This window comes from Phasianus colchicus, unplaced genomic scaffold (genome assembly GCF_987193195.1).
Source record: "Phasianus colchicus unplaced genomic scaffold, bPhaCol1.hap1.1 HAP1_SCAFFOLD_53, whole genome shotgun sequence".
NCBI lineage: Eukaryota > Metazoa > Chordata > Aves > Galliformes > Phasianidae > Phasianus > Phasianus colchicus.
This window is the reverse complement of record NW_028325230.1, coordinates 21,545-160,264: the sequence shown is the minus strand read 5'-3', so window position 1 is coordinate 160,264 and position 138,720 is coordinate 21,545. Positions and strand designations below refer to the sequence as shown.

The 138,720-nt window shown below is 48.1% G+C and overlaps 6 protein-coding genes and 2 long non-coding RNA genes across 42 annotated transcripts; 4 read left to right on the top strand and 4 right to left on the bottom strand.

The window, feature by feature from the left end:
• Window positions 1-3,201: 3,201 nt before the first annotated feature.
• Window positions 3,202-19,532, top strand: LOC149911884 (uncharacterized). Of its 14 annotated transcripts, none has more exons than XR_016462735.1 (19): window positions 3,202-3,393; window positions 4,463-4,530; window positions 5,011-5,109; window positions 5,874-6,026; window positions 6,678-6,908; window positions 7,288-7,441; window positions 7,730-7,922; window positions 8,513-8,603; window positions 9,380-9,587; window positions 10,092-10,270; window positions 10,360-10,535; window positions 10,840-10,963; window positions 11,218-11,957; window positions 12,385-12,523; window positions 12,697-12,794; window positions 13,316-14,552; window positions 15,890-16,063; window positions 17,832-18,586; window positions 19,445-19,459. XR_016462735.1 is itself a non-coding variant. In XM_090133113.1 (19 exons), exons 13-18 carry the CDS (start codon window positions 11,877-11,879, stop codon window positions 17,987-17,989), a joined length of 1,887 nt encoding a protein of 628 aa, XP_089989239.1. In that variant the 5' UTR covers window positions 3,202-3,393; window positions 4,463-4,530; window positions 5,011-5,109; window positions 5,874-6,026; window positions 6,678-6,908; window positions 7,288-7,441; window positions 7,730-7,922; window positions 8,513-8,603; window positions 9,380-9,587; window positions 10,092-10,270; window positions 10,360-10,535; window positions 10,840-10,963; window positions 11,218-11,876; the 3' UTR covers window positions 17,990-18,009; window positions 19,445-19,532. The 14 variants fall into 14 exon arrangements, 12 of the variants coding, with proteins under 12 accessions (XP_089989239.1, XP_089989240.1, XP_089989233.1 ...); XR_016462734.1 differs by lacking the exon at window positions 19,445-19,459 and adding an exon at window positions 18,873-19,437; XM_090133113.1 differs by having other exon boundaries at window positions 17,832-18,009; window positions 19,445-19,532.
• Window positions 19,533-40,313: 20,781 nt separating this feature from the next.
• LOC149911883 (coiled-coil domain-containing protein 81-like) lies at window positions 40,314-45,686 on the top strand. 2 transcript variants are annotated; one of them, XM_090133105.1, is made up of 6 exons: window positions 40,314-41,114; window positions 42,863-43,086; window positions 43,228-43,732; window positions 43,816-44,281; window positions 44,795-44,856; window positions 45,411-45,686. In XM_090133105.1, exons 4-6 carry the CDS (start codon window positions 44,203-44,205, stop codon window positions 45,684-45,686), a joined length of 417 nt encoding a protein of 138 aa, XP_089989231.1. In that variant the 5' UTR covers window positions 40,314-41,114; window positions 42,863-43,086; window positions 43,228-43,732; window positions 43,816-44,202. The 2 variants fall into 2 exon arrangements, with proteins under 2 accessions (XP_089989231.1, XP_089989229.1); XM_090133103.1 differs by lacking the exons at window positions 40,314-41,114; window positions 42,863-43,086; window positions 43,228-43,732; window positions 43,816-44,281 and having other exon boundaries at window positions 44,334-44,856.
• Window positions 45,687-45,766: 80 nt separating this feature from the next.
• On the top strand, window positions 45,767-49,900 carry LOC149911882 (uncharacterized). The gene is made up of 9 exons (XM_090133102.1): window positions 45,767-46,072; window positions 46,407-46,477; window positions 46,831-46,910; window positions 47,033-47,144; window positions 47,510-47,633; window positions 48,207-48,344; window positions 48,664-48,806; window positions 49,011-49,136; window positions 49,246-49,900. Exons 1-9 carry the CDS (start codon window positions 45,767-45,769, stop codon window positions 49,364-49,366), a joined length of 1,221 nt encoding a protein of 406 aa, XP_089989228.1. The 3' UTR covers window positions 49,367-49,900.
• A 4,123-nt stretch (window positions 49,901-54,023) lies between these two features.
• Window positions 54,024-59,974, bottom strand: LOC149911881 (uncharacterized). 4 transcript variants are annotated; one of them, XR_016462758.1, is made up of 4 exons: window positions 58,886-59,974; window positions 58,389-58,464; window positions 56,693-58,042; window positions 54,024-56,410 (listed from the first exon to the last, which is right to left on the bottom strand). It is a non-coding gene; the product is annotated as an uncharacterized LOC149911881 (long non-coding RNA). The 4 variants fall into 4 exon arrangements; XR_016462755.1 differs by having other exon boundaries at window positions 54,024-58,042; XR_016462756.1 differs by having other exon boundaries at window positions 54,024-56,808.
• Window positions 59,975-61,282: 1,308 nt separating this feature from the next.
• Window positions 61,283-111,828, bottom strand: LOC149911880 (RANBP2-like and GRIP domain-containing protein 8). Of its 15 annotated transcripts, none has more exons than XM_090133169.1 (22): window positions 111,229-111,374; window positions 110,316-110,413; window positions 101,298-101,421; window positions 90,057-90,170; window positions 89,399-89,462; window positions 88,932-89,035; window positions 87,017-87,248; window positions 85,569-85,761; window positions 84,971-85,061; window positions 84,597-84,804; window positions 83,109-83,287; window positions 81,803-81,990; window positions 81,025-81,162; window positions 80,792-80,938; window positions 80,104-80,289; window positions 79,940-80,023; window positions 79,313-79,451; window positions 64,819-64,997; window positions 62,835-62,918; window positions 62,597-62,707; window positions 62,310-62,504; window positions 61,283-61,851 (listed from the first exon to the last, which is right to left on the bottom strand). In XM_090133169.1, exons 12-22 carry the CDS (start codon window positions 81,839-81,841, stop codon window positions 61,744-61,746), a joined length of 1,410 nt encoding a protein of 469 aa, XP_089989295.1. In that variant the 5' UTR covers window positions 81,842-81,990; window positions 83,109-83,287; window positions 84,597-84,804; window positions 84,971-85,061; window positions 85,569-85,761; window positions 87,017-87,248; window positions 88,932-89,035; window positions 89,399-89,462; window positions 90,057-90,170; window positions 101,298-101,421; window positions 110,316-110,413; window positions 111,229-111,374; the 3' UTR covers window positions 61,283-61,743. The 15 variants fall into 15 exon arrangements, with proteins under 15 accessions (XP_089989295.1, XP_089989290.1, XP_089989289.1 ...); XM_090133164.1 differs by lacking the exon at window positions 89,399-89,462 and adding an exon at window positions 82,789-82,964 and having other exon boundaries at window positions 83,082-83,287; XM_090133163.1 differs by lacking the exon at window positions 89,399-89,462 and adding an exon at window positions 82,789-82,964.
• Window positions 111,829-115,174: 3,346 nt separating this feature from the next.
• LOC149911877 (uncharacterized) lies at window positions 115,175-130,107 on the top strand. Of its 4 annotated transcripts, none has more exons than XR_016462762.1 (5): window positions 115,175-115,933; window positions 116,002-116,068; window positions 118,094-118,712; window positions 127,866-128,017; window positions 128,917-130,107. It is a non-coding gene; the product is annotated as an uncharacterized LOC149911877 (long non-coding RNA). The 4 variants fall into 4 exon arrangements; XR_016462763.1 differs by adding an exon at window positions 116,533-117,010 and having other exon boundaries at window positions 127,866-130,107; XR_016462764.1 differs by having other exon boundaries at window positions 115,175-115,697; window positions 127,866-130,107.
• Window positions 119,676-122,042, bottom strand: LOC149911879 (uncharacterized). The gene has a single exon (XM_090133159.1). The coding sequence runs from the start codon at window positions 121,956-121,958 to the stop codon at window positions 120,066-120,068; it is 1,893 nt and encodes a 630-aa protein (XP_089989285.1). The 5' UTR covers window positions 121,959-122,042; the 3' UTR covers window positions 119,676-120,065.
• LOC149911878 (uncharacterized) lies at window positions 124,087-126,856 on the bottom strand. Its single transcript, XM_090133158.1, has one exon. The coding sequence runs from the start codon at window positions 126,654-126,656 to the stop codon at window positions 124,527-124,529; it is 2,130 nt and encodes a 709-aa protein (XP_089989284.1). The 5' UTR covers window positions 126,657-126,856; the 3' UTR covers window positions 124,087-124,526.
• Window positions 130,108-138,720: the final 8,613 nt, after the last annotated feature.

The window sequence follows — 138,720 nt, the reverse complement described above, 5'->3', positions numbered from 1 at the left end:
AAAGGAAGACGGGCATCTGGACAACAGCGTGAGAGCCAGGCTGATAGGGAGGGAGGGGGGGAGGGAGGAATGGGAAGAAAGGGAGGGAGGGGGGGAGGGAGTAAGGGAGGGAGAGGGGGGAGGGAAATGGAAAAAGGGGGAAAAAAGGGAAGAAGGGAAAAAAAGGGGAGAAGGGAAAGGAAGGGAAGGGAAGGGAATGTTGGTTCTGCATTTGATATTAAAAAGTAGCAATTGGTTTGAAGAAGTAGAACATAATGCATTTGTATTCTGTAACTTATCCTTGTTGATCTAAGAAGTAAAATACTGTATATGTTAGCGGCATGTTTTAGAAACATAATTACTGAATTACCTAACAAATTCTTCCTCACAAAACTGCAGTAGATTTTCAATGTTCTGAACAATGTGGGTGTGGAGAGCGTGATTGAGACCTGGCTGGCTGAGAAAGGCCACACAGACAGTATTCGGCTAATGAGAGGAGAGTCCTTGAGCAATGTAACAGGATGTAAACAAGGCTAACGAGGAGAGAGTCCTTGAGCAAACTAACAGGATGTGTAGGAAGGCAGGAGAATGTAGAAATAAGAAAGATGAATGGCATGGTCTAATCACAAAAAGTACAAAGAAGGGCTGGGGCAACAAGTAGCTGAAGAGCCTATCAGGAGCTCGGGCTTTGCAATGTGTATGAGCTTCATTAGCGCCAACATAAATGCACGCAACCTTCTGATTAAAGTTGAGACTTTCTGATCAATTCTGTGGTCGTGTGTTTGTCTCCCACCGAGCTCCGACAATGCTTGTGCATTGGGATGGCATGTAGCTCAGGTAGTACCCCTTCCTCCGGGGTGGACCAAGGATTCCCAAGGGATGCAATGTATGGTTGCCCTGTACCAGGAGAAAACAGCCTGGGAAAATGAAGCCTGAAAATCACTCTCCCTGTTGTTTCCCCGGATATCAGAGATAGATGACAAAATCCCTCCTGCATTCTCTATGGCCATACAGCTTGTCTCTCAAGGCAGGGTGTGAGGGCTATCAGGCCTATAGGGAATTTCTCACTGTGCAGTGGAACCTTGGATGTTACGAAGGATTTGGCGGGGAACTATTCAAGGCTGGGAATCCCCAGAGCGGATCTCTGGTGGCATTGCGGTGGGAAGATCTTACGGTCCACTCTCCCATCTCATTGGGGAGGTACCTGTGCACTTGTTCAACTGGCTATACCGTTCACTCTGGCATTTGAGAAGGATCTATCTCACATTCACAAAAGGAACAGAAGGAGCCTAGGGGCCCCATTTGATGATGATACAATATATAAAGACTCAATTGGGGTGCCCAGAGGTGTCCCTGATGAATTTAAGGCTAGAAATCAATTGCTGCAGGATTTGAATCTCTATTCTGGTGGGTGACAATTAACAAAAATGTAGATTGTATAAACTACATCTATTACAATCAGCAGAGATTTATAAACTATACAAAGGAGGCAATAAAGGGAATTGCAGAACAATTGGATGCTACAAGCAGGATGGCCTGGGAGAATAGGATCGCCCTAGACATGATATTAGCTGAAAAAGGGTGTGTGTGTGTGATGTTGGGCACCCAATGCTGTACCTTTATCGCAAATAACACAGCCCCAGCTAGCACAATAACTAGAGCATTACGGGGGCTTACTACTCTTGCCAGTGAATTAGCAGAAAACTCAGGAATAGGTAATTCCCTCACTGGGTGTTTGGAGTCCTGGTTTGGCAAATGGAAAGGGATGATTGTGTCCTTATTTACTTCTTTGACTGTGGCAGCAGGAGTCCTGACGGCCGTCGGTTGCTGTATTATCCCCTGCGTGGGGGGATTGGTGCAGCGATTAACAGAAACTGCGCTGCCTAAGCAAACAGCAGTGGAACCACCACCGCACTCGGATAAAATGATGATATTAGACGAAATGGAGAATGAAGAAAATGAAGAAGTTTTTAGAATCGTACCTTTAAAAAAAGAAAAAAAGAAAAAAGAAAAAAAAAGGGAATTGCAGAAATCAACACTTTGAAAGAAAAAGAGGGGGGAATTGTGGAAATGGAATGTTGTTTCTGCATTTGACATTAATAAGAGCAGCTGGTTTGAAGAAGTAGAACATCATGCATTTGTATTCTGTAACTTATCCTTAGAAATAGTGATCTAAGAAGTAAAATACCGTATATGTTAGCGGTATGTTTTAAAACATTATTACTGAATTATGTGATTAATTCTTTCTTGCAAAACTGAATAGTTGTTAAATGGTCCAAACAATGCGAGTATAGCGTGTTAGGGATTAGAAAACATACTGTAGAGTTGTTCTGTTAGATAAGAAACTGCCAGCAAGAGAAAAACAGATGTAGCAAACATCAGAGAAGCCAGGGCCTCTACACAAGGCCGGACTGTCTCACTCCGTGAGGAGTTGGGACGTGACAGGCAGGCGCCAAGATAGCACAGAAACATAAGCTCTTAGTTGTTTAATTACCCCTAGCATTTGTGCCCTTTACACTGGTCACTGTTCTGGTCATCCCTCTGTCCTCGCACAGAGATAAGCTGGGAAGGAGGACAGAGGGGAGTGTCTTGGAGCCCGCCTGCGGCACCCTGAGGTTCCCACAGAGTGGGACAGCTCTGCTTCGTGCAAAGGCCCTGGCTCCTTGAAAGCGTGTTCAATGTGTTTCACTTCTGCTGGCCTAACGAACCACCTCACAGCGGGTTTCCCGGTTCAGAACACTACACCCACATCGCTTAGGACATCTAGAGCCTACCGCAGCTTTGTGAGAAAGGATTTCTCACGTTAACTCGGTAACTGCGTTTCTAAAACACGTTACTAAGGTGCGCACGGAACTTCTACTTTTCACATCAGCTGTTTCTAAGGATGCGCCACAGCGCGCTTCTTCAGATCAACCGCCCTTTCCAATACCCGACGCAGAAACGACGCTTCCGCTCTCCGCGGCGCGTCGCTACGGGTGAGGAGAGCGGCTCGGTACGCCTCACCGCGCCGAGCTCCGTAAGACGCGCGAGGGCAGGCCGGCCGAGGACGGGACCGGCGGCGCGCGCAGCCCCTCGCGGCGCCCGGCAGCCCGCGCCGAGCGGCCCGACGTCCCGCGGCTCAAAGCGCCGCCGCGCGAAGCGCGAACCGGCCGCTCGGTGCCGCGCATGCGCCGCCCCGCCCCGCGCTGTGACGTCGCACGTCGCCGCGGTCGGCAGGGAGGGCGTTCCGCCGCGTGCGGCGGGGAGCTCCCTTAGTGGCGCGCGAGCGCCGGCCTTCCGCCGTTCCCTCTCGCTCGCTCCCTCTCGCTCGCTCCCTCTCGCTCGCTCCCTCTCCCGGCCATGGCACGGCGCACGAGGCCCGAGGTGGAGCGGTACGTCGCCTCCGTGCAGGCCGCCGCCTCCTCTCCCAGAGCGGTGAGTGCTGCGGCCCGGCCGGCGCCGCCGGCGGCGCTCCCTCGGCCTTCCCCGGGCCGCGGTGGGGGCCGCTCCCCGCCCGCCCCGTCCCTCCGCCCCTCCCGCGGGTGCCGGGCCCGAGGGCGGGCTCCTCCGGCGGGGAGTCGAAGCCGAGGGAGGCTGCCGGCGGGCGGGCGCGGAGTCGCCTCTTCGGAAACGCGGTTCGCCGCAGCTGCGCGCCTCGGAAAGCCGCTGAGCCCTCGGCGGCTTCGGAAGGAGCCCGGCGGCGGGGCGGAGTTCGGCTCCCTCCCGTTCCGTGGGCACGGTCCCCGGGCTTCCGGCCTTCCCTCTCTCGAGGAGCCGGAATAGGGAACGCGTGCCGTTCGGCTTTGGGCTCGTTTGGCCGCTGTGCGGCTGCTGTTGCCGTGGGTGCGACGGCGTTGTGAAACGCCGGCAGGAAGAGAGGGAGAGGCGGGGGGAAATAGCTCTGCTGCCTGCGTTGGTGGCTGGGCAGCCGGGTGATCCCCTGCTCTCTGGAACGACTGGCTGTGGAGCGCGGTCGGTGATGGAAGTAGCTGCTGGTCTTCCTGTTGCGTTGATTTTGGAGAGGAGGGTTGTGCGAGGCTGCCGGCGTTTCTTTTGAAGTTCCTTTCCAGCCCCGTTTACGAGGAGGCGGGGCAGGCGAGAGAGGAAGGTGACAGAAGCATGGACAGGAGGAGCTTGATTTGTGGCATTTGTTTTCTTCTGCAACGTAGATAGGTTGCAAGAGAAACAGCTTGTATGTAGCTGACCCCATTCTCCTCTCTTTAGTCGGAAGTGTGCTTGTGAAAAGTAACAAGTGTGAGGACTTGCTTTGCTACTAACCTCAGTTTCGCTTTGGTAGCCTTTGCCAGTTACTGGGAAGAAATGTTATTTTCTTACTCCTGTGTCTTTCAAAAACAAAGCCCAGACTACAAGGAGTGAACTGGAGCTGATAGCTGTGAAGACACCTTTGGAAGTATTATGCACCCCTGGAAAGAAGGGTCTCCCTACTCAATTACTTCAAAAGTACTGTATATTTAAAATGTACCTTTTGTTTTTTTTTCTTCAGAGATCGTTAAAAGGATTCTTTTTTGCTAAGCTGTACTTTGAGATAAAAGAATACGAACTTGCTAAGAGGTAATAAACGTTACGTATGTTGTTCTGTTCTTTAAAGTGTGATGGGAAAGCTAAATGAAGTAGAGTGGAGAAATGAAGACCGTTGTCATGCTGTTTTAAGGTAGCAGCAAATGGGAGAATGTGGTGCCATTTAAATCTTCCTAAAACAGCAACTTAAAGCATGGGTAGTTGCGTGGTGCTGTAAAAACCCATCCGGTAGAAATGTCTTGTATGCCATCGTGTTACGTCCTTCCTACAGTTTCTGTGAGCTACTGCTTTATTTAATGAAGGCCAGTGCTTGCAGGCAAATATGCAACATCTGTACGTGTAGCAATAATGTTGTGCCTTACTTGAAGATCTAGATCAAGCCCCTTGAACTAAATACAGCTAACTGTCCTGTGTGACAGATTAAAGTCCCACGTTAGCTGCAAGGTGTGGGGGGACTTGTAATACTGAGGAATACTGATCCTTCTGGTTTTTCTTTCTTTATTTACTCTGTAGATATACATCTATTTATCTCAGTGTCCGAGAGAGAGATCCCAAAGCTCACAGATCTACGAGGCTCAGGATAACACGGAAAAAGCTTTTGGGTGTTACAAGGTAAGCACCTCACTCACCTCCCTGATGTCCTGCTTTATTCCTTTGTAAATGGACTTGATCTTTGTGCTTCCTGCTCTGATAGTCTTCTTCCCGCTGCCCTTTGGACTAAGAATATGTGAGCCCTGTAGAATTCTGCAGTAGGGATTATGGTGACAGCAGTAATCCGGCTGCTACTGAAAGACTGGACTGAGAGTGTTTTTCAGTTGCATTGTTTGTTTTCTTGTTAGCGGTGGGCTTTTTGTTTGTTTGTTTCCTCAGAGGTAGAGGGAACGGGGCAAATACAGTTCCGATTAGGTAAGCATATAAATGTGAACTTCACAGTCTGTGTTTCATTATTCGGGCACCGGGGAGGGAGAGGATACACACAAAAGTCTTGTTGCCAGCACAGTGACTGAGTGCCATCAGTCTTTGTGACTTAATTCTGTTTTCCGGAAGCCTCCGTATTAGGTTAGGCTAGAGATACCCCTGGTCTGGCTGTCTGAGTAGAGCAGCAGCGGGTGGTAGAGGAGCTGGTTTTGACATTGTTTCTCTTACGGTGTTCTGAATTCCAGCAGTTGTCTGGGTGTTACAAACCAATGGTGGCCTTTCAAAAGGGAGGCTTTTCTTAAAGCAGTGAGAAAGTATTTATTGATAGTTCTAATTTGACTTGCTGGGTCTGTTTAATGGGGGACATGTTTGACATGTTTTCTTTCTTGTTCTACGTGGACTGCAAGATCAAGTTACTAGTAACCTTTTTTCTTATGTGTATGCATGGGGAAAACCAGCGTTCTGTGGAGCTGAATCCAATGCAGAAAGATCTTGTACTGAAGATTGCAGAGTTACTATGCAGTAACGACATCGCTGATGGAAGAGCAGAGTACTGGGTTGAGAAAGCTGCCAGGCTCTTCCCTGGGAATCCTGCTGCTTACAGATTGAAGGTAAATTCCAGCTTCTGATCTCTGTTCTGTGCCTAGAAGAAACTTCAGTTGCGTCAAGCGATGGGAAAACCATGGTAGTAATATTATCCAAGAGGTCAAGATTAGATAGGTTAAGTATTGTCTCTATTATATGACTACACTGCTTTCTAGTTTTTTTTAATTTGAGTTGAAAACTGTCAAGTGTAGGAGATGCTGTTATTCCCTAATACTGTGTAAATGCTTTCAGTCATACAATCTCACTTTTGTACAGGTGTTAGTTTTCTGGAGCACAACTGCAATGAAATTGAAGTCTTGAGAGGCTTGTGCTTTGGGATTTTTTGTGTGGTTATGTTATTTTATTTTATTTTTTTAGACAAGCTGTTCTGTATTGACGTGTGGCATCTTTGAACCAGATGGTTTGACAGTCTTAACTTAGCATCTAACTTAGCATCTACAAGATGCAAACTCTAAAGCTTTGGGTTTTGGTTTTGTTTTTTTTTTTTCCCTCACTTCTAAAATGTTTGTCAAACTCTCTGTAGCACCTACCAGCTTTCCAGAGCAGTTTGAGTAATGTAGTCTGTAATGGCAATGAGAAAACAGTCAGGTAACGTAGTTGCTGAAGAGGCTCTCGTAGAGAATGAAATTTTAACGTGTTGCCTTCGTATGTGATAGGAGCAGTTACTGGAGCGTAAAGGCGAAGATGGCTGGAATCAGCTCTTTGATATGACTCAAACCGAGCTCTATGCGAGACCAGACGATCCCTACCTTAACATCAGACTGGTTGCTCTCTACCGTTCAAATAATAGATTAAGAGATGCTGTGCTTCATTGTCAGGAGGCGGAGAGGAAAATACCTGTAGACTCCAGCTTGGAGTGGTGTTTGTGCGTCGTAAAGACATTTGAGGTATTTAATCATGTTTTGATCCTGTCATAATCTCCCATGTCCTTGAAACCGGTGTTATTCTCTTAGTATCGTTACAATGGCAGCTAATTCTCAAGTGGCTTAACTCCTTTAAATGTAATGTCTGCGGAAACAATGATTTATTTAGGATTTTCTTAAGCCTTAAAGAGTTGTTTAGTTTCTAGCTGAGGTACTAAGTTAGATACAGCAGCTCCATCAGGGAGGGAATTGCTGAGGCAAATAGTTCCTGGAATTTTGCTGCTGAAGAATACGTTAACATCTCACCTGGGAAACTGGATTATGTAGCAAGATGTTCTGGAGAAACTCTTGCCTTCATAGAAGGATGGCGGTTCCTCATTCTGTGATGAACTTTATTCTTTAGGAATATCTTGAATCAGTACGAGACTTGGAGGCTGATTAAAAAAAAAAAAAAATTGGAGAGCTGTCAAGAAGGATCATCTGCTGGCCTATTCTAGCTTGGTTAAAATGACGCTTGCTTCTAGAGATGTTCGAGAAAGCAGAGGGGCCCTTGAAAGGTACTCTTTTAACTGTTTTGCTTATTTAAAAAAAGAAGAAAAAAAAAGGAAAAAATTGAATATTTTTCTGGGTCACCGAACTTCTAGCAGGCATCATTTTCAGTGAGTAGCTGTTTTATGGATGGAAGAGGAGTTCCTCTGTACTAACTGCAAAGAGCAAATGTTGCTAGGCTTGATCCGCAAGCTGTGTCTGAGCTAAAGGCCTCAGAGAAGACTCAGTGATAGGGGTCTAGTATAAATCCTGGGAGACCAGGACTTGGTTGAAAATGAATCTTTTCTATGTTCCAGTTTTGATCGTGTGCTTCACTCTGTGAAGCTGTGTGCGAATGGACCTGATGAGCTGTCTCGTACCTTCCTTGAAATGAAAGGACACTTCTACATGCACGCTGGCACTTTCCTGCTGAAAACGGCCCAGAACAACGAGGCACAATGGAGAGATGCATGTGAACTCGCAGCATTGTGTTGTCTGAAAAGTTTCCACGTAAGTCACTGTTCAGTTTGTGCCTGTAATTGTTGCAGTTCTTGGATGCTCTCACTGTACGCGCACTGAACGCCTGCATTCCAAAAACTAACTACTGTTTTTAAGGCTGTCTCCTGGCCAAATCTTACCCTTCCATACTTGTTTAAAAGATTTCAAGTACTGTGAAGAAAATCTCATCTGTTTCACTTGTCAGAAGTAAAATGACTCTTAAGGGCTAATGAGTGTGTTTCCTGTAGACTATTCCCTTCTCTGTAGTGCAGCTAAAATAACTAATATTAAGGTTAGTGGTATGGGGGGGAGGGGAATGACCTGAGTAGCTCTCACATACTAATTGTGTAAGCAGCAGAGCTTGATCAAGCTTAATTCTTTGCTTTATGGAATAAAATCAGCTTTCCCTTTTGCACAAGTGCTTGCGTTCAAAACATCGCTTTCTCTTGTGCGCTCTTACAGCTATTTGCAATTGTTCAGTTACTCACCTTGTGTCCTTTTCAGGAAAGAAACAAGCTTGTTTCCTAACTTTTAAGACTAAATGAGGGTGAGTTGTTTTTTGTTGAGAAGAAGCTGTAGCAATTCTTTTCTTTCTTTGCCAGATTCCTAAACCAAAGTCAAAACTAATAAGAGGAGATCGTGCTGGGCAAGATGCGCTGGAAATGTTGGCCTGTGACCGAAAAAGCCAGTCTGGTAATAAAAACTAAGAATTATAAATGTTCCGTAGTTCCATTTTATGAGCAGTTAATGTCAGAGCTAATGGCTTGTTAAAGAGCACACTTGGCGTCTTGGAACATGCTATCAAACGTTCTGTATTTTGGCTACGTATGAAATACAAAAGAGCGGTTTGATCCTGACACGTAATGGGCTTTTTCTTTTTATTTCCAGGACATTAAGATAGAATTTAACTTTCAGTGTCTCCTAGTCTGCTGGTTTCTGCCTACTAATATACTATTTGTAAGCATTGCTAGTCCCAAGTATAAAAGAAAATATTGCTCCTTTCCTGTCACTTTTGTTCCCTTCTTTGTTCCAACAGGTTTGGTTTGGTGCATTTTTTTAAAAATTTTTTTGGTGAAGCCGAGGTAGTTGTTTTCAGTCTTCACTATCCTGTGGGCTCTAGATGAAAACAAAGAAAACACCAGGCATCAGGCTGAATTGTTCCTGAATAGATGAGACTGACAGCTACTTATTTTGAAGACAATTGCAGTGTCATTATAATAAAAATACACAGTAATTCTGGAGAACTGGATTTGAAAATGCCTTGGGACTGCTGTCAGCCCATATGCTAAAAGGGTGACTTAATTATAGGGAGAGTGTAAGTTAGAAATTTGTATTTGTAAATTTGATTTGTAAATATCATAAGGGGAAATCTAGATTCCCAGCCTAAAGCAGCAGGAACAGCCCACTGCATCAAATATTGTAGTCCTTGTTTAAGTTGAGTGTTCTTATGTGACATTACGTTTTTCTAGGTCATATGTTGCTGAACTTAAGCCACGGCAAGGAAGACTTCTTGAAAGAGATTGTGGAAGCTTGCAAACAGAAGTGGTTTATTTACATTGTTTGAAAGCCTGTTTGGGAGTGGAGCTTCTAAAGAGAGGTCTTTTCTCAGCACAGATGATATGGGAGATGTCAGTCCCCAAGCACCAGAGCAGGGAGAACTGAGTAAATACAATATTGGTAAGAGATGCTACTTAAACTCAACGTAAGCATGACTCTGTATTAGAGGTTCTTCTACAAGTGCTTCATCTGCAACAAAAGACAAGTATCTGTAATAGCTGCTTGTGGTTGCCCTAATCAGAGGGTGCTTTGCAAGAAGTTTCACTTTCAGCTGTAGCTGAGGGGCAGTATCATCATGCCAGGTTCTGAAGAATTTCTCACATACTTCCTGCTTCCACACTGTTGTCTTCTGGTCTGCTCTGACTCATTTCCAATTGAAGCTGGAAAGTGCTTGTATGCTGGTGAGTGCTGATAGGAAGGCCCACATTATTTATGTGTAATCTATGAACACAGGTGACAGGCATAAAAATGAAATAATTCCAGGATGAATTGTGAACTAATGATATCTTCCCATTTTTTAGGCTTAACTTGATGATGAAGTCTGGCTTTGAATTTGAGTGTAACAGGAGTAGAATGATACCTTTCCTAACGAGGACGCTTCTTGCAACCCTTGTTTTTGCATAGGTGCTGTTTGGATGCACAGTGGTAGTCTCCAGCACCTTGCATGGCTTGGCTTGCAGTGGAATTCCATGTCAGTGTTATTCCCGCTGCGCAGATCATTACAACAACTCTTTCACTTGCCCCAAGAGACATCGAGACTGGAAACAGATGCTCCTGAGTCCATTTGCCTGTTGGACCTTGAAGTAAGCAAGCTTCCTAAGTTCTTAAATGCATTTAAATGCCTGTTTTTTGCTACCTAATACCTTCTGTTTGTTTGTTTTCACCAAAACAGGTTTTTTTACTCGGGATGGTGTTCACTAGCAACTTAGAACTGCAAGAGAAGTTTAATACTCAGCGTGGCACACATCAACCTCTGTTCTTACCATTGCTGCTGTGCAAACAGTTCTGTACTGAGAAGCAAAGATCCTGGTGGGATGCTGTTTGTGCTCTTATGCAGAAAAAAACAAAGTAAGGCTTCTTCAGTTTGGAAATATTGGAACCAACCTTCTAGATGGCTTCTGAATTGATTCCCATAGGTTGCGTAAAACTAGTTCCTTTTGTTTGACGTCCTTTAAATGTTAAATGTTTTTTGCTGTAGGGGTGTGAGATGCTGAAGAACTTTATAAAAATGGGCTTTACATTTCTGACAGTGCATTTGTAAAGAAGAGCTAGCTTAGGACTGAAGCTGCTTGTTATGTTCATCAAACAAATGACGTGTGAACAGATGAAAAAGAGGGAATACTAATTGAGGAATATTTCTTTTGATATTCAGACCAGACTCGGCAACCAAACTGAAGCTTCTTGTACAGCACGGAGTAAGTACTGTGTGAGCCCTGGAGAAACACGGCCTTCAGCCTGCCTTAATTATACATTGGGCAAGAAGTCTGCAAAAAACAGTACGTTAAGATTATCTGTAAATAAGTATCATCTGTTTTTCTCTAATTTTGCAAACTTAATAGACTAAATAAAATCAGATGAGAATGTAGTATTGAGAACTGCTGCTACTAATTTTGATGGGATGTCATGCAAGGCAGTTGCTCTAGTCAAATACTCTTACCTCACTACTCTCAACTGCATCAGAGAAGAATAAGTATGAATAACACTCTATTTAAATATTCTGCGATAGTTTGAATTTCTCTTTCTTCAACAGGGCGTTAGCCTTAACTCCCACGACCAGAAAGAATATATTGGAAGAAGCGTCTACTACTGGAAGAAAATTTTGCTTAGCTTGAGAACTATCAAAAAGCACAGAAGTATTCCCGAACCTGCGTATCCTCTCTTCAGACATTTCAATAGTGTGGACACCCAGGTACTGATGGATTATTCAAAGATGAGAGTAAGAGGGGTTGTATGTCACAGGCTTACATATGAATTGTTAGCTGGTTGGTTTGTTTTTTGTTTCAGTTGGCTTTGTGTGTTGATGGGTTGTGGTTGGTTTTATTTTTTTTGTTTTTTTGTTTTTGTCATTGTACTGCTACTACTGAGATTTGGTAGTATCTTTCTGTTGAACTTCTGAGTTTTAAAACTCTGATTGGAAGATACTGAACTGCCTTAGTACCTCCTCCTATTTGATTACTGTATGGGAACTGCTGAGTCAAGGCCTGAACCTCTGATTAATCACCTGAGGTGAGCAATGAGTCAGCCCTGGGAGCACAGGTGAAAGCAATTCACCTGTGCTGCAGGAAGGGGTGGAGCCTGGCTCCACCTCTCCTAGACCCATTTAAGAGCTGACTACAAGTGGGGAAGGATCTCTCTCTCTCTCTCTTCAGAAGATCCACTCCACTGGAGTTTCCTGAGTGAGCCCACGATATGGGTCAGCAAGTGGAAGCTTTAACGGTAAACAACTTGAGTCACTATATTCGATGCAGAACAGTTGATCTTTTTGTTCTGGTAAGTACTTTGTGACCCAAGCATTGAACTTCACTTACCAGGCTACCTCTTAACTCAGTGAAGAGAACTGCTATAAACACCTGCTTAAACTGAGTTCAAGAGTAAAACTTTGTTGCCTACAAACTCTGATTTGGTACTCAGATATGGGAAGTAATCCTGAGGATTGTGCGTGCAGAAAGTTGTGCTTTCTTCAGCTTAGCTACTTTGTTCTGGGTTTATTTCTAGCTTCAGGGAACAGTCTCAGTTTCGTAAAGCATAGGAAGATCATAGATTATTGCAGCACTTAACTCATCTTTTTTTTGTGTGTGTCTCAGACCTTGAACATGCTTTAAAATAGCAGAGGAGCGTAGGGATCATTCCTTAGGTTTCCTCCAAATACCGATGTAATACGTTTACATGCTCTTAATTGAAACACTGTCTTTAATAGAATGAAATATGGGAAATGAAACGTAATAGTTCCAGTGTAAATGTATCATCTCACTGCTGGCCTGCTGGAAGCTATGAAACAGGTACAGTGTCAGATGGTTATCGGAGAGCACAAAATCTTCATGAAGCTCCTTTAAGGGGTAAGTTGATGCTGAATTTTTAATTGAACACTTAGCTAAACGGAGTAAGACTTCTTAAAATGTTTCTGCAGTGTTCTGAGATGAATGAGTAAAACTGGTCCCTTGGGAAAGTTCACTCAAGTCAGTAATCACAAAAACTGGATATAAACTCTTTTCTTGGTGTTCCTTTTCAGTTGCTACCTCTGGCCCATCTGTTCACTGTAGCCAGTCACCTGCTTGTAACTCACAGTCTCTTCAAAGAACTGCTGCAACCAGTGTAGCACCAACAAAGGTGAGGACATACGAATCTGCTCAAGCCATTTCTACTGATGTGTTGAAAACAACTGGTTTTGATTCTGTGTGTAGCAGGATATAACTGCGGTTCCCGAGAGAGCGTTTACTAAACTTGAGGTCTGCTGGAGACAGGCAGAAAGTTCCGTAATCAGCTAAGCTTTGGGATATTGGGTTTGGGAGAAACAGCCAGCAAAGCATGTTTTTAACCTGCTAACATATGTCCTCTGCTCGTTGTCTGCAATGTTCTTTTCCCCAAAATAGTATGGGGGCTTGATTTTTTTTTTTTTTTTTCTTTTTAAATACTAAAGAAAAATGAGTCTATTCAGCTTACGCTTCTCCCCAGTCTGTGTTTTCAGATACCACTCAAGTTTTGAACGTATGATTTTAGTTTAAACTGATTAGAGTTGAAATGTAATTTTACGGTACGCCTTGCTATTAAGAGTGCGTGTTGCATGGGCTTTAGCACCCTAATCCCTTTTCCTCCTTTTCCACAAGGAAGTAACGGTGCTTTTTCTTTAGGCACCTGTCTGTGGCATGGATGGACTTGCACCTCAGCAGCGTAGATACACTCATCAACAAGCAATCCGCACGCCACCTCTGCGAAACACTTGCGCTGCTGTGTTTCCTCAAGACACGTATGGCGCACCTTTGCATTTTGATGCTCCATCTGCTGGAATCATTTTGCCTCGTGGTGGTGGTGATCGCTACAACTACAGCCTTCCACAGGCAAGCACAAATCCACCACTGCCTGAACCAGGCTATTTCACAAAACGTGTGGTTTTAAAACCTCTAGAATCCAGTGTTAGTGTCGCACAGGACAAATTGGGATCTGCCTTTGCTAAAAAGGAAGGCCAGTGGAACTGTGACATCTGTTTAGTAAGAAATGAACCCACTGCCCCAAAATGTGTTACTTGCCAGAATACAAGCAAAACTAATTCAGAAGTATCTCTACAAGAATTTTCCTTGAAACTTGAAGGGAAAACACCAGCATGTACCTCTCAGAATCTTGCAGATGGTGAAGCAAAGCCTGCAGAGGAAGGATGTAATTTTTCAATGTGGATGCCTCTCGGTGGATTTAAATTTGGTATACAGGAGTCCAGTAAAAATACCGCTAAGAAAGATGATCCATCCAAAGAGTGTACAACTGACTTGACAAACATGGATGAAAAAGACAAAAACGAACTGCCTTCAAGTAGTGGAGTTACACTCCAGTCTGAAGAAACAGCAGACAGGGACAAGAGTGAGCACACCCGTGAGAAAGGCACGTTGGTAACATCTCATGTTTCTCGTACGAATGCAGCCAAAGCATCTCCTTGTGGTAACAACGCTGTAGCTGTGCTGGAGGAAGCTACCAGGGTGAGAAGCGACCTCGGCCATGGTAGTGATGCTTCTGATGCCACCGTAGAAGCTTTAGAGGTATCAAGCACCTCTGAAACGCCAGCAAAAACGGAGGTTTCTGCTCCGAAGTTTGTATTTAGATCTGAATCTGTCAGGAGCGTTTTCAGTAACAAAGAGACATTCCCGTTTGGGAATACTTCAGCCCCCGGCTCCCTCTTTGGATTCAGCTTGAATCGTCCAAGAAAGAGCGATGAAGGAACTTCAGCATCTCGGAAAGCAGAGCAGGAAAAAGCGGGAGTAGCTGAACCCCCCAAAAGCTGTAGTGCTGCTCAGAAACCTTGGGAGAGCGAGGCATCCCAGCCGGCTCCTTCGGCACAGGGTGGGCCCTCCAACTTCTCGTTTAAAATCCTGGAGAAAGGTGAGTGTTAATTGAACCAGTAATTTATTCAAGTGTGCAGCTCATTAGTCAGTCACTTGTTAATGCTGGTCATTGTGTATTACTTCTTCTGTCTTAATAGTATGTTGTTTCTTTCAGTTCTAATGCACGTCTGTGAATCTTCAAATCCTAGACTTTCAACTTGAGTAAATATGAAGTTGTAGTTCTTTGCACGTAAGAACAGAAGCGTGCCTTATGCAGGACTCAGTGCAACTCTGTAGTGAGAAAGGGAGTTGCGGGTAGGATTTTGGAATCTGTCCGGGGCGTCAGAGTTGATCTTAGTGTTGCTTTTTTTTGTAGGGAAGGAGTTTGGTACTGCTAGAACCAGGAGATGCTAATATTGTTTAAACAACGAGGCGTTGTTTAAAATGTCAGGGTGAAGTGCTGACAGTGCATTTTTTGTGTTAAGCTGGCAGTTATTGTGTTCAAGGCCTCGCTCTGACTGGTAACCTACGAGAACAGCAGTTGTGCTTAAGCTTCAACTCGAATTATCCCTTCAACTAGGAGGCATCCTTCTTGTCTGCTTCCATTCCTTTCCAGTAACTTCACATCTGTCGCTTGAGCCTTTGTTTGTCGTGGTTTTTCTTCTTGTACTTCCCAGAAGTGTTGTGAAATAAGCTCTATTCAGTCTCTGGTTAATACCATCTGGAGTTCCAAATGCTCAAAGTTCATCGGTAGCACACGCTGCTGCTGACTGCTTTCTGTTTCTTACTTTCTTTTTCAGTCCTTGGTTTTGCTTTTCCTCTGTAGATGATACCCATATGGCTCTTCTCTGTAGCTGTATTTTGTTTGGCGTATGGCCATCAATAATTCTTGTAACAATATGAAAATGCTGACCTGTTCTTGGTCTGAGACTTGAATTTCAAAAGGAAAGTGTATAGTGCTACTAGAACCAACAGACAACATTTACAATATGTTTACAATATTTAAATTGAGAAAAACTGTCATCTTCCATTTGGCCAGTCACTCTTTCTGAGGCTGTGAGTGTCTGTGTACTAACAAAAGGTGGCACGTATTGAGCTTCCAGAAATATAAGTAAATGTCAAAGGAAGCTAGTTTTTGTAGTGGCAGTTGCAAGATTGAAGTCTTCATTATTGCATGGAGGTTCTTTGATAGCAGCAGAAAACCCAAGTGTGATGGATTTACAGTTCCTTGGTTATCCTGAATGAGTGTCTTTTTACATAATGATGTTATTTCAAAAGCTCTACATTTAAGATGTTCTGAATATCGTTAGGTTACTTTATAACGTATGTGCCAAAAATGATCACAGTATTTAGCTGTCTTATCAGCTGTTTTCCACTAACTTTTGTGCTTTGCAGCAGGCCCCCTAGTCAAACGTGAATGTGTTACTGCTTGGGAAACTAAATCTTCTGAGCAGAAGGCTAACGGAGAAACTCCACAGGTCCCTTCTACGTCTGTCTGTGCCTTTAGTAGCAGTGCGGAGGATGCCAGTCCAGAAGGCTCTCAGAAAGAAGTAAAAACTCAAAGAAAAAGTACGAGTCAAGTCTTTACGAAAGTTTAGGCAATAAATTTGCAGTATTATCCTTAGACTATTTTCACTTAGTGAGAAATAAAGCGTCCGGCAGATTAGAAACTACTTGGCTTGTTTGACTGTGTCTCAAGTCTGTTCTGGCACTGGAACTATGGTACTACTAAGAACTTAAGTTTCTCCGGGAGAGAAAGGAAACAGCTTTGCCTCCTAAAGTAGAAACAGCTTTGGCTAGTAGAATTCCTCCTAGCAGGTATGTAAGAGTTAAGTGATTTCAGAGCAGTTTCCAAGGGAAATGGTGCTTGTTTTGGAATCGTACTGCTTCAAAGGTACTTCAGTCTCTTGTTGAGTCAAAGCTGTGTGTGTTTTAAGAGTGATGAAGAATGTCTGAAACCTTCCAACAACAATTCTTGTTTGTTTTTTTGTTTTTCCCCAGTTGTTCACTTCCCTTAATCCCTGTTAGTTAGCTGTTCTGAAACATTAGTAGCACTATAGGAAAGTTGGAGACTGAGAACTTACTATCATGTTTTTACTGTACTGCTGTTGTAAATAAATGAAGAAATTTATCAATTTCTGGAAGGGAGGGAGGGGAGAGGGGAAATGTGGCTTTTTTGGAGGGAGTCATTATTCTTAGTGTCCAGACTTAATGTAGTTTGAAGTTTGTATCTTAGGCTCTTACGGCTTATTTGCTTACTGTTTTATTAATCGTACTGACTCAGTCTCTACAAGTAAGGAAGAATTACATACTCCATCAACCAGTGAAGCAACAGCAACAGTATTTGTGCAGTCAGCTGCCAGCAGCGGAGAAGCAGAATCCACAGAAACTGCTCGCGTGTCAGAGAGTTTACCAGGAGGTGGTGATACAGCTTTTTAGGAAGTAGAACAACTTGCTTGAAGAAGCCTGATGTAGCTTTGTAAGGCTTAACTCAGTTGTTCATGTCTGGATTTCGTGTTTAACCTTAGTATGCCTAATAAGAGGAGAAGCTTGCAATGACTGTAGTCTTCTAGTTTGGCTTCCTGTAAAGAATAGAACTTAATTGCAGGTTAGTATAATGACTAAGCAAGACTGATGGAGCACAAAAAAACAGTATGTAGTGTCCTTTAATTGGAACAGTTAATCTGATGAAGTCTGCAAAATGTTGTCTTCCTCTTTCTGCAATATCTTGTCTGCCTTTCCTCATCCGTTAATCATATTACGACGTCTGTTGTTTTCTTTCTTGCCTTGCCTGCTCTCTTTCTCCTTCAGAAATGCTTGTCTGTCACATGTTTCTCCAGTTCTTTCAAGCTTTTCTTTAACTGTGGAAGATGTGTTAATTGAAGGATGTTAAAAGGCAGTAATGTGCACATATAAAGTGAGGAGGATACGCAGCTGTGAGGCCTCCATTTATTATTTTCAGTTGATTCTTATTCTGATCAAATGCCAGTATTAAGTTACTTAGCAGCCTTCATAAGGGGAACACCTGGAATGCTAACAGTGCTGGGTTATCACTCAGCACATCATTCAGCAGACCTGAAATTTCACTGGGAAATATGCCGGCACACTTGATAGCTTAAAAATGAATTTCAAAGGCTGAAATCTGTTGGGCTCTCTCCTTTTGAGAAGGCAGGGCTGTTTGGTCACTTCAGTGCATGATGAGTATAGAGCTGTGGGTACAAAGCCACTGAAGAAAGGAAAACATCGAATAATTTTGGATTATGATGTCAGAATTGTAACAGTGTTGTTGGTGACAACAACTTCTGGGGAAATCACGCGTTACTGTGCTGTGTTTTAGGTGGAGGTAGTCTGGAGAAGAAGATGAAGGAATTCCCTTCAAAGAGAGGGCGAAATTTTACAGTTGGGCCAGAGATGCTGCTCAGTGGAAGGAACGCGGTGTTGGAGAGCTCAGGGTCCTCTTCCATACACAGAAGAAGTGTTACAGGATCCTTATGAGAAGGGACCAAGTTCTTGAGGTGTGTGCAAAGCATGTCATCGCTAAAGAAATGAACTTAGTGCCCTCTGAAACATCAAACAGTGTTTTAATTTGGACAGCTACAGGTGATGCTGGTTAGTCGGTTGAGTGGTTTTTACAGTTCTTTTCAGTATCTTCTGTAGTTTGTTTGGCTTTGTTTTACCCTGGAGATTATACAGAACAAAAGCTGCTGATCTCTGGCTGCAGTGACTAGAGCTAAGGAAATCTCGGATTTGTTTTCAGATGGTGAAGTGAAAGTAGAGCAATTTGGGGTCAGAGCTAAAGTTCAAGAACTGGCCAATTCTTTTGAGAGGAGATTTGAAGAATGCCAGCAAAGCTTGTCAGAGCTGCAGAAGGGCCACCTCTCTCTGGCAGCGGAGCTGTCAAAGGACACCAACCCTGTTGTTGTGTGTTTTGTTTCTGCCAGTGACGAACCTGTAGGACACACAACCACGGAGCTGCTTTCAAATATTGTCCCTCGAACAGCTGAAAATTTCAGGGCCCTGTGCACAGGGGAGAAAGGCTTGTGGGTTCAAGAATACCACATTTCACAGAATAGTTAGTGACTTCGATGTCAGGTAAGCTTAATGTGAAGGCTTTTCATTGAGAGAAAAAACCCTTCTGGGCTGCAGCACTCCATGAATCCTGCCTGAAAGTGGGCTTTTCCAGTTCTTGAATGTGGTGAGAGTAGCCGAAATCAGCAGGGCTGCAGTCAGCAGCGATGCCTCAAGCTTTCCCGACACTTCTAGAGACCATCGCATTTTATTCTTGGAAAGCTATGACTTCAGGGGAATGCCACAGACTTGCATGTTAGACTTCGTTTTCTTCATACCTGTTATCTGCCTGATCGCTTCTCTTTGGCAGCTGTTTGATCTGTAGGCTCTTCAGAGCCGGGTGTCAGCCTTTGGCAGCAGCAGGAGGCGGAGCTCCCGACGTATTGCAGGCAGCGTTTGCGCTGCTCAGGGCCTTGGCTGCAGCGTGCGTGCAGAGAACAGCGTGAGTGTTTGGCATGGCTGTGCAGCAGAGAATATGAAATGGTAGTTTTCTCACTTCCTCAGTGCCTCCCAGCACAGGACTCTGTGGTAGATCAGAAATTGGTGTGCGTGTTGGATTTGCTGTTTAGCAAGTGCATTCTCCTGCTGTATCTCTGTGTGTCTTTGTATTCTACTGTACTTTGACTGCAGGAGTTTTCTCGCAGGAGGGTCAGGGCCATCCAAACTCAGTTCTGTTGTGCTTTGAGTATGGAGCTCTTTCAAGCCTTGATTCTAGGCCTAGTGGAGTAGAAGCCAACACTGTGTGAATAACAGTTGAAAAGTGTCCTTTTCTAGAAGAGGAGCAAGGCAAAAATGGTGATGTAATTCTAGCGATTCAGTTGCAGGCTTCTTTTAACTTTGTGTAGCATGGCATTTTACATCCTGTTACTATGTTTCCTACAGGTGAGTTCATTATTGGTTGCATTACTAAAGCTGTGAACAACCACTGGAAGTGCTTCTGCTGTGATATCTGCCAACAAGTATTGGCAGGAGTTGGATTCGTCAAGAATGACGGCAGGTGGGTCTTCACCCTTCCTTCTATCACTGGTAATGATGAAAATGGAATGACAGTTGGGAGGGATGGTTATGGTTCCTAAGGCTTTCCTGCTGAGATGGAGTAACCAAAGTGTCTTTTATGAGAAAAAGGTCTAAGAATGCATCACAAAACTGAGAGTGGATATCTTAAAATGTGTGCATAAAATATTAACTACTTGTCTACTTCGACACCGGATTTCCTGTCAAGTGTGTGTTGTACCTGGTGATGTTTCAGGATGAGTAGGATACACTGTGGTAGACACTTAAAAACAAATCAGATGCAGAAGTTTTGTCATTTTTAAATAGGTTTTTATTTTCCCAACATGGGTTCCCCAATTTGAGTCCAGTTTATCACCTTTTTCACTAATAAATGCGCTCATTTCAGTGGGATCCTTCATGGTTTGTTTTTTTTTTTTTAAGTAAACTGTGTAGCCATTGATTTCATGCTTTTAATGCAATACACGTGGTTATGTAGAGAGTTAGGGCCCGTTTTGCCATCCAGCTTCCAATCTAAATTTCTGAAGAGGCTGAGGGTAAACATGGGAGTGGGGCGGGATGAAAGTCTGCAATTTGCAGCACAGGGTGGTACCATAGGAAATAGGAAATCTGAGTGCAAACTTGCTTATAGCAGCAAAATGATTGACATTATTTTTCTAATACAAAGGGCAGAAAATTGGTTGTCTTCAGCTGCTTCAGTCATTATCTTGCCTATGTTCTTTGCTTTTAGTTGAGTTGCACAAAGTGTGTTTTTCTTTTCAGATTTCCTTCATCTCGTTTCATCAGCTTCTGCAGCTGCAGAATACATAGCTGCATGTTTTTACATCCCCCAGTGATGCATGGATGAGGGGGCATTGTAGGATATAACACACGTCACTAGTTGTTTGCTTTTTAGTACAAAGGAAGCTATCATTTCATTATCATGGCAGAGGCTGATTTGAAGAACAACCGGTAGTGTTGTGTCAGCGGTATTGTCAGCTTATATTTTTCTTTCTCTGATGTTTGATATCACGGGGAAAATGCAGAGGAGTGCATTTTTCTTTCCTTCAATTACATTTAAGTAAATCTAAAAGAAACCTGTGCTAAGAGAGCCAGAATGTAAGCCAGGCATGACTACAGCTTTCTAACCTGTTTGAGACAAGCTCCGTAGCTATTTTCATAGAGATTTGATGCATCCTACTTAGCAGGCTTTTCTCAGAATCAATCAAGCTTGTTTAAAAAAATAATCATATTGAACTGTCGTATTTGATGCTGCTAAAGACATTATTATAGTATAAATCCTGTTACTGAAACAAGTGCTAAAAATTAAATGATCTCTACGGAAGCTCTGAAGTTGAAATTGTTCTATTCATGCTCTCAATTAATGAATTTTTGAACAGGAAGGAATTCACTGCTGATGCTCACGAACCGAAAGGAGAATAATTACATGGTTTACCTGCCGTGACAAAATGGGCGTCCCCATCTGTGGAGCACACAGAAGACCAGTTGAAGGACGTGTGGTGAATGCTATGGGCAAACAGTGGCACGTGGAGGTAAGCATCAGCTGACACGTTGTCTTTCACAAGTGTAAAGGTTAACGTACTTACCTGGAATATCGCTGATCAGCTTCCATGAAAGGGTTAGAAAAGTGTGCAGCAGTGATCAGCAAATGCATCTCCTAATCCCATTTTCAACCTTGATGTGCCTGATCTTCCACTGAGAAAAGACCTCTGCCTGCGGAGCTAAAATCAGGAGATGTCCCAGGAAGCATTGCGAGGTCCTTGCAGAAGAAAATGTCACCAAGTGAGAAGCAGGATATATGGAAAGGCAGTAAAGTTCTGTGACAAACGTAGTGCTAGTGGGCATTATAATGTTTCTATGGCTTCCAGTTACTTGCCACGTAAGTATCTCTAAAGCAGTTTAGGTGACAGTTCATATTTCAAGTCTCTGTACAAGATTTACTTCTTTATCTTCCATTTAAGTTATAAAGATAAGCAGTCTAGTCCTTTTGTTGTGAAAATATCCTGTAGCATGTACTTTCTTCACAAGATGCAGTGGTGCTGAAAATGTAGTCTTTGTCATTAATAACGTATCAGAATCACTTCAGTGCATTTTTTTTGTAACTTTTGGGTTGAAATGTTAAAGACAGTAAAAGGAATGTTATTTTAGTGATCTAAAAGTACAAAACAATAGTTGTAATTCTTATTTTCAGGATAGCTGGGCTAATCAGAATCTAGTTGCTCTTCAAGCTTAGTGTTGCTTATGTTGAGCTGTTTCAAGCTTTTACAGATGTTTAAATGAGAGCAGCTAATGACACCCAGTTTTCCCCAAGAACATAAAGACGACTTGCCACTCAGGAGTAGTGGTTTAACACAAAGCTTTTGAATGGCGTGGTCTTCCTTACAGCTGCAGTTCTAAGATGACTGTGTGTTAAGATAAGCTGCATCAAGCAGCTCTTTCATCCGGTTGCTGAAGACTAACAAAGACTAAATTTGTCAGAGGACAGCACCTAGCATTTAAAGAAGAGGTATATGTAGTTGTACCGTTTCCCTCCAGACTCCCTTGACTGTGCAGTCCAGCACCATAATGGATAGACCTTTATTCTTTGGAAGCCAGGTGCAAGGTGTTGTGTACACATCTCTGCTTGGATAAATAAAGGAGGATTACATTTGGGAGTTCTGCAAATTTGCAGGTGGATCCTAAATTTGTCAGCGATGAAGGGCAGGTGATTGAAGTATGCTGGCATCCCTGCAGACAATAAATGCCATGACATGATTAGCAACAGTATTGCAGTCAGGATAGAGCAAGAACATACACCAGGGAAGAGTTGTGTGTTGAGTGGATGTACAGATGTTCAGCTGGATGTTTACTAAAAATGCATATGTGACTCTTCATTGCTGGATTTCCAATGCTCAGATGTTCAGGATTAGGGAAGCAGCAAAACAAAGCCATATTTGTAGAGGGTGGAGCAGATGTAGAGAAATATTTTCATTTTTAATATCATGAAGCCATTTGTAATTAGATGACGCAAGATTCAATTGGAAACCCAAATCAGACTTGCCATCCTTCTCCTTTTATTTCAGTTTAAATAAAACAGGAAAGCTATTGAGATACATTTGAGAAATTACCGTCAATAAAATCATTGCTTGAAAACTTTGTTGTTTCTACTTCCTCTTCAGCTGTTTTGTTTCCACTGCAGTCGTGATTGAAGGAGATGGTAAGCAGTTCTCTAGCTGTTTTCTTAGCTTAGTTACGTTTTGATGAAAGTTCTTTCTAAAAGTGGAAGGAAGGTCCTTTGTTGAATCCCTCACTGCTCCCATTAGACCGCAAAGAGGTCTCTCTATCAGACATCAGGATAGGTGTGATTAGTCAGAGGCCAAATGGGCAGAAGACCTTACAGCAGCTGTTTTGTGATGATGGAAGATGAAACAGGAGCTAAAGAGAAACCTTTTAGTAATAACCAAAGGCCAGAGATGCTGGGAGATGCAGAGGAGGCTTCCTGCCCCACCGGCTTTAAAAAGGGACACATACCGCTGTGAGGGTGACCACATAGGCATCTCCCCAAATGAACTTAGGGATCCATGACCCAGATTTGTAAAATATTTAGATACTGAACAATTTAGGTGGGCTTTGTGAGGGATTACTTTTTATTAAGTGCCTAGCTTCTATTGTTTCAGTTTGGTACCTGGAGATATTCACCTATCTGTCACAGGCACCTGTCTTTTGAAAACAGAGGCTGATGATAATTGCACAAAACCAGGAAGGGATTGTACCTGGAAAGATCTGTCCTGCAAAGGCATAAGTGCAAGTGTCTTAATTTTGAGGAGGAGAGATTGTTTGGTGGGCTTTTTGGACTGTCATCAATGATGAAATGCCCTAAGGCAAATCATTTCACGTGCGTCATGCCACGTTATTTTGTCCCTAGCTCTACAGCTCCCTCACCTAACACTGTAATACACGTCTTAGCCTCACCTAGGCCAAATCCATTCTCAAAGCGGGAGGAAGCCTCTGGTATACAAAAGGAGCCATAAAGTAGCTCATAGTCATGTGGGTCATGTAGTCATATAGGGTGAGACCTACGTTCCAGAAATGCGCTTTCCCCACACTTGGGGACTGGGCTGGACCTCGGCGGCTGCATTTCCCTCGTCCCCCACCAGGGGGCGCTGCTCCCCATCCAGCTCAGCACGCACCCTGCGCTCACTTCCAGGGGGCGTTCTCGGCAGCGTGCGCCCTTTGCACCGGGCAGCCCGGGCTGCGCTTTACTGACGTGCTGCTCGGCCGCGTTCACAACGTGTGCTCCAGTCAGCCCGCAGGCTGTCGGCTTTTCAGCGTCTATTACACAGCCCAGTGCCGGAGCTGGTGTGCGCTAAAGGCACCTGCAGCTGCCGGGACAGCCTGAAGAAAAGCCTCGGGAGGGGTTTGCACGACCCCAGGTGAGCCGTCAGCCCGGCGCTAAGCGCACAGAAGGGAACGCTGGAAGGGCCGCTAGAGGCAGATGTTGCCTGCTGGGTCCCCGAAGGGAAACTGCGGGCTGCCGGGGAGAGAGAGGGGAGTGGAAATTCCCCCGCTGGAGGCTTCCCATTCAGACACTCCAAAGGAGGAGTTGAAAGCTGCCATCAATCCATGCGTGCAGAGCTGTGGAGCGGGATCATCTCGTGTCTGCCGTGGCCCAGAGGGAGAAACGCACTCCCGGCTGGGCTGTGTTACAGAGAGCCAACCGGGCAGCAGAGCACGCTGAGCTCCTCTGCTCACTTCCTCACTGTCCCAGCTCCAACCCCTTCCTGTGCCTCTCGGAGCCCAAGCCGGGCTGCAACACGCCTGGCAACCGCTGCTCCCCTCGTTGCAGCCCGTCTGGCCCAGCAAACCTGCCGTGCTGGGCAGGAGCTGGGGCCGGGACCGGGCTCCCGCCTGGGCTACAGCAGCGCCGGTTCCGCCCCGCCCGGTGCCGCTCCCCGCTGCCCTCCCGCCGCTGCTGGCAGGGGGCAGGAAGCGTGCGCTCCTCTGCACGAGGCACGAAGGGCTCCTACCTTGGGTGCGGAGCAGGCTGCTCCCACCTCCGGTGCAGGCAACCGGGCTCCTGGGAGTCGCTCCTGGGAGAGCAGGGGATGCCGAGTGCCCGCAGCCCGGAGCTGGCCGCAGGACGGCCTTGCTGCACCTCCTGCCGCCGCGGTGCTGCCCGGATGGCTTCCAGCCAGGCTCTGGCCGCTTCGGCACAGCCTCAGGTGCCGGGCAGCAATTCCCACAGCGAGCACGCCCCGAGCCGGCTGCCAGGCCTTGGCAGTTTCACAGCTCGTTCTCGTGGCACATCTGCACCCGTGGGAGAGAGGGGAGGATGGGGGCTGTGTTTTGTCACGCTAATGAAGCGTCGCTCTCTGCTCCGTCCCTTTGCTTCCTTTGCTGGGGCCATTCGCACATCCTTGCGCCCCACGTTGCTGTCCTGGCGCTCCTTTAACTCCTCTCACCCGTGAGCAGGTCCCAGAAGAGGCAATCTCCCGCTGCCCTGCTCTCGAGGGCAGCATCTCCCTGCAGCTGGCTCACTTCCTCACTGAGCGCTGCCCATGGCACTCATGGCACGTTTCTCCTCACTGAGCGAGTGACTTCTATTGCTAACAACTTCCTATCCTGCTTTCTCAATTCGGTCTTCTCTGCAAGGCATGAGCATGGTTAAGCTCTCTGTGTACGAGGGCCAGCTCTGCTGTTCACTTATGTAGATCTGACTTTAAGGTCACCCAGGAGGAACCGCCCTCGGGGTAACCGGGGGTTTGTGTCTGGAGAAGACTGCTTCCTTTTCTATTGCATTTTCTGTGGGGCAAAAGTGGCTCCAAGTTTCACTTGGCAATGTTTAAACTCTACGCATCTTTCTGCAGGGGATGTTCCTCTGAACTTTGCCGTGATCACAGCCGCATCTCTTTCCTTTGTGCTGGTAACCCAGCTGCACACATGAGCAAAATTATTTCCTCTGCTCACATCAAAATTTTCTAGGAAGCAATGGTTTTGTAACAAAAGGGCCAGTATCCCTATGGCAGAGGAGGTCAACACATCCTCTTCTGACTCTGCTCTTGAGAAGAAAAAAAAAAAAAGAAAAAGAAAAAGAAAAAGAAAACAAACAAGGAAGCTAACAAAGAAGCCCACCCTAGTCTAGTCTGGGACATGGTTCACCAGATTCTTCCAAGTGTTCTCACTTCTGTCTCACTCAAGGCTAAACAGAACTTCCATATGTGTGGAAGAACACAGATCATGGCCTGAACAGGACGACTTGTGGAAAATCAAACTCCATAACCACAAAGTGGTTATAAAGCAGGTATATTTTGAGTTACAGCACTGCACACACACGCTGGGTACTGAGGGAGTAGCCTCTCCTAACATGCACACCGTAAAAGGACAGTTTAAGGATATTTATGGAGACAAGTTACACATATGCAAGAATAGGAGAGGATATTACGATTGATTCTAAGAAAGGAGGTGTAGATTATTCTGATATTACCCTTAGTATAGGAGGAGATATTCACTGGTTCCAAGAAGTTATAATATTCTCCACCCCAACTGCTGAGTTACTGTGGCTTGCAGCTCTTATTCCTTGCTGTAGTGGCACAGCAAGGAACCAGTAAGTGAGCACGAGTGCCTGGAGCGGTGCGAGAGATGCGTTCCTCGGCTCACCTCCCCCTTCTCCAGGCTGCTGCTAGGAAGGGTGAGTCAACCCCCCTCTGACGTCCCCCCCGAAGCATCTGCGTCACTTTTTCTGCTCTACACCTCCTTACCTAGTACATAATTCAGAAACAATTCTAAAGAAATAGTCCCACATCAATTCCCCCCTTTTCTACAATCTAGCAATTGTCACGTCGCTAGATGACACCATTCTCACCTCAGGATTTATGAAGAACGCCCCGCTTTCCATCTTTTAGTGTATCTTATGCTGTTTCCATTAAACATACTCAAGAAACAATGTAACAACACATACGAATATTCCAAGAAAGAGTAAGACTACACAAGCCTTGAAGAGTTGCTTTAGCCAGGCAAAGCCCGGTAACCAACTGGTTAATCTGCTCCACAGTTCTGTAAATCCAAATGAGGTGTTATCCAAAATAACTTGGTGGATCACCTGAATTTATTCCCATAGTTTAGTGTGCACATCTGTTTCTTTTCTTTGAGTTTCGTCAGTTTTGATTGATTATAGCATACACCCCTCCTTCTTTGGCCGTCAGGAGATCAAGAGCCATTCCTTTCTGCAATACTACTTGACTAAGAGAGGATACCTCTGTCTGCAGTCCAAGAATAGCATCCATAGTTGAGTTCTTGATTTCCCTAATGTAGCTGCTATACTGATAATTGCCTTTTCTGATTCACTTACTCCTAGTCTAGGAATAAACCATCCAATAAAACTACGGAACCCAGAGGGCCTGTCTATATGGGGGTTATTACCTGCTTCACCCTTTTCCAAGAGGTTCTCAGTATCCCTGGAGGAGGCGCTGTTCCATTGAAGCACTAAGTATCCTCCTCATAATGTCCTTTCTAGTTCTCAGGAAGGGTCTCACATTGAGGCCTGTCTATAGTTGTATACTGAATTTAGGTCCTTTTTCCTATTGTCGTGATTTTATTTGCACACCTAGGCCTACTTCCTGCTCCACCCATAGTGTCCAATTGGTGGAGGGAATCCCACACTGAGGGATTTCCATTCCTCCATCTCTTGGTAAGGCTGTACATATCCAACAATCAGTGAGCTTTAGGCTAACCGCTAGTGATATTTGAATAGGTGATTTCACGCCAGGCTAAAGCAAGTGCAATCTATAAACACATTCTAAACTTATTGTCTCTTAATCCTTAGCTCCAATGGTCCAGTCTTCTTAATATTCCACTGGGGTTGAGATGTCTTCTTAACTCACGTGTAGCTCCACAAGCTTGCTCTTTCACCTTGATCGCTGTATATGATATGATATGATGATATGATATGATATGATATGATATGATATGATGATATGATATGATATGATATGATATGATATGATATGATATGATATGATATGTTCTGGAACCCCAGATCTTGGAATTATCTCTTGTAACAGTACTTTAGTTACTCCCTGCACCCTGTTGGTCCTGCAAGGGAAAAGCCTCTGGCCAACCTGAAGAGGTGTCTGTTAATACCAGCATATACCTATACCCCCCTTTTCTTGGGAGTTCAGGGAAATCAATTCACCATTGTTGCCCAGGATAAATTCCCTTCCCTGTTTGTCCCAGGGCACCCTGGGGCCTGTTCTAGGATTACTCTGTAAACAGATCTCACATTGCTGTGTTACCTGCTTAGTGGTGGTGTATAAATTCCAAGCCACAACCCGTTGGCTCAAGTATTTATACAGGGTCTCGGTTCCCCAGTGAGTTTTCCTGTGCTCAGCCATGATTATGGCCCATAATAGGGAGGTGGGAACTATTATCTTGTTTTGAAGCCTGCACCTCTGTGTCCTCTGTTTCTGAATGCTCTCCAAGCCCCCTCAATTAGTTTATCCAGGTCCTGTATTTTGCTTCCTTTACTCTGTGTATCGCTGGGAGAAAAGACATTCTTGCGCTGATTAGCAAAAGACCTTGGGAGATGTAAACAAGTTCAGCAGAATGAAGGGAGAAAGCCGAAAGATTGTAACTATCTGTGCCAGACCGAGCCTCTCGACGTGATCACGAGGCGTCCAGGAGTGAGCAGATGCTATCAAGGTCAAGCTGACCAGTGGCAAACCTGAGGTGGCTGACAGAGGTGAGTGGCCTGTGTGCCACAGGATGGCACAAGAGGGACGAGCCCAGCTCTAGTGCCACCTCCTTCAGGGCAGGATGGAAGATCCAGCACTGCCGCATGCAGCAGGAGGGTCACAATTCATAAGACACTTGACCAAGAGCATATTGTTCAAGTCCACTGTACACAATAAAAGTTTTTGTTCTGCACGAACAACAGAGTCTGTGTCTAATTGCCACAGGTAAACCTTAATCTGCTTTGCCCTCCTCAACCTGAATGAGGACCTCTGGATAGGATTTAAAAAGGGCATAGAGAGTTTTTACCAGTATTCCATAGTTGTATATCCATATGCAACACCACCTTGTCATCCCTAGGAAAGTCCGGAGCGCCTTTGCTGCTTGAGGTTCCACAGTCTGGCAAATCGCTTCCTTCCTTGTTGTTCTCTAGGGTTTGGAATCCAGCAGCAATTTCGTAACCCAAGGTTACTTGTGGCCACGCCATCTGGGCTTTCTGTGGAGAAACTCAATAGCCATCAAGTCCGAGAAAGTTTAGTAGACTAATTGTCCTTGCTATGCATACCTCCTTTGTTGTGGTAGCTATCAGAAGGTCATCCATGTGCTGTGACAGGATTCCTTGTCCTGGGGCCGTACCCATTGCTCCAGTCTTTGGCAAGTTGGTTCCTGAAAAGAGTGGGACTTTGTTTGTTTGTTTGTTTGTTTTAACCTCTGGAAAAGTGCTGTGCATGTAAGTTGTGTTGCTCTTCCTGAATCAGTTTTCTCCCACTCAAAGGTAAACATGAGCTGATTCTCTGGACTCAATGGTGGACAAAAAATGGCATCTTCTAGGTCCAGAACGGCAAACCATGCCAATTCACCTGATAATTTTGGAAGCAGCGTGTTTGGGTATACTACCAATGGGTATAAATCCTACACTATCCTATTGATGGCCCTTAAATCTTGTGCTCACACTCCAGTAACAACCCGAATTTCTGAAAACTGTCAATTATTGGCTGGATTCCTTTCCCATCTCCGAATCTGAGGGGGTACAGTTTAATCCGAACCGGCCGAGCTCCCTGCTTTATTCCGATTGCTAGTGGTGCTGCATTCTTAGCTCTTCCTGGGGTCTCTACTACCCACACCCCAGGATAGACTTGATCACTTCCTTTGTCTGGGATCCTGGTCCCAGCAGGGGTAGCGATTAATGATAAACTAAGCACCTCCATTAACTGTTCTTCTTGTACCTTACATTCCAATTTTCCTTTCAACTTGATTTCAAGATTCCAGTTGTTCTAATAAATCTCACCCTAGTAAAGGCTTTGGTGAATTTGGCACCTACAAACATTTGTGTATCCCTACCTGTTTACCTACACTAAGTTAAGGGTTAAGAAAGTAAACTTCCTCACTTTTGCCAGTGTCTTCCCTTACGGTTACAAATTCACCACTCACTGGAGTATTTAACACCCAATTAGATGCTCCAGTTACTACAAATTCCACACTTTGCTGCAATTCCTTCCTCAGCTTAATCTTCTCTACCCTTGACTGTTACTGCATCTGTTACCAAATCCAGCGCCTCTTTTTGCACTAACTGCTTTCCCGTTCAATGGGGGCAGAACCTCCTGGGCCCTTCCAGCTCTCCCCTGTCAGCTCTTCCTGAGGAGATCTCTGGTCCTAGAGCCCTGCTCTCAGCTCCTCCCTTCCTAAGGCTTCCCGTGCTAACACTGGGATATCAAGTTTCCCAGGTCTCTGCAGATGAAGGCTATTCGCTCCCAGCATCTCATCTCCTGCCTTCGCAAAAACAATATTAACTGCTAAATGGTCATCGCCTTCCAACCACCATTGATTACAATTTTTAATTAAAGTTTTCTTGCTCACGGGGCCCCCAGGCTCTCCAGCAATATCTCAGGTGGAATTTGCCTGGGAACTTCCTTTCCCTGTGTTCCTCCATACTAAATTTCATTGATTCTTTATTGTTCCCCAAAGTCCACACCTTATAGCTAGTAAGTTACTGTGACCAAATACATACTCCTCTTTAAACCCCAGTCCACAACGCCAACCAAAATGCCAGTTTCCTCTATTCCACTGTAATTCCTGGACAGTACTACAGGTCAAGGCTCTGATAACAAATACAGGGTTAAACAAATATCCAACTAAACTCGATTCCCACGTTCACACCACTCACACCTTGGATCCAAAGGTTAGCATTCACACTAGATAGCAGCCGCTTATAAAGTCTCGTTGCTGGGTAATGGAGTCTGCCTACTTCCCCAGGGCACAGGAACACCAAATTCCCTGGGCACGAGCTATAACCAATGTCTCCCAGCAACAAGAGCACTTGTATTGTAAATGGAATTCCACAAGCAATAATTTTATAACAGAAACACTTATCAATCACAAAGATAACGACAATGAAAAACCAGTTTGGACATTTACTCGTTACATGATCCTACCAGGCCCCTTCCTGGCAGCTAACTGCAAATGCCCCCCAGCGCATTTTTGTTGCGATGATTTCTCCAAAGTATTACAAAGCTTACATTCCCGAGCGCATTATAGCCTCAATCTCAGGGTGCCTTGCAAGATTTCACCTCAGAGATACCTCCCCAAGTGGGACCCTGCTCTCAAGGGTTGTGCTCCCACACCGATCTGCATCACACAGCCTATAGCTGTGGATCCACCCTCTGGGGGAGCACCCTCGCTCCTTCACCCAAATGGAGGACATCTCCTTAAGACATACGGGTCCCTGTACCTGTAATGTACCTGGTGCATACCAGGGCTTTCTCTGCCCCACAGTGGATGATGTGTGGGCCTCGAGAGTTATAGCATAGCCAGCCCTCGTACAACAGAGAGCTTAACCATGCTCATGCCTTGCAGAGAAGACCGAATTGAGAAAGCAGGATAGGAAGTTGTTAGCAATAGAAGTCACTCGCTCAGTGAGGAGAAACGTGCCAGCAGGCAACATCTGCCTCTAGCGGCCCTTCCAGCGTTCCCTTCTGTGCGCTTAGCGCCGGGCTGACGGCTCACCTGGGGTCGTGCAAACCCCTCCCGAGGCTTTTCTTCAGGCTGTCCCGGCAGCTGCAGGTGCCTTTAGCGCACACCAGCTCCGGCACTGGGCTGTGTAATAGACGCTGAAAAGCCGACAGCCTGCGGGCTGACTGGAGCACACGTTGTGAACGCGGCCGAGCAGCACGTCAGTAAAGCGCAGCCCGGGCTGCCCGGTGCAAAGGGCGCACGCTGCTGAGAACGCCCCCTGGAAGTGAGCGCAGGGTGCGTGCTGAGCTGGATGGGGAGCAGCGCCCCCTGGTGGGGGACGAGGGAAATGCAGCCGCCGAGGTCCAGCCCAGTCCCCAAGTGTGGGGAAAGCGCATTTCTGGAACGTAGGTCTCACCCTATATGACTACATGACCCACATGACTATGAGCTACTTTATGGCTCCTTTTGTATACCAGAGGCTTCCTCCCGCTTTGAGAATGGATTTGGCCTAGGTGAGGCTAAGACGTGTATTACAGTGTTAGGTGAGGGAGCTGTAGAGCTAGGGACAAAATAACGTGGCATGACGCACGTGAAATGATTTGCCTTAGGGCATTTCATCATTGATGACAGTCCAAAAAGCCCACCAAACAATCTCTCCTCCTCAAAATTAAGACACTTGCACTTATGCCTTTGCAGGACAGATCTTTCCAGGTACAATCCCTTCCTGGTTTTGTGCAATTATCATCAGCCTCTGTTTTCAAAAGACAGGTGCCTGTGACAGATAGGTGAATATCTCCAGGAACCAAACTGAAACAATAGAAGCTAGGCACTTAATAAAAAATAATCCCTCACAAAGCCCACCTAAATTGTTCAGTATCTAAATATTTTACAAATCTGGGTCATGGATCCCTAAGTTCATTTGGGGAGATGCCTATGTGGTCACCCTCACAGCGGTATGTGTCCCTTTTTAAAGCCGGTGGGGCAGGAAGCCTCCTCTGCATCTCCCAGCATCTCTGGCCTTTGGTTATTACTAAAAGGTTTCTCTTTAGCTCCTGTTTCATCTTCCATCATCACAAAACAGCTGCTGTAAGGTCTTCTGCCCATTTGGCCTCTGACTAATCACATCTATCCTGATGTCTGATAGAGAGACCTCTTTGCGGTCTAATGGGAGCAGTGAGGGATTCAACAAAGGACCTTCCTTCCACTTTTAGAAAGAACTTTCATCAAAACGTAACTAAGCTAAGAAAACAGCTAGAGAACTGCTTACCATCTCCTTCAATCATGACTGCAGTGGAAACAAAACAGCTGAAGAGGAAGGAGAAACAAAGTTTTCAAGCAATGATTTTATTGACGGTAATTTCTCAAATGTATCTCAATAGCTTTCCTGTTTTATTTAAAATGAAATAAAAGGAGAATGATGGCAAGTCTGATTTGGGTTTCCAATTGAATCTTGTGTCATCTAATTACAAATGTCTTCATGATATTAAAAATGAAAATATTTCTTTACATCTGCTCCACCCTCTACAAATATGGTTTTGTTTTGCTGCTTCCCTAATCCTGAACATCTGAGCATTTGAAATCCAGCAATGAAGAGTCACATACGCATTTTTAGTAAACATCCAGCTGAACATCTGTACATCCACTCAACACACAACTCTTCCCTGGTGTATGTTCTTGCTCTATCCTGACTGCAATACTGTTGCTAATCATGTCATGGCATTTATTGTCTGCAGGGATGCCAGCATACTTCAATCACCTGCCCTTCATCGCTGACAAATTTAGGATCCACCTGCAAATTTGCAGAACTCCCAAATGTAATCCTCCTTTATTTATCCAAGCAGAGATGTGTACACAACACCTTGCACCTGGCTTCCAAAGAATAAAGGTCTATCCATTATGGTGCTGGACTGCACAGTCAAGGGAGTCTGGAGGGAAACGGTACAACTACATATACCTCTTCTTTAAATGCTAGGTGCTGTCCTCTGACAAATTTAGTCTTTGTTAGTCTTCAGCAACCGGATGAAAGAGCTGCTTGATGCAGCTTATCTTAACACACAGTCATCTTAGAATTGCAGCTGTAAGGAAGACCACGCCATTCAAAAGCTTTGTGTTAAACCACTACTCCTGAGTGGCAAGTCGTCTTTATGTTCTTGGGGAAAACTGGGTGTCATTAGCTGCTCCCATTTAAACATCTGTAAAAGCTTGAAACAGCTCAACATAAGCAACAGTAAGCTTGAAGAGCAACTAGATTCTGATTAGCCCAGCTATCCTGAAAATAAGAATTACAACTATTGTTTTGTACTTTTAGATCACTAAAATAACATTCCTTTTACTGTCTTCAACATTTCAACCCAAAAGTTACAAAAAAAATGCACTGAAGTGCATTGAAGTGCAGTGAAGTCCCCCCTGGTGGGGGACGAGGGAAATGCAGCCGCCGAGGCATTCTTGGTGCAACGAGGGACCGGGGCTTGTTCAGCTTGGAGAAGAGAAGGCTCCGGGAGACCTCCCAGGCCTTGAAGGAAACGTATAAACTGTATAAACTGGAGGGGGAACAGATGTTTACAAGGGTGGATAATGACAGGATAATGGGGAATGGTTTTAAATTGAGACAGGGGAGATTTAGTTTAGATATCAGGGGGAAGTTTTGCATTCAGACGGTGGTGAGGCATTTTAAAAGGTAGCCCATAGAGGACGTGGATGCCCCATCCTTTGGGGCATTCGAGGCCAGGCTGGACGTGGCTCAGGGCAGCCTGGTCTGGTGGACAGTGTCCCTGCACATGGCAGGGGGTTGAAACTAGATGGTCATTGTGGTCCTTTTCAACCCTCCTTTATCCCCTCTTATCCCCCCTTGGAATCATGCAGAAGGATCTGCATGAGACATCCTAGAGAGGTTTGGGGGCTCTAGGGGGCTCTTCTGGACTCAACCAGAAGAGTCTGGAGATATCCCAGAGGGACCTTGGGATGTCCAGGGAGTCCCCGGGTTGGTCCTGTGGCACCATGGAAGGATCTGGAAGTTCCCACTATGGGCCCAAGAGCTCTGAGGAGTCCCTGGGCTGATCTGGAAATGGCCCAGCAGGGTCTGGTAGGGTCCAGGGAGTTCTCATGTGGGTCTGAGTAGTCCTGGAGTCATCCAGAAGGGTCTGGGGATGTCCCAGAGGAGTCCTGGGGTGTCCAGTGGGTGCTCATGCGAATCTGGGGGGTCTGGCCATCCGTCTCATCATCTGCTGTAACATGACCACAGCACTTTCATCAGTGGTTTGGACTCACAGCGACAAGACGCACTTTGTCAACTGTGTCACCAAGGAATCATAAGAATTGGAATCGTTGGAACTGGTTAATATGGACTGCTGTTTATACTTCTAAAGAACCCATCCTTGTTCAGTGTATGAATTTTAGTTTAGCTACTTTTAGGATTGTTTTTGAACCGTGCTTCTTTTTCTCTTAATAGCGAAGGGGGAGATGTGGGATAAAGAAAGTCATTATCTTGCTAATGAGTAAAGAAACTTAGCAGTAACTTGAGCCAGATGTAAACACACACGAGGCTCCTGCTTCCTACATGTAAGTTGCTGTTGCACGGGTATAAAAGGTTGTAAGCATCTTCAGTAAAGGTCCTTCATCCTTCCTTCTGCACCAGCAAGGGAGTCTGAGCCTCTCCGCACCAGCAAGGGAGCTCGGAGTCCTCTTGCCAACAAAGAGGAGAGGAGAGGAGAGAAGGAGAGGAGAGAAAAGATTGAGCAGAACAAAGGAAAAAGGGAAGAGAGGAGCTTGTAAGGGGAAGAAGAGTGATGAACAAGAGGGGAGAAGAAAGAGGGCAGAACAGAAGAGAGGATACAGGTAAGAAGAGCAGATCTAAAAAGATCCTTTTTCGGAGCAGGACACCATCACTCTGATCAGAGTGCTGTTGGCTGTTCCCAGGCCCTAGAAAGCAAAGCAGCCACGTGCACAGAACGTGCTGGAGAATCACTGACAGACACAAAGGTCTCAGTGCCCAGTCTTGTGCAGGAGCATTTACCTGCTCTTAATTACAGCAATTTTGCATTAATGGAGCGATCCATTAGCAGCTAGTGTGGAGGAGGCCCAGGGCAGACCTTATTGCTCTCTATAACTACCTGAAGTGAGGTTGTCGTGAGCTGGGTGTTGGCCTCTCCTCTCATGTAACTGGTGACAGAACTAGAGGGAATGGCTTCAAGCTGCACCAGGGGAGATTTACGCTGGACGTTAGGAAATACTACTTCTCTCAAAGAGTGGTCAGGCAGTGGAATGGGCTGCCCACGGAGGTGGTGGAGTCACCGACCCTGGAGGTGTTCAAGGAACGTTTGGATTTCGTGTTGAGGGATATGGTTTAGTGAGAACTATTGGTAATAGGTGGATGGTTGGACTGGATGATCTTACAGGTCTTCTCTAACCTTGGTGTTTCTGTGATCTTCTGTGATCTTCCCAGTCCCCAGTCCTGCCCTGTGCTGGTGCTCTGCAACAAACAGCAGTCCAACACACTGTGTCCCTGCAGAATCACAGAATCGCTCACGTTGGAAAAGACCTTCAAGAGCATCGAGTCCAACCATGACCTGAGCAAAGTACCCCAACTCTAACAACCCTCCTCTAAATCATGTCCTGGAGCACCACATCCAAACAGTTTTTAAACATGTTTGGGGATGGTGACTCAACCACCACCCCAGGGAGCCCATTCCAGTGCTCAACAACCCTTACTGTATAGAAGTTTGTCCTGATATCCAACCTAAACTTACCCCATGCCTGTGCGTTCTGTGCAACCCCACAGATGTGACAATGCGGACTGGCTTCTGCACTGGCTTCTCAAAGGAAACGGTGTCAGGAGGAAGCAGCTGATCCTGCCACTCACGCTGCTATTCTGGGAGTCCCTCCCCAGGACTCCCACAGCTTCCCCTTCCCAGCCCCGCTCAGCTCCTCGCGGGCTGCAGACGCTGCTGAGGCTCTCGCACTCCACGGCCGTCATCTTCTTCTCGTGCTGCCGGACCGCTCTCTGCAGGGCTGCGCTGAGTTCCTGCCGCTGCAGCCAGAACCGCAGCTCCCGTGCTGACGGATGGAGGAGCTTCGTGCCGGCACCCACAGCACGTGGTCCCCGGGCTGCCGGTGGCACGGCAGGATGCTCCCCTCCCTGTCTCCCATCGCCCCTCAGCTACGCCATCCGCCTATAATCTGCCTAAGGATTCCAAAGACCCTTCAGAGGGCTCCGGTCAGGCCGATCGACGGCTGATGCCAACGGCACGAGGTTCAACACCACCACGCGCCGGGTCCCGCACGTTGGTCACAACGACCCCAGGCATCGCTGCGGGCTTGGGGCAGAGCGGCCGGAAGGCCGCGTGGAGGAAAAGGATCCGGAGCTGCGGGCCGACGCTCGGCTGAACGCGAGCCAGCAGCGCCCTGCGCAGGCGGCCGAGAAGCCGGCCGAGCATCAGCAGCAGCAGCAGCCGCTGATCGCCCCGCGCTCAGCCCCGCCCCGCACAGCGCCGGCCTCGGGCCGGCACCGCGACCGCCGCCTGCAGCGGGACGCCAAGGTGCCCCGGAGCCGCTCGTCTCCAGCGGGTTCCCCACGCCACCGCCGGGCCGCGCCGCCCGCCCGGACGCCCCGCTCCCCCACCTGCCGGCGGCCGCCAGCCCGCGCTCGCCGCTCTCCAGCAAGGCCCGCACGGAGCGGGGCGGGGCGGAGCGGGGCGGGGCGGGCCCGGCCTCGCTGAGGTCCCCCACGTCCCCGCCCTCCTCCCGCAGCCGCAGCCGAGGCCCCGGAAGCGGAGCGGGCGCACGACGGCAGGCATCGCGAGGGCAGCCGGGCTGGGGCCACGGGGACGCGCGCGGTGATGTCGCAATGACGGCGCGCCCGCGGACGGAAAGGACCCCGCGCGGAGCGCCCGCCCCGTTCGGCGCACCGACCAATGGCAGAGCGGAGGAGGCGGGGCCGAGCGCGGGCTCTCCGCCAATGGCGGCTGCGGACGCGGGGCCGCCGCCATGGTGATGCCGATGGCGCCGGCGGGATGGAGGAGCCGCGGGGCTCCGTGCGGGGAAAGCGGAGCTCCGCCGCTCCGCTGCCCCGCCGCCGCCCTCGGGGACGCCGCGCGGTCGGGGGAAGGCGGCGCGGGGGCACCGCCGCCGGCCCCGTCCGTCCCCCGTCAGAATCCGGCTGTCCTCGGAGGGGGAACCGAGCCGTCCTCCGTCGTTGCGGCGAGGCGCTGCCGGGCTGCGAGAAGCGGCGGCTGACCGCGAGAGGCGGGACCCGCCCGGTGTCCGGGAGCGGCTCCTGGCTGAGCCGGGCAGCCCCGGAAGAGAGGGAGCGATCGCGCGGATCGAGGCGCGTTCGAGCCCGGCACGGAGTCCGGCCCAGCGGAGTCCGCTTCTCGCTCGGCTCCAGTCATCGGCAGCGCTGTGCTGAGCTGCTGCCCCGCAGCTGCAGTCTCCAAGCGCCGTTTTCCATCTGATGCCGTGGAGACGGCGCGCCCTCCCTCATTGCAGCGCGTAAAGCCGCCCCCCCGGCGACAGCGCATGCGTGATGGCGTCCCCGTGGCGACAGCGCCTCAGCGCGTGCGCCGCGCCGTCCCCGCTGGGTGACGTCACCAGCCCCGCGACCCGAGGAGGAGGCGGCCGTGCGGAAGTGGGGCGGCGCACCCCGGGGCTCCGAGCGCCGCCTCAGCTTCTACAGGTGGGTGTTCGGGGGGGGCACCGGGGCGGGGCCGGGGTTAAGGGGGCTGGGGGCCACGTGCCGCTCTGCGTTGGCCCCGCGGGGTCTCTGTGGCGCTCGGGGCTTCCGCTCGGCGGGGGCAGCTGCCCTGTGTCTCCCCGCCTCCCCCGCCCCGTGTATTTCACTGCCCTCCTCCCCTCCCCCCGCCACTGGTCGCCCACAGCCTCCCCCGTCGCTCTGTGTGACCCCCGGGGTTGCGCCTCCCCTCCCCTTTTTCCCCCTTCCAGTTCCCCCATTCTGATCACTGTAGTCCTCTTCATCATCATCAAATCATCAAATCACCAAGGTTGGAAAAGACCTTCAAGATCATCCAGTCCAACCATCCACCTACCACCAATATTTCCCCACTAAACCATGTCCCTCAGTACGACATCTAAATGTTTTCTGAACACCTCCTGGGAAGGTGACTCCACCATCTCTTTGGGCAGCCCATTTCAGCATCTAACCACACCTTTGAAGAAGAAATTTTTCCTAATGTCCAATCTGAATCTTCCTGGCACAACTTGAGGCCATAAACACACAACCTGCTGTTAATACTTTTCCTAATGCCCTGACAATACTGAATGAGAAACACATCAACCTCCTGCTAGATATCTCCGAATCAAGTCAGTAGAACAACAGAGAAAGTAGGAGATGCTAACATCTGAGAAAAAATACTGAGAAGGGGAAGTAAAACAAGAAGAAGGCAATGAAGTGGCAGGTGGGTTGTCCCTCCATACCTCTGCTGGTCCTTCACTGAAATTCTTTTCTGAGGGCAGGGCTTTCTTCTCACTGCAATTTCTTGCTTCCTGCAGCCCTTCCCTAAGGCAACAGACACATTCCTGCCAGCTGCATTAATAACTTCCACCTTGTGACACTGAAAACAGTGGGGAACTGTTTAAGAGCATCCTGTCTTGTACAGATACATACAGAAGCAGCAATTACAGTAACAAGAGGAATAATAACGACAAGAAAAAGCACAAGGTGGAAAAAGTCTGTGAAGAAAGTGTGGGCGAAAGCATTTTTTCAGGTTCCTTGCACGAAATATTCCCAAGCAACAGACACTGTGAAGTGGGAGAAATCCAGAACTTCTACAGCATTTTGTCTGAATGCCCTCACAAAGAGAAAGGAGCGGGCTTCAAGACAGGTATCAGGATTTGGCCAATAATAAAACATACCGTTAGTTTTAAATGTGTTCCTTAACCCATTGTGTTACTTTGGCTCTCTCTGAAGGGTTGAAAACTAAGTGCTTTTTTCTCTGCTTGTAATCCATTTCCTGTGGGTTGTTACCACCTATCTGTCTGGCAGGAACTACCCAGTTACCCCGTTGATCAAACCTTACCTTTGGATGTCATCCAAAATTACTTAACAGAAAAGAATCCAACTGGCATATCTACTATGAGGAGAATGAGCAACATTTCCTTGAAGAATTTACTCAAAGTAGGCGTGCGTATTATGTGCCAAGAAAAGAAGGAAATTTGATGCTAGCATCAGTTGATGAACATTAGCATATATTCTTTATATGGTACATGCTGAAGGCAATGCTGGAAAAAAAAATATGAAGAAAAATCATTGTTTTAAGGTCTTCCTGCCTCAATTTAGGGAAAGAAAATGGCAAGTTCTTCAATGGAAAGGCTTTTTTGTTGTTTTGTTTGTTTGTTTGTTTGTTTTCCATGAAGAATGGAAGTACTTCAAGAGATGGGGGTTTTGTTGTCAATGTCTAAACAAAACATTTGCATTGAATTCAAAATCTGTATGTTTCAGCGTGTCCAACACAGCCAAAATATTTTGCTTAGAGAAGGCAGGCATGTGTTACTATTTTCAATGCGTTTCATGTTTAAAAAAAAAAAAAAAAAAAGTCAATAATGAAGCATTCACTCTGTTGATCCAGTTCTCACTGAGTCATTAAGGGCAGGGAACAGAAGAGACAGAAGGATATGAGACATCTTTGAACGCAGCGTATACAGCGGACTACTGAGAAATTCAAACCCAAACGTCTAGACTAAGTGGAAAAACTTGAAGGAAAAGAAAATAAAAACAACACACAAAAACACAACTTGGAACGAAGTCAAAAAACCAGGATGAAATGAAACAAACTCCATCTCCCCTCATGGAGATGTTCTGATGCAGTTTGGCAGACCAGCTATATGCTCACTTCCTGCTCCCAGGCCAGCTGTGAAGATTGCTCTCTGAATTATGGACTCACAGAATCGTTAAGGTAGGAAAAGGCCATGAATATCATCTGGTTCAACCGTAGACCTCTGGAAGGTTTCCTCCCAGACCACCACCCCCTTCCTTCAGGGGACAGGTGCCATGGTTTATTTTAGTGGGCAGCACCTCCTCAACTTAAGTTCCCTTGCCTTCAGTTCTCTTGCCCCTCTGCAAACACAGCAGCATGCCCCTAAAAATAAACAAACAAATAAATAAATAATCCTGTGGTTTTGACACCTGTCCTCAAATTCCATGTCTGCTTTGACAGAATTACATGTTTTTAGAGGAGTACTTGGCCTGTGATTTTCAGTTAGTTCTGTCAAGCAGTGCACAGACCTTGGTCTCTGTAAAATGGGGCTCTCAGATAGGGTGAGCAAAGCTCACATGAGGGGAAATCACTAAGGGCAGGCTTGTCAGCAGGTTTGAATCTATCCCCTGAACAAAAAGAAGTGAAAAAACAAATTTGGCATCTTGGAGCCCAAACTGGCAGGCCTGATCTGAAATGACATTGCAGTTTTCATTAGCTAGTAGGAGCTGATTTCTTTCCTCCTTATCCAACACGACCTTGAAACATACCTTAAGCTTAAGTAGGTTGTTGTAGTCTTCAGGGGCCTATACTGGCTTTCCACTAATGGAAACTAAGTTTTGAACTCCAGGGGATGAAATGAGGTGAACAAAATTGTCTATCTATCTAGTCACAGCTGTAAGATTTAAGGCATATGAAATAAAAAATGGGGCAAAAGGGACACCAAGAACGAGTTTGAACTTTAAGGTAGTAGAATATGTATAGGGCTGGAGCTGAAGAAGTAGCTTAAATAAGAGTCTTGTTTCTTGTTTTTGGCTTTTGTGGTTCAGCAGGGTGCAAGGATGACAAATATTTAATAGCAGACCACTTCTGCCACAAAGCATGGCCATGGCTACAGAGGCTGGATGATGTCAGAGGATACAGAACAGCAGTCGTGTGATTATCCAGTGCATCACGTGGTAAGTAGGGGAGCTAATATGACTCTGACACCAATTCTTAGTCTACAGGCTTTTGTAGGATGGTATTCCTTAGCAGTATCTTTCACCTGGGGGTAAAGGGAAGGAGACCAAACATCCTCGGACAACCACATGCAATTTCTCACCATCATCAAAAAAGTAACCTGCTGTCAGTCATCTGGCTTGCTCCCTTCTGAGGTTACAACCCTACAACAAAAGCAATTCAACAACAGACCACTCATAAACTCCCGGTCAACAAAAATAGTTCTTTTTTCTATTGCTGGAAGAGCTGCAGCAGTTTCAGTCTCCCGATGAGCTATACCACTGCAGCACTTCTTTGGGCTTGAGTTAGTGGTGCACCACTTTAACTTAGTAGGCTTAATAAAATACAGAAGGTACTTCACCTTTTTACTGAGAGGGAGGGCAGGAGAGGCAAAAATTGCTACTTTTTGCAAACTACCCTCAGTTTGCAGTATCCCAATGCTCTGTATGAAAGCCTAAAACCACAAAGAAAATGACTATATCTTTAAATATTAGCAATGCAATTTCCTTTCTTCTATTCTTGTGAATTCCAACTGCTTTCCTGATGTTTGCACTTACCAAGTAGACAACCCAGTGATTACTTTCTGTGATCAAACCTGGCAGCTGTGAACTCAAAAGGGCAGGCTGGAACGAAAGCAACACAGCAATGCTGGAGAAAAGAACAGCGTGGCTTCACGTGGTGATGGAGCTTTGTTTCCTATCTCCTCTGAAATTCTGCTCTTTCACATACCCTGCTGTTGTACAGCAAGAGGAAAAAAACAATCAGTGAAAGGGTTGAGTTTGTAGGAGACATGAGCTCCACTTGAAGAGCCATGAGACGTTGGCTGGTATGCTGGTTCAAGGGTATGCTGGTAACTCGTAAACTGAGAAGCCTCCAAGTAAACACTCAGTGTGTCAATAAAAGGCTTGGTGGAGGGCAGAGAAATGTGCTGCTCCTTAAGGCGTGGTGCCCCCATGAACGGATGCACACGGTGTCCATCTCTGCTCTGCATTTAACGCAGGGCCCATGTCCCAGCCCACGTCCCAGCCTCGGATCGCGTCCCGACCCATGCCTCGAAGGACTACATCGCAGTGCTCGCCCTATACGCGGGACCAGCTGCTGAGCCCAGATCCCCCAGCGGGGGCAAGGGGCTGCTCAGTAGGGCTGCCCTTTATGCTCTCACCCCCTCGGGCCCCTCCTGCGAGTCTAGGGGGCGCCGAGCTCGAAGGTCGCTCGATGAGGGCCGGGGGTCGCCGGTCCGGTCCGGTCCGGTCCGGGGCAACGGAGAAGGGCCGTCCGCACACCCCGGGAGCTCCCCGACAGCCCGAGCGGCCGCAAACAGGGTTAAGGCCGAGGCGATTTGCGCGTAATCCCCGGCACGGCCCGGGGAAAGGGGCGCGGTGCCGGGTAGGGGCGGTGAAGGGGGAGGGCAGCTCGGCTAGACCCCCGGGAGCCGGGGGAGGGAGCGGAGCCGGTGGGGAGGGAGGACGGGGCCCGGAGGGGGCCGGGGGGAGAAAAGGGAGGAGCGGCAGGGGGTGGAGGGAAGGAAGAGCGGCGTGGGGAAGCGCTACGCGCCCGAGCGGCGGAGGGAGGGAGGGAGAGGAGGAGGCGGCGGTGGAACGCGCTCGGCTCCCTGGGCCGAAGGTGCCCACCCCTCCCCTCTGTGCCTCCCCCGTTTTGACCCCCAGGGTCCACCTGTCTGCCCCCCCCCCACCCCCCCCGGTCCCAGCACCGGATGCCAGCACCGGGACAACCGCCTGTCCCGAAGTCCACACTGTCACTGTAACCATGGAATCTGGGGCCGTACCAACCCGTCTACCTCGAGAGCCCCATCAGCGTCCTACAGCTCCTGGAGCCTGGTGTCGCTGTCACCCTGGCTGTCCATGACTGTCCCAAGCTGTCCCCCCTGCCATGGTGGCACAACTGCAGCGCGGTGCCATCCTCATTGAAGAGGTGATGAGGAGGGGTACAGGGAGGGGGGCTGGGGACAGTTGGGGGACACGTGGGGTGTGACATGGGGTTGGTGGTGTCACCATCGTTGGGTATCACCTTCACTGGATGCCATTGGGTGTCATCGAGTGTCACTGTCTTCAGGTAACACCGTGACACAGGGTGACCTCGATGTGGAACAGCCGTGATGCAGTGTCCCCATCCCTGGCTGTCACTGTTGTTACCGTCATCCGGTGTCGCCATCACTCGTGTGTCACCATCCCTTGGATGACATTATTCCCTGTGCTGTGATCACCACACAGAGGTAGGCACTGGTGGCCCCGCGTTGTCACCGTGCTGTCTCTGAGCCTCTTGCTGTCCTTTGTCACCCCTCCAGGCCTGCCTACAGCCGGACTCAGTGACACTGGAGCCCTCTGGTGCCCATCATTGCCTGCCACGAGGACGGGGACACACACGGTGGTGAACTCTGTGCCACCACCAGAGGAGACCACATGTGACATCAGCGTGGCACAGCCGTGATGCAGTGTCATCATCGTTGTGCGTCGCCAGCAGCTCACCAGCTTCAGCCTGTATGACACGTGGCAAGTTCTCGTGCCATTTGCCGAGTAAACCACGGTGACTGTCAATAATGATATTTCAACCTCGTGAGGTGTGTGTGTGCCTGTGAACGCACAGGTTTTTGTTTATTAAGCAGACGTGAAACAACTTCTCTTACTAAGCCATTAAAGTTAGGCTTGCGTTCTTTCATAACAGAATTCAGTAAGTTAACTGGAACTCCTCCTGGAAGAGGAGATCTCCTCTCCATGCCAGTGACCCAACAGAGCTCCAGGTGACCCGGGCTGATGTCACAGTGCGATGCGCTGCATCACAAGGAGATCTTCCACAGGGCAGCATCAGTGCCAGCACTTCCCTGCAAGGCCTGGGCGCTGCTGCAGCACTGCTCAGGGGCTCTGTCCTTCTGCGGTCAGGAGTCGGCTCAGGGGCAGCAAGGCTGCACTGGGTGACCTTTGTTGACACGTGGAGGAGCAGGGGCACTTTGCGGAGAATTGTTGGTTGGTTGAGGAGCCTTGTTTGTGGAGGGCATCCTTAGTTCTGAGCTGAGGGCTGTCGGCCAGCGACATGGAAGGCTGTTGGACTGTGAGCCTCAGCTCGGAGCTGGTCTACACGTTCCCAACGCTGCTGGAACTCTCTACCAAAGGTAAGGCTTTCCGGACTCCCTTCCCAAGGCATCGCACGGGGCTGTTAGCTGTCCAAAGCCTCAGCTCCTGCTCTCTGTGCTTGGCTGGGCATGGCTGGGGGCTGCTGCAAGAGCCCTGCCCAAGGGTCCAGCTCTTCTGGGGACCACGTGGCAGCCAGGTCCCAATAGTAGAGCTGCCCAGAGCCCCCAGGTTCCTTTAGGCATGCTCAGTCCCCTGTGATAGGGCAGTCCAAGACCAGGTTTCCCTGGGAGAACACACCTACAGGTGTTTCCGTAGGTTCCTGCTCTGGGAGGAAAGGCATCCTGTGTCCCACAGGCTTCCTATGTCCCCGTTTCCCCTCGGGGCCCTGAATAAGGCTGAAATCAGAGCAAAGCCCAGCTCCGCTAGCCATGGCGGTGCTTTTCTGGGGTGTGTGCGTGTGCCTGTATCGATCACTGTCTGTGTGAGGAGCTTGCCAAGCAGTTGTGAAGAGGCTGTCCTGGAGCATGACATGTCTTTTCTTTCCTTTGCAGAGATTGTGGCGGTCTGGGATGCCGTGTCTGATTACATCCTGGAACAGATGAAGCTGGACAAGGTGGGCTGGTATGCTGGTGGCCCTTGCCCTGGAGAGAGGTTCAGTCCCGCCAAGAGTGTGGGCCTCACAGAGCAGTCCCTCCCTGAGCACCACACTGAGCAGCACTCTGAGCCCAAGCCGGGTGCCCAGAGCAGCCTGTTGGCCAACTGGGAGGGAAACCCAAGGCCAGAGCTGCCCTGAGCAAACGTTTGGCACACGCAGGGGCTTTGCTCTGCCCTGTGATCAGAACGGGGAGAGCCAAGGGAGAAATGGGTGGGGGATTTTTTCTGGCCCTATGCCAAGGATGTCCTTGGGAATAAGTCCCAGGCTTAAGCCCTGTGCTGTAAATGCCCGGGCTCTTCTCTAGCCAAAGGATGTTGGGAAATACTATGCGAAGGTGACTGTCTTGCAGGGATCACAGATTTTTCCAAAGCTTTCCGGAGAGCCCCATCTCACCCTGCTGTCCATCAGGAGTGGGGAGGGCGGAGAGCAGTGACCCCATGCTCTTGATGTTTGTGGCTTTTGCCGCCCCTAAAGTACACACTCGTCAGCCTTTCTGTCTTTTCCCCGTGCAGGGAGTCCTGGTTCCGGGGCTCGGGGTCTTTGCTGGGGTCCGAGAGCAATTCCACAGCAAAGAAGAGGCAGTTTCGGTGCTAAGGCCTGTCTTCCAGCTGGACATCGGGGTGCTGTGGCTGCAGGACCTCCAGTCTCCCAACGACATCATCCCTGGTGAGAAGGCAGCAGCCACCTTCCCCTTCCTGTCCCACGTCTGGCTGGGTGTGTTATCCCTGCTCTCTGGAAATGGCCGGGAGCAGCAGAGAATTGTCTGCAAAGCTCGGGGTACAGCGTGAGTTCGTCCCGAAGGAACCACAGCTCAAGAGCTGTTTCTCCGAAAGACCTTTTCTATGGGATTTGGTCACGATCATGTTGCATGGGAATGTGGCTTGCTGTGGCAGTGAGGCTGTGCCTTCTCCTTGCAGACGATGTCAAGATTGAGTCGCTCAACTACCGGCAGCTCTCGCGAGCCTCCGGCGTCCCGCTGAACGTGGTGCTGCGCTGCGTGCGAGAGAGTGTGCTCTTATACTGTCACCTCCTGAGGAACAGGGAGCCCGTCTCATTTGTCTTTAAGAACATTGGCGTTATGACGTGCCAAGACGACTTCCTCCTCATGAGGTTCTTCTGCAGCTGCATTGCAACGCTGGAAAGCAATGCCACCGTCCTTTCTCTGTTCCGCACTGTAAGTTGAGGAGGTTTTGAGGGTGCGCCATCAGATCACTGCTGGCCAGCCTGGATGTGGCAGGCCAGTCCAATGCTTGTCCCCACGGCTTTCTCCACTGGCAAAGAGATTTCCTGGATCTCTGCCCCTGCAGAAAGCCTGGCAGTGCTCTTGCACAGCCTCTCTATTTGGCCATCCTGCTCCTTCAGAGCAGAACAAAGCTCTGATGTTCACGGAAGAGGCTTTGGTGGAGAGCAGCTTTCTCTTGGCATGGGAGCCAGGCTTGCTTCCTGTCAAGAAGAGCCATGAAAAAATGGCCTTGGCAAGCCTCCAGCAGGTCTGTGTCCCTTTGCAGAGATTTTGGACAGAAGATTCTGCTGACTTCGGGCCAGAGACCACCGCCCATGGGATCCGGGTGTTCCCGAGGTGAGCGCATTTCCTCTGCAGCACTTAGCTGGCCAGGAGACAGGCTTATTTCCCACCTCCTCCTCTGAGACGTGCCCTGCTGGGTCTCCGTGCTCGGCATCCAGTCGGGTAGAAATCCTGGAAAGTCTGGCTCCTGGGAATCATGGTTGTGTTACTGGTGCCCAAGCTGTCCCGATTCTCATCAGAGAGAATGGACTGCACGTGCAGAGGAATTTGGGCTACGTGTGCTGGTTTGGCGTGGCCAGGAAGGAAAAGGATGCCACGCTTTGCATAGCACATAGACAAATACTGCCAACCAACTGTGTGGGGTAGGAAGTCATCCTTCTTCAAGGGTTGTCACTCTTTGTTTCCAGGTTTCAGCTCACTGTGGAAAAGAGCAGAGCAGAGGTTGCCGCGGAAAAGAAAGCTGCAGTAGAGCGGAAGATGAGTAGAGGTGAGGGAACGGGTCCCAGCTGTAGGGAGGTGGGCCCTGTCCCGTGCCGGGTGACCGGATCCAGGTTCACGTGCTGTGTCCGTGGGGCTGCTCTGAAGAACTTCTTTCTGTCTTGGTTCCAGGGGGCTCTGCCGGCAGGCTGCTGCAGAGGCGGAAGACACTTCCCCCCTCCATGCTGCTGCAGCGCAAGCCAAGCTCAAGGCAGCAAGACGTGGTGAAGGAGCCTTCTGCCAGGTGAGAGCCTTGGGTGAAAAGAAGAAGGAGATGCGTGTGCTCGTGTAGGAGTAGCCTCCCCTTTGGAGCTGCCAGCTCTCAGCACCCAGAAAGGCTCCTGACACACGTGTCCCAGTGGGAGCCGTTCTCTCCAGGGATGGCAAGCACGCGGCACAATTGCTCAAGGCAGACACACCAGCTTCATGTTCCACCCTGGCCCCCGATCCCTGGGGGAGCTGAATGCTGATCCCCATTGATGGCAGAAGCTCTTCTCCCTTCAGGGGTCTCTCCGCACTGCACCGGAGCCCATCTTTACGGCTGTGGGAGCACGGGGGGAGACCGAGGTGCCCTGGGCTCCTGCAGACTCCTCTTGTGTCTGTTTGCAGCGCGCTCCCGCCATGTGCAGGCAGCTCCCGCGGGACGAAGACAGCGGGACAGAAGGAAGCATCTACTCCTGCCCAGACCAGCACTGCACTCCCTGCCACAGAGGAGTCTAAGAGGGTGCTGCAGGTACCGGCCCTGCCTTGCTACGGGGACTGTGCTGCTTGAGACTGCACAAATGACAGAATGGTAGAATCATAGAGAAGTTTGGGTTGGAAGGGGCCACTCAGACCACCTAGTTCCAATCCCCTGCTGTAGGCAGGGACACCTGTCTCTAGACCAGGTTGCTCTAAGCCTGACCCAGCCTGGCCTTGAGTGCTTCCACAGGGAGGGAAGCAAAAGCCTCTGTGTGTGCAGTGACCTGGAGCACAGCCCTTGGGGTGCCATCATTTCACATTTCTACCTGCTCCTTCAGCTCCTCTTCAGTAGATGGAGGGTGCTGCACACCTTCCCTATCTTTTCTCGCCTCCTGGCCTGCCACCTGCCACAGCACTCTGATTTTGAGCAGGGGCCATGAGAGTGGAATACGACCTCTGAGCCACGTTTGCTACAAGTTGCGGATCCCGTCCTGCCTTTAGGGCCCCTGGTCCTTCAGGGACAAAACAGTGCTGACCGGCTGCCAGAGGCGAGGAGCAGGAGCGTGGAGCTGAAGGAAAGTCCCAGGGGCTGAGGCTGATCCTGTATGCTGCTGTGTCTCTGCAGGAGCTCCGGGAAGTGTCTGCATTGTGGAAAGAAGTAGACCGCACGTGGCCCATGCACCAGCAGCAAGTAGAGCAAGCACGGGCAGAAAGGGCGGCGTGGGAAGGCTGGAGCGTAGGGGCGGACCAGCGTCCACCCCAGGTACTGTCAGGGATCGAGCCTGCTGGCAACAGCCGCCATCCTCAGAGCCAGGCTGCGAGCTCAGCAGGACTGAGGGGGTGGGGAGTGGGACAGGCGCTGTGCAGCATGGCAGGGGCTGGCCTGCTCCTCCTGGGGAGGAGAGCTTGGCACCTCGCAGGGAGAGCCCTGCAGGGAGAAGGGAAGGGCGGCGGGCAGCCGTGGGCTGGCAGGGCCAAGTCTCCTGCTTGCCGGGGCCTGCTGCAGGGCCCTTGACAGAGGGCTTCTGAGAAACAGCCCCGTGCTCCCAGCCACTTTGCTGACAGCGTCTCCTCTTTGGCAGCTGATGGCCAGGCAGAGCATGCGTGCTCCGCATCCTCCAGCCCAGCCCAGGGGACAGCAAGTGGAGAGGAGGTGGAGGAAGGATGTGGATCCTCTGCCGGGAAGTAAAATGGGAACAGCGACCAAGCTGGCACTGCATGCTGAGTAAGTGTGTGCGGGCTCTGCTGGCTGCCTGAGGCACTCGGGCAGCTGTGACCCTGCAGCTCGGGGACAGGCCCAGCCCGGCCAAAAACTCTGGCGGGGTGCAAGGGTGGGGACACGTGGCAGCACGGGGATGCTGGGCTGGGTGAGGGGAGAGGCAGGGGGGCTCAGCAGAGCCCAAGGGATGACTTTCTCCTCCTGCTGCAGCCTCCTTTCCCCACGAGTGGCTCAGGTGCTCCAAAGGTTGGAGCCGCACCTCCATCAGCAAGAGGCTTTTGCCAGCACAGCGGAAAGAAACCGGCAGAAGCTGGAGCTGAAGCGGCAGCTCCCCTGGTGAGCTCCACAGGCAGCAGATCCTGAGAGCCGGGCTGGAGCCCAGCCTGCACTACTTGCCTGCGCTCAGCCCGTAACGCTCCGTGCGCTGTTCTTTTCACCTCTGCAGTGCTCGATGCTCGCGTCGCTCCAGAGGGGAAGGTGCAGCCAACGGTGGTGACCGCGGTGGAGCTCTCGGCAAGGGGGCTGGGAAGCTGTCCAGATTTCCACCTGTGAATGGAAGATCATAGAATCAAAGACTCATTGAATGGCCTAGGTTGAAAAGGGCATTGAAGGTCGTCTAGTTTCAACCCACCTGCTATGTGCGGGGTCGCCGACCACCAGACCGGGCTGCCCAGAGCCATATCCAGCCTGGCCTAGAACGCCTCCAGGGATGGGGCATCCCCCACCTCTCGGCAAGCTGTTCCAGCACGTCACCACCCTCCGCGGGAAGAACTGCTAACATCTAACCAAATTCTGCCCCCCCTTCCACAGTTTAAAACCATTCCCCCTTGTCCTGTCACTATCCAGCCTCGTCAACGGCCGTTCCCCCTCCACTTTATATCCTCCCTTCAAGAATTGGCCACAATGAGGTCTCCCCGGAGCCTTCTCCTCACCAAACTAAGCAAGCCCAGTTCCCTCCACCTTTCTCAATAGGAGAGGTGCTCCAGCCCTCTGATCATCTTAGTGGCCCTCCTCTGGATTCGATCCAAAGCTCTGCGTCTTTCTTGTACTGGGGCCCCAGCCCTGGACGCAGTACTCCCAATAAAAATAAATTGGCCTTATTTCCAGTCGGTCTGCTGGTGTCGTGTCTGTTGCCATCAACTAATGTGATGGAGCCGTGCTTTGAGAGAGGAGTTTGGGTGGCAACAAGAGCTGCTCCCAAGGCCCGGTAGGCCCATGCTCTCCAAGAGCGGATTCCCAGGACGGCAGCCATCTCTGCTGGCCGTGCACACTTCCTGTGCAGAAGAATTGATGTGTCCCCTCGTATCCCCATAGCTCCCTCCCAGCAACAGAAATTCCGTGGGAGAACCGCAGGGGAGCTCTGTGGGGACGAGGAGCAGGCAGGGGCACAGGGAACATGAGGGCTTCTGAAAGGCCTCTCCTTTCCCCAGAGGGCTTGTGAGCACTCCTGCCTGCAGCTGGGAACTGTATTGCCAGGAGCTCTGCAAAGGTGGATTTGCTTGTAACTGTAGGCAGGGAGTTTCAAACCAACACTGCCGTCCACAAGGGGAACATTTACATTCTCTGTCTGACAGCACTGAGACAAAGATTTGAGCTGGCAGTCTGAAGGCCACATTAAGCTTGACTGGAACAGCTGTACAGTGAGAAACCATTTGCCTTTTCACGGGGAACACAGCTGGAAGGGAAATCCAGAACAGGGGAAAGGAAGGCAGATGGTTGCCAGGCAGAGCTCTGAGCGCAAGGAGATCTTGGAGTGGATGCTCCTGGAAGAGATGCTCAGACACATGCGAGATGAGGACGCGATCCAAGACAGCCAGCACAGCTTCACCAAGGGCAGATCGTGCCTGAGCCATCTGGTGGCCTTCTACATTGGGAGTGCCGGCACTGGTGGTCCAAGGAGGGGCAACTGATGTCATGCACCTGGGCTTGTGTGATGCCTTTGACATGGTCCCGCCCCATATCCTTATCTCTAATTGGAGAGAGATGGATTTGAGGAGCAGCCTCTCGAGTGGATAGAGAATTGGCTGGATGGTGGAAGCCCGAGGGTTGTTGTCAGTGGCTCCACATCCCGGCGGAGGCCGGTCACCAGCGCTGTCCCCCAGGGGTCCATCTGGGGGCACACTAACACTACTCGATAGCCTAATGGGGTGTGACTGATCAGCCCCGCCCCGCTGCCGGTACTGCTGGCTCTGCCCTCGCCCCGTTGCCGGCTCGTTAACGGGAGCCCCCGCACTTACCGCTCACCGACAGCGATCGCAACCCTCCTTGCGGTGTAGTCCCGCGTACGGGCGGCTTACGGTTTCTCCTCGCTGAAACAGCCCGCCTGATCCTCACAGCCCGACTCCTCCTCTCCGTCTGTGGTGGGCAGCGACGCGAGGCTGCCCTCCCAGAGGCTTCTTCTCGGCGGGGGCGCGGATGCAGAGCCGTTGCCCTGGCGACGTCCCCGCCGCGTCAGCCGCTCTCGCCAGAGCTGCCCGGCCGCTCTGTTGTCTCGGGGATCCTGGGTGAGGGGACCGAGCGAAAACCCCCGTACCTCGCGGTCGGTCGCTGCGGTTCTGGCTGGAACAGCTCCGAAGCAGCAAACGCCGGGGATCGAGGCTTCTTGCGAGGCACAGTCATCGAGGCAGAAGGGAGAAGCGTTCATTTGTGTCCCCGTGCGAAGTTCCGGAGGAGAAACGAGGCTGTTCTCCCCCTGAAGCTGAAACGGAAAGTTTCGGAACTATCGCTCATGGGTTCCTTTTGCTAAACTCACACGTTGGTTCTTAAACCGATGTGCTAATCCCTGCTGCCGAACAGAGCACCCCACATCAATCCCTCCTCTTCCTTTGAGGATTATGGTGTTTGTATGGTTGGAAATATCCAGATAATTGCATAGAGAGACGCTTGGAAGGAGGATCGAGGGGAGTATCTTGATGCCTGCCTGTTGCATCCCATCCTTGGAGCTCTGCCCTCCCCCGAGTCGCTCTCCCACCTCCCCAGGAGATCCCTGAGGGCTCTCCGTCCCCCCACTCTCCCGGTCTTCTTCACCCCCCACTGCCCTTCGAGCCCCACTCAGGCTTCAGGCCCCGTGCCCCCCGTCCCCCACCCAGGGTATTTCACTGCCTTCCCCCCACCTCCACCACGGGTCGCCTACAACCCCTGGAGTCCCTCAGTCTGACCCCTGGGGTTCCACTCCCCCTTGTCCCCACCTCCAATTCCCCCACTCTCATCGATGGAGTCCTCGTCCACCCCTCCCCAGTTGTTCCTCCACCAGTGTCTGCCCCTGTTCCCCATTCTGACCCCCAGGGTCCCATGCCTGGCCCCCTCCCATCCCGTTCCTTCCTCGGTCCCCCACTCTGATCCCTTGTGTCCCCTTTCCCGCCCCCCCCGTACGTCTTCCCATTTTGTCCCGCAGATTCACCCCCCCCCCCAGTCCCCTCTACCTGACCTCAAGAATTCCCTGTCCCCCCAAATACCCCCACTCTAATTCCCCTATTCTGAACCATAGTCTCCTACCATCCCCCAGTCCCCTCAGTTTGCCCCCCTCCTTCCTGACCCCATTTTCTGATCCATAGAGTCCCCTGTACCCCCCATGCCTTCCTTCCTGACCTCTAGAGTCCATTCCCCCATTTTGACCCCCAATATTCCCTAACAGGACCCCCCTTATGTCCCATAGTAGCCCCCCACAACCACCAGCTCTTCCCTCCCTCCTTCCCCCTGGCCCCCTTTCCACTCATGGAAGCTTCATTCTCCTCCCCCCAGTCATCCCCCCACAACCCCCACTCTCTGCCCTAGACCCCCTTTACAGAATCACAGAATCACAGAATCACAGAATGGCCAGGGTTGGAAGGGACTTCAAGGATCACAAATCTCCAACCCCCCTGCCACATGCAGGGCCACCAATCTCCCTGTTTAATGCTAGGCCAGGCTGCCCAGGGCCCCATCCAATCTGGCCTTGAACACCTCCAGGGATGGACAGGGCATCCACAACCTCTCTGGGCAGCTGTTCCAGCACCTGTAAAGAATTTCCCCAACGTCCAACCTAAATCTCCCCTCCCTCAACTTCAAACTATTTCCCCTCGTCCTGCAGTCATCAACCCTTTCAAAGAGTTGATTCCCCTCCTGTTTGTAGGCTCCTTTTCGGTACTGAAATGCTGCAATGAGGTCACTCCTCAGCCTTCTTTTCTCCAGGATGAACAAGCCCAACTCCCTCAGCCTGTTTTCATAGGGGAGGTGCTCCAGTCCCCTGATCATCTTCGTGGCCCTCCTCTGGACCCTCTCCAACAGCTCCCTGTCTTTCTTGTACTGGGGGCTCCAGACCTGGACACAGTATTCCAGATGGGGCCTCACAAGAGGGGAACAACCAAGAACAATCACCTCCCTGTCCCTGCTGGCCACCCCTCTTCTGATGGAGCCCAGGATACCATTTGCCTTCCGAGCCACAAGGGCACACTGCTGGCTCATGTTAATTCATCCATCAAGACCCCCAGGTCCTTCTCCACAGGGCTGCTCTCAAGGACCGCTCCTTCCAGTCTGTAGGGATGCCTGGGATTCCTCCGGCCCAAGTGCAAAACTCTGCACTTTGCCGTGTTGAACCTCATCAGGTTCACCCGGGCCCACCTTTCTAGCCTCTCGAGGTCCCTCTGAATGGCATCCCTTCCTTCAACCGTGTCGACTGGCACCACTCAGCTTGGTGTCGTCAGCAAACTTGCTGAGGGTGCACTCGATTCCGTCATCGATGTCATTGATAAAGATGTTAAAGAGCACCGGTCCCAAGACAGACCCCTGGGGGAAGCCACTCATTACCAGCCTCACCTGGACATGGAGGCATTGATGACCACCTTCTGTCTGTGGCCTTTCAACCACTTTCTTATCCATCGAGTGGTCCACCCATCAAATCCACATCCCTCCAGTTTGGAGAGAAGGATGTGGTGGGGGACCATGTCAAAGGCCTTGCTCAAGTCCAGGTAAATGACATCGGTCGCCTTTCCCTTGTCCACCGATGCCGTCACTCCATCATAAAAGGCCACCAGATTGGTCAAGCATGACCTTCCTCTGGTGAAGCCGTGCTGGCTGTCACGGATCACACGCCCTTTCCTCATGTGATCAAGCATGTCATCCAGGATGATCTGTTCCATGATCTTCCCAGGCACAGAGGTGAGAATTCACTGGCCTGTAGTTCCCAGAGTCCTCCTATTTTTTTTTTTAATATTTTATTTTTTTAAATTATTTCTTTTACACTCTATAGAAGCTCCCCACAACTCCCCAGTTTTTCCCTTCCATCCCTCCCTCCATCACCAGAACCCCTTTCCACCCCACAGCAGTCCCACTCACTCACACCTTCCCCCCCTAGATTCCACACAACCCCCCTTTCCAGTCCAAAAAAGTCCCACTGACCCCTTTCTCACCCCACCCACACCCTCCTTTATCCCCTCTTATCCCCCCTTGGAATCATGCAGAAGGATCTGCATGAGACATCCTAGAGAGGTTTGGGGGCTCCAGGGGGCTCTTCTGGACTCAACCAGAAGAGTCTGGAGATATCCCAGAGGGACCTGGTGTAGGGATCCTGCTTTGGCAGGGGGGTTGGACTCGATGATCTCTGGAGGTCCCTTCCAACCCCTACGATTCTGTGATTCTGTGACCTTGGGATGTCCAGGGAGTCCCCGGGTTGGTCCTGTGGCACCATGGAAGGATCTAGAAGTTCCCACTGTGGGCCCAAGAGCTCTGAGGAGTCCCTGGGCTGATCTGGAAATGGCCCAGCAGGGTCTGGTAGGGTCCAGGGAGTTCTCATGTGGGTCTGAGTGGTCCTGGAGTCATCCAGAAGGGTCTGGGGATGTCCCAGAGGAGTCCTGGGGTGTCCAGTGGGTGCTCATGCGAATCTGGGGGGTCTGGCCATCCGTCTCATCATCTGCTGTAACATGACCACAGCACTTTCATCAGTGGTTTGGACTCACAGCGACAAGACGCACTTTGTCAACTGTGTCACCAAGGAATCATAAGAATTGGAATCGTTGGAACTGGTTAATATGGACTGCTGTTTATACTTCTAAAGAACCCATCCTTGTTCAGTGTATTAATTTTAGTTTAGCTAATTTTAGGATTGTTTTTGAACCATGCTTCTTTTTCTCTTAATAGCAAAGGGGGAGATGTGGGATAAAGAAAGTCATTATCTTGCTAATGAGTAAAGAAACTTAGCAGTAACTTGAGCCAGACATAAACACACACAAGGCTCCTGCTTCCTACATGTAAGTTGCTGTTGCACGGGTATAAAAGGTTGTAAGCATCTTCAGTAAAGGTCCTTCATCCTTCCTTCTGCACCAGCAAGGGAGTCTGAGCCTCTCTCTCCGCACCAGCAAGGGAGCTCGGAGTCCTCTTGCCAACAAAGAGGAGAGAAGAGGAGAGAAGGAGAGGAGAGAAAAGATTGAGCAGAACAAAGGAAAAAGGGAAGAGAGGAGCTTGTAAGGGGGAGAAGAGTGATGAACAAGAGGGGAGAAGAAAGAGGGCAGAACAGAAGAGAGGATACAGGTAAGAAGAGCAGATCTAAAAAGATCCTTTTTCAGAGCAGGACACCATCACTCTGATCAGAGTGCTGTCGTCTGTTCCCAGGCCCTAGAAAGGAAAGCAGCCCCGTGCAGCTAACACAGAACGTGCTGGAGAATCACCCACAGACACAAAGGTGTCAGTGCCCAGTCTTGTGCAGGAGCTGCTCGTAATTACAGCAATTTTGCATTAATGGAGCGATCCATTAGCAGCAGCTTGCTCCTGAGTATGACTACTACCCTGATGTGCAGAAAAGCCTGATGTTTCCTAGAAAAGCCAGTTTCCTGACTGGCTGCAGCTTCCATCTCACGATTGCCATGATGCTGCTGACTCGAGCATGAAAATGCAAGAAGGAAGCAAGCAATCTTACTCCATGTTTACCTTCATGGAATCACACAGTATTTCAGCAAAGCACGCAGGCTTTTTTCGCATGCATTTTACTCTAAGGAGAGACAAGAACAAGAGAATTACGGTCAGTAAAAGCAGGAGGTTTTCCACAAAGCTGCAGCACTTTCTTGGTGCAGGTGTTTCTTCTGTCAAGATGCACCTCCAGGTTAACAAACAGCAGCTGCAGTGCAGGCATCCAGTCAGTGATGTGCTGTGAGCTGACGTCTCTGTGCCTGGTGCACAGCAGTATTTGCACGAAGGCTTTCATGCCTCCTGGGAGCAAACCTCTGCTGCCAAAGCACCCTATGACCAAGCACACTGTACCATAAAGCACAAGATAGCTTTCTCACCTGACTGGGTCTGTAAAGCATAGAATCATACAATGGTTTGGGTTGGAGGGGACCCCTAAGATCATCTAATTCCAACCCCCTGTAATAGGCAGGGACACCTCCCTCTACACCAGGGTGCTCCAAGTCCCACCTAGCCTGGCTTTGTGCCCATAAACAAAGACAAACCATGTCTGCCATGTTAACAGCCACTCGAGGAAAGACACAGCACCTCTCATCATTACATCACTTTGTAGACAACGTTTTAAAGCAGAGCACTCACGCACAGCCAGCAACGCATGTTCCAGGTCTCCTGACACCTCAGATTTAATGCTGTCTGTTATGTCCTTGTCAGCAATGCCTCACTACCATCAAAAACTAAGGGGAAGAGTCCATGGCAGAAAGTCAGAGAGTTAACACGGAGTTTACTAGATCAATCTATGCCTGTGACAGGGGGCAGTAGGCCCCTGCCCCCCACACCCCCCGGCCCCACAAAATGGGAAGGAAGGAAGGGAGATTAAAAAAAACAGCGGCAAGGAGGAAAACTTATTTTACTATGATATCGGAATGCAAGATAACACAATATAACACAATCTAATTGAAATTGAGACTAATAAATCAAATAAGATAGGAGAGAGAGTTCCTGAGACCGAGTCAAACCTGGAAAGCTTGGAACGGCTGGGAAAGCACCTCCAGCACCCACTGCCAGGCAGTAAGAGCCCGCCCCACCCGGAAGGGTCAGATCCATGACTTCTGTAATGTATAGGGACAGGTACCTGGAATTGGAGCATTAACACTTTAATTCCAGCACACTACATGATGTTTCGATGCAGAATACTGAAAACCAAAAAACATAAAACCATGACAGATTCAAAAGAACGCTTTGCAACAACAAGCTCCTTATATACTGCACAAACGTTCTATCATTCCTGCAGCACTCTCAGCTAAATCCAGACCGTCCCTCAGAAATATTTCATTTTCATTGCTAGCAGTCTTCTAATTGGCCTACCACAGCTATTACCATTTTCAAGACCTGCTACTTTGTGCTGCCAATCAAATTTCTTAGCTCCTCTCCCCCCTGCCCCAGTGGCAGTCACACTTCACTCTGTCAGGGACACAAGGACCCTTTGAAACATGGAAGATGTGTCAGATGCCATCCTCAAGGGAGCAGCCAGATTCTAGCAAGAACACACACACAGCATCCGTTAGGAGCAGGGCCACCACCTGGGTGCTGCCCACATTTTCTAGCCATAATGTAGCTAAGTACAGAACCATGCCCACGGCTCTCAGCATCACTGCAGCACTCCAGCCATCATCATTAGCAGGACAAGGCCTGGCCTTTCACACTACTTATGAAGCTTGTAGTTCTCATTAATGTGACGAATCTCTTCATTGGTGCAAGAAGCCAGAATTTCAATCAGGCAACCTTCATCTTTCCTGCTCCCTAGGGAATTGCCATGGCAAGATTTAAGATACCAGCAACTGCTTGTGACGTGCAACCAGGTTTCTTTAAGAGTTAGTAATAAATAAGAAAACATACATAACAAAGCAATAAATCCTTGGACAGAACTTAAGCAATACAGAAGGAAGATTTCCAAACCCTCACAGCACTCCTTAGTTCGTGCACATCATACATGGTGGTGGGAGTCATCCCAATGATCACCCTCTCAAAATTCCCACTCAGCTCTGACTTCAAGTCATCAATCAAACCCTAGAAGGCCAAGAGGACAGAAGGAACTGAGCTGTTCACCACTTCTCTTCAGGCTCCAACCTTCCTTGCATCAACAACTGCTCTGAACTGAACAAGAACAAAACAACCCTGGTCAGGTAAAGTCTCTGCTGACCTTTCTCTTACGGAGATTAGGTCATTTCTCACTTTTCACCTAAGTGACACAACCACGTTCACACATCTCTGAAGACCACCTACCCTGCCAATAGTGCTCAGAACTTGCTGACACTGGGAAACGTTTAGTTTGGTCAAGACACCAATGATGGCATCTTCATCTGTGCCTGAAACCAACAAATGGAAGCCAGTCAGGCTGCTTGCACAAGAATCAGAAGAGCCCTCTGCTCTTGTGCCACCTCCAGTACCCTACACAGACGGTTCTCAACAGCCCCAGGACTACAGCTATGCGCACAAAGCTGCCAGGACCCACACCACCAGAGCAGTTGCATTTTGGGACATGAAGGGCAGTTCTGTTTCCACTTTTCAATGATTTTTAGGACAGTTGTGCAATGTGTTTAGGACAGTGGAGCATTGCAAGCAGCTATGCTTCCCTCTAACAGATCACCAGAGCAGCCATTCCCAGCACTGGGGAAAAAATAAAAGTTGACCTGTGGAGGGAGATCAACTTACCAAAGCCCTTCATGACCTTCCTGAGCGCCTGCGCTTCTTGCTCAGCGCTGAAAACTGAGGCCCGCTTGATTGTTGCCTAAGGTCACAAGGAAAGGATTTAGTAAAGGCAGACTTGCACACATAAGAGTTGAACTGAAAACAAACAAACAAAGAAACAAACAAACATAAAAGAGGTGAACACAGACAGTAAAACTCCACCCACACAAGTGATGTTGTATCAGGCTTCTGTCTCACGCAGCAGTCTGCTCTAGTGGGACTTCCCAGGCACATCAGAAAGAAGCCACAGGGGCACAACTACATGGAGAACATATCTCCACATTGCTGCCCATGGAGTACCTGGTTTCCAGTGAAATAAAAGCTGGGCCACCTGGCACCTGTGTTCAGGCCCACCAGGCCTTCTTCCTAGCAGTTCTCCATGTCAATCATAAAGCAGCGTGCTCCCATCATAGCCCTAGTCCTGACCTGTAGCAGTAAGGACCATTATTCTGCACCATTACCTTTGCTCTGCTCGGCACTGGTGAGGCTGCACCTGGAGAACAGTGTCCAGGTCTGGGCTCCCAGTACAAGAGACAGATGGACATGCTGGAAAGAGTCCAATGGAGGGCTACCAGGATGGTGAAAGGACTGGAACACCTCTTCTATGACAAGAGGCTGAGAGAGAGGGAGCTGCCCAGCCTGGAGAAGGGCAGCTCAGGGGGATCCCACCCACGGCCATCAATCCCTGCAGGGAGGGGCAGAGAGGACGGAGCCAGGCTGCATCCAGTGGAGCCCAGTGCCAGGACCAGAGGTTGCCACCAAACATCAGGAGCACTCCCGCACTGTAAGTGCTGCAGCACTGGCACAGGCACCCACAGAGGCCGGACACCCCTCACAGCGGGGGCAGTCAGCCGCGCCTGCCGCCGATCCACGCAGCCCGAGTACGCCCGGAACGGGCCGGGTCCGCCCAGCACCGACCGACTCGGTCGCTCCACGGCGGCGGCGGCGGCTCGGGTAGGACGGAAGGACGGCCCGGCCCCGGCGGGCACCGGCCCACACGGTCGCGCCGTGGCAGCGGCCGTACTGCGCACGGTCTGTCCGGCTCCGAGCGGCTCGGCCGCTCCGCAGCGGCGTGGAGAGCGAGCAGCTCTGAGCGAGCCTCCGCTGTCGCGTGGGAGAAGGCGAGGGAGAGCGAGCCGCGGCGAGAGCCGGCGCCCGCGGCGGAACCACCGGGCCAAGACGACTTCCTCCGCACGGGACTCTGAGCCGCGGAACGACTGGCAGCTTTGATCGAGCCTCTGCTGTCGCACCGTGCGGCGCCGTTACCTGCAGCACTCACGTTCCTCTGTTGCATGGAGTGCTGTGCTGGTCTGAGCAGAAGTAGGTGCTTTCTTCTGTCCCGCTTTCTTCGTCCTGCGGGAGCTGCCTGCTCATGCTGGGAGCGTGCTGCAAACAGACACGTGGAGTCTGCAGGACCCCGTGCACCTCGGTCTCCCCCTGTGCTCCCACAGATGTAATGACGGGCTCCGGTGCAGTGTGGAGAGACTCCTGAAGGGTGAAGAGAAGAATTTCTGCCATGAATAGGGATCAGCATTCGGCTCCCCATCACTCCGGGAGGCAAGCATGGGGAAAGACATTTGGCTAGCCTTCCACATCCAGGCTGGCCAGTGGTGATTTGATTGCACACCCTCAAAACCTCAACTTAGTGTGGGACAGTGCAATGACTCTGGTATTGCCCTCCAGTGCTGCAATGCAGCTTTAGAAGAACCTCGTGAGGAGAAAGTCATCTTGGCACGTCATAACGCCGAGAAGGGTTCGTTGTTCCTCGGGAGATGACAGTACAGGAGCATGCACTCTTGCATGCAGCGCTGTACCATGTGCAGTGGGATGCCGGAGGCTCGCGAGAGCTGATGGTAGTTCAGCGACTCAGTCTTGACATCGTCTGCCAGGAGAAGGCACAGCCTCACTGCCACAGCAAGCCACATTCCCATGCAACATGATTGTGACCAAATCCCATAGAAAAGGTCCTTCAGAGAAACAGCTCTTCCTCATTCCTCCTGGAGGAACTCACACTGTACCCTGAGCTTTGCAGACAATTCTCCGCTGCTCTCTGCCGTTTCCAAAGAGCAGGGATAACACACCCGGCCGGACGTGTGGTGGAAAGGGGAAGGTGGCTGCTGCCTTCTCACCAGGGATGATGTCTTTGGGGGACTGGAGGTCCTGCAGCCACAGCACCCCGATGTCCAGCTGGAAGACAGGCCTTAGCACCGAAACTGCCTCTTCTTTGCTGTGGAATTGCTCTCGGACTTTCCTCCCGAACGGCTGCACGTGGGCCCCCCTGCTGGATCCAGACCCAGACCTAAGATGCAATGACCACTTAAAAATAGTGGAAGCTGGTTTTCTCTTTACAACCATCTCCTTTCCTCGGGGCTGAGCTCTGGGCCCGAGGCACGTTCTCCTGCTGCCCTCTCCTCCTCCCCACTCCCAGCTCTGCTCTTCACACCATCCCACCCACACCTCAACTCTTCGTGCCTAAACGGGAGGCTGATGTGCAGGCCATGGCTGCCTGCGTGCAGCTGGGCTTCCCAGGGCAAACAGCAACCCTCAGTACAGCCCAAGGCTGAAAAAGCCATCAGGAAAGAGGCGAGCTCAAGGGGCTGAGTGCAGGGACACCTTTCTTCCTCCCGGGCTGCTTCTCCTCCTTTGTGCTTTTGCTAGCAGTCCTTGGAGAGCAAGGGGATGCTCACAGCCTATTGCTAGCAGTTACAGTTGGGCTGAAAAGCCACCCATTGGGAAGACCAACAAGGAAATGGGGGAAAACCAGCAGAATTTCAGGGGAGAGCCAACCGGTTCATCGCCCCGCAATTGCCAGCCCAAGCAAGGGACCTTTTGACCAGCTACGGAAACAGGCAGCACAATTTTTAAAAAGTTGATTTCGTTTTTATTCAATACAAAAGGATTTGGGTTGTATTTCTCAACACAGCCCAAAATGAAACCCCAGTATCCAGGATTTCTGCTTAGCAGTGAGTCATTCAGCCTCCAGTCAGACACAAGGAGAAGCCTGACATCACCTCTTCTCTCTCCAGGCCCGGCTAGCTGTATTTCAATCTCATACTAGACCGGCTCTGGCCCTGAAGAGACGCATCCTGAAAGAACACAGCGTCTCCATCTCTTGCCATAGATGAAGTCCTGCCTCTGGCAAGTCCTCTTGGCTTGGAACGCAGCACAAGCCCTTCCCTCCCAGTTGCCTTAGTTCCTCTGCACTGTCCGTGACAGGGAGAGCACGGCCATGCCAGAAAACCAGACGACTCAGTCAGCTGCTTTTGGTGCCACCTCTGAGGAACCATTCCAGATGATTCTAGTGTCCTCGGTCAAGCCCTTATCGGTTCTTTTTGCTTTCCTTCTTGGCTTTCTTCCTCAGCTGAGCAGCACTTGCCTTGGGTTTTTTCACTGTCTCCCAAGTCTTAGTCCCAAGACCGTGTGAGTCCTACAAGAATCAATTCAGAAACGGTCAGGGAACCTTCACAGCTAACAACTGGCTGACAGCTCGCTTTGGGAGCTCAAGTCATCCTCCTGGGCAGCTTTGGCTGCCAGTACTGGAAACCGCCTTCCTGACATTAGGGCACACTAGAAACTCCACTTCTATCTCAATCCCAAAAGACCCACACAAACTAGAATCCAAAGCCATCTTCTGCAAGGCAGCACCTGCACAGGGGTTGGACACTGCCTGGCAGTGCACAGAGCACAGCAGCAGCAGCAGGATAAGATGAGCTTGCACCTCAAGGCTTCTTGCGTGCATCAGGTACAGCACGCACATCGAAGGAGGGACAGAACTATACCACTTTCAGCAGTGCCGGGACACACTACCGTAGGCAACAGCTACAAATTGTTCCCTCCCTGCCTATTGTCTGTGCCTTTCTATCAGCCTCAGAGAGCATGACTTACTGGCTTATGGCACCTGGAAATTGGCATGATTACAACTGACGCACAGAGAAGCTGCAAAGTGGCTCCGCAGAAGAGATCGTGGTGCAGCACATTCTCCACCAGCGTGGGCTCAGGGATCTCAGCTGGGGAGAAATGCCCTTCAGGAGCCACAGAGCAGACAGCCTGCTGCTCTCCCACTCTCAAGGAGGCTGCTTTCTACAAGAGGGTAAAAAGAGTCATCATTCTCACATGCACATTGGTGTTACAGGCTGACTTAGCTGTTCTGAAGATATCCTTGGTCTACTGACCCAATAACAAAGAAGGGCATGAAACGCAGCTGCATCGTCTTTTACCACCTGCCGAGGAAAAGATTCCTCCAACTTGAGCATTGCTCCACTTGCAAGTGAGGGGAGCAGGAGCTGAAGAGGATAGGTGGACATGAAATAAGGGAAAAGCTTAACAGAAAGCAGATCTGTTGCAGACAGTGCCACAAGCTGTGTTTGAACAGCACCACCTTAGCGCACGCTTACAGTAAGGCACACCTACCTGGCAAGGGTCACACAGGCACCTATTGCTCCCCTGAGTCCCAACTCCATTTCTCAGCCACTCAATACTCTCTTCCTCGATGTTCTGCAACAGAAAAGTCACAAGACGGAAATTCAATTCATCGCAGACGTCATCAAACCTCCCGTCTCAGTGCACTCGCACTCATTTCTCTGCATGGTAAATCAGGGGAGTGCTTACTGAGTGAGCGGCATGTACTGCCAATTGCTAGCAGCAATCTATGCCTAACTCTAAACTACTAACAGTAACCTATGCCTAACGCTAAAACTAAACTTAACACTAAAACTATGCTAACACTAACATCAACAACAAAACCCAGAAGGGGGACCTAACTCCTAAAAGGGGAAGATGGAACTGGAGGCCTGCAGAACCGCGGAGGAGCAACAAGGTGGAGGAGGAGCAGATGTTAAACAATGCCACCCAGCTAATGCTGGGGGTGGGGCCGCGCGGCGGGTAAGGAGCCCAGCGCCCGGACCAGCGATGGCGGAGCTGTGACCGCGCCGATGCGGGGCCTGGCACGGTGGTGTGGTGCCAGGCCAGCTGTGCCGCAGGCGGATCCACCTCCATGGGCTCCTCTGGAGGCAGATCCACCTCCATGGGCTCCCCATGGTCGGTCACAGCGGTGGTCTGGGTGTGATGGAACCGAGCTCTCTTCCTCCTCTCCCTCCTCCACTTGATGGTCACGGCGGGCCCCCTCCTCCTCTTCGGTTCTGGGGCCCCCAGCTCCCTCTTCCCATTTAAAACCACGCTATCCTCTTCTCTCGCTCTCTTCGTGCTGGACATGGCTGCCACCTGCCCAGCACTCTCGGAGACGAGTGCGCCGGGTGGGGCGGCAGCGACCAAGGTGACAGCTGTGACATGGGGAAGGTTCTGCAGTGGCACCTGTGCTGCTGCTGGGAGTGGCGTTCTGCATAGGACAAGGAGGGGGCTGGAGGACGGGGCACGGGACGGGAGCTAGAAGGCGCTCCCTGTGCCCAGCGGGCAGCCCTTCTCTCCGGCGAGCAAGAGGGCACAGGGGAGCCGAACCCGAGAAAAGGGCCCTTGGCCTCTTTCACCCTCTCCACACATCACACAGAAGCAGTTCATCATAAGGGCACTGAAGTTGTATTTTCTGAATATGCAGCATTTGGGACGCTGACTTACTCCTGTATTTGTATCAAATGTAACATGGAGAGAAATGCACAATAATTTGCCATTTCTAATGAAATAAAAATGGTAAAGCAACAACTGATGTTTTCAAAATTGCTTTCATGGTTATCCTGTAAGCATGGTAATCCAAGCCTCGACCACCTACTGCTTTAACTGCAGGCACAGTAAAGCAGGTAATAATTCAACTATTATACCACTTGCATTAAGAAGCTTTTGCTTTCCCTTTCTTACTCAGAGTACAGAAACATTTCTGTTTTTTTAAGAAAAAGTTAAGAATCTAAATAATATCTCTGAGGCAAGAGACCAATCATCTGACAAATTCCACATGGGTATGAAGTATCTCACTGCGCCCACATTGCTCTCAGGAGGTGCAATGTATGAACTATGAAATTTAAAGCCATATAGCAGATTATGTCCAACAGTAACTTTCCTTCTACTTATTTATACCAGTTTCTTACTACTTGACTTCTTTCTAATTTGAAGACAGCAAGTTGTCTCACTATTTAAAACCTCTGTTTCACTGACTTAGCAACTCGCAACAAGCATCAAAACTACTTAAAAATTAATTCCTTATTGATTAAACCACACACACACACACACACACACCTGAAGGTCTACTAGGCCAAATAGTTTAGAAAACCTTCACTTTAAAAGCTTTTGGGAATTTTTGTTATGCAGCAAAAGACAGATGTTACGTGTATTTTGGTATGCTTAAAATAAGAAAACAGAAAAGGCAGCAGAAAAATTCATTAAACTCATACCCAGGTGGAAGAGGACCTTGACAGTCTGCAATTAGTGCCTGAGTTGGAGGACTTACTGGCTGCACTTGTCTTGATACTGGAGGTGTGGTGAGTGCAGCAGTTGCAGGAGCTGTTGTTGCTGCTGTTCCCCCCTCAGGGCTCGGTTCTGAAGATGTATTTGCAGCTGCACCTGCCAGTGAACCTGCACTGGCCCCATCATTCTCTGTGGACGTGGATGGAGAACCATTTACACTTCCTACGATGCCAGACATGTCAGAAGAAAAAAAATAAATCTTTAATTGGTATTTCTCTCCTTATTGGTAACCTATTTCAGAATTTGTAAGTCACAAAAGTTGACGTGCAAAAGGTGGTGGTTTGAAGTAGTGCGCACATATAGCCACATTTTCTATTTCACACACACACACAGACACACACAAAAGGCAACTTTAGCTGCACTCTGTAAAAATGCTTCAACCCAAGAACTATCAGCTATCAGCTGCACAGCTTTGATATGACAAAGAAAAGTTATTCACCAAAGCAACTTGTCTGCATTTTCTAAACATTACATGATTATAAAGAAAAAGCTACTTGCTTGCATTGATGGATTTCCCATTTAATATTTGCAACAATTTAAGAGGCAGCATGCATAACATTTTCAAGAAGATATTTGACACAACGGGGAAAAATTAAGGCTGTGGAAGGGAGAATACATGCATTCTTTAAACGCTTTCAGATTTTTTTTCCCATGCAGGCCATTTGGTAGGCAGTATTAAGAACTATACACAAGTCTTATTACTAAACTACACTGCCTTTATCTTTTAAAATAATTACTGCAGCCTAGTTTTCCGTCCAGCCTCAGTATTTATCAATTGTGACAATAAGATCACCAAAACACATGGTAGTGTATGCAACACCTATCACTGTCTTAAAGCTTTGTAGATTCTGAATTATAAGATGGACTAAAAAACATATTTATTTTCACGCAATCAGTGTTTGAAGTGCTGCTGTTTCAAATAATTTAACCAGGACTGTAGAAACAAATCACTAGTCTTTCAAGCTCCAGTATTATCTACTTGAGGCAGTTCTGTAAGTCCTTCAGCAGATTTGTTCACGGGTCTCATTAAAGTTAACTGAATGCAACAGTAGCACTCACTCATGTTCTTTTGGCACCAGCTCCAACATATTTAGCAGTATCGCTGCAATCATCACTTACCTGTCGTGGAAACAGAAATTACTTATAAGAGGAACAACAATATTGAATGCAAGCTGTTAAAATAGAAGTTATATATCCAAGAATTTACCCTGAAAAAAACTGTAGTTAAAAACACGCATCGGAAAACGTTACGTTCATTTTAAGACTGTACAGAGAATCCACAGCTTTGAAGTGGATGTCTGGCCCTAGAATACGCACCAGCTACTGATGTGGGTCTGCGGGGTGTGGGTGGAGGTGGTCAGAAAGGCCTGCGAGGTCGAGAAGGTTTGCAGCTTCCATTGGTGAGTAGTGGGGAATCACTGCCATTAACAGTCTTGTTTTTATTTGAAGCAGCATCTTCAGAGCTTTCAAGGCCATCTGAGTGAGTCCTTTGTAGGAAAAGACAGTTAATCATGAAACCTTGCTCTGCAAAAAGGTGAAAAGCAGGCAGAAGACCCAAAGAACCTGAACCCAGGGAGAAGCAGATATGCTGAATTCAAGCCTAAGCTGTCAGGAGAACTGGAATCTAAAGAAGAGATGAAACTCTGGGAAGCGTAACACAGGACCTATTATGGCAAAAGAATATTACTTAGGCTGCAATCTGAGCTCTGCCTGGGCTCCTCAAAACTAGAGGAGAATGGTCTTCTGCAGATACTCCTTACTCTTCATCCCAATTAATATCTTGCACAACTGCAAAATGCCAATATGTTCCTTCTGCAAACATTACAATTTCTGTGAAATGTTTTTGGACGACTCATGATGAAAGCAATTCCTACTCCCTCATCCCTCAAACCTTTCCCACAAAAAAGCCTTCATAGAACATATCATAAGAGGAAAATTCTACTCATTCAATTTACCTCATGCCTGCCACGTGTGTAGTGGTTTCTTATTTGTTTCTTTTTGTTCTGAGCAAATCCTCTATGTAAGATGATGTTGAAGTTCACACCTTAAAGCAGAGCTTATATACTGCTGCTCGCTGGGGATATTACAAGACAAGAAGGGGATATTTTGAGACAAAGCACCTCATCGCTCATGTTTTTCTTCTGTAATCACTCATAGGCTCCTGTCCTTGCTTTAAAACGATCTGCTACTGCTATATCATAATTCCTCATTTACAACAGTACAACACATTACATTGTTCGTAATGCTGCCTTGTTACAAATGCCTAGACATAACAGCTCTATCAGGGCAGTTCACATGGAAACTAGTATCAAAACTATGCATTTTTAAAAACTCAAGTTTACCACAAAAGCATCCAAAACTGTTCTTTGGTTAAAAACAAGCAACACCATAAATGGCTGGATAGAATATCAGCAGTCTACAAAGCCAAAATGTGAATAATAAATGTGTGCAATGGTACGGTGAAGTACCTGACGTTCACATTTGTTGTCACGATGTTCTGCTAAACTTAATTATCTCTGGGAAAAAAACACAACAAGTGGAGCTTCTACTAAACTGAATCTTTTGGGAAAAGTAATATATGTATTACTTTTTGGAAATGTAATATATATCTATTTTAAATGTTTCCATCAATATTTTCTTTTCAAATGTGGAATCTGAACAATTGCCACATTTTGCCACATTTTGCCATCAGTACTTATTCATAGGCAGAATTTCAATAATGCTTCAGATTACATAGTGTGACAGTATTTTCTTGATTGAGCTAAAAGAAATGGGACAGATAAGAGTATTTTAAAATCTTCATTTAATCTTACTTAATATATTCTTCTTTGTTTTCTTCCGTCACAAGAATGTTGCTACCATTTGGCTTCAAATCATGGCTTTGGATTTCACCTAGAATTTCTTTAGCAACTGAGAAAAACATTTCCAAGCCACATTCTTCAATATCATTCTCTCTGCAAGGATGAAAATGTAATTATAAATAACCAGGTCCAGACTGTGCACGCAGTAGAAGAGATGGGTACGAAGAATATAAGGACTTTTCTTATCTGTTTAGAGCTCACGAATCAAGTTAAGGAAACGTTACACAATAACTGTGGTTTTGTAAGATTTACAGACTACACCTCACTGATGTGCATAAGCAAACTGTGCACTAGGTACAGTTGTATCCTTAAATTCATCTGTCACTGGGCTGACAAATTACCCACCGCCTCTAAGTGGAATGCCTATAGAATACAAAAACCTTTCAAGTAATGACATTGTTGTATGTTTCATTACCTGCTGCCTTGTGAAGTAATAGCAGATAAGAAGGAAAAGACTCAGAATGCTTAATGAATTATCTTCAACTCCAGTATATTTATGGGACTATCTTGTAAATCAAAATATTCCAAGCTCCTAAGTTAACAAAATAATACGTTCCTGAGAAAGAGGAATTTTCTCATTAGAAACTTCAAAATAAGAAGAACCTTCATTCAACAAACACTGCTCAGATTTCTGTTCTCTCTATATGGTTTAATAGCCAGAATAACAGGTGCAACATTGCAATTTCTATGTTGGTATGTGCTTCTCTATAGCAGTGATGCACATATGCAGGGGTGCTGTACTGGGGCAGGCAGGGACAAGGTTGCTGTTCCCACGGCAGCCACACGGCGCTGTGCTTTGCACTTGCTGCCAGAGCAGCACTGGTATCACAGCCATGTTTTGGCTCCTGCCAAGAGTGCTGGCACAGCATCAACTCTGCAGCCCCTGAGCCAGCAGGCTGGGCGTGGGCAAGAGGAGGGGGAAGGACATCAGCAGGGCACTGATCTAAACTGATTGAAGGGATATCGCATACCATACGATGCCACACACAGCATGAGGAGCTGGGGAAGGGCCACAACATGTACTGAGGCCTTGCTTTCCAAGGGGTGGCCAAACACTGCTTACTACTGAGAGAAGCTGTGGATTTCCCATCCCTGGGGGTCTCCAAGGCCAGGCTGGATGGCACCCTGGGCAAGCTGATCTAGTGGCTGGCAACCCTGCTGGCAGCAGTGGAGCTGGAACCAGGTGGACTTTGAGGTCCCTTCCAACCCAGGCCATTCTATGATGAGCAGAGGATAATTGTTTTCTCTCCTTGTATGGCCTTTGTTTGGTGTTTTTCTTTTTCCTCCTTTTCCTTTAAATTGTCCTTATCTCAACCTATGAGCATTTCGTTCATTTATTTTCCAACCACATTTTCTCTCCCCGTCTTCCTTTGAGGGGCAGTAACAGCATGGTGTGGTGGTGTTCTGTTGACAGCTGCTGTGAAACCACCACTTGATGAACATTTCCCCAACATAAAATGCAAATGCCCTTAACTATAAACATAGAAACATCATTACTGAAAACATCACCGTGATGTATTTAGTGCTGTGATGCAACAGTGCTTCTCAATTTGATCTCTCCAAAATACAATACAAAACCTCAGGAGAGCTGATGGATGGCAAAATAAAGTTACTTCTTCCTTTCAAATGAGACACCTGCTCTAACTGACTCAGCTTGAGCAGAGGGGCCTCACTAGATGAACTCTCAAGGTCTTTCCAAACAAAGTAATTCTGCAGATTTTCTCAAAAAGTGGGACCAGAAAGTGATTCAACATTATTGCAAAGCTTCCTGGGAATTTGCATCATTTGCTTTTTTGGTGATTAATAAAAAGGTATCCTCCCTGCCAGGTGTGATTTTTTTACCGCACATTTACAGTGATTTCCTTCAGCAGTGCTGGTAAGCAGGTCCAGCTACTGACCTCTGCATTTAGAGCTCAGTGCACACTGCTTAGAGGTCTGAAGGTTCTTCTCTGAAATGCTCAGGTACTTCCGTGTTTACTCAAAAGGGGCAAAGCCTTTCATGGACTCCAGATTAGAAGACTTCTGTATCAGTACAGATGCTGTAATTGACATGTAGTTTGTATTTTCTCTAGAGACAGCTTTCAGAAAAGTTCTTGCTACAGCCCTAAGTTTCCTCATTGCTTTTTTTTCTGAGGCAATGAGCTAGAAATTAAAAAAAAAAATTCAAACAGCCAAACTAGCCAAAAAGAAACCCCCTCAAAATACTAAGTGTAAATTAATAAAAGCATAGGTAGCCAGCAGAGTGGATAAATTTGAAACTAACACTTAGAGTGAAATGCAAAAGTTGTTTTTGACAAGTTCTGAGTTTTTTATTTCCCTACTTCCTATGTAAGCTTCTCCTGGTAGGACTGCTGGTCCTACTTGGAAACCTACTCAAACTTTTTGTACTTGAAAAGCTCACACAAACTATCACCTGAATGCTGTCTGGCAATGCTGCACACTTTGAAGTAAAGGTGAGGAGGAGGAAAAAGTAATCTGTAATGTCTACAAGTTCTCTTCCATGCCATTGACAAGCAGCTTAGTACTGGTATTCAGAAGGCTCTGTGCTCTCTTTTGATCCATTATAGTAACACATGCATCAAAAGAACTATACAGAGAATAAAAACAACACACTTCTGCACCAAAAGACCTTCAGGTTATCAGATGTTATTTAAAAAAAACCAAAACACTGTTTTGAAATGTGCAAATGATAGTGCTGAGCAAGTGTCCAGCTCACCTTTACTACACAGACAAATGCAAAGAGGTGACTATGTTTACAAAAGGTTATACTGCTCTTTCACTCTTAGACTCTCCACAGAACGTTAATGGAGTGACATTGTTCTTAAGGTAAATTTTGTTACAGATGGTACTTATTAGAATTTATTCACAAGTTCTTTGCCCCTCGATTAAAGACCAATTAGTGTAAATTTCTTTCCTGTAGCTTTCTCTCACTGTTGTATTTGCTTGATTTCTAAAATCCAGTAAGTCACAGGATAACAAGGATAAAGAAAAAAATACACACCTACTTGAGATTCTTTAATCTCAAGAATCAAGCCTTCGATCTTTTTTTCCCTTTCAGGTCTCAATTTCATGGCATCTTTACTCAAATGCCAACTACTGAAGTTTCCTAATGAAATGTTCACTTACTGCACCTTCTAGCAGCACATTACCCAGCTCAGAACATGCTACCTTTTCAAAACTGATCCAAAAGTCCTATTTCAACTTGTAAATATCTCAAAAGCTCTTTCACCCTTTCTTCCTTGCTTACAATAACAATCCCAAGATTAATCACCAGAGATGCACTACTTTTCGTCTTTCACATTTCTGCTTTTTAAAAATGCATTCATCTCCTAAGCTTTTTAAAAAACGCTTCATCATTCTTGAGTGAAATACGTTTTACCTCTCTAGACACTTAAACCAGCCTAAGTTTTCAGATTTTTAAAGAATTATTATTTATCATTATAGCAGTAGAAGTTTTAACTGACTATTTATCCCTTCTATTCCTCAGTCCCCAGTTCCTGCTTTTAAGTGTCAGGAAAAAAAAAAAAAAACACCACTTGTTATTAGAACAACTGGTGCATAACAACCCTGGAAGCTTGCTCTTACAAAATTAGTACCGAACTACAATGCTTTAAAACTAAATGCTGTTTAAAATTATTTCTACGGAATTTTTTTTTGAAGTTTCCAACACAGTTCTCGTCTTTGTGCAAAAAAACCCCCAAACATATATATATATATATTTATATTTATATTTATTTCATGGACACAGTGACACTTGGAGACAGAATTTCACATTTTTGCATGATCTTTAGATAAACAAGCATGGCTGTATGCTAACTGTTAGTTTTTGTTAGTCTCTGTTCAAATAACATTATTAAGGTGTCAGGGCATTAAGAATGACATACAGGTAACAGATTTCTTCAATTCAACTTCTCATGCCCACTACTAATATGTTTTAGTACAATACCTGTTGAAATGAGTCTTCAAATAATGTTTTTCTGTCAGATGGGCTCTAGGGAGACAAGAAGGGCAGTAAGGTGACAAAGTTGAAGGGACAGGCTACTTGGGGAGATTGCAAGGAAGTTGCTAAGGTATGCAGGGAGGAAGTTAGGACGGCAAAAGTCCAACTTGAACTCAGACTGGCCACCACAGTAAGAGAGTAAGAAATCCTCTTATAAATATATCAATGGTAAGAGAAGGACCAAGGAGAATTTCCATCCTTTACTTGATGCAGCGGGGAATGTGAGCACTGAGGATAAGCAGAAGTCTGAGGTCCTCAACGCCTTCTTTACACCTGCCTTTAAAAGGCAGATCAGTTATCATCAGGGCACTTTGTGCCCCGATCCCGAAGTCTGGGATGCTACGCAGAATACACCCCTGGTGATTCAGGTGGAGACAGTCAGAGAGCTCCTCCTCCATCTGGACTGTCACAAGCCCATGGGACCGGATGGGCTCCATCCTAGGGCGCTGAGGGAGCTGGTGAGGGTGATTGCTGAGCCACTCTCCACTATCTACCAGTGCACCTGGTTAACTGGACAGGTACCAGTACTTCTTGTGATTCCCATCTACAAGAAGGGCTGTAAGGAGGATCTGGGGAACTACAAGCCAGTCCCCAGTCACGGGAAAGTTATGGAGCAAATCATCTTGGGTGAGATCTCATGGTATGTGCGTGGCATCCAGGGGATCAGGCCCAACCAGCACAGGTTCATGAAAGGCAGGTCGTCCTTGTCAAACCTCATCTCCTTCTATGACTGGGTGACCAGCCTGGTAGATGAGGGAAAGGCTATTTATTGATGTAGTCTGCCTAGACTTCAGCAAAGCCTTTTCCATGGTCTCCCACAGTATTCTCCTGGGGAAACTGGCTGCCCATGGCCTGGACAGGTATAGCCTTCTTTGGCTAAGGAACTGCTAGAGGGCTGCACCCAAAGGGTAGTGGTTAATGGAGCTAAATCCAGCTGGCAACTCCAGGGGGCGGTACTGGGGCCCATCTTGTTTGATATCTTTACTGATGACCTAGATGAAGGGATTGAGTGTACTCTCAGTATGTTTGCAGATGACTCCAAGTTGGGAGGTGGTGCTGACCTGCCTGAAGGCAGAGAGGCACTTCACAGGGATCTAGATAAGCTGGATCGCTGGGCTGAGGTTCAACAAGGCCAAGTGCCAGGTCCTGCACTTTGGCCACAACAACCCCATGCAGTGCTATAGGCTTGGGGCTGAGCAGCTGGATGACTGTGAAGAGGAAGGGACCTGGGAGTACTGGTTGATGTCCGGCTGAACAGGAGCCAACAGTGTGCCCAGGTGGCCAAGAGGGCCAACAGCATCCTGGCCTGCATTAGAAATAGTGTGGCCAGCAGCGGGGAGGGAATCATCCCCCTGTACTCAGCTCTGGTGAGGCTGCATCTCAAGTACTGTGTCCAGTTTTGGGCCCTTCACTACAAAAAAGACACTGAGGCCTCAATGTCCAAAGAAGGGCAACAGAACTGATGAGGGGTCTGGAGCACAAATCTTATGTGGAGCGGCTCAGGGAGCTGGGATTGTTTAGTCCGGAGAAGAGGCGGCTCAGAGGAGACCTTACTGCACTCTACAATTTCCTGAAGGGAGGTTGTGATGATGAGGAGGGGTTTGGCCTCTTCTCCCAGGTGACAAACAGGACCCAAGAACGGCCACAAGTTGTACTGGAGGAGGTTTAGGTTAGACCTCTCTGAGGTTTTTCTCAGAGTGGTCAGGCACTGGAATGGCTGCCCAGGGAGGTGGTGGAGTTGCTGTCCCTGGCAGTGTTCAAGGGGCATCTGGATGAGGAGCTACAAGATGAGATTTAGTGCTTGTGGTGACAATGGTGATGGGAGGATGGTTGGACTAGATGATCTTGTAGGTCATTTCCAACCTTGTGATTCTATAATTCTATGCATCTACCAATTCAAACAATAATTAATTCCTTCCTTCTTCACAGATCTTAACAACTTGGTTTCCTCTTCCTCTCAACACTCTCTCTTCATCCAGATGCTAGCAAGTCCTCTTGGATGCTTTCAACTGCTCAGCAAAATGAAAAATCAGGGAAATTGTTCTCTACTCTGGGAGAGTTCCAAAGCTTTTTGACCAGGGGTAAAACTTGGGTACCTCACATTATTTTTTTCCAACTGTTGGAACTATCTTTTTTTATGTGCACATTACATATTTTCACATTTATCAACAGTTCTTGGAGATCCTAGAGAAAAAAACCAAAGGACATTCTTCCTTATTTCTCCTATTGCTTGGCTACTACTTTGTGTTCCTCCATGACAGTGACACTACTAGCTTATTCATTATTGCTTCTATTTTTAAAATAAGGAATATGCATTTTTTTTTCCATGCAATTCCTTGAAAATTAGTAAAGGACAAACCTCAAGCTTTTGAGAGGTCTGAACTGGTCATGAAAAGCATCCAGAAGCTCAGAGGCTTATCCAAAGCTAATCTGAAAATTTCCAAATGTCTTTGCTCTAGAGAGAGGCACAGAAACCCGTTGGATCAGGACTCCCATCACTAACTGGGCTCACCTCTCTCACTCTGCTCCCTCACCAAACATCCAGGACTGGTTTTTACCATGTCCTTGCTGAAGAGCACACAAGATACGCAAGCACACTGTTCTCCCTAGGAAAAACATGGCTCCTAGGCATCTACACTGCAAACCTATAACAGATGTTTAAGTCTTATAGGAATCAGAACAACTTAAAACGTATGCCTGAGGCCCCTGTTTAGCAGTAACGGCTTGCTGAATTTGGGCTCACAATATGATTCCAACTTGTCACCTTCCTGCCTTCCAACTGCCTTCACTGTGCCTTGAAGCTAAGATCCAATGCCTTAATGCCCTTATGTAACGGCATCTACTTCATAAAACACAGAGGAAGGAGCGTCTCAGTAACATACATCACACACCAGCCAGGCTGGTAAAGATAGGTAACTCTTCTGTGACAGCTTCATTGGAACGTTATTGTATTAGCCTTGGTATCACCTCGGTCTTCACTGGTGGCCAGGATTCTAGTCTTTTTCATGTCCCTAAGTCTTGCACCCCCATACCTCTATGTGGGGACCAAGGAGGTAAATCCCTCCCCACTGTAAGGGTTGAGCAAGTCCGAGAGTGCCTCCTTAGACTGAATGAGTATAAGTCTATGGGGCCAGATGGCGTGCATCCCAGGGTCCTGAAGGAGCTGGCTGAGGTGGTTGCTGAGCCGCTCTCCATCATATTTGAGAAGTCGTGGCTGTCAGGTGAGGTCCCGGACGATTGGAGGAAGGGTCACGTCACTCCCATTTACAAGAAGGGGAGCAGGGAGGACCCGGGTAACTACAGGCCGGTGAGTCTCACCTCCGTGCCTGGGAAGATTATGGAACAGATCCTCCTGGACAATATGCTTGATCACATAAAGAACGAGCACGTGATCCTAGATAGCCAGCATGGCTTCACCAGGGGAAGGTCATGCTTAACTAATCTTGTGGCCTTCTATGATGGAGTGACGGCATTGGTGGACGAAGGGAAGGCAACTGATGTCATTTACCTGGACCTGAGCAAGGCCTTTGACATGGTCCCCCATCACATCCTCATCTCCAAACTGGAGGGAAGTGGATTTGACGGGTGGACAACTAGATGGATAAGCAATTGGTTGAAAGGCCGCAGACAGAGGGTGGTGGTCAATGGCTCTATGTCCAGGTGGAGGCCGGTAACGAGCGGTGTCCCTCAAGGGTCTGTCTTGGGACCGGTGCTCTTTAACATCTTTATTAATGACATCGATGAGGGAATGGAGTGCACCCTCAGCAAGTTTGCTGATGACACCAAGCTGAGTGGTGCAGTCGATACGGTGGAGGGAATGGAGGCCATTCAGAGGGACCTTGACAGGCTGGAAAGCTGGGCTCGGGTGAACCTAATGAGGTTCAATAAGGCAAAGTGCAAGGTTTTGCACTTGGGCCGGAAGAACCCCAGGCACCTGTACAGGCTGGGGGGAGTTGTCCTTGAGAGCAGCTCGGCAGAGAAAGACCTAGGGGTCCTGATAGATGAGAAACTTAACATGAGCCAGCAGTGCGCTCTGGCAGCCCGGAAAGCAAATGGGATCCTGGGCTCCATCAGGAGAGGGGTGGTCAGCAGGGATAGGGAGGTGATTGTCCCTCTCTACTCTGCTCTTGTGAGGCCCCATCTGGAGTACTGTGTTCAGGTGTGGAGCCCTCAGTACAAAAAAGACATGGAGATTTTGGAAAGGGTCCAGAGGAGGGCCACGAAGATGATCAGGGGGCTGGAGCACCTCCCCTATGAGGACAGGCTGAGGGAGTTGGGTTTGTTCAGCCTGGAGAAGAGAAGGTTGCGGGGCGACCTCATTGCAGCCTTTCAATATCTGAAGGGAACTTACTCCCAGGAGGGGAGTAAACTCTTCATAAGGGCTGATAATAGCAGGACACGGGGAAATGGTTTTAAGTTAAAAGAGGGAAGATTTAGGTTGGATGTTAGGGGGAAGTTTTTTACTAGGAGGGTGGTTAGATCCTGGAACAGGCTGCCCAGGGATGTTGTGGATGCCCCGTCCTTGGAGGTGTTCAAGACCAGGTTGGACGAGGCTCTGGGCAACCTGATCTAGTAAAGGTGTATGTTTGGTGGCCCTGCTAGGCAGGGGGGTTGGAACTACATGATCCTTGAGGTCCCCTCCAACCCAGGTCATTCTGTGATTCTGTGATCTGTGATCACCCGGAACTCATTCCATTCACTGCTTTGAGGGGTCAGAGCCTAAACTCTTCTAAAAGACCACATATCATCATGAAATCAGGTACACCTGATACAACCACACCACTAAGGCTCCTTTGCTAAACTTCAGTGGTTCCCAATGCTTGCTTAAAAAATAAAATCCAGCGAGAATATCAAGCGCCAACACTTTCCTCAGTATCCCAGCATCCCTGCCTTGTCCATCTCTGGCCAGCAGGACTAAATTCAAAGCAGCGCAAACCACAATTCCACACAGGTAGCCTGAAGCTATGTTTAATCTTGCAGATCAGAGCTCAATAAACATTGGATTGGCACAAGTCACTCACACAGAACAGGGGCTCTGCTATCACCAGTACCTGCTATACATCAAGAAGGAATGTGCTGAGGAAAATGAACACAGCAGCATACAACATAGAGTTCCTCATGACTGTCAGCACTGAAAGCAAAGCAGGCTGAAGAAAAACCTCAGGTAAATCCATAGAGAACAGCAAAGCAGGGAGGACAAAGAACATGGACTGATCCTGAACCGAACACATTAGAGAACAAGAGCCTTGAGAGGACTAGTTGGTTACACAGATAAACAATACGCACACCTGAAATGGTGATTTCTTCTGAAGACTCTAGGGTGTTCCTCATAAAGAAAAAAGATAATACATTAAAAAAATCAGGATGGATATAATCTGAAAATTTTTTTCAACTGACCTGGCATCCTGGGGCAAACTGAAGACAAGACAGGACACCAATACAGAAAAAAAAAGAACTAACAGCATAGGGGGGTGCCACAGAGAAACTGGAAAGTGACCAAATCTCTGCTCAGGTAGAAACCATTGTGTGAAGTAGACAGCTTTTGCCAATGAGGAGCACAGTGGGAGGATGAGGATGAGGAAGGATGCCATCTGTAGCACAGACATTCACACCAGTGGCATAGAGTAGCGCAGAGCTACAATTTCAAAGTGATTGTAAGGTTTTATTTAACAATTCTGTGTGGGATGAGCTCAAACAAACTGCAAGTGACTGATTAATCAATGCATCTCAGTGACCTCAAAACCTGATTGTCTTGGAAAAAATAAACAGAACACGCCATCTCAAATAGCATATAATCAATCTACAGAATTTAATCCAGCAGGCAGTCCTGTGACCAAATTTTGTGCTGGCAGCAAACTCTTCTTATGACCATTAGGAACATTCCCAGTTACAGAGCTACCACAACTTGGGCAGAAAATATACAGACCCACCTGGGAGAATAGAAAATAAAGAAGCAACTTACCCTCCCCTTATCCAACTCCACTCTCACATTTAGAAGTGAAACTACAACTTTAAATGCCAGGAAAAAATGAGGGAAAAAAAAAAATCATCTGGTATTTTCCAGGCAAACACCAAGATCATAGAATCACAGAATGTCCCAAGTTGTACGGCATCCACAAGGATCATCAAGTCCAACCTCGTGCTCCAGGAAGGACCACCCAAACACAAACGGTCTTTAAGCTGCAGCAGCTCAGGACCAGGCCCACAGCCCTGGGGAGCCTGCTCCACAACCACTGGTATCAGATGCAGCAAGCACAGGGAGCAGGCAGGTAGGCACAGCAAAGCAGCAAGCAAAGACCAATCTCTGAGAGGGGGCCTGCTTACAGAAGTAAACCTGGGGCCAACTACAGAAAGCCCTCTGGAAGGCCCAGAAAGGCTCTGGGGTAGCTGTTAGCTCATCAGCAATAATAACATCATCAGATGGTGGATCGTCTGATGGCGCAGTCACAGCTTTGGACAGAAATTGAGCAAAACATGAAGACTGAATTACTCGAGAACAACAGCAACATTAACCCCACAATGCCCTTATTACTGAGCTAATTAATTCCCAGGTAGTTAGAAACAGATTTGGAGTCTACGCACTTTCTCCTTGCCCACAGAAAAAAAAATAGTCCAAGTTACAGAATGGCGGGGCAGAAATTATAGGCTGTAATGTAACAAGCTCCAATCTCCACGCATAATTACGTCTTATACTATTGCCTTTGAAATTCAAGGCTCAGATCAGGAACAAGCCTGCATCTTCATACTGTCACAAGGGTCAGTTATATCCTCACATCAAACAATACAGGATTACGGAGAAGAGCCAAAGAGGTGTCGTCTACAGAAGCGGAGAAGTAAAATTCAGGCAGGACTGAGAAAAAAAAAAGCTGTTTGCAGCAACGCGTACTACTGAATAACTTTGAGTGTTTGAAATTACAGAAGACGTTGAATAGCAACTGAAGAGGACTTGTTTCAAATCACTCATGGGAGATCTGTGCTTTTTACTAACTAATCTCAACCTATTACCATGGTAGCTGTTAGTGAAACAACTTCTGCTCAAGAAGTCATCTTTTAGTTCCATGCTCCTGAGATCACCGGAATACTGCTCTCAGTCTTTGAAATTTAACAGACAATTATATAAATATTATAAATATTATAAATATTATATATTTATTATGTATATAATAATCCTGAACAACAGATAGTAGCACACTAGGTTGACTTTGCGAGTTAGGATTCTTACAGGAGCAACAGTTTTCATCACTTCCTTCGTTTTGGCATACAGAACAGCTAAAGAAAAAGCAGTTCTCAAGTAATTCTGATGCTTGGAGCATCCGCTTCTTCAAGTTTAAAGGAAAATCTTTGAAGAGATGCTTTTGTATTAGTTTTGCTTGGATTCTGAAAGGCAACATGCTAGGAGGCAGTGGGTTCTTTTCTCACCGAACAGATGTTACAGTCCCACTGACCTTCCTTTTTAGCAAAGCCAGATCCAAATTTCCCTCGTGCAGTATTATGTTTGGCTTTGAAACTTGCAGTACATTCAGTGAATGGGGAGCCACGTGTTTCCCACATAGCTGGATCTGGGCTCTGGCATGAAACATAATTCTTTGCAGTTGTTTGGAAGAGCAACAACTTACCTGTTAAGGGAGCTTCATGAAGATTTTGTGCTCTCTGAGAACTATCTGACATAGCATCTGTTCCATAGCTTTTAGCAGACCACCAATGAGATGATACACTCACACCGGAGTTATTACATTTCATTTCCTGAATGTCATTCTGTTAAAGACAGTGTTTCAATTAAGAGAATGTAAAGGTATTCCATAGGTATTTGAAGAAAACCTAAGGAATGATCCCTACTCTCTTGCTGTTTAAAAGCATGTTTAAAGGTCTGACGAAAAAAATCAAGAGTTAACTGCTGGAATAATTCAAGATCTGCCCGTCCTGTACAGAACTCTGAGACTGTTCTCCAAAGCTAGAAAAAGCCCAGAACCAAGAGGACGATAGCCAAGCTGATGAAAGCGGGACTCTTTCTTGTTCACACAGTCCTTAGAAAGGCTCCCTCCGCATCTCTGAGTCCCCAGTCAGAGTTTATAGGCAACAAGTTTTACTCTCGCACTCAATTTCAGCAGATGTTCAGAGCAGATGTTTTCATGAGTCGTGCACTAGTCCAGAAAGAATGTCTGTCCAATGCTTGGATCACCAAGTACCTACCATAAAAAAAAAATCAACTGTTCTGCATTGAATATAGTGACAAAGTTATTTACCTTTAAAGCCTCCACTTGCTGACAGAGCATCTGAAGTAAAGACTGGGCATCTTCTGCCCACTGTGGGAGAGTTTTAGGAGAAAACTGAAAAAAAAAAAGAATGTACTGAACTTTGAGTTGTTATTCAAACGTAACGCTTCCCTGAAATCATATGGCTCATGTACCTTGTAGCTGTCAGTTGGTGAGAACAATAACTTCTTAGGAAATGGAATGGAATGTTTTACTCCTGAACCTGCAGCTTGAGAGATCTTTCTGGAGGAAAGATCCCCCTCTTCCTTCTCTTCAAATTCTCCAAGCTCCTGCATCACTGCATTCAGCATTTCTGTTAGAGTTTCAATAGACACTGGCAGCTAGAAAATTAATTGAAATGCAAGTCATGATTGCAATCCTTCCTCAGAGCAAGAGGCTACATTCTGAACTCTGGTAGAACAGCTCACAAGGCTTTCATTACAAAAAGACAGAAATGTCGTTTTGTTCCTTGCTTTTTTTTTTTTTTTTTTTTTTTTCCTTCCCAGCAAAGCGCAACCTCTGTTAAAATTAATGTAAGTGGACAATTCACACAAGCCTTAATTCTACTTGGAAACTATCAACCACAGTAAGAAGATAGTGGGAAAAAGCTATTTGTTTACATAAAAATTGCCATTTGCAGGAGTCAAAACATTGCATGTTCTCGTGTTGTTAGAGAAGTTTCCCAGAATATATCAACCCACTGGAGTTAGGCAAGTTATTTGTCTGGGGGAACAAGTAAGTTTTCACTTGCCTTAAAGCAAAGGCTGCAAATGGTTTCAATTTGAAACTGTAAGCGACACCACTGCATCTCTCCAAACAAGATGTTGAGCAAGAATTACTTACTTTGTCAGCTACTGACAGAGCTGAGGAGAACTCATCAATGATCTTCGTTAGGTAGTGCTTTCTTTTAAGAAGATAGGTTTTGTGTTCTCCTTGTTCTTCTGGCAAAACATCACCATTCACAATCTCCTCTGCCTTTCTTTGGCAAAGCTAAGCAACAGCATTTGGATTAATAAGAATCAGTTGGAATGCAAGTAACGAAAAAGCATTTGGGGTAATGCAGGTTAGGGACCAACCTTGGCAAGATTCCAGTATGAAATCACATTCTTGATAGCTTCAAATGCTAGGAAGGCATCATCAGTTTTGCTTTCAACTGCATCCAGCACTGCAAATGCTATTCGTGCCTCTTCTTCATAGGCTGCAACCTGAAAGACCTACAACCAAAGCCAAAGACAAGTCATACCTAACATATGCGTGAATACTTGGAACAGCTAGTGCATGCCAACATCCAGGAAGTAATCAGGTATTACTCATCTTCCTCTAAGACAAGAAAATACTTTTTCAACAAAGTTGGTGCTAAGGGAGTTCAGTGTTGTCCAAGCAGATACAGGTTCACATCTAAGAAAAGTTCTCAGAAAATATTTTTCCCCCTTTATCAGATGCATTCTAATACTACCAAGTCTCACTGTTAGCACAATGCAAAAAAAAAAAAAAAAAAAAAAAATCCAACTACTACTACAATAAATAAATAAATAAATAAAACAAAAACCCCAATGTAAATGTGTCTTATTTTCAGCTGGGAACTGTTATCTTCAGCGTGTCTGGTATGATGCGATGTTTTGGTTCTAGGAGAAAAGCAATGTTGAGAACACACCAATGCTTATAGTTCCTGCTAAGCATGTTGTACAGAACCAAGCCATTCTCAGCAAATAATCCAAGCAGCTGGGAGGGAACAGAATTAGGACAGCTGACTTAAACTGGCCAAAGGGGTGTTCCGTGCAGGATGACATCATGCTTAGCCATCTTCCAGGTTAAACCACAACCATAAGCTTGTATAAAGACATATAACCTTACTCCAATCTTAGATTGGTCAATCTGCACCTGAATGTCCATATTATGGAAACATTTGAAGAGAGGATCAGTTGGTTCAGGAATATTTTTGTTCTTTTTATCGTTTCCAAACTAATCAGGATTTTCTTCCAGTAGTAGACACTTCTTCCAATGTATTCCTTCTGATCACAGAAAATTTTCAGGCTGGTGCCCTGTTGAAAAGAAATAGAAACTACCTCAACAAATTCAAATCAAGTCTTACTAACACTTATTCTTTCCTGGTGTAGTTGTTTTCTTGAAAAATTCAAGAATTGTTCTCTGACACTTGTGATAAATTTCAGGAGGTCTCTCTCTAGAGTTATTTGAAGTAACATAAAGACAGAAAACAACACTACAGTTCACTGTAATGTGAAGAGGTAGTGAGGGAGAGTGTACCTGATAGGTTGACTAGAGAAACTAACTTACCCGACAAAGTTAACAGCAGTTCTCAATAGTACCTTCTCATCTGATTTTGTTTATTTTGTGTGTTCAATTTACACAAGGAGAGAAAAAATGGACTGTACACCTTTAAAAATAATCTTAGCTTGTTATATTTTGCAGGCTTCTTGCCCAGTGTATAATTAAGGCGGGCCGAAGGCTTGCAGTGCTTGCAGAGAACTTAATCCATGCTGTGCAAGAAACTTCAGTTTTGTCTCTCATTCTGGTCTGAGTATCAAAGGAAACAGTCCTCAGTTAGTATTTTCTCTTTTTCTTCTATTCACGTGACTTGTTTGACTAAAACAAATAGCTAGTAGGTTCTAAACTAGCTCTAGTTTAGAAATGCTGTACGTGAAACATTAAGCCCATTTACAGAAAGCTTGTATGCAGTAGGTCTCAAACCCCTACTGCAACAAAACATTCATGTCCAAAACAGCCCAACAAAGCAAACTAGTTTTACACAAACTATGGGAATCAATTCAGAACCTGTCTAAAGGCTTGTTTCAAATATTTCCGAACTGAAGAATTCTTACGTTGTTTTTTTCTGCATAAGAATATGAACAGCATCCCACCAGGATGTTTGCTTCTCAGTATAGCACTGTTTGCACAGCAGCAACAGTAAGAAAGGAGGCTGATGTGTTTCATTACGAGTATTAAATTTCTCTTGCAATTCTAAGTTGCTAGTGAATACCATCCTGAGTAGAAATACCTGTTTTTGTGAAAATAAATAAACAACAACCAAAAAATTAGATACCAAAAGAAATAAAAGAAAGGAAAAAAAAGGAGAAGAAAAGAAATAAGAAAAGAGAAAATAGCACTTAAATACATTTAAGATGTACGAAAGTGTACTGACTTCAAGGTCCAACAGGCAAATGGATTCAGGAGCATCTGTCTCAAGTCTTGATGTTTCTTGGGGCAAGTGAAAAAGCTGTTTTAAAAATTGTCACATTGGGGGTAACACCGACACAGAGTTCCACTGCAAACCAAGCCACACAAGGTGCTGGAGACTACCGTTGTGCATTCGAACAGCACCTGTGCAAAAACAAAGCAGTGGTAAGTTAGTATCTACGTCCTAGGGAGGAAGGCTAGCGTCTGATCAAAGCTGGGTTTCATTCCAAGAGAAGTAAGGAGCTCTGAAGATTTCTCCCATCCTAGGAGCTTCCTAGCAACCTCTTCCGACCTGTTTGCCTTTGTCTAACAAGCTGGAACTAAGCCTTTTGAAAAGCAGATGTAACACTCTTCAAGTGATTTCTCCATCTATTTTGTTTACACAAGTAACTTTTAAAGGAGAAATACCAACTTCACAGAAGTGCACAAGGCAAACATATTGGTACATTTGCTCTTTCTGTCAAGGCGAAAAATGGAGAGAACATCTCCAAGGAAGCACATAAAAAATTTAAACATTAACCTCTCCATTTTGAGGTATCAGGTTAAGCTGATGTATTATACAGACATCCTTCCCGTTTTTCTAAGTCTGTAAAGCTCAAGAGATCTACCATTTTCAGCAAAGAAAACAACCTGAATGCTTAATTTCTGTTTTGAATTCAGTTTTGTTTTTTACTCCTGCAAATATGCTTACACTGCTTTTCCTCTAACAGGGGAAATCTTTATCCCATGTATAATAAGCACAAGCCTTTGAGTGCTGTTTTTTTTTTTTTTGTTGTTTGTTTTCGTTTTTGTTAGTTTGCTTTTAAATACACATTACAAAATAATATAAAGAAACAAACCCCTTAGGAGAGACTGTAAAACTATAAACTTTTTTCCTTTATACCTACACGTATCTCTCTTTAGCTATATCTATCAAGAAAAAAGGCCATAGTTGTTGCTGTAGTTATTGTTTTGTATCCTGCTAGATCATTTTAGATTTAATAATCTAAACATTTCTGAAAACTAACTAAGTAGAAAACTACCAGTATTCTAATCTTCTCTCACTCAATTTCAAAGCCAGACTTCATCATCAAGTCTCAGCAATTCATCCTAGAGTTACTTCATTTTTATGCTTGGAAACTGCATTCTTGCATTACAAGATGTGCCTTCCTATTAACACTTCCTAGTGTTCAGACACAAAAGGCTAAGCAGACAGCTGAAGTGAAAATGAATCAGAGCAGACGAGAAGACAGCACTGTGGAAGCAGGAAGTGCATGAGAAATTCTTCAGAAGCAGGCGTGACAGTACCACCTCTCAGCAACAAGCATCAATGGAAGCTTCGTGCACATCACCCCCTTGCATTGATACACTGAACAGCTGTCACAGCCCCACCTCTTTCGTTGCAAAAGGAAGGAGTTAAAAAAGCTCCTCTGAAACAGTCGTGCTTCAGTTGAATTTAAGAAACACCTCTTACCATTATCATATTTATTAAGTTCTTCTTACATTGGTGCTCGTGTACTGACACTGCTTGTCTCATCTACGCCAAGGAAAGAACTCTCTTGAGAAGCCCCCCTCCCAAAGAGGCTTTCAAACAACGTCAGTAAACCCCTTGTGTTGGCAAAACATTCCAATCTCTTTCAAGAAATCTTCCTTGCCATGGCTTAAGTTCAGCAACATATGACCTAGAAAACAAAAATGGGATTTCACATAAAAACACTGAAGGACAACCCCAACAGTGGGCTGCTCTTGCTACTTAAGGTTGGGAATCGAGCCACTTAACTCTTCAAGTAACTATTCATAAGATTAAAAGAGATCTATGGAACTTTCTTAACGATTAATTCTTATTACCAGACTGGCTTTTTCGATCACAAGCCAACATTTCCAGCTTGTCTTCTCCAGCAGGATCCCCTTTTATTAGTTTTGACTTTGGTTTAAGAACCTGGAGAAGAAAGGAGAGGATTTGTCACAGCTTCTTTACAACAAAAAGCAGATCACTTAGTTTAGTCTTGAACATTAGGAAACATATTCTTATTTCTAGCATAAGAAAACTTTAGAAATATACACTCATTCTGAAGGCACTCTGCAACATATCAATGAAGAAGACACAAAGTGAGTAATTTTAACTACTGCCAATAGCTGTAAGCACACACAAGAGAAAGTAAAGTTCCGAACACCAGCAGTTGCACAAAATGGAAAATTAGTAGTATTTCATAAGGCAAAGAATTAAGACTGACTAAGCTCTACTGACTGTCTGTGAACAAGAATGTGGGAGATACTCAGTTAGCTCCTGTCCACATCCTTTAAAGGCATGTGGAAGAGTAAGACTTAGTGAGGGGAGAGCCTTACAAACACTAATTAATCTTTGGAATATGGGTGTTCCGCACATGTACAGCAAGAGTGGTCAAGAACTGCATTAACTACAGGCAGAAAGTGAAAAGTGACTTACGTTGAAACTTTTCAAATAACACAGTGCTGCCAGTTGACACGCATCGCTCCACTGCACCTCACTGTTCTGGGCCAGTTTGAGCAGAAACGTCCCAGCATACATGTATAGCTGTCCTTTCATTTCCAGGACGGTGTGAGACAGCTCCTCAGCTTCTCTCACATACTGTTTCACAGAGTGAAGGAGACGATCAAAGCTAGAAGGCAGAAAAAACTCATTTTCAACAAAGTCCTGGTAAAAGCCATTGCATGCTTTGGGTCAGTGTTATTTAACTGCGGACCAAGCAACTCGGTGATTCAACTGCCACCACCTCAGTTGTTTAAACCTGAGTTGCACAAGAAAGCAGGACAACAGCCTCAAGTTCCCAAAGCACTGACCTTCACTTATGGAAGTGAAATCAACGGAAGTCAGTAGAAGTCAGTATGAAAGAAAACATAACGGGAAGAATGGAACACAGAACTTCACCAAGGAGTTTCCTACAGACATTGTTTTGCACTATGCCAGCTGTGCCTCAGATGATATACCTTGAAGTCAGTTGGTTTACCTGGCCCTACCGTTTTTTTCTGAAGGAGAATGTTCTTACTGAAAGTGGCCTTCTGCTTCTCTTTTATACTACAGACCTACAATTCTTCATTATCTCACTGCAGGTTCTGTTAAGTTGATCAGGACAAAGCTGATCCACAAATGTCTGTGAAATCTGAATTAGCTGCTGAAGTATAGAACAACGTTCTCTTACTGAAGAGACAGAAGATAACTGACCCAGGATATCACCAAGTCTTCTCCAAGGCTTGTAGCTTGGACAAATACATAGCTTGGGCTTCAAGCCTACTAAGAACCTTAGTACAAAGAAACTCCTCTCCTGTCCACAAACTGGTTACTCAGGGAAACTGATACCTGCTAGATGTTCTCTGACTAAGAAAAAAGCATTCCGTTCTGGATTTGCACTGACGGACATCTCCCGAAGCAAATTTCATTTTAATAAAGCTAGAATGCGCCAGCAGATGACCGCTTTTGATAGCTCTCCAATTCCTTGTATTAGATTCCAAGTCCTGGGCTGATTCAAGGTATTCCTAAAGAATAAAGTTCATCAGAGGATGAGGAACCACCATCTTTCTGTGAAGGCAAGGACATTACTTCTCCAGGACACACTGCTACCTAACCCACTTTCACAGGTGAGGCATTAATGTATCTTTCAGCAGTGAAGTTCCAGGAACTCTTCAAACAGTTCTCTCCTTGATGAAGCTACTATATCTAGCTTAGACTTGAAGTTAGAAAATATACAAGGTTTAACTTTAGGAAGAAAATCCCCATTAAACAATTGGCTTCAGTAGACTTTCATTTGGAGGAGTTACATTATTTGAGCAATAGCTGTCAGTGGAACGAAACTGAGAGACTGTGACCAGTTTTGAGGATACGGAAGATTATGACAGAATCAAAAGATGATTAAATACCCCAAGTGTCTTTACGACACAGGAGCACCATTCCAAGCTCGTCTCCAGAGGTATTTTCTTCTCTGCCTCCTGAACATGGAGCACAGCATCTTGCAATTTATTGCATGACTGGTACAGTGCAACCAAGTTTGATGTTAAGAGAGACGTCATCAGGTCTTGCATGGAATTCAGCTTGAGTCACATAAAAGAGCTCATTCCAGCCATCTTCAACTTTACATTCTTGTAACTTCTCCTATTAAACATGAAGGCAACATAATTAATTTTTTTTTCTGCATCAGTCTTTTCAACAACCACATCACCACTGTTTGCTCACCTCCACTACACAGACTACAGACTTGATGAAATTACTCCAACATCTTACAAACAAGATAACAGGGAAAAAAACTTCAGAATGTGCCTCTTGTAGATGCTAAGTTAAGACTGTCAGACAGTTTGATTCAGTGACAGCACACCTTGTTACAGAATAGCTAGTCCGTATGGGAACTGTTGAATCACAGTTTGAACCTCTGATTGATCACCTCAGGTGAGCACTGAGTCAGCCCTGGGAGCGCAGGTGAAGGCAATTCAGTTGTGTGACCACAAGGGATGGAGCCCGGCTGCACCTCTCCTAGACCCCATTTAAGGGCTGACTGCCACTGAGGAAGGATCTCTCTCTGGAGATCGCTCCTCATGGAGTTTCTTGTGAGCCTACAATATCAGTGAGCTTTTTTTCATTTATTTCTGATTATCTTTCTCAACGTGATAACCTTACCAGCCTAACTCTTCTATATACTACATAGCATCTGTATACTTATTGACCATACACTAGTCCAAGTAAAACAAAAGAAAACCAACAGAAGCCCCTAAGAACCTCAATGTCATTGCTGCTGTGCTACATAAAACTAAGTGCCAAAGTGACACTGTATAACTGAAAGCATTTACACAGTAGTTGAGAATGACAGCACTTCCCACACACTTCATTTTTAAACTCAAAAAACTAAAAAGGAGCTTAGTCACAAGAGACACATCAGGTATTGCCTATCTAAGCTCAACTTCTTAGATATTATTACTAACAATTTCCCCACATTTTTGAACAGATAAACCTTAAAATGCATGTGAAAGCCCAGAGCTGTAATTTTCATGCAAGCTAGAAAAAAACAGCAGGCAGCAAAGAAATTAATGTGTAATTGATTTAAGATTCCTGATTCTAAAATAATCTAGCCAAGGAAATATTGAGATGACTAGATGACATGAGAAGCTGGAATTTACCTTCAACCTTCAAGAGAGCAGCAGCATTCCCAGGAAGCAGCCTGGCAGCTTTCTCAACCCAGTATTTTTCCCAACCCAGGGTTTTTCAACACATCCTCCCCCTGCCCAAAGCCTGATAGAAGGAATTTTGACTGAGAAGTTCACATTCATTCACTTGCCTACTCAGCACTTCATTTGCTCTGCCCCTGTCTACCTCTGTAACAAGAACACCACCAGTAACAAACAAACAGTGCCACTGAAAAACACCTTTGGTCTAGTCTTCCAGTTGCAACTAGGTTACCATTATCCCTGCTAGGCAATTCCACAGCAGACACAGACCCTTAGTCCAAAGGGCAATGGCAAGACTATCACAGCAGCTACCAGACGGATCAAGTCAGGACACAAAAGAAAGGATCGACTGGAAAAATAAATTAAAACCTGAAGCTAATTCTATCAAAAAAATAATCATTTTTTAAGTACATCATAGACAGATTTAGCAATAAAAAATGTACATCATACAATTTGCCCACAAATAACACATTTTCTACTCTGGGTTTAAGGAATGCACTGTACAGGGGCATTGGTGCTGCATGAATGACTGCAGGCAGAGGTGTAGCAAAGTGAACACTAAACATTTCATCATTTAACGTAGAAAGCATTGAAAAAGAAAAATGACAATTTTCCCAACCTCTTTCCATCACCCATCACAGACATGGGAAGCACAGACAGATGGCCATTGGGCATGACGTACAGGGTCTTCATGACTGGGGCTTCAGGGGCTGGCCGTGGTCACTGTGGAGAAGGGAAGAGCGTGGTCAGCAGACATGGAGACCCTACAGCAGAGTTGCAGGGTTTCAGGCTGCACAAAATACCATTTGTCTCCTTTTGTATTCAGAGTGACTCAAAATAAAACCCCAGCAGTGTCACAGCCTGGGCAGAGCACTGCAAAGGAACCCTAAACCTGTCACCTCCCTTCTTAGACCATTCAGATCACTCAAAGAATCCTCTCTCCCGTCAGTAATCCCAGCCTCTCCACAGGGGGCTAGGACCACAGGGCTCTTCCTTGGTCAAGAATCTCCATTCAATTCTCAAAGCTCTCACACAGCTCAGGCATCTTCAGCTTTGTCATACTAGCAGTGAAGTGCATGCACCCACCTGCCACAGCTTTGCAAGAAGGCACAACTCCCAGTGAATTATCTCATGGGCCAGCTATGTCACACTAACAGAAAGAAAAGAGGAAGAAAAAAAAAACTGAGAGACAGAGAAAAAAGGCCCTCACTCAACTAAGGACTTTGGGGCTCCCTCTAGGACACCTGTAGTCTCAGCACAGTTCACAGTTACTTACAATGCACACAGCACCTACAAAAGCATCACGCTCCAACAAGCAAGGAAAACAAATCCACAACGCTGCAAAGGGCCCCTAGCTCTCACTAGGTGACGCCTGCTCCGTGTACAGAGCACGCACAGAAACTGCACCTCAGCTCTTCCCCATTTATCCCCCCACCATTTCTACAGGCATTTAGAGGCACTAAATGTCTCTACATGGAAGGCTGGTGGAGAAGACAGGATGTACAGGAGATTTCTCACTTCTCTGGTGCGAGACACTGCTTCTCTAGATGAACAACATTTTTCAAACAAGCACCAACCAACCACTGTAACTAACAACTGAAATAGCATTTCCCCTGAAAAACAACAACAACAACAACAACAACAACAACAACAAAACAACAAAAGAACAGCCTGTCCAAAGACCTCTCCTCACACACTTGACAAAAAGGCCAGAACCATCATTCCATTTGCCAGGCTTACTCACAGAACAGCAGCCTTCCCTTCACCGTGCATCACGTGGACACAAACAGGCTGTTGGTGCACGGAAGGCAACTCCACCTGAGCATCTCACCACAGACGTTCTCTCCGCTCTGCTTTCCTGCAAAGATACAAGGAGAAAAGCCTCAGCTCATCCAAGCAACAACTGGAAACAACTCCAGAAAATTCTCCATTCCAAAGCACTTCCTGGAGAGGTACAAAGGAGTCCGCCAAAGGGAACACGTGCTCACGCTGTGGCCTTCGGAGAAACACGCTGCCTTTGTGCTCCTGGTTCCTCAGGGCTCTTCTTCATCACCTTCTGGGTTTTCTTCTACAAATCTAGGCCCTACGACCTTCCTCCACCCCAAGATAAAGTCCAACACAGAGTTGCGGTGCAGAGACTGGATGCTGACAAGAGCACTAGAAGAGCAGAACAGGGGAAGAGCACATGCAGACAAGACTGAAATAAAGAAGAGCAGCAGAGAAGAAAAAGAAGAAAGGATGCAGGGAAGAAAGAAGTGCAGAAGAAGAAAAGTGCAATAGAGAAAAAGATTGGATACAAGACAGCAAAGCAATGAGGAGATGAGCAGAAGAGGAGAAGAGCAGAAGAATAAAAGAGAGGATGAAGGTAAGAAAGACGAGCAGACGAAGAGAAGAGCAGAAGAATAAAAGAGAGGATGAAGGTAAGAAAGACGTGCAGACGAGGAGAAGAGCAGAAAGGGAGATGAGCCAAGACAGCTAAGGCAGAAAAGCAGAAAGGGAGAGGAGCTGAAGAGGACAGAATACGGGTATGGCAGAAGTACAGAAGATGGGAAGAGAGGACACGGGTCAGTGAGAAGTGCAGAAATGAAAAAGAACAGAAGGGAGGAAGAGAGCACAGAAGACAGAGAAGGAAAAGAGCAGTAAAGTAGAAGAGCAGAGAGTGGCCAGAACAGAAGAACCGTAGAGCGCAAGATGTGCAAAGAGGAAACAGTTAAGTCAGAAGAGCGGATGAGGAGAACAAGAGGAGAAGAGAGGATACGGGTAAGAAAGAAAAGCAGAAGAGGAGTACAGATGCAGGAAAGGAGTCAGGACACAAGGAAGAAAGAACAGCAGATGAGCAGCAAAAAGAGGATAACACTCAGGGAGAAGAGCTGAAGAGTAGATGAGGAAGAGAGCAGAAAGGGGAAGCACGGAAGAGGGAAGAGCAGAAAAGACGATGCTGTCTCTTCTGTCCTCACTAGCAGTGCCCCCAAGAGACAGCCAAAACCAGGAGAAAAAGTCCACAGTTTAAAGTTAGTGATGTTCTTCGAGGCACAAAGGACCAGTTCACAGTAACAAGCTCGGCATACGCTGCACGGGCACTGACTCATTCCTGCACTGTTCTCAGCTAAACCAGGGCTGTCCCACAGAAATCCCTCCTTTTCATTGTTACCATAGGTCTAACTGGCCTACCACGGCCGCTACCACTTTCAAGAACTCGTAACTAATGCTGGCACTTTACACAGTCTTGGGTGGTGACGACTGGAAATCGCTTGGACGGGAGGGGAAACCATCCCTGGGGTGAGAACTCACTACAGGGATGGCAAATCCCCACTGGGACGGGCAGACCCTTGGCAAGGAAGAGCACTGGGCTGCCAAATGCCCATCGGGATGGTCACTGATCATCGGGATGGGAAACAACTGGCATGAAAAGGATGTCTGGGTACGAAAAGTCAAACCATCGCAAGCCTGGGGGAAAGGGGCTGACCCCAACGGTCACGGAACCCCCCTGGGGGGAGGGGCTCCCCCAACTGCCACTCTCCAGCTGTCATGGCAGGTAAGGCAGCAGGCTCCCCCTGCTCTGACACTCCATCTGACCCCAATGCCCCAGATCTCACCCCAGGGCCCCAGATCTCACCCCTTTGACCCCAGATCTCACCCCTGTGCCCCCAGATCACACTCCAGGGCCCCAGATCTCACCCCTTTGACCCCAGATCTCACCCCTGTGCCCCCAGATCACACTCCAGGGCCCCAGATCTCACCCCTGTGCCCCCAGATCTCACCCCAGGGCCCCAGATCTCACACCCGTGACCCCAGATCGCACCCCAGCACACCAGATCCCACTCCTCTCACCCGGATCTCACCCCAGTGCCCCGGCTCTCAGCCCAGCGCCCCTTCTGGCATTTCCCCACAGAGAGATTCCCTCGACGAGCGCTGACGGTGCCTCTGACACCCGACGCCATTTTCGCTGATGCGACTGTGCCGCCACCGGACCCCGCCTGGATGCAGCCCACCGTCCGCGGACCGATGCCGGTACCACCCCAACCCTCCCCTGTCCCCACTGCCACCTACCTGGCACCTCAGGCCTCTGTCTGGCCTGGGGGACCAGGTGTCTGGGGACAGGCAGCACAGCTCCCACCTGGGGGGCTGCCCCCAACCCCGGCTCAGCTGCCACCTGGGGGCCTGACCCCAGCTGCGGGGCTGCACTTACCGGTGCTGCTGCTCCTACCTGGGGGGCTGCACCCAGCTGTGGCTCCCCCCACCGCCCCTGCTCCCTGCTCGGGACATCCCCTGCTGGCAGGGACGCTGCTGCCCCAGCAGCCCATGGGGCTGTGGCCTGGGGCCGTGCTCCTCCACGGGGAGCCCCCGCAGCCCGCAGGCCCCCGCCCGCCCCGGCCCCCCCCCCGTTCTTTTGCAGGTACCCTCCCTGCAGCAGCAGGTGCTCCCCGTGCCCTGCACCCTGCCTGACACCTGGGAGCCGCCGATGGAGCCCTTCCAAGATGACGTGGTGCTCTCGGAGGACCGGGGGCACCCTGCGCCCACCGACGTGTGCCCCCATCCCGCCACGGCTCCGCTCACCTGCAGCGCTGCCACGCTGGAACCAGGCGGTGAGTTCAGGGGCTGCGGAGCGGGCGGCACGCTGTCCGCACCGGCTGCCTGTGGGAAAGCTGGCATTGCTCCACTGGGGATGTTCTTGCTTTTCCAGCAGTGACAACGAGCGCAGACACCCCGGAGGACATCGCGGACGACATCGATGAGCTCCTCACGTGGATCAACGAGGGTGAGTTTGGGGGCAGCACAACTGGCGGGGGGGTGTTCGGGAAAGCTGGCTTTGCCCCACTGGGGATTTTCTTCCTTTTCCAGAAGTGACGGCCAACACAGGCCTCCTGGACGACACCGCAGACATGGATGACCTGCTCACGTGGATCAACAACGGTGAGTTTGGGAGCAGCACAGCTGATGGAGGCCTGTCTGCGCTGAGTGGCCGTGGGAAAGCTGGCATTGCCCCACTGGGGATTTCTTCCCTTTTCCAGAAGAGAGACCCAGGACCAACAGTCTTGCCGACGATGTGGAAATTGACCATTTGCTCACCTGCATTGATGGTGAGTTTGTGGTCTGCAGAGATGGCGGGTCCGTGTCCACACCGAGCTGGCGTGGGAAGGCTGCCATCATTGTTCTGGGGGATGTTCTGCTTTTCCAGAAGCAGCGAGTGCTCTGGACAGCTGCAAAAGTGAAGAGCTGATGCAGTGCATCACAGCCACGGAGCAACTGAGCTCAGATGTCTCCAGCAGCTTCGACTCCTGCTCTTCCAACGCAGAGCTGCCTGACTCCCCCAGGGCCAGCCGGGAGCTCAGCAACGAGACAGATGCTGAATCTGGGCTCCGCACCGACTCGTTCTGGCAGAAGACAGCATCCCCGGAGCTGCCCGTGCCGACCCCCATGGCTGCCCCAGCACCTCCGGCGCCCAGCACTGCACACCTGATGGCAGAGGTGCAGCGGAGGCAGCCCCGGGTGATTCTCACCCGCCTCGCACTGCCAGACCCACGGGCTGCCCCAGCACCACCGTCGCCCTGCACGGCACACCTGATGGCAGAGGTGCAGCGGAGGCAGCCCCGGGTGATTCTCACCCGCCTCGCACTGCCAAACCCACGGGCTGCCCCAGCACCACCGTCGCCCTGCACGGCACACCTGATGGCAGAGGTGCAGCAGAGGCAGCCCCGGGTGACTCTCACCCGCCTCGCACTGCCCCCCGGATGCATCTCCTGCCGGGTGGCGGCCAAACACCAGGGGGATGGCACTGAGACAGCCAAGCGCCCCGTGCCTCCTTTGCCGCAAACTGGACGGCTCCTGGAAGAGGCGCAGCAGGAACAGCCCCGCGTGGTTCTCACGCGCCTCGCACTGCCACCCAGATGCATCTCCTGCCGGCTGGCAGACAAGCACCACGGGGACAGCACCGAGCCACCCAGGTGAACAACGCCCGCCTGCACCACCACCAAACGCAAGAGCACCAGGCACAAGCAGCACGCTGGCAGCATCCCAGCCGCAAAGAGGAAGCTGCCGCGCTGCCAGGATGTTCCAGGCCACAAACATCGGCGCTAGGCAAAGCTGGCTGTGGCAGCACGGCGGCCAGCAGGAGCACTCAGGCTGGTTTCTTGGCACACTCCCGCTCGGGCCACTGTTGGGGTGTGATGGGCGCCACTTGGTGCAGCAGGAGACGTGGCCGTAGCCGATGAATATGGCTCCCTGTAGCCCTGGGCTCCTCGCTGGCCCCCACGACACCCAGAGAGCAGCGGCAGCGTTCCAGGAGCACCAGCACCGGCCCCAGCCCTACCCTTCCAAAACTGCGCTGTCCACAAGCGGCGTCTTGGACTGGGGCAATGTGGGACTCTGAAGCTGATGGACCGCAACAGTGCTGGACTGTCAAAGCTTTGGGCTGGGAAATGTTGCTTGGGGGGTGGGAAATGGTTGGGGGGTGGGAATGGCTGGGGGTGGGAATTGCGAGTGGGAATGGGGGGGGGGGGAGGGATGATTGCGGGTGGGAATTGCGGGTGGGAATGGCTGGGGGGAGGGAATGGATGGGGGTGGGAATTGCGGGTGGGAATTCTTGGGGTGGGAAATGGTTGGGGGTGGGCATTCTTGGGGCGGTGGGATCTTTTTGGAGTGGCAAATGAAATGGCTGTACTGTGATATTGTTGGGGTGGGAAATGACTGGGGTGAGAACTGGCTGCGGTGGGAGATGGCTGGCATCAAAAATTCTTGTACTCTGTAACTGCTGGCACTGGGGATGTGGGGAGGGGGAGGGAATTTTGTGGGGTGGCAATTCTGAGTGAGAAATTGTACTCTGATACAATGTTACACTCCAAAATCGTTGGAACTGGGAGGAAAGAATTACTGGGGTGGGAATTGGGGGGGCTGGGAAGTTTTTTGGAGGGGGAGGAAACTGTTGGTGGGAGGGAGCGGGGGCTGAGAAATTGATCGGGGGGTGGGAAACTGATTAGAGGGTGGGAATTTTAGGGGGTGGGATCAGAAACTATTGTTAGGGTGGGAAATGGTTGGGAATATTGTCATTTATTTACTCTTTTGTACGTTTAACTATTAAATGGTTTGCGTTCGCTTTGCTACAGCTCTGCCTGCAGTCGTTCATGCAGCACCAAAGCCCCCCCAGGCCTCCGTGCCCACCTCTGGGGATGTTGGGGTGGCCGCAGGGAGCCAAGAGCTGCAGCTCCTCCACACTGAACATCTCTAGCACAATCGCTGCTGTCATCATCTCTGTTGCCTTGTTTTGTTCCTGGGGAAATAGTCGGTCACATACTGAGCAATGGGGGTGTTGAACTGGGGGCACTGGGCAGTACTGGTGGCACTGGGAGGTCCACTGCGGGGCACTGGGAGGCTAGTGAGGGCCGCACACAGCACTGGGGTGGCTCCAGGCAGCACTGGGGGGCACTGAGTTTGCACAAGGAGAGTCCAGACAACGCCGAGAGGCAATGGGACCTTACTGGGGAACTGCAAAGAGCACCAGGCGGCACCGGAGAGCTTTGGACGGCACTTGTGGGGTTGGAGGGGGCTCAAACAGAACCCAGGTGGCACATTTTAACTAACCTCACTGATTTCCTCTTCTCCAACATCTCACCCAAGGCATTCAACAAGCCCTTTTTTCCATCGGGGGAGACTTTCTCCTTGGGGCTGACCTTCCCCCCCCACGCCCCCTCCCCGTGCTGCCTGTCTCTCCCCTGGGCGCTATGTTCCACGCATTCCCACCCTGATGCTCTCACTCAGTGACACGTTTGTCACCCACACGCTCACCATGGGTCCTGAGGAGGGGTGGCGGGTGTCCAGTGAAAGCAACCCCAGTGACAGCTCTGGCCCCGAGCCCTAGAAGACACAGATCCTGGAAAACCACCCTCAGTGCTGCTTCATCTCATCACCTTGGCACTCCATTTGGGGGCTCTGAGGAAGCTAACTGCTTCCCCTGATGTTTCAAGCTGGTGCTACCCATGCCTGCTGATGATGCTTCACGCTCTGGCACAGCCACCTGTAAAGCTTAAATCTGCTCTGCACCCTCGCTTAAAGTCACATCTTTTGCAACCAGTTCCAGTACTCTCAGAAGTAGAAAACCAAAGGGACGTTCCAGTGGAACGGCACTAGCTCAAACACCTTCCCTCACTGCTGCTCCCAGGACCCCCAGCACTCCTTTTGCCCCGCCTGCACGCTTCTTTCTCTGTCCGTGCGCTCCTGGCAACAGAAATTCCACCAACAGCCCTCAACAAAACTGCTCTCTTCCAAACACTCAGGGCATCTAACGAGCCCACGCGGCGGCTGCCAGAAGAGCAGCTTCTGGGAGAGACGGGGACAGTGAAGGCAGTAAAGAAGAAAAGGGAAAAAAAAAGAGTCATTAAACAGCAACAAAACCTGAGAACATCATCCCCTCAGTTGGCTAGAGACTGCTCTGCAAGCACACACCTGCCTGCCACTGCTAACCAAGCAACCACCTCCCGGCCTTCGCTTCACAAGCAATCACCTGCCTGCCTGCCACTGCTTTGCAAGAACCCATCTGCCTGCCTTTGCTTCACAGCCATGCACCTGCCTGCCTTTTCGAAGCAAGCATGCATCCATCTACCTGCTGTTCCATCATACGCACCTGCCTGCCTTTGCTATGCAAGCATGCACCTGCGTGCCTTTCCTAAGCAAGCAAGCACACCCATACCTGCCTTTGCCTCACAAGCACCTGCCCGCCTTCGCTTTCGATGCGTGCACATGCTTCCCTTTGCTCTGCAAGCACACACCAGCCTTTGCTTTGCACACACCTGCCTGCCTTTGCTTCTCAAGCACCTTCCATTCCAGGGCCTACAAAGACGTCTGTTCTCTCTTCATTACCAATGCCTCTGAGCACGCTGAAAAGCAGGAGGAAGAGGCCATGATAGAAAGTCAGAGAGATTCCTGGAGCACAAGGGACCGTTTCACAGGAACAAGCTTCCCGCCGTCTACGGCGTCTACAATGTTCCACTCCTGTCAGCCAAGTCAGGGATGCCCCACACACATAAGTCACTTTCATTGTTAACGCTCTCTCATTGCTAACTAACATCGTTAACTAGCAATAGGACTGGAGGGAATGGCCTCAATTTGTGCCAGGGCAGACTGAGGCTGGATAGTGCATTTCCAAAAGTATGGCAGAGGTGCAGTGGAGGCAGCCCCGGGTGACTCTCACCCGCCTCGCACTGCCCCCCGGATGCATCTCCTGCCGGGTGGCGGCCAAACACCAGGGGGATGGCACTGAGACAGCCAAGCGCCCCGTGCCTCCTTTGCCGCAAACTGGACGGCTCCTGGAAGAGGCGCAGCAGGAACAGCCCCGCGTGGTTCTCACGCGCCTCGCACTGCCACCCAGATGCATCTCCTGCCGGCTGGCAGACAAGCACCACGGGGACAGCACCGAGCCACCCAGGTGAACAACGCCCGCCTGCACCACCACCAAACGCAAGAGCACCGGGCACAAGCAGCACGCTGGCAGCATCCCAGCCGCAAAGAGGAAGCTGCCGCGCTGCCAGGATGTTCCAGGCCACAAACATCGGCGCTAGGCAAAGCTGGCTGTGGCAGCACGGCGGCCAGCAGGAGCACTCAGGCCAGTTTCAAGACAGCATTAAAGGAGAGGAGAACTTCTGTTGGTGACTGGTTTCAGCAAAATAGAAAAATTGCACTTTGTTTTAGGGAAGCAGCCTAGGCGTCGATTCAATCTTTTTAAGAAAGTGGGAAATGGAAAGCTTGTGTGGGTGAGAACCAACATTTTGAATGAAAGGATGTGTTTGATGTAGGAGAGAGGAGAAGGCACTGCAGATCTGAGTCGGCTGAAACGGGACAACGTGTAGAAGTGGAATGGCAAACGTATGGGACTACGATCGAAGAGATGAAGAGATGGGACTACGATCTAAGAGATGAAGAGATGAAGCTTGTGCTCCTCAAGTACTGCTTTGTTTCTGACAGCAGCTGATGCAAGTGGCCTTCCCCTGATGCTCAGCCATGTGGAAGGGCAGGGGAGGAAGACAAAACTTTAGAAGGCACCAACAAGAGGTACAGATACACAACAGCCACCTGGACTTGATGCACTGTCTTTCTACCTAGGTTTTCTTTTTGTTCCTTCCTGGGACACATCTCCCAACTTTCTCCTAAGCCCTAGCTGTACAAAAATGCAAGCAATCAGACGAAGAGATGGAAAAAGCAGGGGAGTTACCTTCCAAGAAAAGAGAGGAGGGTGAGCACAGGCAGCTTGAGACAGCATCTCAGGAAAGTAGTGCTTTTCCTGAGGACTGCTCTGTGTCCCAGTTCTCCTCGCAATTTGTGCATGAAGCCCTCAGAAGGAAAACCCAGCCTCCTCCTCCCAGTAAGGGCATTGACCAAGCAGCCCCCTGGGCTCTGCCTGAAAGGAAGAAAAAGAAAAAAGGAAAAGAAAAAATAAGCAAAAAAAGCATTGCAAAGCAACAGAGAAAGAAGTATGAAAGAAAGAAAAAAATATTAAATAGCAAAAGGAAAAGCAAAGAAAAACCAATTGGAAAGAACAAAGAAAAAGAAAACTCTCTGGAAAGAAGAAAATAATGCCTTCAGGCATCTACCCTCTAGCCAGAAACTTCCTACGTCCAAAGGGCTTCTGCAGTGGGACCATGTGCAGGACAGCAGGCTTAACTCCTTAGGGCGCAAGGCCAAAAAAGCTTGGAGGCTGCAACTCCAGGCCCGCCACAGGATGTCACAGCAGCCATCACCCGGGCTCCCGCAACCTGTGTGCTGTCACAGTGCGTTTCCATGATGACGACGGGCCCCGCAGCCGCTCACCAGCCCTGCGCCTCACAGCAGCCCTGGAAGCAGACAAACTCAGCCTCATCCCGCTCTGGATTATGCTGAAGTGCTACTATTCAGCATTACTGCTAATTGTGAAGGGTTACCCTTCGGCATTAGGTTTTAGGATCGCTATTTTGGATTACGTTTAAAGGTGAAATGTTACCAATTTCTTTTAGTGCTAAGGTTTAAGGAAAACCCTTTAGGTTAAAGGTGACTGTTTTGGGCTAGAGTTTAGGATGAAGAGGTACCATATTAGATTAGGATGAAAGGCTTCCCTTTTGTAGTAAGAGTTAACGGTTCCGATATTGGATTAGAGTAAAGGATTCCCACATGGGGGTATGCTTAAGGGCTACCCTCTTGTGTTAGTATTAAGGGTTACCCTTTTTTGATTAGGGTCAAGGCTTTCCCAGTTGCATTAACAGTAAACGGTTATGTGCTCCCCATTTGGTGAAGGTTACATATTACCTGTTTGCTTTAGAGTGAAGATTTCAGGTTTATGCATTTGAGTTAGTGATATGAGTTACACAACAGAGTAAGTGGTAGGCATAAGAGGGGACAGTTAACTTGCTCGTTACGGGTTACATTTTCCTAGCAGGCTTAAAGAAAACCCATTAAGCACGAGGGCAAACTGTTAACAATATTAGACATGATTACACGTTAAACCTCTCCTCTTTAGGTTCGGGGTTAAAAGCTTCACATAGGGGATAGTGTTAAGACCAAAGGGCTCAACATTTGGTTTAGAGGCAAGCCGTCCTCTTGGGAAAAAGGAAAAAAAACCAAAGGGAATACGCTTAGGACAGAAAAAGTTTTTCAAAGAACAGAAACAGAGGGGGAATGAAAATCAACAAAACTGAAAAGAAACCAATGCACTGCAATGCAGAAGAAGCAGGACACCAAGGCAGAAACAACAGAAAAACAACCAGGAAAACAAACAGAGCAAACCAACATCAACCCATCCAGAAGCAGCAGCAGCAACACAAAAAAGCAAAGGAAATGAATACACGGTCATGGCAAAGCAGAGATGACGACTGAGCCTGCAGGAGGCCAAAATCTTCCCATCCGTGCCTGGGAGGAGGAAGGGGTAGCTGCTGGGCATGCTGCTACCTCCACCAGAGATGAGCCTTCAGGGTCGCCAGCCCAGAAGGAGTCTGCGGCTGCCGGGTAGAACAAAGCATCTCTCTGCAGGAAGGCAAAACTCTTGCTTTACTTAGTGGTAAAATAGTAGAAATGCAATAATACAACTATCTTTTAGTCTAACTGTAAATCCCAGAGTTTTCGACCTGAATCAACATGCATGGAGAACAGTCCCATGAAAGAACAAACAGAAACCTGAACAGAAAAGCCCTGCATCCAATCCACATGCCTGTTGTGTATCTCTATCTCTCACTTGGTTCATGTTTCAGACTCTGTTTTCTTCCCCTGCATTTCAGCAATTCTGTTCGTCAGTGGAAGGGCACTTGTATCATACTCATACTTTAAGAAAGTAGTATATTATGAGCAGCTCTTTGGAGATGCTTAGTTCAGACAACCATGATCTTATTGGAAACAGGCACCTAAGGTTTGCAAAGAGAAACACGTCTCCAGTACATGCCAGGGACAGGATTATCATAGTGCTGAAACATTATTTCAGATGATCCTTTATCAGTAAAGGATAGAATTTGGGGGCATATTCACAAAGTCTGCACAAGCTGAAGCTAATTAACATATTCTGCTTTCTCATCATTCAGTTGGAGAAGACAGGCACATTCAAACATCAGTCTGTAGGAGTTGAACTAATACACAGTGCAAAACACTTGGATTCTTCAGAGGGAAACGTTGTCTTCAGCTGCCTCAGTTAAATCTATTCAAAATTATCTTGCAAAATTATCTTCTTAGTTCCTTACCACTCTTTCCTTCCCCACACTTCAAAACTACAAGCAGCTAGAACAACGTTCTCTGTAGAAATCCAGGACAGAAGAGTCCTGGTGGATCAGTATCAAGCCCATCTCACAGGAGGCCAACGCCCACTATTTCCTGTCTCATCAACACAGATCTTTGGCAGCATTCAATTGTCTTCCCTGTCATCAAAACCGGGATCATTTCAAAGCAAGTGAATCCAGCCTGTAAAAGCACATTTAGCCTCCTACAGCAATGCAGTGGTTTTGGGGATTGAGTTTGAGAACACATCTTTAGGCAAACACACCAATTTCCATGTGTCTGAATGTGCAGCCACCCCGACGCAGTGATCCTCCTTCCACAGCTGCAGACCCTTTCATTCCACACAGTGGAAGAATGTCTTCACAGGGGCAGAACAAACAGCTGTCTCCCTGCAACAAGAAGGAAACAAAAAAGACAAATAAAGGAGCACAGCCCCATGTCCAAGACTGTGTAAACTCCACGTATTCCAGTGACCAAAAGTAATCTGCAATATCAGCCTTCACCCTGGCATCACAGGCCCTTGTTGGCCTATGACAGCAGTCTTGGTACATGATACCTGTGAGTGGGTAACACAACAATAGAGGTGAAGCCTGAGCCAGCAGTTTTCCTTACTATCTCACTTATCTGCCTGAAAAACAGATAACCTCATTGCACCTACTGCAAAAAGACATTTAGACACAAACTTCCATTCACTTTGACTGTGTTTGCAAGGATCTTATGAAGGAAAAAAATGGTTTCTTCTACAGTTAGCCAGAATAGGGGCTTCTTTGAAAGAGCAACAGTGTGCAGACACTACCCCTGGCATCCTTCTGCTGTGCTTATGTAGCACCTGGAGCAAGCAGGTACTGTACAGCTTGTGAGAAAACATGTCAGTAGGAGCAGTACACTCATAATGCAGCAACAAAGACCGGAGCACTGTGAGACAGGTAGCAGAGTGCTTTTGTTAGTGGTCAATGTTAACCCCATCCAGTCAGTGCTGAGCAGAATGGGGACAAAGGGTAGACTCCACAAACTGAAGATAATGTTTCCTCCTGGCTCGGCTATAATCATTTCTTTGGGCTTTTTTTTTTTTTTTCCTGTTCCTTGGTTTTGGTAAGATGCTAATAATTTATGCAAACTCCCCCATACACTACCAATCTCCATCCGAGGATGATATAAAGACTGTGATAAGCCCTTCTTCTAGACATACAATTTTAGAAACAAAATCTGTTAGAGATTTTGTGATGCAGATAGATATGGGCAATAAAAGCAGAGGCAGAGAAAAAAAGAGCTGGCTTGCATGGCAGCAGGTAAACAATGTACCCAGGAAAAACACTTGTCTGTAACACTCACACCTGTATCTCATCCCACATAAAACCCAGAACATTACAACTTTAAAAGTCTAATTCATCTATACTGTGTTGAGCCTCTAAGCTGTCTTTGCTTCTCTGCTTCTGTAATCTAAGCTCACTTTGTCTTTCTACTCAACAGGCAAACCTCATCATAAGAAGACAATATGCAAACTATGGGTGGAGTACGTATGTAGCCAAATTATTAAAAGAATTTTTTACTATGAGACAACAAACATATGTGAGGCAATGTTGTCTGAACTGAAAACACAGTGACTTTAACATACATACCAAAACACTAGAAATCAAGTTTTACCATATTTGAGAATTTCTGGTTATGTAGGTTATGTAGGAATTAACTTAAGCTGCGTAGGAAAATCTGGGATGCCACATGAACCAGCCAGACCTCCAACCCCATCCCCTTTGCATTACGCACAGGAAAAGGAAAAGGTTACCACTTATTTCACTTAAAGAAAAGCAAGAAAATCCTCAATTACTGAAAATCACCACGCTTGATCTTACAAATCAGGATGTAACATAGTAACTCTTCTCTCCAGCAACCAAAAAAGATAAATAGCAGAGGAATAATTGATTCAGAGGTCTGGAAGAGAAATACTGACATACTAAGAGCATGAAACAAATCCAGTCTAGTTCAGACATAGCTGAAAGCTGTTGTCAGCCAAAGCCTCAGCAGTTACCAACATGTAAACAAAGCTATGTTTAATGTGTTAATTTTTTAACTTGAACACAATGCCTGGCATTAAAAAAAAAAAATAATCATAAGTTGTTCTTGTTTGAATCAAAAAATGGGAGAAAATCACTCGGAAGCAGAACATTCACGACTTCTAAAATCACTGCCTTATGAAGGTAAGTACAAAAGCCTATCTGCTAACCAGCAACCGGCCCAGCAAAAACTACTGAAATTATCCATCAACAATGAAGAGGCAACAATACAAGGAAAAGTACATCAGCTGAATTATTCACGCTTTAGAATACCAAAAGGTTAGATCTGAACTACCTGAGCCCCCAGGGTCAGCCTTTCTCAAGCTACACGATCATCTACTGCAGCTGGGACTTATTCTCTGTGTTCCTAAGCCTACTTCTTCAGTAGATTGGAAAGACTGGTTGTATCAGCTATAAAATACCAAGAGTTCAGGGTTCTGTGTTACATGGAGTGAAACTTCATCTTAGCAAAGACGATTCTATTTTTGAAACAACCCACTGTTTCCTGTGGATAGTAAAAATAAAATGAAATCCAACAACAGCTTGTACTCTTAGCCTGTACTCTCAAATGTAGTGACAGAGTGCTCTAGAGTGGAGGTAAGAATGACATGAGTCCTACAGCAGTTAAAAACATTTTAAAGATAACAACATTCCTCTGAGGCAGTAACAGCAAGTGCAGTACGCTCTCCCCCCACGCCCCTGCTCACACAAGTAACCTGCTGCTGGTTGTGGTCCTGCTTGGCAGGAAGCTGCCCTACACCCACCCCAAGCAGCCTCACCAGCACAGGGCAGCCTAAGCCCAGCACCAGGCAGGGCACCCTGCATGGCATCTGCCAGGCTGTGGCTGGCTCAGCTCCCATCCCGCTGTGCCTGCAGTCCCGCTAACCCCATGCTACAGCAGGTGCTGTGTCATCACAAGACAGAGTGGCGACAGAGGCATATTCTCTATGGGTTCTGCCCTATAAATGCCATCACACAACCTGGCACTCTGAAGTTTACATGGATTAACACCTTGTGAGCCCCTCTCTTCAAGGAGCTAATTCTACAAGTCTGAATCCCACAAAGGCTGTGGGGCGATGACAATTGGCACTGTGGCAGATACCCTATCCTAAGCAAGATTGTGCTCCTAAGACACTCAAATTAGTGTGGCAGAACCCTACCTTATTTTCAGTTTAATCTCTGTATCAATCTAACGTGGATCAAAATAACAGATTCAGCACCTGCAATGAGTCTAGATTGAGCAAAGCTTTCAACAGAGGGAGCAAAGAAATCAAGACAAGATGATGCAATGTGATGGAGTCAAAGCAGCTGGCCAACCAAACACAATGTGCACGCATTTCCAAGCTGAGTGTGTACCTGGAGTTGGGATTGTATCATTCACTACCAAAAGAATTCCTGAGTACCCTCATAAAGAAAGCTATATGCTAACATTACTGGAGTCAGTTTTCATAAGTTAGTCCTCTTTAAAATTCCTAGATGCTTGTTTGCTTAATATGCACCATTTACTTCTCCGAAGTTGCATTTCCTTTTGTCTTTCCATTTGAAGGGCTTTGAAAAACTCTTTGAAATAGAAATTCCATGATTACTGTAATACACTTGGGTAGGTATTTGGACTTTCATCCAAAGACATTCAGTGCATTTTACTAAAATAAAGAATACTCAAAAACTTACTCCAACAAATTCCCATTGATTTTTATACCACTGGTTTTGGATGTTACAAGCAGGAGGTAGCAAAACACAGCTATTCAGCAATCCCAGCAAGTCAGATGGGCTCTAGGGAGACAAGAAGGGCAATAAGGTGACAAAATTGAAGGGATAGGCTACTTGGGGAGATTACAAAGAAGTTGCTAAGGTATGCAGGGAGGAAGTTAGGACGGCAAAAGTCCAACTTGAACTCAGACTGGCCACCGCAGTAAGAGAGTAAAAAATCCTCTTATAAATATATCAATGGTAAGAGAAGGACCAAGGAGAATTTCCATCCTTTACTTGATGCAGCGGGGAGTGCAACCACTGAGGATAAGCAGAAGGCTGAGGTCCTCAATGCCTTCTTTACATCTGCCTTTAAAAGGCAGATCAGTTATCATCAGGGCACTTTGTGTCCCAATCTGTAAGTCTGGGATGCTACGCAGAATACACCCCTGGTGATTCAGGTGGAGACAGAGAGCTCCTCCTCCATCTGGACTGTCACAAGCCCAAGGGACCGGGCTGAAAGGCAGGTCATACTTGTCAAACCTCATCTCCTTCTATGACTGGGTGATCAGCCTGGTAGATGAGGGAAGGGCTATTTATTGATGTAGTCTGCCTAGACTTCAGCAAAGCCTTTTCCATGGTCTCCCACAGTATTCTCCTGGGGAAACTGGCTGCCCATGGCCTGGACAGGTATAACCTTCTTTGGCTAAGGAACTGCTAGAAGGCTGCACCCAACAGGTAGTGGTTAATGGAGCTAAGTCCAGCTGGCAACCCCAGGGGTCGGTACTGGGGCCCATCTTGTTTGATATCTTTACTGACGACCTAGATGAAGGTATTGAGTGTACTCTCAGTATGTTTGCAGATGACTCCAAGTTGGGAGGTGGTGCTGACCTGCCTGAAGGCAGAGAGGCACTTCACAGGGATCTAGATAAGCTGGATCGCTGGGCTGAGGTTCAACAAGGCCAAGTGCCAGGTCCTGCACTTTGGCCACAACAACCCCATGCAGTGCTATAGGCTTGGGGATGAGTGGCTGGATGACTGCAAGGAGGAAAGGGACCTGGGGGTGTTGGTTGATGCTTGGCTGAACATGAGCCAACAGTGTGCCCAGGTGGCCAAGAGGGACAATGGCATCCTGGCCTGCATCAGAAATAGTGTGGCCAGCAGTAGCAGGGAGGGAATCATCCCCCTGTACTCAGCTCTGGCCACACCTCAAGTACTGTGTCCAGTTTTGGGCTCTTCACTACAAAAAAGGCACTGAGGCCCCAGTGTCCAAAGAAGGGCAACAGAACTGATGAGGGGTCTGAAGCACAAATCTTATGAGGAGTGGCTCAGGGAGCTGGGATTGTTTAGTCCGGAGAAGAGGCGGCTCAGAGGAGACCTTACTGCACTCTACAATTTCCTGAAGGGAGGTTGTGATGATGAGGAGGGGTTTGGCCTCTTCTCCCAGGTAACAAACAGGACCCAAGGAAACAGCCATAAGTTGTACTGGAGGAGGTTTAGGTTAGACCGCTCTGAGGTTTTTCTCTCAGAGTGGTCAGGCACTGGAATGGCTGCCCAAGGAGGTGGTAGAGTCGCCGTCCCTGGCAGTGTTCAAGGGGCATCTGCATGAGGAGCTACAAGATGAGATTTAGTGCTTGTGGTGGCAATGGTGATGGGAGGATGGTTGGACTAGATGATCTTGTAGGTCGTTTCCAATCTTGCGATACTATGATTCTATGAAATATCAATGCAAACAGTAATAAATTCCTTCCTTCTTCACAGATCTTAACAACTTGGTTTCCACTTCCTCTCAATACTCTCTCTTCATCCAGAGGCCAGCAAGTCCTCTTGGATGCTGTCAACGGTTTATGGGCTGGTTCAGCCTGGTTCTGTGACTAGTGGGGTGGAGGGATCCACAGATCTGCACCTTTGGAAAAGGGAAACAGGGGACCCAAAATAATTGAAAACAGCAGCAACGATCTCAGGAGAAACAAACTAATTTACTAAATACAGTATCAGCAAAATATAATGAGAGAGAGGGAGTGTGTGTGAAAGGTGGATTGGTCTCACCACAACGCTGAGGTGAGAAGTGCAGTCCAGTTGAGCTGACGAAGAAAAGCAGACAGAAGAGCAGACAGAGAAGTGCAGGCAAAGAAGAGAACATCAAGTGACCTTGCCGGGAGTTACATCTCCTTACTGACCGCAAAGCCCCCTGGGGAATGCAGTTGTTGTTCTCCTCCAGACAGGCACCCGGAACTTGAGCATCCACAGTCAAACCTCCAGTGCATTACATGATGTTATGATGTGGAATACTGATAACCAAAAATCATAAAACCATGACAGATGCTTTCAACTGCTCAGCAAAATTAAAAAAAAAAAAATCAGAGAAACTGTTCTCTACTCTGGGAGCGTTCCAAAGCTTTCTGACCCAGAGTAAAACTAGGAAAAAAAAATGTGAGGTACCCAATTGTTAGAACTACCTTTTTTTTTTTTATGTGCACATTACATATTTTCACATTTATCAAGATTTCTTGGAGATCCTAGAGAAAAAAAACAAAGGACGTTCTTCCTCCTTTCTCCTATCACTTCACTACTACTTTGTGCTCCTCCATGACTGTGACACTACTAGCATATTCATCATTGCTTCTATTTATAAAATAAGAAACATATATATTTTTTCCATGCAATTCCTTTGGAAATTAGTAAAGGACAAACCTCAAGCTTTTGAGAGGTCTGAACTGGTCATGAAAAGCATCCAGAAGCTCAGAGGCTTATCCAAAGCTAATCTGAAAATTTCCAAACGTCTTCGCTCTAGAGAGAGGCACAGAAACCCATTGGATCAGGACTCCCATCACTAACTGGGCTTGCCTCTCTCACTCTGCTCCCTCACCAAACATCCAGGACTGGTTTTAACCATGTCCTTGCTGAAGAGCACACAAGATACGCAAGCACACCGTTCTCCCTAGGAAAAACATCACTCCTAGGCATCTACACTGCAAACCTATAAACAGATGTTTAAATCTTATAGGAATCAGAACAACTTAAAACGTATGCCTGAGGCCTCTGTTTAGCAGTAACGGCTTGCTGAATTTGGGCTCACAATATGACTCCAACTTGTCACCTTCCTGCTTTCCAACTGCCTTCACTGTGCTTTGAAGCTAAGATCCAATGCCTTAATGCCCTTATGTAACAGCATCTACTTCATCAAACACAGAGGAAGGAGCGTCTCAGTAACATACATCACACACCAGCCAGGCTGGTAAAGATAGGTAACTCTTCTGTGACAGCTTCATTGGAACGTTATTGTATTAGCCTTGGTATCACCCGGAACTCATTCCATTCACTGCTTTGAGGGGTCAGAGCCTAAACTCTTCTAAAAGACCACATATCATCATGAAATCAGGTACACCTGATACGACCACACCACTAAGGCTCCTTTGCTAAACTTCAGTGGTTCCCAATGCTTGCTTAAAAAATAAAATCCAGCGAGAATATCAAGCGCCAACACTTTCCTCAGTATCCCAACATCCCTGCCTTGTCCATCTCTGGCCAGCAGGACTAAATTCAAAGCAGCGCAAACCACAATTCCACACAGGTAGCCTGAAGCTATGTTTAATCTTGCAGATCAGAGCTCAATAAACATTGGCTTGGCACAAGTCACTCACACAGAACAGTGGCTCTGCTATCACCAGTACATGCTATACATCAAGAAGGAACGTGCTGAGGAAAATGAACACAGCAGCATACAACATAGAGTTCCTCATGACTGTCAGCACTGAAAGCAAAGCAGGCTGAAGAAAAAACCTCAGGTAAATCCATAGAGGACAGCAAAGCAAGGAGGACGAAGGACATGGACTGATCCTGAACCAAACACATTAGACAACAAGAGCCTTGAGAGGACTAGTTGGTTATGCAGATAAACAATACGCACACCTGAAATGGTGATTTCTTCTGAAGACTCTAGGGTGTTCCTCATCAAGAAAAAAGATAATACATTAAAAAAAATCAGGATGGATATAATTTGAAAATTCTTTTCAACTGACCTGGCATCCCAGGACAAACTGAAGACTAGTCAGGACACCAGTGCAGAGAAAGAGAACTAACAGCATAGGGGGGTGCCACAGAGAAACTGGAAAGTGACCAAATCTTTGCTCAGATAGAAACTGCTGTGTAAGGCAGAAAGCTGATGGTGATACCTTCTGCCAATGAGGAGCACAGTGGGAGGATGAGGATGGATGATATCTGCAGCACAGACATTCACAACGTGGCATAGCCTAACACAGAGCTACAATTCCAAAGTGATTATAAGGTTTTATTTAACAATGCTGTTGTGTGGGACGATTCAACTGCTTCAAGCTCAAACAAGCTGCAAGTGACTGATTAATCAATAAATCTCAGCAACCTCAAAACCTGATTGTCTTGGAAAAAATAAACAGAACACACCATCTCAAATAGCATATAATCAATCTACAGAATTTAATCCAGCAGGCAGTCCTGTGACCAAATTTTGTGCTGGCAGCAGACTCTTCTTACGACCATTAGGAACATTCCCAGTTACAGAGCTACCACAACTTGGGCAGAAAATATACAGACCCACCTGGGAGGATAGAAAATAAAGAAGCAATTTACCCTCCCCTTATCCAACTCCTCTCTCACATTTAGAAGTGAAACTACAACTTTAAATGCCAGGAAAAAATGAGGGAAAAAAAAAAAATCATCTGGTATTTTCCAGGCAAACACCAAGATCATAGAATCACAGAATGTCCCAAGTTGTACGGCATCCACAAGGATCATCAAGTCCAACCTCGTGCTCCAGGAAGGACCACCCAAACACAAACGGTCTTTAAGCTGCAGCAGCTCAGGACCAGGCCCACAGCCCTGGGGAGCCTGCTCCACAACCACTGGTATCAGATGCAGCAAGCACAGGGAGCAGGCAGGTAGGCACAGCAAAGCAGCAAGCAAAGACCAATCTCTGAGAGGGGGCCTGCTTACAGAAGTAAACCTGGGGCCTACCTACAGAAAGCCCACACCTTTCACTTCCAATAAAGCTCCACCATTTTGACAGCCAAAACAGAAACCAGCATTTCACTTCTCATGAGTCTTCCCTGAACTCCCAAATAAATGGTTACTTGAGATGCCCTATTGCACTGCAACTGCTCATAATTAACAATCAAAATTATATCTTTCATGACATAAGAAGCTCAATTCTGCTTGATGGTAATGACAGTCTTTTCAACTGGCCTGGCATCCTGGGGTAAACTGACAATTAGACAGGATACCAACATAGAAAAAGAGAACTAACGGCATAGGGGGGTGCTACAGAGGAACTGGAAAGTGACCAAACCTCTGCTCAGGTAGAAACTGCTGAGTGAGGTAGAAAGCTGATGTGTCCTTTCATGTTCACAGCTTCTGCATAAGCTGTAATGATTCAGCATATTTAGCTTTCTTATCATTCAGTTGGAGAGGGCAGATGCTCTCACACATCAACCAGCAAGCACTTGGAGGAGCCAGCCCTCTCGTTTTTTCAGTGACAGACATCACTACTGCTGGCTCTGACACCTTACCATGAGATGCTTCAGTTTACTAACGTGGACTTCAGCAGCTACTCCTAAATTGACCTTCATTCATACAGTGACACCATCAACTTCTAGCACAAGCTGACCTGCAACACAGAGATAAGAAAATGGGATGGCAACAAACACAGAGATAACAGAATCACAGAACGGCCAGGGTTGGAAAGGACCTCAAGGATCATGGAGCTCCAAGCCCCCTGCCACATACAGAGCCACCAACCTCCACATTTAATACCAGACCAGGTTGCCAAGGGCCCTATCCAACCTGACCTTCAACACCTCCAGGGATGGACGGCCATCCACAACCTCTCTGGGCAGCTGTTCCAGCACCTCACTGCTCTCTCTGTAAAGAACTTCCCCCTGACATCCAACCTGAATCTTCTCTCCCTCAACTTCAAACCATTTCCCCTTGTGCTGCTGTTATCTACCCTTTCAAAGAGTTGATTCCCCTCCTGTTTGTAGGCTCCCTTTAGGTCCTGAAAGGCTGCAATGAGCTCACCCCGCAGCCTTCTTTTCTCCAGGCTGAACAAGCCCAACTCCCTCAGCCTGTCTTTGTAGGGGAGCTGCTCCAGACCCTTATCGTCTCCATAACGTGTTAATATTCTTTAACAAAAAAAGCAACGACAATACAGAAGGGCAGCTGCAGCAACGTATCAGTACATAAAGAAATGTACATAAAGAAGCCCGGCCCGGCCGCGGCGCCCCCCCACCCCCCCGGAGCCGCCCGGCCGCGGCAGCCCCCCCCCCCCCCCCCGGAGCGGCGCAGCACGGCCCGGTCCGGCCGTGTGTGACAGAACACACACACAAAAAAAAAGCAAATAAGAAAGAAAGCCATAACATAAGTAACGGCAGAAACACCAGTGGAATGGGAGTATATTACAAAGGTAAGAAAAGGACTGCTCACCATCTCCAAGGATTTACACCCACAGAACTGACTCCAGAGTGGAGAAACTTCCAGAAAGAAACCCTTCCCCCGTGGCAATCAGCCCTTAAACGAGCTCTGAGAGGGGCAGCCAGGCTCCACCCCTTCCAGCCACGGAGCTGCATTGCGTTCACCTGTGCTCCCAGGGCTGACCGGGTCCTTTCCTCAGGTGCTCAATCAGTGGTTCAGGCTGGGATTCAACACTTCTTATACAGCATAGCAAAGCAAAGCAATAGATGAAAGAAAAACAACAAAAGAAAACTAGCAGGATTCTAGATGAAATAACACAGAAAACCTGAGGAAGCAAGGCAGAAGGCTAGGTTATGGCTGTGTGTCTGTCTGAACAGCTGCTCGGTGCACCCATCACAGACAGCTACATAGAACTGGGCTCCAGAAGCACTGACAGCTCCTGTCAGCTTCAGTATTAAAGCAATCTGATAAACTTCCAATTCCATATTTCAAGTACTTCAAAGAAAAAAGCATTAAAGCTGGCAAACATATGATGGCTTCAGTTAACAAACACGAAGTTAAATGGCACTTAAGGAAATAAGCATCCTTAAATTACTGCACCTCTTTTAGTTTATCCAGAGAGGCTTCTAGCTCCTTTAGAGCTTCACTTCTAGCTCCTTTAGAGCTTCACTTCTAGCTCCTTTAGAGCTTCACTTCTAGCTCCTTTAGAGCTTCACTTCTAGCTCCTTTAGAGCTTCACTTCTAGCTCCTTTAGAGCTTCACTTCTAGCTCCTTTAGAGCTTCACTTCTAGCTCCTTTAGAGCTTCACTTCTAGCTCCTTTAGAGCTTCACTTCTAGCTCCTTTAGAGCTTCACTTCTAGCTCCTTTAGAGCTTCACTTCTAGCTCCTTTAGAGCTTCACTTCTAGCTCCTTTAGAGCTTCACTTCTAGCTCCTTTAGAGCTTCACTTCTAGCTCCTTTAGAGCTTCACTTCTAGCTCCTTTAGAGCTTCACTTCTAGCTCCTTTAGAGCTTCACTTCTAGCTCCTTTAGAGCTTCACTTCTAGCTCCTTTAGAGCTTCACTTCTAGCTCCTTTAGAGCTTCACTTCTAGCTCCTTTAGAGCTTCACTTCTAGCTCCTTTAGAGCTTCACTTCTAGCTCCTTTAGAGCTTCTTCTCATTCCCGGAGCTGGAAAAATCAAGGAAAAACTGTTGAAACGGCTCCAAAACCCGTCCAATTTTCACCTAATCCCAATTTTGCCCTGCAGATGGGGTATTGTTTTTATTTACGGTGTTACACAACAGGTGACTAAAGTAACTGATGTAGCTTTGAAGTAATATCATTCCATAAAATATACTGTTTTTCTTTGAAATCTCTCTCTGAAATGAATTAATTCATACATACATTGTAGGAGGAATTTTACTAGCTGTGGGAATGGAATGTTGTATTCTGTAACTTATCCTTAGAAATAAGAAGAAGTAAAATTAGAAGTGAAATATTATGTATGTTAGCAGCACGTTTTAGAAACATTTTTTACTGAATTATGTGATTAATTCTTTCTTGCAAAACTGGAATAGTTGTTAAATGTTCTAAACAATGAGACTTAGAGCGTGTTAGAGATTAGAAAACATACTGTAGAGTTGTTTTGTTAGGATAAGAAACTCCCAGCAAGAGAAAAACAGATTTAGCAAACACCAAAGAAGCCAGGGCCTCTACACAAGGCCGGACTGTCTCACTCTGTGAGAAGTTGGGATGTGACAGGCAGGCATCAAGATACTCCCCTGTCTTTCTCTCAAGCTTATCTTTGTAGAAAGAAGGACAAGCAGATATCTGCAGAATAATGATCAGGTGTGAAATAATTAACTACAGATTCACACTCATGCAGCAGAAATTTATGTTTGTTTAGTATTTCCAATGTTTAGTGAAGCATCAAGAAGATTGCGAACCTGAAGACCTCAGCCAATAAGGAACTAGAGAGAAGGAGATAAGCCAGGGAATAGGGAATTAAAGATGTAACTCTGTTTTCTATGTGCTCTCCTGCTTGCAGGAGGCCTGCCATTGCAATTGCAAATAAAACCTGCTTTATCAGAGATTCTGTCCTAGAAAATTATTTGGATATTTCCTATATTAGCCGAAGTCAATTGTAGGTTTGGATACAGCTGTAACTCCTTATTCTCCCTGAGAAACATAAGATCTGTGCCTCACTTCCAGCGTTAGGAAAGACTATCAATGAATAGACAGATGTTATAATTAAGAAATATCCAGGAAAGTTAGGCTAAGATCATTGCTACAAGAGGATAATAAATGGAAAATGCTTACCAATGTTGTAGGCTCACACTATTTTCCACAAGGAGCGATCTCCAGGAAGAGATCCTTCCTCAGTGGCAGTCAGCACTTAAATGGGATCTAGGAGAGGTGCAGACAGACTCCACCCCTTCCAGTAGTACAGGTGAATTACCTTCACCTGTGCTCCCGTGGCTGACACATTGCTTGTCTCAGGTGGTCAATCAGAGGTTCAGGCCATGATTCAGCAGTTCCCATACACTTAATGATACCCAGAACATCTTAAAGTAAGGTAGAACTTTTCAAATAGCACCATTTAAGAGTGGCACGGGAACTGCACATTTGTAAGGCTTGGTTTTCTGTTGCTATCAGAAGTTCCATGCAATGGTGAACATTTCAGTCTTGCCATTGTCTCTACTACTAGCTTCTTGTGATGTTTACTTCTATTTCTGATAGCTCAGCATGAGTGTCTGAGAGCTGAAAGGGACAGTCTCAGGGAGACAGTAGAAAATGAGCAAGAGAGTCTCCAAACTGAAATGGAGAGTTTCCAGGAGACACTCTGAGCAGAGAGGGAGAATCTCCAATCTGAGAGAGATGCCCTCCGGTCTGAGAGGGATATTCTCAAGTCTGAACAGGATGCCCTCTGAATCGAGGGAGACTCCCTGCAATCTCAAAGAGAGAATCTCCAGGTTGAGAAAGAGAGTCTCCTAGCCAGGAGAGAGAATCTCAAAACCTGGCAAGAGTGTCTCCACACTGAGAAAGAAAGTCTCCAAGCCGAAGGGGAAGATCTCCAAGCTGAGAGAAGGAGTCTCCAATCTCAATGAGATGCCCTCCGAATCGAAAGAGACTCCCTGCAATCCAAACTCAACACCCTCCCGTCTGAACGGGACACCATCCAATCCTAACCGAGACACCCTCCAATCTGAACTAAATGCTCTCATAATTAAACAAGACAGACTCCGAGCCGAGCTGGAGGGTGAGAGCATTGGAACTGACCAACCTGATCAACCACAGGAGGCACCACAATTGATGTCAGTTGCCCCTGTGAGAGGACGGAAAACAAGATGAATCTCAACTGAGTTAGAAGAGAAGAAAGAGGAGCAAAGAGGTCCAGAGGAGTGGCTCTGAGATCCAGGGGAAGCACCCCTGAGTCCAGGGGAGGGGCCCTCAGTAAGACCACGGTCATCAACGCCTATGAGGGCAACAAGAAGTCCTGAAAGAGTAAGAGGTGAGCAAGATATTGTTACCATTGTTGATCGATCTCTGAAAATGAATGAAATTCGAAGTCCGAGAAATGACTTTTCATGTCACCCAAATGAGCCTATTGCCACCTGGTTACTTCAATGCTGGGACAATGGGGCCAACAGTGTGTGGCTAGATAAGATAGAGAGAAGCTCGCCAACTGGGTGGCATTGCTAGGGAATCAGCCATTGATAGAGGCATTAGTACATGCCAGAACCAGGCCTTCACCCTCTGGAAGAGGATGCTGTTAGCTGTAAAAGAAAGATACCCCTTCAAAGACGATCTGATGCCTGAGAAAAAGAAATGGGCTGATATAGAAAAAGGCGTCCGTTATTTGAGAGAATATGCTGTGGTGGAAATGCTACATAGTCCCGATTTCATTCCTGATGAGCCAGACCAAGAGCATGATCCTGAGAGAGTCAGGTGTACACCAAATGTGTAGTAATAGACAAACTGTCAACTGTGCCTAATGCTGATGGATCCAAGGTGGTAACAGATGCATCGAATGGGAACCAGAATTCCCAAAACAGCCTACTGGAGGGCCTGATCAACTTGGTTTCCTCCCAGCTGGTGTCATCCAATGTCTCTTCTATCAAAAGAAGACGTCCTCCTGCTTGAGCAAGTGACAACAGTAAGACTATGTCACATTTTGCCTTGTGGCATTACCTACATGACCATGGAGAAGATATGAAGAAGTGGCATAAACAGTTCAAGCTATGACTCAACAGCTCCCATTCACAGGGCCGTTAAATGACAGATGTGTGTCACTGGGAGTTGTAGGTGTGCAAACAGCACTCTGCATACCCAGCTGTGATTTCAGCCTTCGCTGTCTGGGCTGCTCACACAGATCTCAGCATCTGCTGTGTCAGCACTGAGATCCGTGCTCCCCAGTCTGTTAGAAGAGTCACCAACCAGCACCGAGGACAGCCTGGGATCAAAGTGTGAGGACTATCACAGGTCATCCATCAGCCTCCCTTGGTAGACATTCACGTTATTCATTTCCTTTGCTCTGTGGCTGTATCAGCACTTTAAGAGCACAGCCTGAAGCTGTGATAGAGCGCCTGGGGAGGGGTGCAGCCCTGCAAGCACAGCTGGGGGCAGTTTGGCTGTGGGGTGGAGCAGAACCAGTCTCCACCCCTCCCTGACTCCATTTAAGGGCTGGGAAGCACAGGGGCAGCATCTGAACCTGGGGAGTACTTCCTTTAGAGTGTGGGGTGAGTCTTACTCAATGGGGTGGGTGATCCCTTCCCTATTTTAGGGCTGTGATCTCTCCTTTTTCTAGGGTCTCCTGACTACGTTGGAGGGCTGGCAGCCATCTGTACATGGAAACTGCTTCCTTTAGTGTGTGGGTGAGTGTTGGTCCTTGGAATGGGGTGAGTGGCTCTGTTTTTATTTCAGGGCTGTGATCCCCCCTCTTTGGGGGGATCCTAATGTCATTTAAGGGTGGTAGCTGTAAGGACAACATCTGAACCTGGAGACTGCTTCCTTTGGGGTATGGGGTGAGCAATTCCTGCTTTGATTCAGAGTTGTGAGCTCTGCCTTTCTGGGGGAATCTCAAGCTGGATTAGAGCAGCTGTATCTGCTGTGTGTGTTGTTACCTCTTCAGTGGTTCTCACCTCATAATCTCCAGTCTGGGGCTCCAAACGTGGTTTGTCTGCTCCTATGTCATCCCACTTCATGGCTGTAATTCATAGTGCCATGTGTTAATTGCACCAATACAGAATTTTTAAGGGCATTCTGTGCATTATTATCATGTATTAAATTACATTCTGCATCTCTTCTGACTTCATTTTGCAACCCGATGGGGTTTAAGGATTGCCTGGGCTCCTCTGATCAGTGGTGTGAGATCTGTGCAGCAGGTAATGAACATCGCAAGCCCCACGTTGGTGCACTGCTTGTATGCAGGTTTGCGATGCGGTCCAACTCCCCCACAGTGACCATCCACAGCTGGATCAGGTTGCTCAGAGCCTGACCCCGTTTCACCTTGAAAGGGATAGCACATTCACCACATCTCTGGCAACCTGTTCCACCACCTCACCACCCTCACTGTGGAAGACATTTCTTGTATATCTAACCTCAATTTTCCCTTCTTCTTTCCTTTAGGCATTGAAAGGCTGTTACCAGGTCACCTTGGCGCCTTCTCTTCTCCAGGCTGAACAGCCCAACTCTCTCTTCTTATAAGAGAAGTGTTCCATCCCTCGGTTCATATTTGCGGCTGTACTCTGGATGTGCTCCCACAGCTCCATGTTTCTCCTGCACTGAGGACTCCACATCCAGATGCAGCACTCGAGGTGAGGCCTCACCAGCGCAGAGCAGAGGGGCGGGGATCGCCTCCCTTCACCTGCTGACTGCACATCTTTGGATGCAGCTCAGGATACAGTTGGCTTTCTGGGCTGGAGAGGCACATTGCTGATTTGTGTCCAGCTCCCACCCATCAGTACCCCCAAGGCCTTATGGGGCAGGACTGCACTCAGTCCTTTCATCCCCCAGCATGTTTTGGTGGTGGGTGTTCCTTCATCCCAGCTGCTGACCCAGCACTTGGATTTATGCCCCTACTCAGCCTGTTGAGGTCCCTCTGGATGGCATCTCATCCCTCTGGTGTGTCGCTGCACCCCACAACTTGATGTCATTAGGGTGCACTTGATCCCACTGTTGATGTCACTGATGAAGGTGCAATTCCAGATGTTTGTAGAAGCTGAGCGTAGAACCCCTTGAGAGCAGCCCTGCAGAGAAGGACTAGGGGATCCTGGTGGATGAGAAGCTGGACATGAGCCAGCAGAGTGTGCTTGCAGCCTGGAAGGCCAACTATATCCTGGGCTGCATTAAAAGAGGGGTGGCCAGCAGGGAGAGGGAGGTGATCGTCCCCCTCTACTCAGCTCTTGTAAGGCCCCATCTGCAGTACTGTGTCCAGGCCTGGAGCCCCAGCACAGAAAGGACGTGGAGCTTTTGCTTTCGGAGCGGGTCCAGAGGAGGGCACTAAGATGATCAGAGGGCTGGAGCACCTTTCTCCTATGAAGAAAGGTTGAGGGAACTGGGATTGTTTCTCTTGGAGAAGAGAAGACTCCGGAGAGACCTCATCACAGCCTTCTAATACTCAAAGGGAATGCATAAGCAGGAGGGGGAATGGCTGTTTACGAGGGTGGATGGTGATAGGACAAGGGGAAATGGTTTTAAACTGAGCCAGGGGTGGCTTAGGTTGGTTATTAGGAGGAAGTTTTTCACGCAGAGGGTGGTGATGCCCTGGAACAAGTGCTTTAGGGTCACTTCCAGAAGGATCTGCTCTGCGATCGTTCCCAGCACAGAGGTAAGACTGACATGGTGGTAGTTCCCTATCCTTAATAACAGGTGTGCTGTTGCTTTTTTCTACTCATCAGGGACTTCACCTGACTGCTTTGACTTCTCAAATACCATTGAGAGTGGCTCGGTGACTGCAGCGGTGAATTTCCTCAGAACTCTGGGATTCATCTCGCCAGGACCCAAAGACTCCTGGATGCCTGGATGTTTGGATCCTCAGGTGGTCCAGAACCTGATGTCCCATCACACTGTGGGATGGGGAGGGGTCTGTGGGACTGGCATTGCTTCCTCAATCCCCACCTACCAAACCAAAGATGAGGGCTGTGTCTAATGAGCAGTTATCAGAGAAGAGGGAAGCAAAAATGGTGTTGTGTATCTGAGCTTTTTCCTGTGCGTTGTTCCCAGCTGCAGTGCTGCCGGTAAGCAGCATCAGGCACAGAGTGCAGCCACGCTGCTCTGAGAAAGGAGACTACAGCGCACGTTTGTGAGAGAGGCACTGCTCTACATATGTGTGGCAGTGCCTTCATTACTGTATTGTATCCAACATGTGGCAGCAGAGAGCTGTGGTGCTCCAGAGTGCTGTAACGACTGCACAGAGAGATGTGTGGCTCTTTGTGAGAGCAGCCAGGAACTGAAATCTGCCTTTCCTGGAATGCCCTGGAACCTCACTTTGCTGACTGGTAATTGTCTGCCCAACAGGTAAGAGCAACCCACGCCCACCAGTGTTTACCCATTCCATAGCATGGCACAACATGGTGCTCCCAGAGCTCTTAATTGCACTTTATGGTGCCCAGAAGGCTGCCTGTCCTTTTCTTTCTGTGTTCTCCTTGTCTCTGGCCTTTCACTGCAGTGTTCTCCTTCTCTTTACCCTAGACATTCTCTACTGCATTTTCTTGCTGTCCTGTTTTGGTGTTCTGTGCCCCATTGTCTTGGCCATTGTACTTGGCTTTCTTTGCTGCATTCTCTTCAGCGTTTGGTTTTGGTGTTTCTTGCCATGTTCTCTTGGCTGTTGTCCCCAGCATTTTCTGCCATCTCATAGCCATTGCCTGGGCGTTCCCTGTGATGTTCTCCTCGGTATCCTGTTTGGCGTTCCCTGTGGCATTCTTCTTGGCCTCCAGTTTTGGCCTCCCAACCACCTTCTCTTGGCCTTCTGCATTGGCTTTCTTTGCCATGTTCTCTCTGGCCACTTGTTCTGGCATTCCCTGCCACATCCTCTTGGCTTCCTGTTTTGGCACTTCCTGCCATGTTCTCTTAGCCCTTGCCTAGGCATTTACTGCTGTGTTCTCTTAGCCTTCTGTTTTGGCATTTCTTGCCGTGTTCTCTTGGCCGTTGTCCTCGGCATTTCCTGCCATCTCATAGCCCTTGCCTGGGCGTTCCCTGTGATGTCCTCCTCAGCGTCCTGTTTTGGCGTTCCCTTCCCTGTGGCATTCTCCTTGGCCTCCTGTTTTGGCCTACCCAGCCACCTTCTCTTGGCGAACCTTCTCTTGAAGGCCACCTTCTTCTCTTGAAGGCCACCTTCTTCTCTTGAAGGCCACCTTCTTCTCTTGAAGGCCACCTTCTTCTCTTGAAGGCCACCTTCTTCTCTTGAAGGCCACCTTCTTCTCTTGAAGGCCACCTTCTTCTCTTGAAGGCCACCTTCTTCTCTTGAAGCCGAACGCCCGCTTCAGCTTCATACAGGTGTTCGCAATCGTTAGGGACTCATTGGTCTGTCCATCTACCTCGGTGCACACCAATGTGGTGGGTGGTAAAATGGCGTTTATTAACTCGTGACAACAGTTTATATAGCCTTGTACAACTTCGTCTACGCCCCTCTTATCGTACGTAAGCACTTGCGTCACTACTTCTTATCTGGTTACTACTAGCAACTACTCGAAAGTTCTATGCTCACTGTCTACATCTCCCCCTCCCTATGCACAAGCGTAACTACCCTATTCTGAGAGGACCCTAACCGCGTACAACCGAAGCCCCGCTTTGCGCCTATACATGCCTCTGTCCTCTCAGTTAAGCCTTGCCCCGTTACATCCCGAATCGCAAAATATTCCCGCGCTACCCTTATATCGCTGCGTTTTCTGACTGCCTACAAGCCTTTTGCATTTTACTATATTCTACGCGATAATTAACTGTGCGGTCAATCATCCTTTGAATACAACCTAACATAATTTGTAGAAAGCATGGTACACACACTACCAAAAGCAGGATAACTACAAGCCCTAAAAGCAGTCCCTTCAATAAGTGCACACCCCATTCTCCGATGCCTCCAAACACACTTCTCAACCAGTCCCCGATGGTGTCCGTCTCCACGCCGATCTTGTTGACATGTTCCTTCAGATACTGGAGCTTCTTGTGCATAGATTCACTGTGATCGCTGAGATTGAAACAGCACATCCCTGCAATGTCCTCACAACCATGACCCTGAGCCAAAAGCAAGAAGTCAATAGCTGCTCGGTTCTGTAGGACCGCGTGTCTGATACTCGTGACGTCCATTAACAGATTGTTGAGGAGTGATGTCGTTACATTGGCCTGTTTAACGGACCAACAAGCCAGTCTCTCAATTTCCTTTAAAGCCTGTGCCGCTGCCACTCCCGGAGCTAGGATAGACGCGAAGATTCTTGCCGTGGCACTCCAAAGCTGCACGCCATCTGAGCATGTCTCGCCCAAATGCTTTATGCCCCGTTTTATTCTGCTAGGTGTTCGTGTTGTATCGCTGAGCACTTTAAGGGTTTTAATGATTTCCGTGTGATTAGGTGCTAACATGGTGAGCCTCCCCAGATAGCAAGGACCCCCTACCGGACGGCTTGGTATTCCTTGCCACGCGCGATCTCCGCAAATGAGGAAGATGTTAGGTGGTAGCGCCTTTGGCTTGGAGAAGGTACTACTTTTACAATTAAGCCATGCCCCTGGTGGGAAGACTGTGGCAGCCCATCCACAGCACCCGCTGGCGTTACCAAGCTGATCGCCAGTACAGTATATCGTGGTACCACTCACATTAAAGGGTTGGAACCTATTGATCCACTCACCCCCTCTCTCGCAGTTGACCCAGGGAGGTGTCGAGCTTTGTGTAGTAGACTTCCCTATTGTGCACGTGTAGACGTCGAAGGATCGAGAGGATCCCGTGTGTTGCGAGTGTGTACAATTAAACATTTTCCAATACTTATATTGATACCTGCCACAATATCCCCCTCCCTTGAAGAGTTGGTACCTATCAGCTGTTACTATAGTGAACGGGTCAGAGGAGTTGGTTTCACGGTTAAAAAAGGGATTAGACCATGGGGCTATCAGAAAGTTGTGTGCCATTCCCTCACGGTCCCACCCGTAGATGCCGGCTGGTTTTGAGTATGGGGCGAACCCTATACATCCCCCCACCGTAGGATCAGTTGTAGAGTGAGTGCTATGGGTGACGTTTGGGAGGGCTTGTGAGCCTAATAGTTGCATCTCTAGTGGCTCGTCCCAGAGGGAAACATTCAATCTTGTCAGCAAGCAAGATACCTTTCGATAGGCAAAGGTAACACTTGTGTGAGGGCCACTCTTGATTTCCTCTGATACAAAGAGTCGGTCTTGTTCTGAGGCCCCGCAATTAGTATTAGAGACATAGCCTTTAAAATCCTGTTCTCGGATCCCTAATGGGACACCAATTAAGCACGTTTTAAATGGCGAGGTGGCCGACTGTGCGGAGAGACAAAAGTCTGTCTGGCCGGTGCGGTTGGCCCAAGTGACCCAAAGGTTCCCTGGCTGTTCTACAAGGTGTACATCAGCGCCCGTCCCCGTGACCCCGCACAGAATCAACAAACAGACAAACACCATAACTCCATCAACTCTCGTTGGCAGCAAGGGCTTCTTCTCCGGATCTTTCTCGTCTGTCTTCAGGGGTCTCTTCTTCGGGTCCTTCTTGGTGGTGCTCCTGGGATATCCAGTCAGAAATGCCTGCAAAGGGAGAGCTCGCCTCATCTTTTCCAGTCACATTATTTTCGCGACCTAGATCTGGTTTGATCTTTCTGGAGGGGATCCAAATAATTTTGTCCGTTTCCCTATTCTTAACTGCCGCATAGCCCCGACCCCAGACCAAGACATTCCATCCCTTTTCCCATTCACCTGCTCCCAAGCATATTTTAACAGGTGGCCCTTCTGTAAGGATGGTCGGTTTCCAGTGCTTCTGCATCGGGGTCTTGGCGTTGTCGCCCCGCTCAAAATGATTCAACGCATACAAAGCTTTCGCCAAGATTTCCCCTTGCTTATTCATTGGGATCTTTTTCATAAACCCGTCTCCCTCTGCAAGTACGCGGATCTTATTCTTCAGAAGACGGTTAGCTCGCTCTACCATGGCCTGACCTTGGGAATTCCCTGGGATTCCGGTCGTGTGTGCTATCCCCCACCTCGCCAGCCACTCTCGAGTGGATTTTGAGGTGAAGCATGACCCATTGTCTGTCTTGATCGCCTTGGGCTTCCCTAATGCGGCAATAGCCGTGGCCCAATGATGCTGCGCCGCTATTGATGTAACACGCCCATGCTGGGTTGCTATGACTACTGACGAGGCAGTATCCACAGTAACGGCCAGCCAAGAACGCGCGGCCATTCTTGGTTCAAGCGTGAAATCAGTCTGCCATATCTGTAAGGGCCCCAAGCCTCTAGGATTTACCCCGGCTTCCAATGCTGGAGCAGAGTTGCAATAGGGGCAGGCCTGAATAACCTCCCGAGCTTGTTGCATAGATATGTTACATGCTCTAGACAGAGCACGAGGCCCGATATGGAAGGCCGTATGGAGGTCTTTGGCTTCCCTTAGCGGGTATGCCTGGAGGGCGGCTTGAGTGTCCGCTACGGCATTCCCCTCTGTAAAGAACCCCGGTACATCAGAATGACTACGTACATGAAGGACCGCGACCATGGCCGTTCTCTGGCTTAGTGCATCCTCTAGGACAAAGGCGGCCGTCGTAGACGGAACCCCCTCTTGTCCCATCTTGAGCAGCATTTTCGCGGCAAACGCAGAGTCTGTAACTACGTTAGTGGGCGTTGCGGGCCACAACAGAAGTGCCATTGCTACAGCGCGAACCTCAAGTTGTTGTACACTCGCCTCTGGATCACTGGTCTCCTTTACCAGCCACTCAAAACCTTCCCTCCATACCACCACCCCCTTATGGGTGTTCGAGGAGGCATCGGTGAACACCGTAGGCCCTACCACGGGGCCATCGGTGACCCTTATCTTCAGCGAGACACGTAGCGGTCGTGCGATGTCGAAGATGGGCGGCGAATCGCCGCTCCTTATTTTTCCCGCAAATCCTCTAAGGGCCAACAAGATTCCCTCTGGGAAAGGGAGGTCTTCTCGGAAACACGCGGGTAACAAAAGGATCTCAACATCCTTACCAAAGGTTCTTACGGCCGAGGCACGGAGCTTAGCAATCAGGAGGGCAAGCACCTCCAGCCAAGCGGTAAATGCTCTAGTAGGTTGGGTGGAAAACAACCACAAGCATGGTCTGGGGTGCGTCGCCAATCCCTGCCCCAGGACCCCTACCGCTCCTTGCTCACATCGAGAAACTGCTCCCTCTAGTGGCAGAGCGGGGTCCCAACGATCTAAAGAAGCAGAAGTACTGAGCTGCACAATTTCGTTCCATGCTAATCTCATATCCAAGTTCCATTCTCTCTCCTCATTTGGATCCGACCCCTTCAACTGTTCGTAAAAGGGGTTCATCAGTCGTGGTGGGATCCCTAACGCTGGCCGGACCCATTGAAGGGATCCTACCAGCTTCTGAACGTCCCACAAAGTAGAGATCTTCGGCTCTGCTAATAGGCCTACTGGAGTTACGCAGGTGCTACCTAACCGATATCCAAGGTACTCTACGCCAGGTTCTCTCTGGATTTTATCTTGAGAAATAGTAAAGCCCGCCTCCTCTAGTACACTGATGATCTCCTCCCCCATCATTTCCACTTTCTCGCGGTCAGGGGCAGCTATCAAGAGATCATCCATGTAGTGTAGCATACACAAAGACGGATATTTACGTCGGAGGGGCTCCAATACCTGTCCTACTACCAGCTGGCAGATAGTAGGAGAACACGCCATCCCTTGAGGCAAGACCTTCCATTGAAATCTGCGTGCAGGAGCCTGATTGTTGGTAGAGGGAAGGGTGAATGCAAAGGCTTCGCGGTCCTGCTCCGCGAGGGGAATAGAAAAGAAGCAGTCCTTGAGGTCCAGTACCATCAGGGGCCAACCACGCGGGAGCGCCGAAAGAACTGGTACCCCCTGTTGGACTGCCCCAAAAGGAACTAGTTTAGCATTAACAGCACGCAAGTCATGCAGCAGACGATAGGATCCAGACGCTTTCCGAATCACAAAAACAGGTGTATTCCAACAGCTAAGCGAAGGTTCTATGTGCCCTAATTGAAGTTCCCGCTCAGCCAGATGCATTAGCGCTACATGTTTAACCTCAGGAAGGGGCCACTGATCAATCCACACAGGGGTGTGGTCTGGCTTCCATCTTAGCGGGATAGCCAGATGTAGCGCTACAGTAAGAACAGTGGCCCTTCTTATAAATTTGTCAGACGAAGCCCTAGGCCCTGCAGGCAATCTCTCCCTAGGATGCTTCCTCTGACCGGGGCCACCGCCGGAACAATAAGCAAAGGTCGCTCCAGAGAGCCGTCTCGATTTATGACCCCGACTTCAATCGTTTCTCGGGATTTCCGCATAGGAACTCCCCCGCCTATCCCATAAACCTGCTTCGAAGCCTCCATCAATGGCCAGTCGACAGGCCAATCCTCCTCCGAGATGATAGTAACATCAGCCCCAGAATCCAGCAACGCCGTGATGTAAACGGTGCGCTGCTTCACTGGGTGGCTGCCCGTGTTAGTCATTGCAGCCTTGACCAGGGGGCGGTCATTATGTTCCATAGTCATTGCCAATGACACGGAAGGGCGAGTTAAAGTAGGCCCCAGCCCTGAGAAGGATCCCTTCCCTGGCCGGCGGCCCCTACTCATACCCTCATCCCGCAGGGCGTGTTGAAATTTCCGGCATGACCTAGCGGTGTGCCTCAGCCCGCCGCATAGTTGGCACCGATCACCGTCAGCTCCTGACCCCCTTCCTTTTGGGCATTGCGCCTGGTAGTGCCCTGGGGATCCGCAAGAATAGCAGACTCCCCGGACGCGGCCTCCTGGCCCACCTTGTCCGTCCCTTTCTCTGTTGGCTACCGCCATAACCAAGGGCTGGAGGGCCGATGACATAGCCGCAGCTATTCCCTGGTCTGTAAGTGGGGTAACCTTCTGTCTGTCTAGAACATATTTGATAATCTCTCCTGGTGTCGTTAAAGTGGAGGGTGCCGCTCGGATAAGCTGTTGGACATCCGGGTGTGATTTCTGTCTAAAGCAATCGATAATCACCGGGGCTCGTGCCGAAGATGGAAGGTCCGACCCCTCAACCGCCTTTATGAGGCGATTAGCAAAGTCCACAAAGGATTCCGATGGTCCCTGTGTGATATCTGCCCAGGGGACAGTAGGTTCCGCTAACCGGGCAACCTCCCTGAACGCTTGGAGAGCCGACGCCGTAGTAGCGACCAACTCCCCCGGTCTCAAAAGCGCAGCCTGGCCTTCCGGGTTTCCGGCCATTCCATCCGCCAGGCCTTTTAAACGATCTAAATTGGTTCGCTCCCCTCTTCCTTGACCATTCGCAGGGTGTCTGGGGTCTCGGGTGGCTGCCGCTACAACCGTCTGCAGCTGGACGTCCCAAGCGTCCAACCACAAAGCGTATTGAGCGGGGGCTAATATGACCCTCATAAGATTCGTGACATCGTGCGGCAGCAGCGGGGAAGACATTACAGCTTCCACTTCTGCCATAGTAATTGGAGATCGCAAGCCTTTGGTTCTAACTGTATCGGCTAATCGCGTAATTACTTTTGGCTCCAAAGGAGCCCAGGCCGGTCCCCCCGTTTTTATCACCACGGGCATGGCTATCACGGACGGAGCTGCCGTTGCAAGCTCCTCCCTTATCCTTGCCCAGTCAGTCAAAGCTGGCCCGGGGGCCGAGTCGGGGCACCCCGGCTCCACCTTTCGCTCCACCCCTTGGGGCGGATCGTCCCTCCCCGCTTGTGACGTGGCTACGCCCTCCCCTCTCGGCCCACCCAACCCCTCCAAAGAAGGATATAAGCTACTCCCCGCGTAAGGAGGAGGGGCCGAGGGGGCCGCCGTGACGCAACTGCAGCCAGCGCCTGTTCCACAGCGATAACAAGATGTGGTTTTAGGCGCGGTCACCTCTCCCGGCGCCATCTTCGTTTCTTGCTGCGCAGCTGTTATCTTTTCCTCCACGCCGTTCTGAGGCTCCGCGGTCGGTTTTCCTGTAGAATCTGTGGGAGAGACCTTCCCTCCCCCTAAACCCAGCCAAAACTTCGCTTGCTCAGATGTAACCTGCTCCTCTCGAGCTGCCTTCAGCGCCCCCCAGACCAATCCCCAGATTTTCAACTCCCCTGACTTCCCGAGTACCATCGCCCGCTGAGAAAGCGCTGCGGTGATAGAATCCCAAGACCCCGGGGTATATAAATCTGAGGGAGATGTAAGCAGCCCCTCCTTTAGTAACAGTGATAACACTGTACCTATTTCCTTCTTAGAAGGAGCATTTTTCCCGCAATGGGTCTTACACGCGGACGAAATCACCTTTATGACGGCTTCCATCGTCGGGCGTAATCTCCTCGACGGAACAAGCGACCACCGGGCACCTCTTCCGATGATCTCCTGGGTCCTCGGACAGGCCTTATAGGCTATCGGCCGTACCTTCCGACGCTACCCAGCTTCCACTCTCCTAAGCCGCAGCCCCCTCTTCTAGGGTCATCACCTCCTTCCCCAAGGGAGGTGGGACGAGAGCAGGAACCCGCCACGCCGCCTGTGGCCGACCACTCTTCCCTAACGTCACGTCGGGGTCACCATATGAAGCCGAACGCCCGCTTCAGCTTCATACAGGTGTTCGCAATCGTTAGGGACTCATTGGTCTGTCCATCTACCTCGGTGCACACCAATGTGGTGGGTGGTAAAATGGCGTTTATTAACTCGTGACAACAGTTTATATAGCCTTGTACAACTTCGTCTACGCCCCTCTTATCGTACGTAAGCACTTGCGTCACTACTTCTTATCTGGTTACTACTAGCAACTACTCGAAAGTTCTATGCTCACTGTCTACACCTTCTGCATTGGCTTTCTTTGCCATGTTTTCTTTGGCCGCTTGTTCTGGCGTTACGTCCTCTTGGCCTCCTGTTTTGGCATTTCTTGCCATGTTCTCTTAGCTCTTGCCTAGGCATTTCTTACCATGTTCTCTTGGCCTTCTGTTTTGGTGTTTCTTGCTGTGTTCTCTCGGCCTTTGCTGTTGGCCTTCCCTGCTGTACTCTCATTGCCCTCACCATAGCTTTTCATTGGGTATTTTCCTTGCTTTTGCCCTTCCCTTAGCCTTAGCTGTTTGCTTTGCCTTTACCTTGGATTTCCCTTTGCTTGTCCTGGGAGTTTGGCTCACCTTTGCCTTTGGATCTCTGGGATTGGCTGGGAGGCAGTGTTAATTGTAATCTTGACCTGAATCCCTAGCTTAATGGGAGCTCTAATGATAATTACATTTACCTGCAATGTGTCTGTCACCCTAACCCTTAGCCTGATATTAAAAATGTCTCTAACCCTAAATGCAGCAATAAAAATGACACTCCTTGTTTTCTGTCAAAGTAACCTTCATCCTAATTGTAGTGCAGAAAAGAATTGTTAAACTAACTGTGACTTCAAGCCAACAAATAGCATTAGTTATATCCCTAACACTCCTTTGCGTCATCATTTGAGCAATGTGCACAGGGTGCAGCCCCCGCATTTGCGGGACAGTGCCTTCATTACTGTATTGTGTCCAACAGGTGGCAGCGGAGAGCTGCGGCGCTCCTGAGCAGTGTAAAAACTGTACAGAGAGATCTGTGGTTCCTCCTGAGAGCAGCTAGGAACAGAAATCTGTATTTCCTCGGATGCCCTGGAAGCCGACTTTGCTGACCGGTAATTATCTGCCCAACAGGTAAGGGCAATGTACATCTACCAGTGTTTATATATTACTTAGTAAGACGCAAGGTAGGGTACCCAGAGTTCATTTCTGCACTTCAGCGTGCCTTACAGGCTGTCTGTTCTCTTCCTTCTGCGTTCTCCTTGCCTCTCCTCTGTGCCTGGTTATTTCCTGCAGCATTCTCTTTAGTCTCTATTTTGGTGTTTGTGGTGGCATTCTCTTGTGCATTGCCCAGTGTTTTGGCATTCGTGGTGATGTTCTATTGGGCCTTGCCCTCCATTTTGGTGTTCCCTGTGGCATTATCTTGGGCTTTGCCCTCTGTTATGGTGTTATGTGTAACGTTCTCTTCAGTCTTGTGCCGTTTTGGCATTCCCTGAGGCCGCCTCTTTGGGCCCGGCCGCCTCTTTGGGCCTGGCCTCTTGACGCGGCCACCTCTTTGTTGTTTTCCATGACTTAGCCTTACTTTGATACTTTGCCCTCCCTTGGGTACTGTCTATACCTTTACACTCTGTTTTGGTGTTTGCTTCAGTGTTCTCGCCTTTTGCTCTTGCCTTTGCCTAGGCTTTCCCTAACAGTCACGCTGAGCATGATCCTAATAAACCTAACTGTAATATCTTCACCCCAGCCTTAATGAGCTCTGAACACCAAATGTAGTGCTAATTGTAACCATGACTGTATAGATAACTATACTAACTGTCCAAATTAACCCTGAACCTACCCTCTAACCCATCTCTAACCTTCAGTGTAATACTGAAAATAATTCTACATCTTCCCTGTTAAATACTCCTAACCTTAATGTTAAGCCATTTTTTGGGGTGGTCTTTTGCTTGCACGTTTTGTGGGGGTGGTCTTACGGTGAGCGCCGTTTGTGTCTTGGCGTTCCTCTTTCTAAAGTGTGTCTCTCTGTATTGCAGGCAAAGATGCCTTTGACACTTCCAGTCGATGACTTCCCCCCTGGGATGCCATGCTCTCTCCAGGCCTCCCACACTCACCGCCAGCTTAGTTCAGTTGAGCTGTTACCCATATCCCCCGGTCTCTTCCCTTCCCATAGTCTCCCTTTCACTCTGCCACAAGCCCCTACCACCGCCCAAGGTCATCACAGGCAATGTGTGGAATGCAGTACTTGTTCTCATTATAGTTCACCCCATTGGCCTCAGCCCAGCAAATCCAACCCACCCACACCCTTCCTTAGGGCCCTTCTACTCCCAGGCCAATCAATCCTTCCTTCTCATGTGATTTTGTGTTCCTTCCCAGCCAGTCTAAGACTCATGCCCCTTTGTGGCTATTCTGAGAGTTGCGCTGATTTCAGTATGTGCATTCAATTTAAGTCAACCAAATTGTCATTAGCTTTACAATCAATTTCTCTCCACCAAATTGGCTTTAGTTTTACATTCGGTTTATTTCAACCAAATAGGCTTTAGCTTTGCCTTGCTTATGGGGTTGGGTTAGCTTTGCTTTGTTTGTACCGCAGGGCTAACCCAACCCTGTAAGCAACACCCAAGGGCCGTTGGAGGTCATTTGCCTTCCTTTCCGGCCAGTCTGAGACTTGCATTCTGTTTTGGATGGGCTGAGATCTAAACTGCTTTTGAGGTGGATTGCAATACATAATGTTTTTGAAAATGTAATGTCATTAATGGGGTATGGAGGCTCTGTGACCTTTCTCTGGTTAATCTGACGTATGTAAACCACGTGTGTTAAACTGTATGGAGTAAGTGTATATTGCATCTCTAAACTGCATTGTGCCACATAGTCAATCTGTGTAATGCTGCGCCTGTAAACTGTGTTGTGCCACATATGGAATGTATGGATGCTGCACCTATAAATTGCATTGTGCCATGTACAGAATATATGAATGCTGTGGCTATAAACTAAGTTCAGGAATTATAATGAAGATGGGTAACCCTGATGTACTTCCCAAGGTATAATTGCTGGTATAGTTTCTGTGCATATGATTCTGTGAAAATAGTGCTTTAACAAGTATTATTGCTGAGTCATTTAATGCTGTGGAGTGTCTTGCTTTGACACAATCACGACTTGGATCACACTTGGAGGTAGGTCTGAGAGGTAGGTATGGAGGCTGGGGGTTAGGCAGGCTTGGGGCGAGGGGTGAGGGTTAGGGGGTTAGGGTAGGGTGAGGTTAGGGTTAGGCGGGTTAGGATTAGGCGGGTTAGGGTTGGGGCAGGGTTAGGGTAAGGGTTAGGGTAGGGTTAGGGTTAGGGTAGGGGTAAAGTTAGGGTTAGGGTTGTTAGGGTAGTTAGGGTAAGGGTTAGGGTTAGGGTTAGGTTAGGGTAGGGTTAGGGTTAGGTTAGGGTAGGGTTAGGGTACGGGTTAGGGTTAGGGTACGGGTTAGGGTACGGGTTAGGGTTAGGTTTAGGGTAGGGTTAGGGTTTAGGGTTAGGGTAGGGTTAGGGTTAGGGTAGGGTTAGGGTTAGGGTTAGGGTAGGGTTAGGGTAAAGTTAGGGTTGGGTTAGGGTACGGGTTAGGGTACGGGTTAGGGTAGGGTTAGGGTTAGGGTAGGGTTTAGGGTAGGGTTTAGGGTGAGGGTAGGGTTAGGATAGGGGTTAGGGTTAAGATAGCGGTAAGGGTTAGGGTAAGGGTTAGGGTAAGGGTTAGGGTAGGGTAACGGTTAGGGTAGGGTAAGGGTTAGGGTAGGGTAAGGGTTAGGGTAGGGTACGGGTTAGGGTTAAGGATTAGGGTTAAAGATTAGGGTTAGGGTTACGGGTTAGGGTTAAGGGTTAGGGTTAGATTAGGGTTAGGTTAGGGTAGGGTTAGGGTTAGGGTTAGGGTAGGGTTAAGGGTAGGGATAGGGTAGGGTTAGGGTCGGGTTAAGGATAGGGTTAGGTTTAGGGTACGGTTTAGGGTTTAGGGTTAGGGTAAGGGTTAGGGTAAGGGTTAGGGTAGGGTTAGGGTTAGGGTAGGGTTAGGGTTAGGGTAGGGTTAGGGTTAGGGTAGGGTTAGGGTTAGGGTAGGGGTAGGGTTAGGGTAGGGTTAGGGTAGGGGTAGGGTTAGGGTAGGGGGAGGGTTAGGGTGGGGGTAGGGTTAGGGTGGGGGTAGGGTTAGGGTGGGGGTAGGGTAAGGTTAGGGTTAGGGTTAGGGTTAGGGTTAGGGTAGGGGTAGGGGTAGGGGTAGGGTTAGGGTTAGGGTAGGGTTAGGGTTAGGGTTAGGGTTAGGGTTAGGGTAGGGTTAGGGTTAGGGTTAGGGTAGGGTTAGGGTTAGGGTTAGGGTTAGGGTTAGGGTTAGGGTTATCAATTAAGGTGAGGGTTAGGGTTAGGGTTAGGGTAGGGTTAGGGTTAGGGTTAGGGTTAGGGTTAGGGTTAGGGTAAGGGTAAGGGTTAGGGTTAGGGTTAGGGTTAGGGTTAGGGTAGGGTTAGGGTTAGGGTTAGGGTTAGGGTAGGGTTAGGGTTAGGGTTAGGGTTAGGGTTAGGGTAGGGTTAGGGTTAGGGTTAGGGTTAGGGTAGGGTTAGGGTTAGGGTAGGGTTAGGGTTAGGGTAGGGTTAGGGTTAGGGTAGGGTTAGGGTTAGGGTTAGGGTTAGGGTTAGGGTTAGGGTTAGGGTTAGGGTTAATTAGGGTTAGGGTTAGGGTTAGGGTTAGGGTTAGGGTTAGGGTTAGGGTTGGGTTAGGGTTAGGGTTAGGGTTAGGGTTAGGGTTAGGTTAGGGTTAGGGTTAGGGTTAGGGTTAGGGTAGGGTTAGGGTTATGGTTAGGGTTAGGGTAGGGTTAGGGTAGGGTTAGGGTAAAGTTAGGGTTGGGTTAGGGTACGGGTTAGGGTACGGGTTAGGGTAGGGTTAGGGTTAGGGTTAGGGTTAGGGTTAGGGTTAGGGTTAGGGTTAGGGTAAGGGTTAGGGTTAGGGTTAGGGTTAGGGTTAGGGTTAGGTTTAGGGTAGGGTTAGGGTTTAGGGTTAGGGTAGGGTTAGGGTTAGGGTAGGGTTACGGTTAGGGTTAGGGTAGGGTTAGGGTAAAGTTAGGGTTGGGTTAGGGTACGGGTTAGGGTACGGGTTAGGGTAGGGTTAGGGTTAGGGTAGGGTTTAGGGTAGGGTTTAGGGTGAGGGTAGGGTTAGGATAGGGGTTAGGGTTAAGATAGCGGTAAGGGTTAGGGTAAGGGTTAGGGTAAGGGTTAGGGTAGGGTAACGGTTAGGGTAGGGTAAGGGTTAGGGTAGGGTAAGGGTTAGGGTAGGGTACGGGTTAGGGTTAAGGATTAGGGTTAAAGATTAGGGTTAGGGTTACGGGTTAGGGTTAAGGGTTAGGGTTAGATTAGGGTTAGGTTAGGGTAGGGTTAGGGTTAGGGTTAGGGTAGGGTTAAGGGTAGGGATAGGGTAGGGTTAGGGTCGGGTTAAGGATAGGGTTAGGTTTAGGGTACGGTTTAGGGTTTAGGGTTAGGGTAAGGGTTAGGGTAAGGGTTAGGGTAGGGTTAGGGTTAGGGTAGGGTTAGGGTTAGGGTAGGGTTAGGGTTAGGGTAGGGTTAGGGTTAGGGTAGGGGTAGGGTTAGGGTAGGGTTAGGGTAGGGGTAGGGTTAGGGTAGGGGGAGGGTTAGGGTGGGGGTAGGGTTAGGGTGGGGGTAGGGTTAGGGTGGGGGTAGGGTAAGGTTAGGGTTAGGGTTAGGGTTAGGGTTAGGGTAGGGGTAGGGGTAGGGGTAGGGTTAGGGTTAGGGTAGGGTTAGGGTTAGGGTTAGGGTTAGGGTTAGGGTAGGGTTAGGGTTAGGGTTAGGGTAGGGTTAGGGTTAGGGTTAGGGTTAGGGTTAGGGTTAGGGTTATCAATTAAGGTGAGGGTTAGGGTTAGGGTTAGGGTAGGGTTAGGGTTAGGGTTAGGGTTAGGGTTAGGGTTAGGGTTAGGGTTAGGGTTAGGGTAGGGTTAGGGTTAGGGTTAGGGTTAGGGTAGGGTTAGGGTTAGGGTTAGGGTTAGGGTTAGGGTTAGGGTAGGGTTAGGGTTAGGGTTAGGGTTAGGGTAGGGTTAGGGTTAGGGTAGGGTTAGGGTTAGGGTAGGGTTAGGGTTAGGGTAGGGTTAGGGTTAGGGTTAGGGTTAGGGTTATGGTTAGGGTTAGGGTTAGGGTTAGGGTTAGGGTTAGGATTAATTAGGGTTAGGGTTAGGGTTAGGGTTAGGGTTAGGGTTAGGGTTAGGGTTGGGTTAGGGTTAGGGTTAGGGTTAGGGTTAGGGTTAGGTTAGGGTTAGGGTTAGGGTTAGGGTTAGGGTAGGGTTAGGGTTATGGTTAGGGTTAGGGTAGGGTTAGGGTTAGGGTTAGGGTTAGGGTAGGGTTAGGGTTAGGGTTAGGGTTAGGGTTAGGTTAGGGTTAGGGTTAGGGTTAGGGTTAGGGTTAGGGTTAGGGTTAGGGTTAGGGTAGGGTTAGGGTTAGGGTTAGGGTAGGGTTAGGGTTAGGGTTAGGGTTAGGGTTAGGGTTAGGGTTAGGGTAGGGTTAGGGTTAGGGTTAGGGTTAGGGTCTTAGGGTTAGGGTTAGGTTTAGGGTAGGGTTAGGGTTAGGGTTAGGGTTAGGGTTAGGGTTAGGGTTAGGGTAAGGGTAGGGTTAGGGTTAGGGTTAGGGTTAGGGTTAGGGTTAGGGTTAGGGTTAGGGTTAGGGTAGGGGTAGGGGTAGGGTTAGGGTTAGGGTTAGGGTTAGGGTTAGGGTTAGGGTTAGGGTTAGGGTTAGGGTTAGGGGTTAGGGGTTAGGGTTAGGGTTAGGGTTAGGGTTAGGGTTAGGGTTAGGGTTAGGGTTAGGGTTAGGGTTAGGGTTAGGGTTAGGGTTAGGGTTAGGGTTAGGGTTAGGGTTAGGGTTAGGGTTAGGGTTAGGGTTAGGGTTAGGGTTAGGGTTAGGGTTAGGGTTAGGGTTAGGGTTAGGGTTAGGGTTAGGGTTAGGGTTAGGGTTAGGGTTAGGGTTAGGGTTAGGGTTAGGGTTAGGGTTAGGGTTAGGGTTAGGGTTAGGGTTAGGGTTAGGGTTAGGGTTAGGGTTAGGGTTAGGGTTAGGGTTAGGGTTAGGGTTAGGGTTAGGGTTAGGGTTAGGGTTAGGGTTAGGGTTAGGGTTAGGGTTAGGGTTAGGGTTAGGGTTAGGGTTAGGGTTAGGGTTAGGGTTAGGGTGTTAGGGTAGGGTTAGGGTTAGGGTTAGGGTTAGGGTTAGGGTTAGGGTTAGGGTTAGGGTAGGGTTAGGGTTAGGGTTAGGGTTAGGGTTAGGGTTAGGGTTAGGGTTAGGGTAAGGGTAGGGTTAGGGTTAGGGTTAGGGTTAGGGTTAGGGTTAGGGTTAGGGTTAGGGTTAGGGTTAGGGTTAGGGTTAGGGTTAGGGTTAGGGTTAGGGTTAGGGTTAGGGTTAGGGTTAGGGTTAGGGTTAGGGTTAGGGTTAGGGTTAGGGGTTAGGGTTAGGGTTAGGGTTAGGGTTAGGGTTAGGGTTAGGGTTAGGGTTAGGGTTAGGGTTAGGGTAGGGTTAGGGTTAGGGTTAGGGTTAGGGTTAGGGTTAGGGTTAGGGTTAGGGTTAGGGTTAGGGTTAGGGTTAGGGTTAGGGTTAGGGTTAGGGTTAGGGTTAGGGTTAGGGTTAGGGTTAGGGTTAGGGTTAGGGTTAGGGTTAGGGTTAGGGTTAGGGTTAGGGTTAGGGTTAGGGTTAGGGTTAGGGTTAGGGTTAGGGTTAGGGTTAGGGTTAGGGTTAGGGTTAGGGTTAGGGTTAGGGTTAGGGTTAGGGTTAGGGTTAGGGTTAGGGTTAGGGTTAGGGTTAGGGTTAGGGTTAGGGTTAGGGTTAGGGTTAGGGTTAGGGTTAGGGTTAGGGTTAGGGTTAGGGTTAGGGTTAGGGTTAGGGTTAGGGTTAGGGTTAGGGTTAGGGTTAGGGTTAGGGTTAGGGTTAGGGTTAGGGTTAGGGTTAGGGTTAGGGTTAGGGTTAGGGTTAGGGTTAGGGTTAGGGTTAGGGTTAGGGTTAGGGTTAGGGTTAGGGTTAGGGTTAGGGTTAGGGTTAGGGTTAGGGTTAGGGTTAGGGTTAGGGTTAGGGTTAGGGTTAGGGTTAGGGTTAGGGTTAGGGTTAGGGTTAGGGTTAGGGTTAGGGTTAGGGTTAGGGTTAGGGTTAGGGTTAGGGTTAGGGTTAGGGTTAGGGTTAGGGTTAGGGTTAGGGTTAGGGTTAGGGTTAGGGTTAGGGTTAGGGTTAGGGTTAGGGTTAGGGTTAGGGTTAGGGTTAGGGTTAGGGTTAGGGTTAGGGTTAGGGTTAGGGTTAGGGTTAGGGTTAGGGTTAGGGTTAGGGTTAGGGTTAGGGTTAGGGTTAGGGTTAGGGTTAGGGTTAGGGTTAGGGTTAGGGTTAGGGTTAGGGTTAGGGTTAGGGTTAGGGTTAGGGTTAGGGTTAGGGTTAGGGTTAGGGTTAGGGTTAGGGTTAGGGTTAGGGTTAGGGTTAGGGTTAGGGTTAGGGTTAGGGTTAGGGTTAGGGTTAGGGTTAGGGTTAGGGTTAGGGTTAGGGTTAGGGTTAGGGTTAGGGTTAGGGTTAGGGTTAGGGTTAGGGTTAGGGTTAGGGTTAGGGTTAGGGTTAGGGTTAGGGTTAGGGTTAGGGTTAGGGTTAGGGTTAGGGTTAGGGTTAGGGTTAGGGTTAGGGTTAGGGTTAGGGTTAGGGTTAGGGTTAGGGTTAGGGTTAGGGTTAGGGTTAGGGTTAGGGTTAGGGTTAGGGTTAGGGTTAGGGTTAGGGTTAGGGTTAGGGTTAGGGTTAGGGTTAGGGTTAGGGTTAGGGTTAGGGTTAGGGTTAGGGTTAGGGTTAGGGTTAGGGTTAGGGTTAGGGTTAGGGTTAGGGTTAGGGTTAGGGTTAGGGTTAGGGTTAGGGTTAGGGTTAGGGTTAGGGTTAGGGTTAGGGTTAGGGTTAGGGTTAGGGTTAGGGTTAGGGTTAGGGTTAGGGTTAGGGTTAGGGTTAGGGTTAGGGTTAGGGTTAGGGTTAGGGTTAGGGTTAGGGTTAGGGTTAGGGTTAGGGTTAGGGTTAGGGTTAGGGTTAGGGTTAGGGTTAGGGTTAGGGTTAGGGTTAGGGTTAGGGTTAGGGTTAGGGTTAGGGTTAGGGTTAGGGTTAGGGTTAGGGTTAGGGTTAGGGTTAGGGTTAGGGTTAGGGTTAGGGTTAGGGTTAGGGTTAGGGTTAGGGTTAGGGTTAGGGTTAGGGTTAGGGTTAGGGTTAGGGTTAGGGTTAGGGTTAGGGTTAGGGTTAGGGTTAGGGTTAGGGTTAGGGTTAGGGTTAGGGTTAGGGTTAGGGTTAGGGTTAGGGTTAGGGTTAGGGTTAGGGTTAGGGTTAGGGTTAGGGTTAGGGTTAGGGTTAGGGTTAGGGTTAGGGTTAGGGTTAGGGTTAGGGTTAGGGTTAGGGTTAGGGTTAGGGTTAGGGTTAGGGTTAGGGTTAGGGTTAGGGTTAGGGTTAGGGTTAGGGTTAGGGTTAGGGTTAGGGTTAGGGTTAGGGTTAGGGTTAGGGTTAGGGTTAGGGTTAGGGTTAGGGTTAGGGTTAGGGTTAGGGTTAGGGTTAGGGTTAGGGTTAGGGTTAGGGTTAGGGTTAGGGTTAGGGTTAGGGTTAGGGTTAGGGTTAGGGTTAGGGTTAGGGTTAGGGTTAGGGTTAGGGTTAGGGTTAGGGTTAGGGTTAGGGTTAGGGTTAGGGTTAGGGTTAGGGTTAGGGTTAGGGTTAGGGTTAGGGTTAGGGTTAGGGTTAGGGTTAGGGTTAGGGTTAGGGTTAGGGTTAGGGTTAGGGTTAGGGTTAGGGTTAGGGTTAGGGTTAGGGTTAGGGTTAGGGTTAGGGTTAGGGTTAGGGTTAGGGTTAGGGTTAGGGTTAGGGTTAGGGTTAGGGTTAGGGTTAGGGTTAGGGTTAGGGTTAGGGTTAGGGTTAGGGTTAGGGTTAGGGTTAGGGTTAGGGTTAGGGTTAGGGTTAGGGTTAGGGTTAGGGTTAGGGTTAGGGTTAGGGTTAGGGTTAGGGTTAGGGTTAGGGTTAGGGTTAGGGTTAGGGTTAGGGTTAGGGTTAGGGTTAGGGTTAGGGTTAGGGTTAGGGTTAGGGTTAGGGTTAGGGTTAGGGTTAGGGTTAGGGTTAGGGTTAGGGTTAGGGTTAGGGTTAGGGTTAGGGTTAGGGTTAGGGTTAGGGTTAGGGTTAGGGTTAGGGTTAGGGTTAGGGTTAGGGTTAGGGTTAGGGTTAGGGTTAGGGTTAGGGTTAGGGTTAGGGTTAGGGTTAGGGTTAGGGTTAGGGTTAGGGTTAGGGTTAGGGTTAGGGTTAGGGTTAGGGTTAGGGTTAGGGTTAGGGTTAGGGTTAGGGTTAGGGTTAGGGTTAGGGTTAGGGTTAGGGTTAGGGTTAGGGTTAGGGTTAGGGTTAGGGTTAGGGTTAGGGTTAGGGTTAGGGTTAGGGTTAGGGTTAGGGTTAGGGTTAGGGTTAGGGTTAGGGTTAGGGTTAGGGTTAGGGTTAGGGTTAGGGTTAGGGTTAGGGTTAGGGTTAGGGTTAGGGTTAGGGTTAGGGTTAGGGTTAGGGTTAGGGTTAGGGTTAGGGTTAGGGTTAGGGTTAGGGTTAGGGTTAGGGTTAGGGTTAGGGTTAGGGTTAGGGTTAGGGTTAGGGTTAGGGTTAGGGTTAGGGTTAGGGTTAGGGTTAGGGTTAGGGTTAGGGTTAGGGTTAGGGTTAGGGTTAGGGTTAGGGTTAGGGTTAGGGTTAGGGTTAGGGTTAGGGTTAGGGTTAGGGTTAGGGTTAGGGTTAGGGTTAGGGTTAGGGTTAGGGTTAGGGTTAGGGTTAGGGTTAGGGTTAGGGTTAGGGTTAGGGTTAGGGTTAGGGTTAGGGTTAGGGTTAGGGTTAGGGTTAGGGTTAGGGTTAGGGTTAGGGTTAGGGTTAGGGTTAGGGTTAGGGTTAGGGTTAGGGTTAGGGTTAGGGTTAGGGTTAGGGTTAGGGTTAGGGTTAGGGTTAGGGTTAGGGTTAGGGTTAGGGTTAGGGTTAGGGTTAGGGTTAGGGTTAGGGTTAGGGTTAGGGTTAGGGTTAGGGTTAGGGTTAGGGTTAGGGTTAGGGTTAGGGTTAGGGTTAGGGTTAGGGTTAGGGTTAGGGTTAGGGTTAGGGTTAGGGTTAGGGTTAGGGTTAGGGTTAGGGTTAGGGTTAGGGTTAGGGTTAGGGTTAGGGTTAGGGTTAGGGTTAGGGTTAGGGTTAGGGTTAGGGTTAGGGTTAGGGTTAGGGTTAGGGTTAGGGTTAGGGTTAGGGTTAGGGTTAGGGTTAGGGTTAGGGTTAGGGTTAGGGTTAGGGTTAGGGTTAGGGTTAGGGTTAGGGTTAGGGTTAGGGTTAGGGTTAGGGTTAGGGTTAGGGTTAGGGTTAGGGTTAGGGTTAGGGTTAGGGTTAGGGTTAGGGTTAGGGTTAGGGTTAGGGTTAGGGTTAGGGTTAGGGTTAGGGTTAGGGTTAGGGTTAGGGTTAGGGTTAGGGTTAGGGTTAGGGTTAGGGTTAGGGTTAGGGTTAGGGTTAGGGTTAGGGTTAGGGTTAGGGTTAGGGTTAGGGTTAGGGTTAGGGTTAGGGTTAGGGTTAGGGTTAGGGTTAGGGTTAGGGTTAGGGTTAGGGTTAGGGTTAGGGTTAGGGTTAGGGTTAGGGTTAGGGTTAGGGTTAGGGTTAGGGTTAGGGTTAGGGTTAGGGTTAGGGTTAGGGTTAGGGTTAGGGTTAGGGTTAGGGTTAGGGTTAGGGTTAGGGTTAGGGTTAGGGTTAGGGTTAGGGTTAGGGTTAGGGTTAGGGTTAGGGTTAGGGTTAGGGTTAGGGTTAGGGTTAGGGTTAGGGTTAGGGTTAGGGTTAGGGTTAGGGTTAGGGTTA

Bases quoted from the DNA above. Each gene is read 5' to 3' on its own strand.
- LOC149911878 (XM_090133158.1), bottom strand. From the start codon at position 126,656: ATGGAAGCCGTCATAAAGGTGATTTCGTCCGCGTGTAAGACCCATTGC.
- LOC149911882 (XM_090133102.1), top strand. From the start codon at position 45,767: ATGGGAATGTGGCTTGCTGTGGCAGTGAGGCTGTGCCTTCTCCTTGCA. The intron at 47,145-47,509 runs GTGAGAGCCTTG...GTCTGTTTGCAG, and splicing joins GTGAAGGAGCCTTCTGCCAG to CGCGCTCCCGCCATGTGCAG. The intron at 49,137-49,245 runs GTGAGCTCCACA...TCACCTCTGCAG, and splicing joins CTGAAGCGGCAGCTCCCCTG to TGCTCGATGCTCGCGTCGCT.
- LOC149911884 (XM_090133113.1), top strand. From the start codon at position 11,877: ATGGGTCAGCAAGTGGAAGCTTTAACGGTAAACAACTTGAGTCACTAT. The intron at 11,958-12,384 runs GTAAGTACTTTG...TGTCTTTAATAG, and splicing joins CAGTTGATCTTTTTGTTCTG to AATGAAATATGGGAAATGAA. The intron at 12,524-12,696 runs GTAAGTTGATGC...GTTCCTTTTCAG, and splicing joins TCATGAAGCTCCTTTAAGGG to TTGCTACCTCTGGCCCATCT.
- LOC149911880 (XM_090133170.1), bottom strand. From the start codon at position 81,841: ATGGACATTCAGGTGCAGATTGACCAATCTAAGATTGGA. The intron at 80,290-80,791 runs GTAAGTAATTCT...TTAATTTTCTAG, and splicing joins CTCTGTCAGTAGCTGACAAA to CTGCCAGTGTCTATTGAAAC. The intron at 64,998-79,312 runs GTAAGTTGTTGC...CTGGCATCGTAG, and splicing joins TCATGAAGCTCCCTTAACAG to GAAGTGTAAATGGTTCTCCA.
- LOC149911883 (XM_090133103.1), top strand. From the start codon at position 44,605: ATGTCCCCGTTTCCCCTCGGGGCCCTGAATAAGGCTGAAATCAGAGCA. The intron at 44,857-45,410 runs GTGGGCTGGTAT...TTCCCCGTGCAG, and splicing joins AACAGATGAAGCTGGACAAG to GGAGTCCTGGTTCCGGGGCT.
- LOC149911879 (XM_090133159.1), bottom strand. From the start codon at position 121,958: ATGAGGCGAGCTCTCCCTTTGCAGGCATTTCTGACTGGATATCCCAGG.